Source organism: Mastigoproctus giganteus, chromosome 2 (genome assembly GCF_048544385.1).
Source record: "Mastigoproctus giganteus isolate SK-2022 chromosome 2, ASM4854438v1, whole genome shotgun sequence".
Classification (NCBI taxonomy): domain Eukaryota; kingdom Metazoa; phylum Arthropoda; class Arachnida; order Uropygi; family Thelyphonidae; genus Mastigoproctus; species Mastigoproctus giganteus.
Genome location: NC_143576.1, coordinates 214,803,648 through 214,947,826, shown reverse-complemented (window position 1 = coordinate 214,947,826; position 144,179 = coordinate 214,803,648). Strand labels below are relative to the sequence as shown.

General features: G+C 37.8%; 1 protein-coding gene across 1 annotated transcript; it reads left to right on the top strand.

The window, feature by feature from the left end:
• The first annotated feature begins 85,171 nt into the window (after positions 1-85,171).
• LOC150090077 (protein kinase C delta type-like) lies at positions 85,172-123,379 on the top strand. Its single transcript, XM_090390166.1, has 6 exons — positions 85,172-85,304; positions 96,217-96,297; positions 98,090-98,208; positions 101,723-101,783; positions 121,859-121,944; positions 123,338-123,379. The coding sequence occupies exons 1-6, from the start codon at positions 85,172-85,174 to the stop codon at positions 123,377-123,379; spliced, it is 522 nt and encodes a 173-aa protein (XP_090246292.1).
• Positions 123,380-144,179: the final 20,800 nt, after the last annotated feature.

Here is a 144,179-nt window from a genome sequence, read left to right as displayed (position 1 = left end):
TAAGAGACCCATTTTCACAAAATTCTCTGAATTTAACTATCAGCAATCCCATCGCGATCAAACTAATTTTCTACACTTTGTGCACGCGAGAAACACATCTAATTTCACTAAATGTAATTAGTTTACGAGAAATAAACATCCACGTCGATTTTACGTAATTTCAGTGGCGCTACTACGGTTGTTACATTGCTTCGAGCGAAAAGATATTTTTAGACAAGTAGTTCACGTGAAGAACAGCGTTGAAATAAATGGGTTCAATCCATCGATTCATAATTAATTACAACAGACACATGTCTTCTAATAGGGACGGGTCGTTTAAGGTAAGCATTTAGGCAACTGAGTAATCCATGAGGCATCAGGATAGAATGTTATACGTCCACCGGCTGTTGTTGTAGGATTTTAGAAGCGTCAGCGATATTGCTCCGTGTATACTGTCTATAAATTGCGTGTTCTGCAGATCGATTTTCTGTTTGCTGGACGAAAAACCCAAGTTTTCAGGATAAAAAACCAATGAACCCTCGCCTGAGACCGACTAACTCAGCTACGTTGTGAAAAAGGCCCATGAAAATTCCGCACGTCATCGACAGGACTCGAATTCAACTCTTTTCCACCCGGTGTGAGGAGGACAGCGATCCTACCAACTGTGCTACCCACGAGGACACTTCCACCGGCTTGGTACCCTAGGGGAAGGGATCACACAGCCCGTGAGGGATGAGAAGAGTTTAATTTCTGCTTTCTCTTTCCATTTTCTTTATTATTTAATCTTCAAAATTGAAGGAAACCAAAATGTCCTTCAATTTTGGAAACCAATATGTTTGTTTTTGCGTTATACAGTACTTCATTTAAATTTAATTCCAGCGACAGAACAACTTGTTAATTCATCTGTTTCTTCATTTCAGTTCGAAGTGTGAAAATTTGTCTTTCGATAGTTTCTAGTAGTGAAAGGAAACAAAGAAAGATTATGACTGTGTGTTCCATCATCTTACAAATTTTCTCCTATGGAAACAAGTTTTATAACGGTTATTTAAGAGATAATTACTTTTCACTGTTTAGTACGGTGTATATTAATGGACTTCTCGTAATCAATAAGAACCAAATTCATAATAAGTGGTGGTACATGATGTTCCTTTGTTTTTTGTTCTATTTTGGTCATAATTTAGGCTCCTGATGACAATTCCGTGGAGATTTGTTTGTCTCTTTGTTTCCATGTTTACTGGCTCGTCAGCGGCTGTGGCTATAGCGAGCCACTGCATGAAGAGAGCAGATGTTTGCCATCCTGGCATTTTGAAAGGTTTATGTCAGCAGAAAGGCCCTTCAAAATTGACTCTAACCTCCCCCATCGGCGAAAGATGACAACTGAAGCTAATGGGATATGTCTCATCCTTTTATTTCCCTTTGTTAAAGGATTAAATACTAGATTGAATCTATGAGAAATGAAATGAAAGAAGAATTCATAAAATGTAACATCATCAGGGTATTATGAATATTGCGGACAATATGCTGTATTAATTTTTATGAAACAATAACATTTAATTATTTGTCTTTCTAAAAATAAAAATACGTTTATCGCGCTACACAATTTAAATTTTTTTTCTAAATACATAGTTTGTCTGCATATTGGGAAGATTTGTTTATTTTTTGTCGAAGTATTCAGCAAATAAAAACAATCGCAGTTGACTGGAGGTCTTCTCATAAAGCTGCAATATTTATGACTTATTCATCATTTAGCCTGAGCACAGTAAAAATATTACAATTAAAATTATACGTTAAAAAATTCGAAATGCAAAAAAATATATTAACACGATTTTTCACATATTAGCCGGAAATTTTTCAACCCATGCATTATACGAGATTCTGTCATGCTGCAAAATTAGACGCTCCCCTACTAAACCAGACGCAGACTAGTGATCGGATGCCTCAAACCGACTCCAGTTAATGAAATCCAGTTACTGAAATGGTCCTTCTCTATCAGAAGAAATTTTATTACCATTCAAGAAAGAACCAAACAGCTACTTGATCTCAGATATTCACTATATGGTCAGCAACCAGCTGCACGTTCACAGACAACATGAGACAAATCCCTTTTCCTCTCCTTCTGGTATTGCTGGATTAAGATTTTGGAAAGAGGCCTTGCTAGAAAACAACCAAACGACTTATCAGCCTCCCATAATCCGAAGCATTTCTTGAGTACTGCATACAGATCTGGAGGCCTCATTTCAGGAAGGATGTAGAGCTGCTAGAACGAGTACAGAAAAGGGCAACAAGATTAGTGAAGGAACAAAGGGGTGATCTTACCAATAAAGGCTTCAGCTCTGCAAATTGCAGTATCTGGAGACTAGGCACCTGCGAGGTGATCCGACTGAGGTGTTTAAGGCTTTGAATGGAATGCGCAAGCTGAAGGCTGGTGGGATTCTTCTTCTTGCTCAGACTGCTCACATGAGGGGACACAAATTCAAATTGAGGAAGGATGGTTGCAGAATAGATGTGCGGAAGTTTTTTAGCCAGCGGGTGGTTGATTGCTGGAACAAAATTCCATCTGTTGTTGTGGAAGTTGGTAGTTTAAATTAATTCATGGAAGAAGGGGGAAAACGTTTGGAGAGAATGAATAGGTGAAATGAAAAGAAGTTTTTGTTTTTGGCTAATTGCTGTATAAGCTTACTTTCTTGCATCATATACCTCTACAAATGCTAATTTGTAGATATAATTTATTATTCTATTCCCATTTACTGAAAAGTATGTTTGGAACATTTTATGCAAGGAAAAGCTTACTTTTATAATCATCCACTTGGTTATTATTTTATGCACAATATTTGATAATTTAATTGTTTTAAATAAATCAGTCAAAAAAAGCAATTTTTTTCTGAACTATAATTCGTGTAATCCAAAATGACAGGTCATAACTTTATCCTGCAAATAAACTGATACATATTTCTATCTCTCTAATACAGTTTAGGTCAGAGATAGTAATTTTATAGTTAACTTAAAAGAACAATTAAAATTTTGCAGTAAATTTAATTTAATTTTTTTTCTTATTGCTACAGTAACACGAATAGTTTTTATGATCGTTATGATCGTTATTGTTTTTATGATCGTTATCCATCTAAAGATTTTCCCTGTGATTCTAACCTGTTCCAGCTTATAAAGTAACCGCTCATGTGGAACTGAGTTGCTGAAATCCAATTAAACAATGTCGAAATTATTCCCTAAATCTAGCTTTTGAGTGACCCTGTCAAAATAGCTAACCAGATTAGTTAAACATGATTTTCCAGTTACAAAACCATGCTGAGTATTCTTCAGAATTCGATTTCTATCTAAATGATCCTGAATTCCACCCTTGATCATTGTCTCCGTGATTTTTCCTACCACTGAAGTTGGACTGACCGGCCGGTAATTTCTCACTTCACTCTTAAAACCACCCTTATGTATTGGAGATACATCGACACTTTTCCAATCCAACGGAATCACTCCCAAGTCCAATGATGTTCTCATAATTGGCCTCAATAGTTAAATGCACTCATTTGCCGCCTCCCTTAAGATTATAGGGTATATGTCATCAATCCCAGGAGCTTACTGGCCTGTAGGCTCGAAAGTTTTTTCATTAAATAATCATGTGAAATTTCAACGTCATTAATCATATTTTTTTCAACTTAGCTCCCATAATTTCTTAATGACACACAGGATTTTTCTTCTGTAAATATCGAAGAAAAGTAACTGTTGAGTTCATCTGCAATTTCAACTAGGGTATCATTAGATACCCCCCTGAAGTTGTATCTAATGTAATGGACGTCGGATAGTATTAACTGTCCCACGTCCATTACATAAGGGTCCAATCTGGTTTGTCCTTCTCTTTAAATTTATATATGTGAAGAATTCCTATTTATGAGTAGACGGGGAATAACTTTGTTCATTATCCTTCTGCATGTCCGTAGATCCATATAGATACCGTGGCTAAAATCTCATGTCGAATGTTATTCTTTAACGATCATAAAGAAAATGTCCTCATTTTGGCGTTTCAAATACCCTCATGGCCAAAATCTGCAGGAATCAAATCCAGAAAACGTTGATACCAAGCATTGAGAAAATCCTTGCCGATTATTTTATCAGGTGCAAATATTTCACTCAAATAAACTGGTGGAACGACATGAGTCGGTTCTCTGTCATGCGTAATAATTGTCTTATCTCTTTTAATAGGATTTTTTAAGCGAGTCCCTAATAGTTGTAATTTCCATCAGAAGTTGGCCTTTTGGAAATGAATGCCACGAGGGTAAATGAAGCGTGAATAAGCACCATACATCACGTATGGAGAATGGAGAAGTCACATCACGTTGAATGACTTCTCATTCAACGAAAAATTACTTTTTAACTACTCTGTATTTAGGAGAGAACATACCCACTTTACGATAATGGGGTGAGAAGCCATAAAAATGGCTGTCTCCTGGCTTACTTTTGATCACACTAAGCGTACAATGCGGGAACTATTAAATAGAACCAGCTCATCAAACTGTTAAAGTATATTAGTCACTTAAGTGACGTGACAGCACAGAGAGCAATTTGATAGAATGTTGATGTAATGCACTTATTATTAGAGCTCTAGATAATAATAGAACATACACATGATGTTCAACGGATCTTGATGTACAGAATAATTTCTTTGTTTGCCCATTTTCTGAAGTTCCAGTTATTGGTTACGAATGACATTTTAAGGTAGCATATAAAGACCATTCAAGAAAGTGTCGCGAGGAAATAGTTAACGAATTCTGCGTGAATTTCAACTAATTTATGCCTCTAATTCTTTTAATTTCCATTCATTTCCTACCTTGTCCATGCCTTACACTTGGGCAACTTCGTACGCCTTGTTTGAAAGTCAGTAATGGCAGATACCACTGGAAGTAATTAGTTTCGCCACGCATTGGCCCAAGATGCCGATAGCGTTTTCCGAAAGGATTTTCACTAAGCCGTTTAGAATTCCAAGTTTGGTTGTTCGTACAAATTCCACGAATAAGTCACGACATTGGAAATAAATTAAATTACCTTCAGAACAAGTCTCTAATCAAGCGATGGATGCAATGCCAGTTCCATCTCACTCAAATGGCGATAAATGGTAGCTTAGAAATCGTGTGGGGAATAATTTTTCTATTTTTAATCTGTTACAAATGAAACAATCACCTTAAGTCACACCTACAAATAAAGCAGATTTATATTGCAAAATATAAACCCACTTTACGATACTTAATATAAATCGTGCGATTCTTAATATAAAATTATGAAATATATAACGTAAATCAACTTTAAATCAGCCACGCCCCTGCCATTAAATGTTTGTATATTTAATGGCAGGGGCGGAGATTTCACCACAAAACCACCAGAACCATCCAGTCCAGCCCAAATCAGAATGGGTGTGTTTAAAACAGAAAATAAGTTCTGTTTGTTTGGATACTAAGATCATTTAGATTAACTTTAAAAAAATCGTCGATTATTTACTAAAATAAAGGAATTTAATTTTCCAAATAATGAAAATTAATATTTCCCTTTGTCGATTGTGTTTGGTAAAATATTTTCCAATATTTCCAATGGCTTAATTTAGTTCACATTTAGTTTTTACATTTCTCGTGTTTCTTTTTTCTTTACTTTTTTTGTAATGTTCTTGCCAGGGGGCTGTCCTTTATTTCTTTCTTTTTTTTTTTAAGTTAATCTCCCATTCAAGTTTTCTCAGTCAGCTGAAAACATCATAAATAGGAAAGGCAAAAATTCCTAATGCTTCCAACGAATGTCTCGCGTCTTTTGCTGTTGGATTGTTTTATTTTGTAATCGGGGATTTAACATGCGTGAAATGTTTTGTATGTCAGCTTCTTGTTTTACATTTTTGTTAAAAAAAAACAAAAAACAAAACTCGAGATTTGTGAAGTTTGTAGCTTTTATTTTTATCGACAAGAGGCTTCTTTTATCGACTACTTTGAAGCAGTCACGAACTGCTTTAGAAGCAACGGTTCTTTAGCATATTTCAGCATCGGTTCTGTGGGTTTTATACATTTTCATACAAAAATATGGAGGAATAATAAGCATTCTTTTCATCCCACCTTTGTTTCATTACCACAAAGCATTCTGATCTAATGTTTATACTACAGACAGAAGATAGGAGAAAGTCTAAGAGAAGTGAAGTAAAAGGTCAGTCGTAGTTCATATTATACCTTTCAATGAAGAATATTTTACCAAACTTTCCAAAACATCCTGGATTCAGAAATTAGAGACTTTTTATTATTTATTTTTTGCAGTGTACACACTGCATTTGAAAAAAGTAATACAGTATAAAATTCTAAAATGAAGGTTCAGAAAAAGAATTCATTATGAAAATCATTCAAAACAGCCCCCATGGACCTCTATACATTTGTTGCACTTCTCTTTTCGTTGAAAGCATTTTTGAAATTCCTCCACAGTTGCCTCCTTCAGTTTTTTTTAAAAAATATTTCATATAGTTATCCGAGAACAAACTCATCCACCCACGTATGTAATTGTGTGAGTTCTCTGGTTGGCTTGCCTGTTTTGCTGGATAAAACCATTCGGGATTCCAAGAATAAAAACGTTATTATCCTTTCCCCAGACAGACTAACTCAGCCATGGTCTGATAAGGCCTTTAAAATTTCCCGGCATCAATTATAGGATTCGAACCTAGGTCTTTTTTCCCCTGCTACCTGCAACGATTCCTTGAGATGATTGGTTATTCCTCTTTCGTCTTCAGTTTGAACTATGGATAGAATAAGACGTCAACCGGAGCCAAATTTGTGAATGTGGGCAATGATTTCAGTAACCCCCCTTTTTCTTCAAAAGAAATCTTCGAACAAATCTCCCCAAAATGTGAATTCATTATCGTGCAACAAAAACCAGTTCTTGTTTTGAAGAATACTCTCAAGGATTGAAAGAGAGTTTCAACGAGTGTATGGGGCTGTTTTGAACGATTTTAACAATAAATTTATTTCTGAACATTGCTTTCTTTTTAGAACTTTTGTCTCATTACTTTTCAGACGCATTATGCGTGTAAATGTCTTGAATTAAATTAATAGTGAACGTAAATTAGTCGTGAGATTTATCAGCCTTTCTTCTTCAGTGTCTCGAGTCCGCGTCTAAGTTTAGTAGCTACATCATTTGTCTTCCATTTGCAAATGTGTGAATTGGATTACTTGTAGTAAGAGAGGAGCAATTTATTTGTACCAGTTACACCAGAAACGTCTAAAGGATATCTTAAATGTAATCAGAATACACTATAACTAATCCTAGCCTAAAATTGGGTTTGCTATCATTATATAATAAATCTCATCTTGGTTTTATAATATTCCTTGTATCATAGCGAAGATGGGAGCGTTACGTATACTGTACTTTCAGAAACTTGCGTGAAAGTAATTTTCTCAAGAGGAATACTAAGAAACGTTAAAATGCATGACAATACATTACATAGATTTGTATGCTCGTCTACAGTGGTAACTATTTCGTTTAAATCACTTTCAAAGCTCGCTTGCAGAAAACTGTGCTTAGAAAACTCTCAAGTGAAAAGCATTTTCAGTGTGTTCCACGTGCAATTGAAAACGGAAAACTGGTCATCAATCACGGGATTCCAGATGATGAAAAATGCAGAACATCTGCGAGCTAACAAGAAAAACAAGAAAACCAAATGGTACTTTCTAAACTGTTATAGGACAACGAACCACTTAGAAAATTCGTTGTGGTCTCTGGCGATTCATAAACAGGCAGTCTTGTTGAAAATGAAATCACGTGGCGCAGTTCAATTTCGAAAAGCACACAACGTTATGCATTATTTAGTAAACAAAAACAAAACTGCACAAAAATCCATTTGTGTTTTTTATCGATATTAGGAACAGATTTCTACGTCTCAGTAATTTCAAATAACGCAATGGGAAAGTTTTTGCGTGGCAGTAAGTTTTTATAATTACGTATTTAACTGTAATTGACAGAGAGGGATATCAAAAGTCATGGGATCCACCTATGCTTGTAGCAAATTGAATCCGATTTTTAAGAAATATGAAAATATTTTAGCACACAAAGGTGATTATTGCTTTGCCTGGAATGCATTAGACAAATGATGAACATATGTAATGAATTAACAATTTCAGAGGGGAACAATTGTTTGATGTCATTTGAAAAGAATGTCTGAGTGTGCATATTGATCACGAATTAAACATTCCAGGTGCACAGGTGGCACTGAGCTATTGAAACGATAGGAGGAAGAATAAACTACTTAAGGAATACGAGCTGTGACTCTTTGAGACAGTTGGTAACATCGTGTCTCCATCAGACACGGAAAAATCTGAGTTTGGAGCTGCGATGGCATAGCAAACCTATATTTCCATTATATGCAGAGAACTGGAGGTCACGCGTCTTGATAAGGAAAGCAAATGTATGCCGTAAATGAGCATGGTGGAATTTGGATTTGCACACTCAATTTTGACTGCGAATCAATGGAAATCGGTCCAGTGAAGCGACGAATCAAGCTGCACACTCTTTCAACATGTTGGACGCGCTTCAGTATGGAGTATGCCTGGAGAACGCTTAATGATTGAGCCTGTTGTCCGAGCTGAGTTGTTAGAAGTAAGTGATATTATAGTTTGAAGGTTTTTCTCGCTGTATGGGCAGGTTCACTGGTCGTAGTGCATGGAACTGAATGCTGAGTTCTACATGGACGTTATAAACAGTTCTGTGCGCCATACATTTTTAAATTTTACACCTGCCAACACAACAAAGTTCATTGCCACAAAGCATGGACTGTGAAAGCGGAGTTTGAAGAGAAAAACATCCAAATATTCCAGTAACCAGAATTGGACGCCAGCCACGACCCATTACGTTAATAATACACCATAGGTCAGGAGTGGCCAACTTAATTTGTGATGCGCGATCTACTTTTTTCCTTCAAAATGTGCCGCGATCTACCATCTCAAAAATTTCATTGCACAAGGTGCACAAATCGAAGGATGACTGTATATTTAAAATTCGTCGTGATCGACCGAAATTAAATCGGCGATCGACTCGTTGGCCACCCCTGCCGTAGGTCAATGTCTATGTTGAGCGAGTTGAGGGTGTCCAAAGTCACATTTGGAAGTGTCGCTTGAAACTTTGTAACCTCTGGAGCCTTCAACACAAAGAGGGAGTACTGCGCAGGTGTCTTCCTGGCAAATGTCAACCAACCGTGTTCCAGATGTTCACGGTTGGTTGGCATTTGTTAGGAAGACTCCTGCGCAAAAAAACTTGATTGTAACCTTCAAGCTACTTATTTACATTCTCCCTCGTGAGTAGCACAGTTGGTAGAATCGTCGCCTTCCCCACATCGGACGGAAAGACCTGAGTTCGAGTCCCGCCGATGATGTGAGGAAATGTTTATGGGCCTTTTTCACGACGTGTCTGAGTTAGTCGGTCTCAGACGAGGGTAGCATGTTTTTTTCCTCCGGGAAACTCGGGTTTTCCATCCAGCAAAAATAAAATCGACTTCAGAACACGCACAATTTACAGACAATATACACGGAGCAACATGACCTTAGTTGCTGATGCTCCTAAAACCCTACTACAATAACAACTTATTCGCAATACAATTCCACTGCCATGCAGTGCACTACTAGTTATGTGATACGATATTCGAGCCAAATCACCGATATAAAAGCTGCAGGAAGATTAAATCCTAACATACAAAATCTCTAATTAAATTTAATTATGGTATTAATATTATATTAGTAGTGGTGAATGATGCAAGGAAGCAAGCTTATACATCATGAGCCAAACAAAAAAAAAAACCATCTCATCTTGCAACATCCTTAATAATTTTTCAAATTCTTCCATAAATTTATTCAACCTACCCACTACAACACTAGATGGAAGTTTGTTCCAATAATCAATTACATTCTGACTAAAAGAAAAATTTTACACAGCCATCCTACAACTATCTATCAAATTTATTTTCAATTTAAATTTATATTCTCTTGTGTGTTTTCCAAGAAAGAGTAAAGTTACCGTTAACATTTAGTTAGGGTAAGTTCAGGCAATTAGAGACAGCTTCTTTAAATGAGAAATGGCGCACGACACCACCAGGGATCTACCAGAAATTAGTAGAAAGTGTCTCACGACAGACTGAGCAGTCATTACGTCCTAATAGTAGTCCGCCACGCTTTGTTGCGTGTCGGACCACTACTGCGACCTTTAGTTTATAATATGGAAATATAAAAAATAGTTGACAATGAATAAGCAGTCATTCAGAATAATCCAATCATAGACCATAAGATGAAATCTTGAAGGGAAGACCATCCATATCAGCAGTCAGATACACGAAATATCAAAGACAGGGATTCTGGAGTCATTGATTTCCACTTTCCAAATTAGTTTTTAATTAATAAGAGAACAGGACAATACATGAAAGAGCCAAAAAAAGTGGTTTGCAAATAGCAGAATTTAACGCATATTTGTAAATATGATACAGAATTGCAAAAATCTTTGACAATTTTTGTTGGTATTGATTGGTCAAGAGTTGCTAATCATAGCCTTGACACCCTGGGTTTTATTCAAGTATATGTAGATAACATTGCCTTCTCTGAAAGCTGAGGAAAACAATTGTGAAGAAGTCAGCAATTCGAGAAACTTAAAAGAACTGGTGCTAAAGAAGAACAACTGTTCTTTAAGAAAAGAGTATGGACGGTATCGGTGATTAAGAGCATCAGAGTCTTTAAGATGAGGGGTAACCAACCACGTGTCATCAGTAGCGAGGACTAATCTACCAAAAAGGTATAAACTGATAAGCAGGATAGAAGTGGCTATTTGGGAGACCAGAGTTTCTAAAAACGGGTAGTAAAACGATTAGTTATGCCAATAAGAAAGTTTATCGCCGCATTTGACCAGTTAGAATTCTCGGAGATTTCATTAACTGTTTATGATAGTATCAGAAAGACTTTGAACTGAAGTTATAAGTTCTGGTTCTAACGAGCGAGAATAATTAGAATGTTGTGATTGGATGACCCTCCTAAAGCAACGTCTTAGGGAAGAGAGAAAGAAATGTGGCTAAAGTAAGATTTAGAAACTTTTCTGAGATCTATAAGATACACTAACTTGTTTAATATCCAAAGATGTTAGTTTAATTTATTATTTAGTTAGATTAGTTTATATTGGTCCACGAAGCGGCTACTGACATCAGCCACATGTACAGAGTACCCCACGGGGTGTGAGCTGAGCAGGTTTTGGCCTGGCTAAAGTGGTGGTGCACGCTTTGAGCTGTTTGGGGCTACCATCCTTCACCGGCTTTCTTGGATTGCAGTTTTGAAAATTCAAACTCATTCCAGTCTAACCTCCTCTGTCTTAGCTGTTGGTTTGCTTGCATCTATTTTAACCTTCAGGCATTGGTCTTGTGAGGTTTGTCTTCGTTCTTTCATCACCAAATCTGGTCTTGGGATTCACTTCTGTAGTGCCCATGCTTCAGAGGTAAATCGTCAGATTGTCATAACCAGGTCTGCTGTTCGCTGGTATGAGGAAGAAGTTTTGTGTTTTGCTCATACTGAACTTTCTCTTCAAGCAAGCAACCCTCCGAACATCAATCACCTTTTCCAGCAGGCTTTCCACACTGCATTGTTGAAGCCATCAAGAAAATAAAGTCCTATTCGTCCCTCTTGAATCAGCCTTCCAGTCAACCATTGTGGTTGGGCACTGCTTGTCCCTCTTCTTCCGCCTCTCCTCCCTCTGTTTCTGGGCTCGTCAGTTCCCTCGTTCCTTTCTCCAACGCCTGGTCTTCCTTCCTCGATCAAGGGATCATTTTCACTTGGTCTTTTTCCTCACCCTCCAATCGATTGCAGTTGTGATATTTTCCATCTGCTTCTTTGGTTGATTCTGTTTCAACTCTATTTTTCCGGCTATACAGGTTGCTAGAAAAGCTTCTTTAATTCTTAAAATGCTCAGTTTCTTGATCTCAGTAATGATTTTTTTAGTTCTCAGTCATCTTTTGATGCAGAATCTATTGATTGTCTCCATCTATCGGCCGATCTTTCCAACTGAACTCCAAGCTGCTTTACCGACCATTCTCTACTAGCACTGGTCCCGATGGTATTCCAGCTCGTTTGCTTCGTAGTTTGCTTTTTCCATATTTTCTTGTGGAATGACTCTCTCCCAGATTCCCTTCTGTCCGCTTACACTGTTCCGATTCCGAAAAAGAAAAACTCTTCCTTGCCTGGCGACATTCCATCATACTCGTATGATAGAATGTAATTTAATTCATATGCGTTTTCAGAATGTCATTTCCTTTTTGCAATTAGATGTGCTACGTCCATTTTGTGACTACAATAAACAGGAATGTCATTGCCTGAAGCGTTTTATGTTTTCCCATGTTACGGTCCATGCGTTTGTTTATAATTATATTGTACATCCGGGTAAATATTTCGATTGCCACATCCACTAGAGAAATGACCTTAAAATGGATGCTTTTGTCACCCAAGTAATTTTAAACTTTATTCAATTGTGTTTAAAATGATTGAATACAGTTTGAATACGACAGCAAACTTTTTGAGCCTTCCAAAGTAGCCGATCTTGTGTAAAAACAGATGATTGAGGGTGGATACAACGTTCAAACGTACAAACCGAGTGACCACGATAATTGGTGCATAAGGATGAGCGAATACCAAAGAGGGTAATTCTGTTGATATCTCTTGGTGGGCACTGACGGATAGCACGGTGCATTTAAGCACAGCTGTGTAGGGGCAGGCCCAGGTTCCGATCCCTTCAATGACGTGAGAAATTTTTATGAATTATTATTTTTTTTTTCACAGTTTAGTTGAGTTGAGTAAATCGATTTCAGGCGAAAGTAGCATGGATTTTTCTCCCCAAACCTCGGGTTTTTCGTGCAGCAAACAGTAAATCAACCACAGACAACTCAGCTACGTTATGAAAAAGGCCCGTAAAAATTCTTCTCGTCATTGACGGATTCGAACTGGGGTCATTTCTATCCGATGTGGGGAGGACAGTGATTATATTGCCTGTGCTACTCATGATCTTTCTCAGATGAGAATAGCACGTGTATTTTTTCTGGAAACTCGGATTTTCGCTCCAGAAAAACAAGGGAACCGGTCACAGGACACACGCAATTTATGGACATAATACACATCGCTGATGAGGTTGTTCTCGGTTAACTTTAATATGACAGCATGATAATAGGAGGCTAATTCATTTTTCGAAGTCGGAAGGATCTCGACAGAGATCAGTCGCCCATTCTTCCTCGAAAACACTCAAAAGCGTGTGCAAAATACTATCTTATATCAGTCGTTTCAAACATTGGGCCTTCACCAGCGTTAAGACCAGTCCATTCCTACACAAGAGGATTTTGATAAAACAAATGAAACTCAGTGTACAGAATGTCGAAGAATTGGATATTCCAATATGGGACAGCCTCCTTCTCAATCTGAATGATCGAAGTAGTGCAATATCAGGGAAACTCGTTGTGAATTTACCAACCCTTTTTAGCCACAAGAATAGTAAATTCATAAAACTGTTTAAATTTTGTAATTTAGAAAGATTTTGAAGATAACGGAAATCAAAGACAAGAACTGCGCTATCTCTGACATGTATTGGACACTATACGCCCAGAAAATAATGGTTAATACCAAAGATTGCATGACAAGTGGATATCAAATGTGGTTAAAGACACAAGATTAAAATCATACATACTAAATGATACATACATGGAACAGAAAAGGACTTACGGTACATCCCTTCACTAGAGCATGCCGCATAGAGGGGATGCCCATTCGCCATATAACAGACAGATTATGTGTGTAATAAGCGCCAAAGCACCTAAAGCTATGAGGTGTCATTATAATGTGTCTGTACCTGCATGTATTCTTCAGTCATTTTATTGTTTGCTGGACGGAAAACGCGAGGTATCCTGAAATAAAAACCGGGCAATTTTGAAAGTTGACAGAAGTGGGTAAGCGTAGGACCAACAACCAACAGAAAAACAGAATTTTGCTGATCATTGGTCCTACACATCATGGAATGAGTCACCACAGTTGAGCAGCTACTATTGCTCGTAAGCTGAAGCTGTCTTCCAACATGTACACATCAGTGCATATTCTGGTGAAGGTACATCATTGAACATTACAGCAGTGGGAACACACGATGTTCAGAGATCAATCATACTTTACAGTTCTGAAGTCCTACTACCGAACACAATGAAGTTCGGTTGTAGTAGTGATGGTATGGGCTTCTTTTATGTGCTTTGGACTTGATTTGCTGCTTGTTATCAATGAAGTCACGGATTCTGTGTCTCTTGTGACATTCTGAACAATTTCTGCCATACTTACGTTGTGTAAATTCTTTGTAAATGGGTATTCGAGAGATTTGTAGCACCATGACAGTGCTTCATATCACAAAGTACAACCAGTACAACAGTAGTTGGAATGGAATATAGAAAATGAGACAATGCGAGCCCTTAAGCTCTGATTTAAATTCTCCTAAACATCTTCAGTACGGTTTTGAGAAAATTCCACCCTCCAGATACCAAAAAACTGTAAAAAAAATGTCACCCTAAGAGTTACTGATGCCATTTAAGCACGTGGGAGAGTCATACTATTAAAAAAAGTTATTTTTTTTAACTAGATGTCTTTTTTTTATTTATTCTCCAAATGTTCGCTATCTAAAGACAACAAAATATAGCCCTCATGGGCAGCACAGTTGATATAATTACCGTCCTCCCTACAGGGTGGAAAAGACCCCCGAGTTCGAAACCCGTCAATGATGTGAGGAAATTTTATGAGCGTTTTTCAAAATGAAACTGGAGGACTACAGTGAAAAAACATCTGTGGGGTTTGTACAGATGGAGCACCAGCTATGCTAAGGTCAAAGTCAGGCTTTCAGACAAAAGTGAAAGAACTTGCTCTCCAAGCAAAGAGCATTCACTGCATGATTCACCAATATGCTCTTGCCAGTAAGACTCTTCCAGCTCCTCTGCTTGATTCTCTGATCAAAATTGTGAATTACATCAAATCTGGAGCCCTCAACACCCGTCTGTTTAAAAAGAACTTTGTAAAGACATGAATTGCGATCACGAGGTTCTTCTTTTCTACACTGCTGTACGCTGGTTATCGAAAGGAAATGTTGTCAATCGTGTCTTTGAGTTGAAAGATGAAATCAAGTTGTTCCTGGAAGTGCAAGGAAAACATGACCTTGTGTCTTACTTTAATGATGAAGCTTGAAAGAAAAGAGTTGCTTACTCAGCAGACATTTTTGGCAAGCTAAATAAGCTGAACCTGAAACTTCAGGGAAAGGAAACACACATTACCCAATTTCAAGACAATCTTCAGGCATTTGTATCCAAGCTGCAAAACTGGCGTCGGAAAGTAAATCTTGGAAACATTGCCATGTTCGAAAAACTCTGCAGTGTGGTAGAGGAATCCGAAGGTGAACTAGATGAGAATCTGAAGGAGGAGATTACTGGGCACCTTGAATCCCTTGAAAAGGAATTTCAGCGGTACTTCCTTGAGCTTACAGAAGAAGAAGCTGCACTGGTGCGAAACCCATTCTCTGCTTCCCTGAATGTAGCCAGCATTCCCGATGAAGTACACAATGAATTCTTGGATCTGCGGAACGATTCCTCGGCACGTAATTTGTTTTATGAAAAATTGCTGACTCAGTTCTGATGTGCTATGTATCAGTCATATCCAAATGTCACCACGCTTGCCTTTCGAGTTTTACTTCCATTTGCCTCTACATATCTCTGCGAGAGTGGATTTTCAACGCTTCTTCATATCAAAACAAAGGCAAGAAACAGACTGAATGTTGAGGATGACATGAGCTTGTCTTTAACAAACACTCAGCCGCGAATTTTGAAGCTGGTTGCCCAGATGCAAGTACAACCATCGCATTAAATATTAGGTTAGAATTATATTCTGAAATATTTTCTTTACCCTATTAAATGCCTTTTTATGCAAATGTGGCAGGGGTCGCAGGTTACTTGGCTATTATAAAAGGGGGTCAGAACTTGAAAAAGGTTGGGAAACACTGATATAAAGTATCACAACAATGAACAAAGTTGTCCACGAAGCAACTTGTACTATGAATTCAACTCAATCGAATATATTCTAAAAGAAAGGCAAAACATAAATTTTCCTTCCCTTTCCATGATTCATAGAAATGGGCATAGTTCTTTATAAAACTCTTGCCTCGCTGTCCTTGGATACAGAGGTCACCTGCATTTCGCCTTTCAATCTTCTCTTTTTCTGACGGCGATGCTGCAAAGGTCTCCAGAGGTTTCATAGAAAACCTCACGTAGCTGTACGCCATTTCCGCAGTTCGTTAGGCAATTTAGCTCTGGAAGGTTATCGGGTTAGGGTTGCTTTATCCGTCTTTTATTCGTATTCTGAGATAAATGACTGCGATGATTCATACCCCTGTGACAAGTTATACCAGTTTCATTGTACTTCACCTACGACAAGATTGCTGAATCTTAATGTCAGTGTATTTGATTTTTTTGGGTCTACGACATAATTTCTTTCTTGACAAATGGAAGTCTCTCAATGGTAATACAATGTATCTTCTGTGGTACGACAGTCTTCCATTAAGAGTGGGAAGAGCGAAGAAATAAAGAACGAAACAGGAAAACTCGAAGAAGAATATCGATCACAGTTCGTGCGAGACGTGCAAAATAAAAACAAAGAGAGAGAGAGTTAAAAATCTTTCTGCTATACGAAAACAGATGGTTGTGCATGCAAAAACAGAATGCGGTCCAAAATAATTAAATTAACATTAAATTAAAGATTAAAACTAATCAGAAATCATGTGGGATATCAAGATAAAAGATATTTTTGAAAAAGACAAAAAACAAATTTATAAAAGGTTTATTATTTTAAATTGCATTTATAAAATAAGTTCTGATTCAATCATAACACTTTACAACTACTGGGCATTCTTTACTCGTAACAACGAAGAGTGAAATCGCAAAGGAAAATACACTAAGTGATCACTGAATTATGACCACCTACCTAATACTTCGTAGGTTCTCCTTTTGTCTCCAGTACAGCAGCTATCCGGCGTGGCATTGATTCAACAAGATGTCGGAAGCGTTCGGGAGGTATGACCAGCCAAGCTGTGTAATGTAATGCGGTCAGCAATGCAAGTATGGAGGTGTTGGTATAACAGATTCCTGATATGCCTTTCCATAGTGTCCCACAAGTGCTCTATGGGATTGATATTAGGGGAGTTTGGAGGCCAATCGATATGCTGGAAGAACTGTGTTCCTCAAACCATTCCTGCACAACAAGTGTCCGATGGCTCGCCGCATTGTCATCTTGGAAGACACTAAGGTGGGGTGTACACAGTCAGCAAGCACTGTACACAGTCAGCGAGACCACTAATAAGTTGTTTCACGTATACCAGGGGTACAAGTTCCTGCCAGTGAAACATGCTACACACCATACAACCCCCTCTACCGGCCTGCACTTTTGATAACATGCATGATGGATCAAGGGCCTTATGTTGTTGACGCCAAATCCGTACATGACCATCCACGGTGTGGAGTAAATAACGTGACTCATCCGAGCAGCACACCTTCTTCCAGTCTTCTAACGTCCAACTTGCATGCTCTTTGCACCAAGCGAGTCTTTTACGTCCATGAACCTTGGTTAGGAGAGGATGCCATAGGGGTCGTCTGCTGGTATAGCCCATACTTGCGACGCATGGACATGCCAGATATTGTTCCGGGTTGGCCCATGTTGTATTGGGTAGTCAACTCTTCAACAGTACTGCTCCTGTTCACCTGTACTAGTTGTCGAACCCGGTGCTCACCTCTAACATCAACCTTTCGCTGACCTTTGCAGTTTTGCGTCGAGTCGTTGTTTGACCATTTGGACGCCAGTCCTGGTACACTTTAACTACGGCGGCTCTCGAACACCCCACCAGTTCAGCCGTTTGGGAAATCGAGGCACCAGCTCGTCGAGCACCCACAATCTGTCCTTTATCAAAGTCCGATAAATCCTTCCCTTTACCCATCACGCTCGGAATTTTACTGCCTACTGAACCACTGACACCTTATCTATGCTACTTAGGTCGATTAATTCCGCACTCTCGTACCTCACGTGGTCAACAGGTCGCATTCAGTTTTCATAGGGGTGTTCATAATTCAGTGATCGCTCAGTGTATAATAGTAGACTTTATACAAAACTTTATGTATGGTGTCATAAATCGAAATAATTAAAAATGATTAAGCGTTGTAAATCATGATTCTTTTGTGCTCGCATTGGTAATCATGCAGCCAGAGAAGTATTAGTAGTGGCAAATGATGCAAGGAAGCAAGGTTATAAAACAGCAGCCAATAAAAAAAAAATAATAAAAAAATTACAACATCACCTGTCCATCCGCTCCCATAATTTGTTCTAGTTCTTCCTTGAATTTATTACAACTGTCCACTTTCACAACAGAAGGAAGTTTGTTCCAACAACCAACCACCCACTAGCTGAAGCCAAAGTTTCGCACAAAAATCCTACAACCTCCTTCATTTTGAATTTATGACCCCTCATTGTGTGTAATCTGAGCAGAAAGAAGGATTCCATCAGCATTGAGCTTGCTCAATCCAATAAAAGCCTTATACATCTCAATCAGATCACCTCGCATGTGTTTAGTCTCCTGACGTTGCAATTTACAGAATTGAAGCCTTTCTTGATAACAGCACTCTTTCGTTCCCTTCACCAATCTTGTTGCCCTCCTCTGCACGGTTACAGTACTCAAGGTGCAGCCTAACCATTGCCTTGTGCAAAAGGATAATCACCTCCTTATCCTGATTAGCAAAGTTCTTGTATATTACTGACAAAATCCATTGAGCTGTCCTGGCAGCCTGTCAGCACTGCTCACAGAACTTACTTCATATCTGACTGCACAGTTAATCCCCAGGTCTTTGTGATTTTCCACTACACTAAGTGTAGTACCATACACTTGGTATGAACGTGGCATTACTACTACCAATATGCAGTACCTTGAATTTGTCAATGTCTAGCAGTACCTTGGATTTTTTACATGCTTGTAAAGACTTCTTTTAATTGAGGTGTCGTGGTGAATTGAAATGACAAACGATTTCAATCGTTCGTCATTTCAATTCACCACTCTTTCCTTGCAGATAAGTTGTTTCCTTCCAGACTGCTTACACTACAGTCCTGTCACTGCAGAAGGGGACTCACTGGATGGGAAGCACCTGGGCCCAAACAAGAGATGTCCCTCTACCAAAAATTCTCATTATAACAACAGATAGCGCCCGCCCTCAAAACTAATCATACACCTAGGCCTCAAAGAGAGCACCTGCACTGGTTTGTTAAGAGATGTTTAGAAATTTCCTCCACGCGATCTAATATCTTTCCAAACGAATGATAAGTACCGAAACCACTATATTGTCGTGGAGAACTTTGTATAATTAGATTTGTTTAATTTCTATTTAGTGTTATAACAAAATTTGATACTTGTATCTAATATAATATTTTTGTTTATACACCGGTACCACCACCACCACCACCAGGTCAGAGGAGTTTACAAAAAATCATGAATATAATCATATTTAGCATTCATGAACTGGAACCACGGTCCATGTGCTGTTGAAATCTCGCCCCTGACCACTCTGCTACGTCAACCCTAAAAATTTAACCCGAAAGGCTTTAATTTGCCTCATCTATTTGGATAAATAACACAATTACAATAGCATGCACTCTCAGTAGGTGAAGAAGCAAGTGTAGGCCCAGGTCATACAATAAACCCGTCTACGAATTTAATAATCTTTGATAATAATAATGCAGAACAGTGGAATATGCTTGAAAGATCAAGTAGAAAAGCTATCATGCTTCTTTTGTTGTTGTTTTTCTCGCGTGTTAATCCTCTACTTGAGATTAGCTTGGTTTCTTAATCAGCTTGATATAATTTCTGGCTTGATTTAGTAGTGGGTGGAGCGTGACTGTGCCTGAACAGCGCTTTATGCTCTATATCACAAAGCCTTGGAGGGAATACTTCTAGATAAGTATGTGGTATAGAATTTCAAGGGAAATATCAATTTAGAAGTCTGTTTTAGAAAATCCATGAAATGTGTCATCCAAAGGGCGATGCCAAAAAGAAATGTAAAGTTTCAAACGATCTCGTGAATTAAAATTGGCATTTATTTTGTAAAATTTGATTACTTTAACAATCTACCATGAAGGCTGGAAGGACGGTTGAAATTATTTTCGCAATTCATGCTGGAAATATTTATCGTACTCGCAATTCCATAGCGTCTTTAAAATATCTTACCGTAATTTTGTACCAGAAAACACTGCCTTTCATTAATAACTGTAAACTTTCTAATTTGTTTAAATACTAGACACAAAATGTGCAGTTTAAAAATTACTTCAAGAACTTTTCTGATAGCTTTTGCAGTTTCGAAAATTCCTTCAAAAATGCTCCAGATCTGAAAATTCTTTTAAAATACTTAACACATCTGGTATGGATCTCAGAATTTCTTAAAAATGTTTTCGACAGTTTGTGCAGCTCTATAAATTTCAAAAATGGATGCTGGCCATGTGGCTCTGTAGTTCAATAATGTTTATCAAACTTAAGAGACTTTGCACGCAACTCATAAAAGCAGTGTTTTTACTAGAGATGGGCATAATTGAGAAGTTATGATCGATTATTTTGATTATAGCAAATCCATCGATTCGATTACACTCCTATGGTTCCAGTGATTCATTCGATTATGACAATTATTATTACAAGTTATTACTTGCTGATGGTCATATATTTATGCAATAACTGGGCTCTCAATAGATGGATTTTCATTAAATTTTATATTTGGCTCTTTTAGAATGATTTGTTGAGCCATCCCAAATTTGATTAAAATCGGACCAATAGAAATTTGAAATTTGGAATTTGGTTGCGCTGATTTGGAATGAATGGGCAATATGGCGGATGCACAGAAATGTATTCGGTTAGCGCATAAATGTCGTTGCTTTTTGTTCATTTTTTTGTTATAAATCATGAATTATTGTTATTTGCTAAAGTGCCTGAAGTGTAACGCACTGCGTACATTAACTAACTTGTTTATGTAACCATCTGGGTGTTCCTGTCATGTTGATTGTGAAGCTATCGATTGAAGTTGCTTTATCAAAGTTGCTTACAGATATGGTAGTGTCAGCCTGCTTCACGTAAGAATCGATGTGCTGAGAAAAACTCGCTAATTATGGCTTATTAATGGCAATCCAATGACCGTTTAACAAACTTTCTCAGGGTTCCTGGAACTTCGTACCTCGGAGTTGAAATGTGCAAAACTATACTAGTTTGGTTTCCAATATTTTTCGACGCAAATTAATAGCAGTTTAATTGCACTATGACTTGTTTTATAGTATTTTCGCTGCAGCATGAATCAAATAGGCTTTTGGCCAGCTGCCCTAGGATCCTAATAATAATTTATCACATATTTTCTACGCAAAAACGCATTCCGAACAACCGACTTGAGAACTCTGGAACACCAATAGTCTCTTGAGATTATTGGTATTAGGAAAACTTTCTGTATTAGCAGGAATGCGGAAGGAACCGAAGCACACCTCGTTGTGGAGGAGATTAATATTTCATTCACTCTCCTGTCCTTGGTTCCAGGAATATCAGAGTGATTTCACCCTACTGTGGGTGGCAGCTTTCCCGGTCATTAGATCGCAATCCAATTAGGCACCTGCGGGACGTGGTGAAACGAGCTGTTTGGAGTAGCGATCCACAACCCTCCATTTTTAACGACTGTGAGATGCAACTGAGTCACCATGGACTAGCATGCCCGTGGCAAGTTTTCGCCACCTCATTGAGTTTACGCACAATTGAATCCAGACTGTTCTGAAGGCTAAAGGGGGGCTTAATTCGTAAGACTTGTTATGCAAATTTTGAAAATGAAAAATTGGTTTCATTTCATATTTCAATAGCACGGAATTCTAATAGAGGCAAACGCCAGCGGTTCCAGCCAAATCCTGTGCAGAACCATAACATTATATGCTCGTTTCACATGAAAAAATTGCTTCCGTACGATTTTTTTTATTGAAATTGAAAATCTCTCAACATATTCACGGAACACTTACGAAATACAAGTTTAGTGAGAACCAAAGAACTGTTGCTAATATTTTATTATATACGACGCACTGTGCATCAGGAGCATCTTTATTTCCAACAAATGAAAAGCCGAAATTCAAATAACTGTCATCATACTTTCGTTTTGGTCTTTTATTAGTTGGTCTCTGTTTTTTCACTTCGGATTTTTGGGGAACAAAAGGCTGCGATTGTTCATCCTCACTTTGAAGTGTGACAATATTGTGTTCGTTTTCATCGACCACATTATTCATTTTATTTTATTTATTTATTATTTTTTTAATTATTAATTACACAGTTTGAGAAACTCTAATCTACACAATAGAAAATATACAGAAACATTGGACGCTGATTCATTTAGCTCCCTATCAGCAATATGCAAGGTCTCCAAACCTGTTTTAAGTTCTAGCCTTTATTCACAAGAGTTCAGTCATGTTAATTAATTACCCGTCTCTTACTAAGTCGCTCCCCTTTCTACCTCATAGACCTTCAGTTTTTGCCATATACGTTTTCTATAGATACTTCTATAGGCACTGTTCTTCTGAACTGGCATCTCTAATTTCCCAATCTCTTTCAAACTAGTCCAAACACGTGGTGCAGGTAGTTAGCATTCATTCACTGTCCAAAACTCACAGAACCAACTTTTTCTATTCTACTAAAATTCAAGTGTCTAATGTCAAGAGTCTTCTATCTCTCCAATCCAGCCCTCTTGAGTAGCACAGTTGATAAGATCACCATCTTCCCCACACCGCGTGGAAAAAGACCTAAGTTTGAGTCCCTTCGATGTCGGGAGGTATTTTTATAGACCTTTTTCACAAAGTGGCTGACTTAGTCGGTCTCAGGCAAGGGTGCCAGGGTTTTTACTCCAGAAAACTCGAGAGAACCACAGCAACTCCCAAATCTACAACCCACACCCTTGCCTCACACATAGAGGTTTTCGTAAACTAAATCTCAAGAAGAATACATCGATTTGAATAAATATTTACAGAAATAAAAATTGCCCGGCACGTTTCATTATTGAATTTAAGTTGAATTTTTTTGCAGTGGAATTTTCACGCAGTGGAATTCTAAATGTTGCAATACATATTTGATGGTGCATTATAGCATCCGTGACAGAAATTTTGATGAAAGGCATGACACGCACAGAAGGAAATACACGCGTGGATAATCGATATTTATTTTCCATTTCTGTGAATCGCAATGCAGTGAGGGCGCTTCTGTCGTCTTTTTAACTTGGGGGAAACTTTTACTGTCACGAAGGTTTCAACCATAGCTAATGGCAGACTCTTGCTCAAGGCATGCTTTGTACGCTTTCTACGACATCGGAGAAGTACAGCGAAACGCGACACACAGCGTCACGTGATAAGGTAATTTGTTATATTGCTGAGTGGACAGACGTAAAAAAAAATACATATAAATATAACGTTTTTTCTTTATGTTTTCCAATTGCTTTTAATTCTCTGTTGTGACCGTAATAGAGTACTGCATAGGCTATTTATATGCTAATTATCGTGTGATAAATTATATTTAAGAATTCTAAAACGTGTCGATTAGTTTAAAACAAAATGTAGATCGAAAATTGACTCCAAATAAAGGAAAAAACTTTGGTTATATTAACTGAGTTTTTGCAAGATGGCGCGAGTAAATTCCTTCCTAGTTAATGGCATATTAACCCATTTTTTTTTTACTCGATAGTGTTTCATTCAATTTTCTTTCTTTTTTTTTTTTTATTTATGCGTGGCTATAGAATAATAATAGCTAAATAGAATCTTTCACTTGACCAAAAAAAAAAGAAAAAAAAGAATTTAAGAAAGCGGTTTAAAAAACACTCCTGTCAAACACACCAGCTGGATAAAAACACGAAAAAATGTCAAATGCAAAACAATTATGCTTAATTGTATTCTGAGTTGCAGGAGTTACCGAAAGAAAGGAAAAAGGAACTACAACGGCAACAAAAAACAAAATTGCTTGATTAAAATTCACAGTTATAACGAAAAACATGAAATCAAATTAAAAGAAAAATCAAAATACAACTCAAGAAAACGTGATTAAAAATATGTTGAATAATGCATTATAAAATAAAAAGAAAGTCCACAGGAAGTGGATGATAAATGAAATCCGGAAAATCAAGGGATGCTTAATTGTGCATGATATGCTGAATTTAACAACTGAGTCAGTTATGAAGGCATGCAAATATGGACTTAAAGCAGCTGTACCATTTTAATATAGTGCAGACAATAAAAAAATGTCGTCTTTATCTGTGAAGAAAGATTCTTGACTAGACTTTGGTAGCACAGTTGGTAGAATCGTCGTCCTCCCCAGTGGGTGGAAAAGGCCCGGGTTCGAATCCCGTCGATGATGCTAGGAACTTTCATGGGACTTTTTCACTCCTTGGCTGAGTTAGTTGATCTCAAGCGTAGATAGCAAGGTTTTCCTCCTCCTCGAACAAAGTGGGGTTTTTCGTCCAGAAAAGCAGACAAATCGACCAAAGAACGCATTTTAGTTAGTCCTCCCCAGTGGAGACCTGAGTTCGAGTCTCTAGATGACGTGAGGAATTTTTATGTGCCTTTTTCATAACGTGGCCGAGTTAATTGGTCTCAAGCGAGGATAGCATGGTTTTCTCACCCGGAAACTCGGGTTTTTCGTCCAGCAACCAGAAAATCGACCTCAGAACACATATAGGTTTTGAGGTCGATTTTCTGTGGTTCCTACAACAAAAGAAGATGCACACTACCCTACTAAGAGCATCCGGACACCTCTCCTATCAGGATGTCTGAGTTACTATCAGGATCTAAATGCATCAAAATGTTTTGTGGTGTTGCTTTTCTATGTACATTGAATGTATCCCTGGAATAGGTCCAGTACGTTCCTTTATTTAATAATTATCTCTGAGTGAAGCACCACTATAGTAACTATTAACATGCACATGCATGCGGCTGTAGCTGTCTATAACACTTGTTACCAACTGTGCTACTGAGTGAACAAGCATATTTATTAAAAGTTGCTGTGTCAGGGAGGACGAGTTCATTAGCCAAGAGTTAAAACTGTATCGAAAAAACAACAAAATTGAAAGAAAAGGGTATTTAATTGCAACTAACTGACACTACCATATATTAAAACAACGAATGGTAGATGGCTTTATTAAAACGGAACTCTTCCTCTTTTAGAAGTGAATTAAAATACACCAAGATGTATAACACGTATTTTGGAATTAGTTTATAATCGCATATAGTATCTAGCGAGTAGATAACTGGTAACAATAACCGGAAGATACCATATAATTTAAATAACAAAATAGCATGCGTAATCTGTTTCTTACATTTAGCCATCTAGAGTTGTAGAAAGATGCAACAACTTTTAGCTTCCTTTCAGCTTTTACTGCCCAAAATCCAGCTGACATTCCAAAGGAAAATTCTAATTTAATATGAATCCTGTTGGAGGATATGATACTTGAAAAATCTTTGTTAAGATTGAAACCATCCTGCAGAAAGTCCAAATTGATATAAAACATGTACTGTATTAATAATTGGTTGCGTGATATTCCGAAAAAAGTCTGAAAATTCTTAAACATACAATTAAAATTTTTCCACTAAAGCAGTAAAATTATAATTGGGTTGAAAATGGTTCACGGTATAGAAAATGGCATGCATCGGTGCCAAACGCAATGGTATGAGCAGTACATCCTAAAAACTGCAACCTACTGGAGTTTTCACGTACTATTGGGATTCCGGTGTATAAAGATTGGTGCAATAATCAAATGACGTGCAACCAATGGTAGATAAAGGATAAAGGAGTCAGTCACATAACAGCCCGCTACAACAGTGGTAACCAAAGAAGCATTTTAGAATGCACAAGTCGCGTACCCTGTAGTGGATGGGGTATTGCAGCCAACGACCGAACCTGGATCCACTCTTGTCAGAAAAAAAAAAAAAAAAAAAGGACAAGATGGTAGGGTTACAATGGACTGAGGAACATTAGCGGTTTATAAATACGTTGCCTGCTCTAACGGATCCCAGTTCTTTTACAATTTCGTTCTGATGAAAGGACCAGAATATGGAGAAAACAGCATGAGTCCATGGACTCATCCTGCTAGGTGTCAGCAATCAGGCCGGTGGTGGTGGGTGGGGAAGGGAGTGCTTTCGTGGTGCACATACGGCCCCTTGATTCCAGTGTACAAAATTTGAAGATTTCAGAGGTATATGGCAATTTTTTCCGACTAGGCGCATCCCTTCATGTCTGCAGTAGATCCATTTGTGAATGAGTTCTTCCAACTGTAAAATGCGTCATATCATAAGGCCAAAATTGTACAAAACTGGTTTCAGGGACATAAGAGTGAATTCAGCATATTGCGCTGCCCTCCTGCATCAAGCTGAATTCACTGCCACCAAATCTCAGTTTAACTGCGGACCTGTAGATTGAGGTAGAACGAGCTAAACAATTAAGTCAACATGCACCAATATCCCTGTGGAAAGCTTTAAACATCTCTTTTAGTCCATGCCACGCGAAATGTAGGTGCATCTAATAAAGTGGTCACTAAGTGTAAATAAATGGTTGGAATGATCGCTGTTGATTATTTATTCAATTTCCGGGAAAGAGTTCAGCTGCCATATCACTCTATTTATCAGTTGACTTGAATTAGCATCTGCAGAAAATTGAATATGTAAACGATTGACTGCCGTAAAATTAAGGCCATTCGACGTCTGCCCTTAGTCGACTTTGAAAGTTGAGCAACAGTGGAAAGACTAATTAGGAACTCCATTATTGAGTAATAAAGGGGGAAAAAACAAAAGAGGAAAATGTAGGAGTCAAATGAAAGAATTATTTTCGTTTTATTTTTAAAACTTAATTGCATAAATCTTTATAAAAAATTTGACCCCCTGGAGTAATTTAACTGGATAAATTCCAAAACGACGTTAGAATACAATTTTAAGATAAGGAATTTCCAAATCAGGCGTTCCATAAAAGTGAGCACTAAACAGTATTCCTTTCTCCCAACACATGTTTTATCCAGTGCGGTTCAGAGCGCATCTGATGAGGTTTGATCTCTCTGCAGAATACAATGTACACGTTTGGATGCATTAGGGCGGCAGACTGTTTTGGTACCTTAGTTTTAATTTTTGTAACTTACTTTAGGACACAAGTGATAATTTATTTAGCCCTAATATTGTAAACTATATTAATGGACATAACGGGACACCTCAAGGTGTTGCAACACCCACTTTGAAAAGCTGTGATCTATGATTTGTGGAATTCATGATGAACGATCGAAATGTTCTCCATGTCTTTGAGGTAGGCGCTTTGACTGATAAGTGGTATAGGGACGAGATCATTAAGCCCAATGGGAGGTGTTTGGATGGAGCGGGTGGTTGTTGTAGGGTTTTAGGCGCATCAGCGACTTAGGCCATATTGCGCGTGACACTGCTCTACCATTAATATCCGGACACCCCTCCATGGATGGGGAAACAGGTCCATTTGCATGCAACACGTTACAGAACCTGCTATAAATATGCACATTGGGCTTCGAACAGACAATTTCAAAAGTGGGCATGCAAGATGACACGTTCAACAGAATTGATTCCTTCAACAAATGCTAGACGCCGATTAACATGGTGTAAGGAGCGCGAATCCTAGTCTGTAGAGCAGTGGAGAACAGTCCTATGGACAGACGAGTCGAGGCTCATTAGTCGTTATCGACAAAACCAGGAATGTTGTGCAATACCAGGACACCCTGGACAATTATGCACTTCCAACATTATGGAAACACTTCGGGGAAGGCCCATACCTGTATCAGAAAGACAATGCGCCATGCTATACTGTTCGGGTCGTAACAGAGTGGTTTGAGGACAGGGGTGTGGAAAAGTTGGATTGGGCAGCCTAGAGTGCTGATCTGAACCCTATCGAGCATCTTTGGGATGTACTGGATCGTCGGGTACGTGCACGTCGAGATCGCCCAAAGAACAAGGCCGAACTGGTGGCTGCGTTAAAGGCCGAGTGGAGGAACATATCACCTGACATTTATAAAAAGCTGGTTGAGAGTGTGCCGCGAAGATTGAAGGCCATCATAAAAGCAAACGATTTCAGCACAAAATATTAAATGACACAATAAAGCTCTTTTTTTGTCTAAAAGCAGGTGTCCGGATATTAATGGTAGGGCAGTATATATAATAATATGTCTCTGTGTGTTCTGCGGTCGATTTGTTATTTGCTAGACGAAAAACCTGAGTTTCAGATTAAAAAAAAAAGCATATTACCTTCGTCTGAGACTGACTAACTCAGCCACGTTGTAAAAAAAAAAAGGCCCATAACAATTCCGCGCGTCATTGACAGGATTCGAACTAGGGTTTTTTTCCGCCTGGTGTGGGAAGGACGGTGATTATACCAATTCTGCTACCCACAGTGAGCAGATGAAGCGGGACTGGTCCCATTTAGTATATATGGAATTCTTTCCTTTTCCTTTCAGTTAATCACAAGACAAAAAAAAAAAAAAAAAACAAGAAGAAAGAGAATGAGAAGTTTTTATTAACGTATGATATTAAACGTGTGCATCAGGGGTATGCAGCCCTGGTAGAACAAACTCGAGGAACCTATTTCGTTTAAATATGGAACGGCGCAACGTGTACAAGAGAGAGAGAGAGCTGTATTTGCAACCCTTCATAAATGCAGAGAATAAAACTTCTGTCAGCTGACCTTGTCTCGATTGGCTAAGTTTCAAAGTTAAATGACCTGAATGACGTGACCCCGAACAGATTTCCCCATCCATCAAGTAGTTTTCCAGTTGACGGAAGGGAAGTTTCTGTTCATTATGTCGGTCACTCTTAAACGGGAACAAGAATTTTTACAGGAATCCAGGCAGTCTGCATTGGGATTTAAAATCAGCTCACTGAACTAAGCTTCTTTTTTTTTTCAAGAAAGAATGACTTCCTATCGACATAGTTTTCACTAAACTAAAAATCAATGAAAAAAAGTGTCTAATCTTAAAATATTAGAATGTTTTATTAGTTAAACTGATTTTACTCAAAATACTCCATTCCATGATCTTTTTGTTTCATTCCATGAGGAATGAAGCGTCCTAAAAAGTTCCCAGACATTAAGAATTTTAATCCGTTTAGTTCTTAAAGTGCAGTTAAAAGGAACGCAAGTTTACTCATTCCAAATGCGAATTAAAAAGTTTATGAACCTTCACCGTTTGGGGTTGAAAAATGGGCTTGTCGAACTTTTACACCATTCTTGCGCTGAGGCAGGGACTCATTTTTAAAAGGTCGCAATCAATCAGAAGCAACAATGGAAGGAGCATCAGGTTTGTTTACAACCAGACCACCGATCTTGATCATAGTCATTGCTGAGAAATTCCAGTGAAGTATTTTATCAGACATGGCTAACTTGAGGATCGTTTCGTCCTTGAAATTTCGAAGAGGTGAGGATGTTTTTGCGGCGTTGATCAATACATTTGCTTTCTGACCCTCTTTATCAAGTACTGCTGGCAAATACCGAAGATGTCTCTAATGGCACATTAGTAAGTCGGGTGGTGGTGACTTAACGCAGGGAGATGTTCTTGCTGCACGAGCAACAACTGCAATTTCTCTAGTGAATCATTCTGACGTCGTTCACACCGTGCAGATAGAAATTAACTATCTGCTGTTGATTTTAAGTCAAGAGTCGCCAATCCCGCGACATATACAACGTAATATAGATTACATATCCACTTTCACTCCTATTATACTACATAAATATAAATTTTTGCTTATATTATACTTTAAAATAAATGTATAATTAACGTTTATAAAACATTTCCCCTTTAAAACATTCCCCCTTTAAAATTATAGCAGCTGAATGCGTTCCTCAGCAGTCTAAGAGTATTGACTTAACAGCTATTCACAATAATTCAGCGAGTGGTTGACGCCCTGGGCGCCCACTCAATAACGGTATTGTGAGACACGTGATGGGTCCTCCTCTCTTTGGGACTTTATGCCGGAAGGTGTTGGGAACGTGACATTCTTGAAATATTTTGCAGGTGACTGTAACAGTGGAGTGTTTTGAGGGAGGGGCTGGCTATTTCTCAGTGGGGTTAGAAAATTCCACACGTTGCTTCTGTGAATCTACTCAAAGTCATAAATATGTGGGTAGGAATTTGTATAAATTTTCTCCCCCTGGAATGATTGCATTCTGTTGTCAAAAAAATTAAAATTTATCTCACGCACAAAGCTACTTTTCAGAATGATAATATAAAAAAAGTTTACCACAAAGACAGAATATACCACGCAAAGTATACCACAAGTGAACCACAATGAGAACTAGTTCTGCTTTTGACATTTTTATTTATGATAGTTGAGGTAAACTATTTTAAGTTAGGGCAGCCATTTTGAATTATTGGTATATTAAAAAAATATAATAAAACTCAAGAGGGAAGCCTAGCAATTAGAACCATGCTTTCATTTCACGGTTAGTGATTAATAATCTGCATTTTATATTCTTTTATATTTTATGTTTGCTTCTTTTTTTTTCTCCCTTTCTCCTGTGTTGGTATTGATTGCTATAAACACTTTATGTACTGCCCAGACATGAATCAAATCTTCAATATTAGCTATATTTAGCAACCGGTTCTGTATTTCTTTAAGCAATTTGGTTCAAGGTTACTTGCTGTTTAAGCGAAAGGGTAATTTATTGTACATTCCGGGCTCCACACGAATGCAATATTTCTTAGAAATACCAGGCAGGAACGAGGTATTTCTTTTGTATTTTTGGTGAGAAAAAAACCACGTGTTTGCAAATTATAACTTGTGTGCCCAATCGCATTCTGCAGTCTTAAGAGAATATTTTTATGACATTGAACAGTTTCATAGATGGGCTACAAGATGCGGTTTTAACAATTGTAAATAGAACAAAATCTATGCTGAAAGTGTGCATCATATATTGAATAATTCCTCCAAATGTATTATTGAAATCAATATGGCTGCCATAGGCGCAAGGAAACATAGTATATGTGCTTTGAGTTCAAGCTCATGGCTGTTAAATACGGTGTTGTTTCTTGTATTCTCTCTATCTTGTAATCTCCCCTGACTGTGTGGTCGTCGCGGAGTATAAACAGAAAATTTATTTATTTATTATTCATTTTACGTTGACAACTCAACCATTGATTCATGATGGATGAATACAGACTTACTCACTCCTAGGGAAGACCCAGACCCACCACCCACGGTGTTATTTGCGACTATCGCATAGCAGTGCATAAACTGCTTCTCGTTCTTTGTTACTCAATGAAACTAAGTCGTTAAACTATTCATGCGAGTTTAACGATCTGCTTTTTTTGGGAGGGAAAACCCGTACCCACAGAAGAAGTAGGACTGTATCCTGAAGACGATTGACTAGGTGTGTAAAAACCCGGTGCTGCTAGCAGGAATTTGAACTGGGTCACCTGTTCAAGAAAGGTGCGGCACCTCATTGCTCAAGATACGGATCAGGTTCAGTTCTCAGGTTCAGAGGGGGCTTTTTTATTTCTACATTTCTATTTTAACCATTCTAACATCCTGTAATTATGAAGAACAGAAAGTAGGCTCTGGAGTGCGTGTATGTATGTGTGTGTGTGCGCGCGTGATGTACTCTACGGTAAATCTTTATTGTACAGTATAGTACAAACACACACACACCCAGTACATTTATGGAAATTGTCCCAGAAATTTTATTATCATTTCTCATTCATTTTTAAACGAACCGCTTGTGCAAAGACAAAGTCCTAAAACGTAATACACTTACCACGAATTTAAAGAGAGCACACACTGAATTTACACACTTTATTTACATTATTTACATAAGCTTTGTAACAGCCTAGATCTTCACCCATCACCTTGATATTCCTCTCTCTCTTAAAACTGTATTTTCGTAATATGCACTTATCTTCCAAAATTATTAGGATATTAAATGCTGAATGGAAAAAAAGAGAAAAATTTGATTAAATGTTAGTTCTTTGGGCATATGCCATACCAAGGGTGCGTCCACTTGATGCTTGGACTCTGTAGCGTGATTCATCGCGCCACATCCTGCTCAGCCATTGCTGCAATGTCAAATTCTTCCATTCTCTGCGCCAGGATAAGCAGTGACATCCACTGTTGGAAGACAGTTTTGTATAAGTTAAAAGAAAGCAAGCTTATACAGCATCAGCCAAAAAAAAAAAAAAAACACACTTCCCATTTCACCTGTCCAGCTTGAATTTATTTAAGCTATTAACTTCCACAACAACAGATGGAAGTTTGTTCCAGAAAATCTATTCTGCAACCATTCCTCCTCAATTTGAATTGAGCAAGAGGAAGAAACCCACCAGCAGCGAGCTTGTTCAATCCATTAAAAGCCTTAAACACCTCAATCAGATCACCTCGCAGGTGCCTAGTCTCCAGGTGTTGCAATTTGCAGAACTGGAGTCTTTCTTGGTAAGAGCGCCCCTTTGTTCCCCCTCACAATTCTCGTTGCCCTTCTCTGCTCGTTCCAGCAGCTCTCCATTCTTCCTAAAATGAGGCCTCCAGACCTGTATGCAGTATTCCAGATGTGGCCTGATATTAGCCTTATACAAAGGGATAATCACCTCCTTAATCCTGCTAGCAAAATTCCTGTATATCATTGATAAAACCCCATGAGTTGTGCTGGCATCTTGTGTGTACTGCTCAGAAACTAGAAGAGAGGCAAGCAGAATGGAAAATCACACTAAGCGAAGAACCCAGTATATAAACAAGTAAGTGTATATACTGGGTTCTTCCTTACTCGTAGTTTTTCACCAGGCCTACTCACACAGTGGAGTCAGTGGGTGAGTGGTTGAGTGAGTGAAAGAGAGAGAGAGAGAGATTATGAGCAACCTTGAGCCAACTATTGTTTTTCTCCTTACTTGTGGTACATGTCATGTGACCTCTGGAATTAACCATTATTGCCCAAGGACTGAGGAGTTCCAATATAGAGTGTATACAACTTCATTTAGAAGAAACCAAGCATTTGACAACAATTATAGAGAAATCTGTTGAACTCTTTCATTTTTTTTTCAGTGATTGTTCCATCATATTTTCAACGTAAGTGTAGATAGTTATGATCTGCAAAAACAAAATTTAATTCTAATTTATTTGTATATCTCAACTGGTCATTTCAGGTAACCAGTGAATTCTCAGCAAGCACCAGCTATTACGTGTACAATAGTTGGGCGTATATTCATTCTAGAGCTATCCAAAGTGTGCTCATAGAAAATATAATTCTCTCAAATTTTATCTTTGAAGAAGATCGTGTTTTTCATCCCGAAAAACGCAAAAAGCTGATAAACACCTCAATTTGCAGACACAAACCAAACTGCAACAGGAACACATTTTTTTAAAATAATTCCAATTAATTCCTTGAGAAAAAAAAAACTTCCTGAAAGTTTTCTCTCAAAGGTGAATGATCAACTAATCATTCACCCAAAGAACTTCTCAAAACCTCTTTCTGGCAAGTTGATATTGGACAGCACGCATCATTGGACGAGAAAATGGAAGGTTCCAACTAGTAAGACTAGTTGAGTTCATATATCCAACATTTTTTTTTTCAATTACAGGTAAATCTGTATACTAAAATTTTAATAATTAATAATTTTTGTTTTTCCAACTTTCCATGGAAATTTGATTTTTGAATTGATATCCGAAATTTCGCCGTTGTTTTCTAAACTCAGAACAACTGAGTCAGCAAGCCACCATCTATTCGCTGTTAAATTTCAAATGTATTAAATTAATCTTTCATCTATTTCCTCTCTCAAATACTTCTACTCTCTGGAACAACCTTCCTCGTTATGTATTTCCCCAAGGTTTCAATTTACAAATATTCAAGATCAATGCAAACAAGTTTCTTTCGAACTTCAACATTTTATGGTTGAGATAAGCACTAAAAAATAATAATAGTAATTGAAAAACCAGAAACGGATACTTTATAATGGCAATAATAATTTTAAATACCAGTATAATACAAATTTAATTTTATTTTGTCCATTTGCAGATATACAACAAAGCATATTTAAAGCACGAGTTGAAAAACAAACATTCCACCTGGTAATGGCAGTTGATGCACGCTGTTATGCTCAAACTGGGGAAGGCCATTGCCAAAATAATATCGCAATAAATAATGGTTAAAAGGAAGGGGGGAAGAACAGTTTTCACATCATAGACTGCGAAGAAACGGTCGATTGCGCAAGAATATCTTAAGTTGCAAAAAGACCATCTTTAAGAGGAGTCATTCCGGAACTAACCCTCCTTCCCTCCTCTCTCTCTCTCTCTCTCTCTCTCTCTTAAAAACTGTGTTGCCGAAACAAGTGTGTGCTTTCTCAACTAGCGATTACAGAAACGGAAGAAGGCGGGGCCTGTTCGGTATGACGTCACGCACGCTGTAAAACGTGACACAGACAGCCTAGCGACGAGCGAACGATGATGCTCCTCGGTAGTGACCCTGTCCCACATCGACCTCTGAAGTGTACAGTGTTTGCCAGACGCCTTGCTTGCACACTTAAGAAGGAGAAAAATCTTTTGCCCAACACGATGCCTTCTTAGTGTAAAAAGGTGTGTATAAAGTTCTTCTTCGTTATTGGATTATTTTGCAAGGAACTGATGGACGCTGCAAAGAAAGAAACGGTGCTATCCATGTGCATAGAGTATTGACTCACCGCATGACAGCTGAGGGTGACGTTGGTGACCAGACCAGGATTTTTTTTGTGTATACAAGGTTGGTATGTTTCTCTTACTTTTGTTCGTTGGTGTATGATAGAAAATATTAATATTGGGAATTGCATTTGACAATATTATGCAGCCCAAATATACATAAGTATTTGCTTTTTTCTTTAAACTAAAATAACAAATCTTTAAACCAAATGAAGCGCTCATTTTTCCATCGTCCGATGTTTTCAACTTTTGTAACCGTCTGGGCTTTCAAGGTTTGTACTCCTGTAGTTTGAACTTCTCGGAGTATGGCTGCAAGGTTATTTTCTTTCTTTAGGAAAGGAAGGGGGAGATCAATCTAAAAATAGCTTTGGAGTCTTCCTCTAATATTGATAAAAGAAACAAGCCAAGTAAGATGACCTATATAAACATAAGCGCTCAAGAATCCAGTTCCATTCTCAATTATTGAAAATATATTTTTATATTCACATTGCAAGATCACTTTTATATTAAAAGATTACAAGTCATTTAATAAGATTTATATTTTGGATATGTATTCAATAAATATATTTGCAACTGTTAATTATCTTAATGTTTGCGCACATTATGTCGTGATATTGACCAGGAACAGGAGCATATGCAAAATTTGTAGTGATGGACATAAAATGGTACATTTTATTGATCTGACATTGAAATATTAAAAAAAGCCACAGTATTTCTTTTACCCCTTTACCGAAATACTACAATGAAGCTCCGACAACTACTTTGATGAAGAATATATCAATTAACGATTGGTATTCAGTGTTAAGCAGTTACAAGCTCTTCGGAATAGAGATCTGCAACCATATAATTTGCAACAATTATCTAGCATCCCTATGGCACAATTTCAGCACTTAGTTGTGGTCCATGGTAGATTTAAAACATACGGGAGATTTAAAACACAGGCCGTCTGTTTTCCCATGAAGATATACTAAGTGGCCATTTTATTAGGTAAACTTACCTAATATCAAACAGGTTGGATTCGTCGTGGCATGGACCACAACTAAGTGCTGAAAGTGTGCCATAGGGATGCTGGATAATTGTTGCAAATTATATATGGCTGCAGATCTCTATTCTTAAAAGCTTGTTCCACCTCATCCCACAAGTGCTCAAGTAGATGGAGATGTAGTGATTGCGGAGGTCATCGCAGTAAGCTGAATTCACTCTCATGTTCTTGATAGCAGTTCTGCACAATTCTGCTCTTGTGACACGGGGCATTACACTGTCCTACCAGCCTTCATTATTGACACTTGGCATGACGGTTACATGAACCAATACTGTTTTCTCCATATTGTCCTTTCATCAGCATGTAACAAGAGGAACAGGGATTGAATAGACCATAGAAAGTTTTTCAAATCCTCCACTGTCAATGCTTCTTTGGTTAGCCTTGTTGTACTGGGTTGTTATTTGACTAACCGTATGTTACCCTGCACAAATCTTGTCAGACTCCTTTGGCTTCTCACATCAACAAGTTGTTTCCGACCTCTGGATCGCCGTTGGCTGGATGCTATTTAGTTATTGGACCAATCGAGGACCGGGGTTCAAGTCCGTGACTACTAAATACGATTAATGTTTGTAACTGATGATTTATTGTAAACTCCACTGACCTGGTGGTCGTGTTGGAGTATAAACAAGAGCAGCTAGTCTGGTGGAGATTACCATTCTGTCTTTAGAACAAACCACTTTTAATCTTTCGTCTTGTCCATCCTTGAATCCTTAAGTAACTCCCATACTTATTGCATGGTACAAAAACGTGATGCTATTACTGAATGTACGCGCTATTTCACGAAAAGGATAGGTGTATCCAATAAAGTGGCCACTCAGTGCACGACACGCTGATAAGTTACAAGATATTGTTATTCAAATTTGTTTTATAATGCTCGGAGGGAAGATGATAAATTTTCATAGTTCAAATAAGTTTTACTGCGTATTTTTATGAACTTGTTTGTAGATTTTTTCCCAAACTTGCATTCAAAGTAAGTTACTAATGCAGATCATAACACAATTTGAATAATGCGATTTTTATCGTGAAAGAACTCCAGCTATCAAGCGCGTACTGCCTAAATATTCTCGCAGTAGAAGAAATGAGCGCATTCTAAAACTAGAATATGATAGCGATATGCAGTTATGTGAAGCTGCTACAGCATGGACATAGCAATAAGAAAGAAGCTAGTGTAATTACTACCAGATGGCGCTTGTGGAAAATTCAAACTTTATGTGCGATCCGCGTTCAGGTTTGAATACCGTGGGATTAATGATTTTCTTCAGCTAGTGGTGGGGGGTATTGCAAACATTGAAGCGTCATATCTGAGGAAGTGCCAAAATGCTCTGGAACTGAGATTTAAGATGGTTGTACAAAATTTTGTTAATTGAAGCTGTTACTGCAGCTGTTTGCTGTTATTTTAAGCTTACAAGAAGTGTAAAGAAAAAGCCATACATTTTAACTATCACCGATCCTAAGCTAACACAAACATAGCATCATTTTTTCACTGTTTTGAATTTTTCCTTTAGAATTTGTAATTAGAATTCCAGTTGGGACTCTTGCATTCGCGACACACATCCTTTTGTAATCACTAATGAGTTTTTTTGCTGAAGAAATCTCATGCAAGAGTTGTGGTCTGCCTGATGATGACTGTGACAATTAACAAAAATCTCCACAAATGAGAAACTGACAACAAAAGTTGTTGAATCCCTATAACCCTCCTAATTCCTATACTGGAGTACCGTAATATAAGGATGGGTTGAGAAACCAAAGGAAATTACTGATTTTGAACTTCTGTGATGGTTGTATTTTCAGGAAATACATATTATGGAAGTTGTTAAAGAGAACTGGAGTACTGTCAACGATGGAAACAGAAGTTAGGAAAAGTTTAAGCAATGAATGGTCTTAGTTGCCGTGATTAGAGGAAAGGTGACGAAGCAGACATGCCGGTTAGGAAGAAGTGTCCATGGAGATATCTGCACAAAGGCATGAAGTAACAGCTAAAAGTCTGAATGCGATGGAGGCGAAATTAGTTTGAAAGGGAGAGAAAGAGATCATTGATTAAGCTTTGCCAGTTTGTTTGGGGGCTTCCCGTAGTATTTATTCTACAAAGAAGCGGAAATTGCCTTCCACGACAAGATCGGCCAGTGAACTTCCGTTAAATTAGGCGGAAGGAGTGGACCCAAGGAAGTAAGAAGTCTTCATCTGTAATGTTTAAGAAACGGTTGCTTATTCCTCAATTCATTTATAAGTATTGCAGATATTCATACGTCATTTGTGTAGCTAATTTCAGTGTGGTATTCTACTAAGAATATTTGATTCTTGTGGCCGCCAAAATTTCTAAATTACTTTGGGTAATCCTTTCAAAGGATTTCCCAAGGTAAGTTAACATTAATGGGAAAAATCGACAGGGTATTTTTATTCACTTATGTATTTAAACTAGCGCTATTAAAGGTGCATGTGGCTTTGTAGAATTCCTAGAAGTGTTAAATATATTATAATTTTTTATTTATTATTTTATTACTGTGAGCTATGGACAGTGCCAATTAATTTTTCCTGATTCTGGAGTGTATGACAGCAATTCCATGGAAATTTATCAAGTGTTCTGGGGAAACTACAGCGTGTAAGAAGCCCAGAGCTCGCAGACATGTACTGGCTTGTCTTAAAAGGGAAACACTAGCCTCATAAGGCACGAGATACAGCTCGTTGCTGACCGCTGGTTCAGACAGATTGTGTAGTGTCTGCAATCTGGGCTTTCCCCAAGTTTGTTGGCTGGTTTGGAGTAAGCAGTGAGACAGGTAAGGCCACGAGGCGTAAATTTACAGGAATTTAGACACGGAATTTACCATTTAGCTTGTTGAACGTGATGAAAAATCAAAGCTACCAGTAGAACCATCTCCGGAGACCGACTAACTCGGCCATAATACTAAAAAAAAGTCAGCAAAACTTCGTCTCGTCGGCACCGAATTCAAAATAGGGGTTCTTACCACTGTACTAGTCACGAGAATGGCTTTGTGCATAACATACTGTATACAAGTATACTAATAAACTCGTATACTGATATAAAACCTTCATATTTCCTTCTGCCTTTTTGGACATTGAGTTGTGGTTTTTCATACAGTATCCTTTAAACGGAATATAAGATGTCTGAGAGATATTGCTACAACTATATTCGTAATTTTGAAGTCTATTTATTACCATAAAGTACTTTTTATTTATATACTCTGCACAGCAGATCAATTAATCATTTATATCACCTTGAAGTATGTTATTTATATCTTTGACAGAGCTCTACTTGGTTTGTTTAATTGCATAAATTTTAAAATTCGTCTTAAAATTCCATATGTAGTGAGAAGAGCAATATTACCTCGATGAGTCTCATTGCTTAGCGTGCTAATTATCATATTGCATATCCAGTGCGATAATACTGGTAGTTTATTTTTCTCTTGGGAGTAATTTGTTCCCGTTGAAAAATGTTCATTAATTCTGCTTTTCCTGTCTTGACTTTGCCATCTTCTAAGAAGGTTTCCACTAATGAAACTTCCTGTTTTCGTGAGTGGCGCTTACCATCGGTACTCGGGCTCCGCTAACTTACTTAACCGTAAGAAATCCTCTAAAAGAAGTTTCCTTTTCTCTTTAGGCGATATACGGTAAGAATGGATTTGTGTCAATGTTAGCGCACACACACACGGGTGTCTTGGCACTGTAGGCTACATCACTTTTCTGGAGAGGTACATCGTATCTTGGATTCTATACGAACTTGATATAGTTCTGCGGAAATATTTGATCCTGTCTGCATTTAGCTTCCTTTCATTAATGATACAGAGAAGCGAGGCACCCTTAAGAAAGATCGATGGAGGCATGCTGTAGAATTGATGAGGTATTATCTGAAATACTAGATCAATTCTGCGTGGGATTAGTCCACTGACGCGTTTGTACCACTGTGCGTGCATGTGTGTGTGTGTGTGTGTATAAGTGCCAAAGAACATTCGTACGTATGCTATATTTCATTTCAAGCCATTAACTATTTTTAATTTTCAAGTCATCAATTGTTATATGCGCATTATAATCGTTAAAAGTTAACCTAACCAGGAGGAGAAGATTCGATTCAATAAATTCCCATGGTGAAAATTAATAGGTGAAGATGGTGAATATGGTTTATCTTTGTAGCTGTAAGACTCTAGTCCAATATCGTGATCTTGAATATTCACGATAATTGCTCTTGTATTGACGATATCGTGAATATTTAAGAAGTTTTGAAAGTGTCTAACACACTGCAGGAGCTTTTAAAGTCCTTTGCAAAAAAAAGCGCACATTAAAAAGTGGATATGGGTTTACCAAAAATTGTTGAAAATTGTTAAATTTAGTCCTGTTCTCAATGGAGACTACAAGCATTGTCACATGAGGGGGAATAGCTGGATGAATATGGATGCATTGCACAGGAATGATCGGCCAGTTTTAGAATTGGTGCTGATGACGTTTATCATTGATGAATTTATGAAGGTCTGTATTCTAGGACTAGGCTACAGGAAGAATTTGGGTTGGTAGAAAGCGATCTGACAAGTATAGAAATTACAGAAAAGCTTTGGGATACCTTTTACTCAAAGGAAGTATCGGAATTTTATAGATACACGTGTTCCTGATATTTGGAGCAGAGATATGACTGATAGTTATTTTTAAGTTGCACGAGTTTCCTCTCATGTAGGAATGCAGGTAGCTGTGAGATCCCTATAGGCCCAGCTAGGGCTGTTGATTTGAGCAAAGACCTGTAGAAAGTGAAGTAATTCTTGGTGATGGACAATTTTAAAGTCAAGATAGGTTATTGTCATTTCTGTTTTGGCGACAATGGCCTCAAATACTACTATGACCATTAGTAAGTTCGTGACAGTTCATGATATGGATGACTATACATGAATGAGATGACCGAAACGGGTTGAAGGAGTCTTTATTTTGAAGTAGTTTGATAACATTTCGATTCCACTGTTTTGGAAAACCTCTAAAGATTTGGATTATAGATTGGCAATAATCAGTCGATGATAAATTCACTGAGAGACTTAATAATGAAATGTGATACCTCATCATTTCCAGCTTAATTTATGCCGTCTCCTTGGGAAGTGGAATTTTCACGAAAGTTTAAACCGAAGGAAGCTATCAGGCAAGCTGGGCATCGAAGAACTTGTTCAGTTTCCTGAAACTGCAAGATGTAGTCCATTCGTGAATTAGGATTAATCTCTGCTGGAAATTCTGGACAGCGCAATTATGGAGATGTATCCAAATCCCAGGCAATCAAGCAAGGTATTGCTTGATTGCCTGGGATTTGGATATTCTATGGGAAATTTTCCATTCTCCCTATGAAGTATTTGCCTTCATGCAAACACTGCCATTCAAAGCAGAAGTTAATCCAGCTCTAGATCCAGTGGAGATTGTAATTCTCTTGGAGCAGCATATTTTGCAACTGTGATTATTCAGATTAAAAGTAAATTAACTGATAATTACACATCACATTTTCCTAAAGCATTCCAAGTAACTGACGTGTGCGTCTTAAGCTCCAAAGCAAACAAAGGCTGTGAGGCATCAATAGATTGTATACAAGACATTCGCACTTTTCACCATTTTAATTAAATTATGAAATAAAATAATAATTATTAAAATATCAAACAATAAGCTTTTATAGTAATTTATTTAGATAATGGTAATTGCAGTGATATTTGAAGTAGCTCTCGTGGGCAGCACAGTTGGTAGAATCGCGTCCCCCCCCCCACGGGATAGAAAAGACCTGAGTTCGAATCCCGTCGATGACGGGAGGAATTTTTATGGGCCTTTTTCACAACGTGGCTGAGTTAGTCGGTCTCAGGCGAGGGTAGCATGGTTTTTTTCTCGCTGAAACTCGGGTTTTTTGTCCCGCAAACAGAAACTCGGTCTCAAAACACACGCAATTTAAATACAGTATACACAGACCAACGTAACAGATGCTCCTAAAACCCAATAACAACAACAATTTAAAATGAACTATAAATTCATCTATTTTGAAGCTGTTCTTTCTCAGTTTGATGTTAAGGTGAATTGGCGTCTATGGCTAGGGCCACATTCACCATACCTTAGTTATACATCCCTGGTTATGTTTATATATATGCCTTGGGAAGCCCCAATGGATCTAAACGCGCTGCTTAATCGTTTCTTTCCGCACCAGGTGGAAAATGCCTAGTTCGAATTCCATTTGGACATGATGGGATTGGCCGAGTTAATCAGTCTCGGGAGGTTGTGCATCGTTTTCCTCCGGAAATTCGGTTATTTCATTCAGAAAAAATACAACAGAATACACGGAGTTTGTAGATACGATATACTGACACTTCATTACTTTAGTTTCTTCGGTGCAAATTTAAAATAACTTAAACTTTGTGCTTCTTTTGCCAGAGAAACCTTTCATTGTATGCATTTCCTGAAAATTACAATTTAAAAAAAAATTCAAGTTTATTATTAATGGTTTTCTTCTCTTTTCAACTCTCAACCCATCCAGAGAACTAAAGCATTCTATTAGGTGACCAGAAAGGGGTTGTACGGTTTTTTCTAGGTTAATATTTCGAGAATAATTATGCAGGAGCCATTGTAGATGGCGATTATCCGTCGATGCCCTTTGAAAGTAGAAGTAACACCAAGTCAGATGATGCTTAGCAAGCGAAAAGTTTGGTTTGGTAAAATAGCGAAAAATGACAAAATAACTGCTCCAATTACAGGCTGCTCATGTAATTGGAGCAGCTAATAAGCACGGCACTTGGAGAAGATACAGTGAGCGAATGCACAGCCTAAAATTGATTCAAAAATTTAATCAGGTGATGAGTCACTTGATTACGCACCCCATGAGGGAAAACTGACCGTTATCGATGACGGTGAATTGAAGATCACCATTGAGTCAGGCTCCAGCCAAACATATCATGTGCATGAAGCAAGATTCAATTATGTCGGTAAAAATAAACGATGAGATGGTTATCATTCTGTGAGCCACTTCTGCACACATGGAAACCCCAATTTTGTTAAAAGAAGATTTTGTTTTGAGTCTAGTGGTATGGTATGGTATGGTATGTCAAGCTATATCGTAACGTAAGGGATGATACCACCTGTACCGTCCATTATGAGCTTCCACCCGCTAGCCAAACGATTACAGGGAACCTAAAGTATTTTTATTCATAATTTTTGCATATTTTGATTTTATCTTAAAAATCCGCACGAACTTTTTTTTGGTCACCCTATAGTACCAATGAACATTTTGATAATGTTAAAGTATTCACTGGTATTGTCTTTCTACATGAATCATAGTCTCCTTTGTGAAGATCGTTACGGGATCACTGACCTAATGAGCTTAACCACTCCCACTTATGAGTCACGAACTCGAATGAATGAAATGATATAGTTGGAGTTTAATCTTATCTCCCATAAACAGCGCCACGCATTGAATCTCCTACACATGGTTATTATCGAACCACGGTTATTCTGAGTAATGTACTGGTTTGTATAAAGCTATTAACATCTTCCCTCATTTATGATGTTAGTGAAATCTGCCCCATTAATACTGTAGATCAGCGGTGCCCACACTTTTTTGTTGAGGACTATTTGACAATCGCAAATTCTTTTTGGCTTCTTAAACATAAATATAAACTAGATTTAATGAAACTCCTGTTAAAAACATTCACCTTTTACAGCAGATGTTTTTAACAGGAGACCGAATAAGAATCTCCAAGGAAAGACAATTTTCAGTTCATTAACCCGAATAATCTCTCTGGATGCTATCGCAATACAGCTTTATAAATCCCTAGGAAATTGCATGAGAGAGAAAAAAGAATACATCATTGCTAATTGGCTTGATATACGTACATCGTATTGTACTTTGAGTTCTATTCAACTATTAGAGGGGAGGGGAAGAGATAGCAATCTGCATCTTCCGTTTACTCATGGAGCTGATCCTAATTAATTAAACAAGAACTGGTGTAATTAGAGAAGGATGAAAATTCACTTTTAAGGATTTGTTTTTTACAAATCATCGTGAAAAGAACAAACAAAGCGATCGTAAATTAAAGGTAAAAATGGAATGAATACTAAATGACTGCATCTGCGACTCTCTTGATATTGTAATGAGACTCGTCTCTTGTGTAGACAAATGCAATTACAGTCAACATGTAATGGATTCAGAGAAATTAAGCTTTACCTTTCGCTTCGTCCTCAGCTAATTACTTTAACAGGAAATGCTATCTCTCGTATACTTTATAGACAGCGTCGATTTGCAAAGAAAACATTAGTCGGGGAAAAATCAATTATAACTGATAACAACTTGATTGATTGGATTCGTTCTTTTCCAACTGATTATGGTTTTAAAAAAAAAGTGAACGAAAATGAAGAGACATCCTGCTGGTGTTATTACTTATAATAAAGACTATTTTTCTTTTTGTTGTTTTCATATTTTGTACCAGATATGGTAACGACGTTTTAGCACTAACTAATGAAAACCGACGTATAAAAAAGAATTTTATGGATATCGGTGAATCTCTTGGGAAGCAAACAAATTATTGAGAAATGATCTTGTGATTAAATAAACCCAGACATAAAAGAGAAAGAACGAAAGATAAAAAAAAATAAAAAAATAAATTGCTCTTTCTATTGTTTAATAGTCTATTCCTAATTTGACTTGGTGCATTATGGCCTCAGCTGCCAATGCGCCATTAAACACCCAATCAATCAAACAATCAATCAAGCAACCTGGCGTAATAGACTGAGCGAACCTTTGAGATTCACGAAAACGATGAGGTAATAGTAGTAGGGTTTTTAGGAGCATCAGCGATTATATTGCTACGTATTGCGTGTTCTGTGGTCGATTTTCTGTTTGCTGGATGAAAGAAACTCGAGTTTCCGGGAGAAAAAACCACGCTACCCTCGCATGAGCCCAACTAACTCAGCCACGTTGTGCAAAAGGCCGATAAAAATTCCTGGCGTCATCGACGGGAATTGAACACAGGTCTTTTCCACCCGGTGTGGGGAAGACGGCAATTCTACCAACTGTGCTACCCACAAGAGCATACATCAAGCAAACGAGAGATCGAAGTAAGGAAGTTTTCCAAATGTCTGATTCTTCTCTCTGAGATGTATTCAATAGGGTTGATATCAGAAGACTGCTGGATACAGGGCACGTTTCGGAGTTCGCAATCATGCTTTTCGAACCATTCAAGAGTTTTTTTTTGAATCGACGGACAGTAGTATGGTCTTTATGGAAGATTTCGTCACATGTGAGTTAGATGGGTTGTTATCATAGGTTGCCCACGGTCAGAGAAGATATCCAAGTACGTTTGGGAAGACACACGACGATGAAAAGGAACTGCAGCACATTGCCACTCCCAACAAACAGCACTTCATATCATTACAGAATCATCACCTCTTTGAACCGTAGAGGTAATACATTCTGAAAGCAAACTTTCATCGGACCAGACAACCTTCTGCAGTCTAATAAAATCCGTGCTGCAGACACCACATTCATTCCTTTCATTTTCGAGATAAAAATAGACATTTCGGAATGTCTATGGTCGGACCATCTGCCATAACTGGCCTGTTTGCAGTGGAAATTCGCGTAATCCATCGACGGTCCTTGTCAAAAAGGTATTGCCTACTAAGGATATGAATTAATGTTACTTTGTTCAAGATTTGCCCCTGCAGCTAGCAATAATTATCGTTCTTCTTCTTGTTTCATACCATATGGAAAAGCACTGGGTTCCCTCGCTACAGTACACAGTCTTGTTAGCAAGCGGAGAAAATTACATGGCTTTTCCTCCCGAAAATAAAGATTTTCATCCAACAAAACTGCCAGTACAATACACACAGTTTACAAACGCTATATACTGACGCTGACCTTGAACGAGCGCTGAAATAGCATTGGCTACAGCGGCTCGTGTTCCAACCAAACAAGAGTGGTCTGAAAAGGCAGCTATGTAAATATGATCTTGAGACGAGTATTTTTCTAGAGGATGTTAAACAGAAACTCGGTCAGTATACCAGAGCAACTCCCATTTATCATTTAACAATCTTGTAAATACATTTTAACTCTTTCAGGAGAGTCTTTCTCTTTCGTATTATAATAATATAAGCCTGCTCAAAGATTTATACTCTAATTTGCGAAACATGATTCCAGTGCCATAAAATAAATATACTGACTAAAGCATTCGACCGTTCCAATGATGCGCTTAAATACACTTGAGAAGGTTTCAAATTAAATTTGCATAATCAATAAATAGCGTAGCCAAATAGTGAAATAATTACTATCCGCTCACACCCTTAGTTCTCGCGTACACTTTAACAAAAATCTTAGATTATCTGAGGGTAAAAAAAAACTGTTTTCAATACGTTTAATAAGAAGCAGTTGGATGCATATAAAATAATCAAAATTAATTTAATAAATGTATAAAAACAAAGCTGTGTTCTGTTATCTCTCTGCCTCTGTTTACGTTTAAGGTACTTCTTCAACGATGCCTCTAGCAGCTTCGGTCTATCTGTCCATGTCTGAGATTCTATTTCTGATAATAATGACATGATTATCATGGTGATGACACTGTCATCTTGACTTGTTTGAAATCATAATTCTTCCAATACTTAACAAACCGTGTAATTCGTAAAAAAAAACCCCTTCGCTCTATGCTATCATTGTGAATCTTTATAAATGAAAGCAAAATTTTGATTATAATGTACAGGAAGTTGTTAAAAACCTCGAAGAAATTTAAATCGACTCGAGGGTTCTTCAGAAAGTAGAAGATTGTTACACAGCGAAAGACATCCATTGTTTGTTTGTTGTTGAAGAGTATTCTCGGCCAGTCAAGAGGAACGCTTGACAAGCAGATAATACCTGTATTCATGGACTTTTTTCTTTACTCACCAGAATACGCTGAACGATGCTGCTTTTTCTCTTCGGTTCAGTCAACTTAAGAACAACGTCTACTGCTCAAGGGCCTTCCTTTCCTTTAACAAATGGGCACAATTGTGTTTATTTAGTTTTGTGCCATTCTACTATTTTAAGGTCTAATTACACTATGCAGAACATTTTCAAAAGAAGTTCTGTTTATCTATGTTTCTTGGTGTTTCTTTATGAATTTAGGTATGCTTGATCCGTACATAATCTTAATTTTTACATTGCATCCATGGGTTGTCCAGAAATGCAAGAAACGTAAAAATGCAGTAACACATTACAGATTTAGTTGTGAACAAGGTTTGCACAGAATAGACTTTATCTTTACAACAAGTAAACAAGTTAAAAATCACAAATTAAAAATTTGAAACTCTTGTCCGGCTATTAAAAAAATTTCTTTAGTAAAAATTATCATTTTGACGTCTTTGTTCTTTGTGATCGGTGTAATCATCCCGAATCAAGAACCAGATATAGTCAACCATCATAGCTTCATTCCAACTTCCTTGTTACCTCTTCTCCATTGACCTTGGTGGAATGTTTCTTCGTGCTCTCTGCTCACATCGCCCAGATTTGTCCAGAAAAATATTCAAGTGAGAGTGCCAGCAATGGAGGTTGATTGATATTCTGAGAATAAATTTTTCCTTAATTTTCAATCAGCTTTTAAAGTTCTTTGATTTTCATTCCTAACGTTATCATGAAAGCTAATCACTACAAGGCGAAACGACTGCCAAACATTTCGCTCATCATCATCAGTCATTTTGTCTTCCATTTGCAACATCTGCTTGACCTGTGGACCAATAAATATACCACTTTTTCACTTCTGCATCAGACAATTTTAGAAACAAATTATATACGTTAGATGGTGTTCCCTTGAGGAGCCAATGAGTTAACCAACTGCTTTACCAGTCCCAACTTGATATGGAGTGCAGAAGCAAGACAGTATTTTTTGGAATCAAGGGACTATTTGCTAAATTATGTGAGCAAGTGTGGTATTTTCCAATACTTGGTTGTATGATTCTCTTTAAGATTGCACGGTCACAATTCCCGGTACAATGTACTTAGACGCGACTGGGGTAGTTACGGCTTGGTTATAGCCATTTTATGGCAAGATAAGATAGATACATTGAAGAACTTGGATGGGGAAAGTTCATTTAAATCTACAAACACCACAAAGAGTAATTTCTTTTACCTGTAATGGATTTTCCACCTCTGGTAACCATGGACATTATAATAAAATTGGACTTGCGTGACCTTTGAACGTTCTCACATCCCAATGTACAAGTCCTTGTGATGGACGATTTTAATTTATCTTACATTTATGACTATATCTAAAAACAGAATCGAATTACTAGAGAGTTCAGTAATGTTAAGGCAAGGTATAATTTAAAAAATTACAAAACAGAGCCCACGCAGAAAAAGATTAATGTTCGGTCGTTATTACCTAGACTTAATCTTTTCTAATGAGCACGAGCAGTCCAAAATTGTTGAAAATATCTTTCCCTCAGATCATGTGGCTTAATTTTAATTATTTTTTTTTTGAAATCCGTCATCAGTACATCCACTTAAATCCAACAAACATAAAATTAACAAAATATATGAGAATTCCTTTTGTAACGATGGATTTGTGGATAATCTATGAACTTAAAGCGAAAAAAAAAGTAAGCAGGATTTTTTTTCCTGATATCTAAACAATTAGCTAATTTGATCTCGCTTAATTTTTTCCAACAAAAACTATCCTCTATTGTTTAATAATTTCTCTAATACAGAATTGAAAGAAAAAACCAATTACACAAGCTTATCTAAGTTTGCATTGAGCGGACAATTCCGAAAAATTTAAAGAAGCGCGTGAAAAAGCAAAAAAGAAAAGATGTTTAAAAATCTATTTAATAATCAGACGAACTTTGTTCAAAATAACGTTGAACAAAAACAGCGATTCGAAGCAGCCATTTTGGAATCTCGTTAACAAGGCTCATAATCTCTACGCCGAAGCATCAAGTACAAAACTAAACCACTGTACGACCAATGGCCTATGGGCTGCAACTGGAAATCCAGAACCGACTCCTCCATCCAATGCACATGGTCCAGGGAGGGACAGAAATATTTAAAGTGTATCTTGGCAACGCACCGAATTTCGCTCAAAAGAACTGGCATGAATTGCTGAATCGCTTCTACAGAGTACTAGAGAAACGAAGAAAGGTGTGCGCTATATCTTCACTGAGAGGGAAAGTGATAGTTGTCAACCAGATGGCGGGAAGTGTTTTCTGGCACATTCTTAAAGTTCTAACTCCACCTATTGACTTCCTCCAGCAAATCCAAGCATCTATCCGAAACTTCCTATAGAACAAAAACCAACTGGATATCCTTCTATAAACTCTGCCAGCCGCTCACTCACGGGAACAGGGATTGGTCTCTCTTGAAGACAAAATCACAGCTTTTCAGATCACCTTTCTTTTAAAGACACTGCAGATGGAACACTCGTATTTTGTCACTACGGATAAACTACTAGCAGCAGCCACTAGAGGGCTACTTCTGTCAACAACATTAAGAATAGATATGGAGCCAGCACCACTCAAAATACCCTCTTTCTATAAAGACACACTGAACCGCTGGAAGAAGCTAAATCTTCATCATACCTTTGAGGGACCATCACTTTCCGCTACTTTCAGAACCACTCTTCTGTAATAACTGTAATACCCTGAAACTGATGACCATCTCCTTTTTCCTAGGTGGAATAAGGTCGCATATGGTCCTTATTCGTGAGCACGAATAAGGTCCATATCGACCTCCTGACACCACGCCTTGAATGGAAAGGATCAGAAGACTTACCCATTAAAACCAGAAATGCAAAGCCACAATATGAACTTCTAAAATCAGCAATCGCACAAGCGTTTACAGACATCACAACAACAAAAGGGTTTGAAAATGTCACCGGATCCTCACCTGCACCAACCTTTGTTATCACATCATTAGAAGCCACTGTACCTCTGTCGCCTCTCCCCTCCAAAATAGGAAAATCAGCTAATCATGTCATGCCACGCGGTTACGATTTTTCCGTCATCCACTTGTCACGCTCTCCTTGTACTCTCCTCCACACACACCACAAACCACCATCTAACTGAATGTCAGCTTCCAAATCGGATGCAGACATCCAATGGAGACTGTAATACAAGGTCCTTCCCACCCCAGTCAAGCTACAGAGGTTCAGATTACGTGCATCAACCCACTACCTCTTTTGCGCCACTCCAGGTACTCTGGAACACGCATACCTGGACTGTCTTGTAAACAACAAACCGATCGAGTACGCACTGGATGCTGCAAGGCTTGTCTGCTACCACTCCCACACTCGGGAGAACTACTGGTACCTGCTTCACTACAAGCACAAACCACGTGCAACTTGTTATTCATTGCCGCGAAGGCTATCATTTACAACTTTTACCTGAAATACACAAGAACCAGGGACGACGTGCCTCCTGTTGACACACGTCAGCACAATGTGTCAAGTGGAGTCTATGGAGAAAGTTTCAGAGCAGAATTCTGCTCGAACTCCGCCATCACAGACTAGAATTTTTCAGTCATTTTATCAGCGAATGGAACAGTGGCAGTCACCTCTTCACTATCGCCGAAGAGTCCATCACCTTTAACATGTGACCTTAAGAAGAGATCGAACAAATTTTTTTTTTTTTTTTTTTTTATGAAAACCCCAAACACGAAAGGTATCAAAACCTATAGTACTTAGTACCATGCATGGGTTGAAGGAGAAGTATGGGGGGGAGGGGATGCCGGAAACTTTGCTCTAGAGACTAAACATGGGTTTCACCACTTCAAGCCTCCAATAAGCAAAGTGGTGGTATTTCACCGGTTGATGAAAGTCATCTACCACCTACAATACAAATGCCAAGAAACTGTCTTAAATCCCGAAGTGGAAATGTTTTCTCTCCAAAGTTTCTTTATATTTTATCTTTATGGTACATAGAATGTAAATAGATTATTCATCATCATCATCTGTCATCGTTCCGCTATTCCACGGGGCTACGTATGAAGCCTCGCCACCATGTCCTGTCCGTGTACTTTTCTCCGTCGTTGATTTCACCCAGTTTTCTCCTCTCTTAATGACATCGGTCTTTATCATGTCCTGCCACCTCATTCTTGGTCTCCCCCTTGGTCTTTTGTCCCTTAATTGTAAATCAAACATTCTTCTTGGCAAACACCGCTTGTTCATCCTCTTGAGATGTCCAAATCATTTCAAATCATTCCAGAATGGAGTTTTTCAGGTTGAAAAACTCCATTCTGGAGTTTTTCAACCTGAATTTTCTCCCGAATCGCATCATTCCTGATTTAAATAGATTATTATATTTAGAAAATGTATTTGCTGTTCATGTTTAAAATAAAATAAATAAAAATATTCATGTTTTGGCAGGAAGTATTAATAACGAGCCCTAGTCTCTTGTGCTTGCGTGGACAAACCTCTCACGAGTTTCGACTCAGTGGACCACCGGCTGTTGTTTTAAACGCTTTGTTAATATGGTAACGAATGGGCCTGGAGTACTGGGGTCCATAGTTCACAAATATATAGTTATAGTTATTACCCAGTTTATTAACAAACAAATTATAATAAAATATAATAAGATATATTTTATTATAATTTGTTAATATAGTTTTCGCGAATCGTTAGTTCGAGAGTTACAACAGATTGATCGTATTCTGTACAAAAACAGAGTATCCACTTCTTTCGTATTAAAAGTAGGAGTGCCCCAAGGGTCTTCTCTTGTGAATATGCTTTTCAATTTATATATAAATGATTCATTTTACCTTATGTACAACACAGAAGTTGGCGTGTTAGCGTATGCAGATGAGCTATACGCCCAAGTTTCATAAAACCATAACGAATATCTCACGGTGACGGACTTTATGAAAACTCCAAGGATTTAAGAATGAACTTTTGTTCTAACTGGTCTTTTATAACTCACAAAACGTCATAATAAAGTATGATAATCAATTACTATAACCTCGAAACGCTTCGTTTACTCCCACTCGAACTACTTTAGAGTAGTTCTACTTCTTCCAAACTTAGAATACGCTGCGATTCTATGGTTTCTACCCCCTCTTCTCCTTTAGAATTGCAGATTTCACCATCGAATAATGGTAGTAGATGACTAAATTTGTATTCATAAAGAAAAATATCCTGTTTATCTTAAAGAGATAATTTTACGCTACAAGAACATTGAAATGATAATGAAAATTTAATATTCTTCAAGACAATGAAATCTTTAAGACCATTTTTCAAAGAACATTGAAATGACAATAAACATTTAAAATTCTTCAGAACAATGAAAACTTGAAAAATTCTTCTATAGAACTAAACACAGTCCCTTAATCTCGGTGGTACTTTACGTGCCTTGGAGCTACTTTAAACAAGCCGAACGAAACCTATAATCCACGTAACTAATTAGCTCAAGTATTTCTTATTCACCAGACTTCTAGAACCGCAATGGCGAACCAGTTAAATTAAATAAATCTTTATTGTAAGTACATCAATCATTCACATCAAGACACTAGGGGTTTTACATGACGAGATTTATATATTTATTAAAATTATAAAGATGAACGGATAAAGGAACTGAACGTTATTTTCGGGAGTTGTTGCTCGCTTTAGCATCAAGCTTCGTCCCAGAATCATTTCTTCATAGAAACGATCCTGGAATAGGAAAGTCAGACCATGGAGGTGTTTATTTAAGTGGTAATAGCACGTCCATCGAAACTGAGATGAAATGCACGATTGGTCGAAGGCTCTCTAAGGACCGATTCAGACATTCAGGCGAGCTGCCTTTGCTATGATCGCCCATCACAACAGATAACAGATTAATGTGACAGGGGCTCGGTTATAGACTTAAGAGGTTGTCACCAGGAGACAACGAGGGCGTTGTTTATTCTCCTGTCTTGATAGAGGATAAGGACACTTACATCCTCTATTTAGTAATGGTGGCAAACAAATAGACGTCGCAGTCCAGCTGCTGAATTCTAGTCAGAAGTTACGCGGGAGTCTGTTAGAAGGCATCAATCTGTTTTTTACCTCAAGCGTTGGTGAGTAATGCAATGGCACGTATGTCACGAACAGCACGCTTAAGATCATACCATCTGCTGATCGACATTCCACCCTGGACTTTAATCTTGACCAGTACCTTGTTATACATCATTTGTTCATGTGCGCTCGTTGTCATTTTACCATTTTCGTTAATGAAATTGAGACATTCCGTTATTCAATTATGACTGTCGCTTCAAAAATATCCCATTTTGTTTGCACAAAGGAAAAATGCTTCTTTACTTGTGGGAGATGTGTAACTGTGGAAACGAAATAAAATTAAAATATATTCCTACATTTTAATGGGACACATTTCAATCACGCTAAATAGATAAACCTTTTACCATAAATATCTTCCCAAAGGGTAAAATTCGTAATTAATGGAAATATGAAAAATCATGCAAATGCAATCATGACAACCAAACATACATTTTATTGCATTCACGTGTACAAACTGAAATCACAAGTTAACGTAATAGCATTATGTACTGTAAATCGGCAAAATAAGTCCTCAATATTTTCTTGTTCCTTCTCGAGCTGCAATTACAGCCTTACAACGATCTGGCATAAAGTTAATCAACTTCTGGATATACGGTTGCCCAATTTCGTGGTATCACACCCTTACAATGCTCTCCTGCAGTTGAATCTTGCTTGGCTTCTTCTGAGCAATTTTAGACGACATTATGTACCAGCAATTTTCAACAGGGTTCAAATCTGCACTGTTGCCGGGCCAGTCCAACGCTGTAATGTCAGCATTTCTGGGGTATGACTTCACCTAAGAGAGAAAAACGAGGGAAAACATTGGTGTATGTTTTAAGCCTTGTGAGAAAAAGAAGACAAACTCATCATTAAATCACACAAAACCTACCAATTTTACTGTGTGGCAAGGTGCTGAGTCCTGTAGAAAAATGCAATTTCGAACGTCTGTGTGGTGACCCTAATAACGGGTTTCAGGCAATCATCCAAGATAGCAGTGTAGGTTTTGCATTCACCGTTCCGTTAATAAACTTAATTCGCCCCACCCCTTTGCTTGTTATGCGTCCCCAGACCATCTGACCGGCGGGGAGCTTTACAGTCGGTGATGGTATGCAGTCAGGATGGTATGCCTCCGATTGTCGTCTTCTGACATATCGCTTTCCATCTCAGCCATGCAGGTTGAATTTCGATTCGTCAGAAAAGATGACGGTGTCCCATTGCTGTTTTGTCCATGAAACATGCGTTTTAGTCCAAGCAAGTCGCTTCTTCATTTGTTGAGTCAACAAAGGCTTCTTCTTGGGATAATAGGCGTGCAGACCACATTCCGAAAGCCATCTTTGGATAGTTCCTGCACTTGTTTCAACACCAGTGGCCATCTCAAAGTTCCAGTTTTTGACGAGGAGCACTAGCATGGCGATTACGAAGGCATAGCCGTTTCAAATATCGATCTTGGGAAGGCGTAGTCACTCCTTTACGGCCTGATCCAGGTCTTCTCTTCACATCACGCTTTAATTTCAGCACCCGGGATACTGTTGATTGATGGCAGCCTATTTTATCAGCGATAGCACGCGTAGAAAGCCCTTCCTGGGACAGAGCAACAGCTACACTTGTTTTCTTAGTGTCAACTGAACATATGGAGCCATGCTTACACCACCTCCGCTAAACAGGATACTAATAAGCGTGTGTACCCTTCCAACGCCGTATTTATAGAAACGGCTGATGCAATATTTTGCAATTACTGTCTGATGCAATAGAAGCATTATCTGACGCAATACCTTTGCTTTGCGACAAAAAAATGACTATAATCAAACAATATCTTATACGTTTCACTACAAATGTTACTTTTTTTAAGATGATGCAGTTTTTTTGTCCGCCACTGTAGTTACAATTTACAAACAAAACAAATTATCCTCATGGGCTTAGCTGCCTCGGCATTTAATATAAAGTTCTCGAGTTGGAAGCAAATTAATATCATTTGGCAGCCTGTCATCGTACAGCGTCATTTGGAAGACACACCTCGCGTCACACTGCCTTCATTTACATGTAACATGTGGTGTGAAATTAAGTCCTGTCAATATGACTTCGATCAATAATCTGCCAGCTTTTGCCATTCATTCATTTCAAAGAGGCAATCAGTGCCGTTCTAGCGGGCTGCCATAGTAGCTACCGTAGTTAGTTGCTTGTCAAGACTTGTAACTGATACGTCAATTCTATTTTAGTAGTCTGTTGACATCCTGTTAGCCGTCATATCAATTACCACACCGTGTATGTTAACTTCATGCTTCACCGCCAAACCAGTGTTCGCTGACAAAATCCTGCTTTGTCACTGAGTTCCTTTTTTTTTTATTATTAATAATGCTTGCAGGATCATTAATCATTTCTTTTTTTTTTATTCAGCTTTTGAATAACACACGCACTTTTAATCCACTGTCACATATCCAGTTTCTGTATTTGTGTATGAATGAACATGAATGCACATTCTGTTCTATCTAACTATCTATCTATATTGATATCATTCATATTTCTCGACTTTTTCGTATTAAATCTTTTAGAAATAATCGTGGATTCTTTTGGCATAAATGCGCCCAAAATTTGGGTGCATTTATGCACCAAAATTTTATCAAGGGGTGAGAACGTTATAGAATACAATAAGCTTTTTTTGAAATACTCTCTTTATGAGGTTTAATGTTGTGCTAAAGTTATAAAATTCCTTTTTGAAGTTATGTACTGTTGAACGAAAGTGGTGAGCTGATATAACTACGATCAACTATGACTCCATTCAACTATTTACAAACAACGCTCGAAGGGCCTTGTGTAGTTTGTAAAAAAAAAGACTGTAGTGTCCTTTAAGTGATTTCAGTTAGTTCTCCTGACAAGGGCGCTTCATTTGGAGCTTGTTATTAACATTTTGATACTGTGCATTTGCTGTGACAACGAAGGCTTATTGAAATCGAGGGATGGCAGACGTGTATCTCATCTATGGACTTGCTAGATGGAATGCAGCCGCATGCAGAAAACTTCCCTAATTGTCATGTACCAAATAAAAAGACCTTTTGAGAGGATACATGAACGCCTTGCGGAAACTGGTTCATTTAGAAAACGCGTTTCAGATGGTGGTAGATACGTTAACACTAGAACTATTGATTTGTAAGAATGGATCCTCAATCACGTTGAAGAAAATAATGGTGACAGCACCTGAAGTATCGAAATAGCAGGGAAAGTGGGATATATGACTGTGCGAAGAATTTTACGAGGCCAACAGTTTTATCCATACCATCTTCAGAGAGAACAATGACTTACTGGAGTTGACTTCCCGCTACAAGAAGCTTTTTGTACTTGGTTTCTGCAGATGTGTGTCCATTGAACACACATCTGCATTGAACACACCACTGCGTCCATTGCTGTCTTTGGGAACTTGGTCAAACTTTGTAAAGGCATGTTCCACAAGCATCTCTCATGGTACTTTAAGATATGATACGATGTGTGTGTTTGTTAAGTACCAAAGAAACTAAGGCTGTAAGACGTATATTGTGTATTCTTCGGTGGGTTTGTCAGTTCTATTTAACTAATCGTACAATGAATATTGCGCATCATAATAACTGATCAAATTAATGGGATCCAATGAATCTTGGAAAATGAATCTTGGTTTTCACCTTACTTCTAATAGAAACAATTTTTATTTCTTAATGGAGAGGAAAAATAAGTTTCTGTAGTATTTTTGAACAAATGCCAACATATTGTGCTTTAAACGTTATTCTGGTTCTTGGAAAAATATCAAAAACAAACCAAAAGGCTTTTGGCAGTCATCTGAACACATTTATCTTCATTTTAAATATGGTTTATTTTGGATAAATCTGAAACAAATTACTTCTGGGGATTTTCAGTTTCCGAAGATCGTAACAAACATATGTTACGCTTTCAAAAACGCATTCAACTAATTGGAAAAGTTTTTACATCTTTATTATTGATAACGAAATTTATTTGGAATATAAGAGACCTCTGGTTTTGCTGGCTCTCCTCGGATCAACTGTTCTCAAACAAAAACAAAGATGCAAAAACACTCTAAAGTTTGAATAATTATTTTTCCATTGGAGATCGTTTCACACATAACACGAAATTAATAAGCGGCAAGACACTTAAATAAAATTGGATTCCCTCCATCGGACACGATGTATCCACTCCTAGTAATGCTTAAACTTTTTCTTTATCCGTTACAAGAAGGGTGGAAGAAATATCTTCCCCTTCTACTGTTAATAGTTAGAAAAATTTTCTTGGAGTAATTCTCTCTCTATCACGATGTCCCTTTACTGATTACTCATATGACACAGAATAAGGTCATTCTCTCTTTTTTAATGAAGTCAGAATCGAAAGTAGCTTTCAACTCAACAGCTGGTAAGATATTGATCGATCCCTCAGAAAATTATTCTTAAATACCTTTCGTATTGGTTGGTAGCGCAGGACAAAGCCGAACATAACAAACAGCGCGTGTTCTTTCATACCGCATGCTTGTAATCTGATCTTCGTCTCTTCACCAATTACTTTTTATATACATCTATATTTTTTAATTAGGCAAATTATTTCTTCCTATGCCGAGACCTCTTGTTTATCTACCGAGGAGTAATTGGTTAAGGGTTCATTTTCCATCCGCCGGATGAGTTTAAAGAAACGATTTAAAATTTTATTGTCAAAGGCCGTTTTAAGTGTAAGAGTGGTTTGAAATGGCTGTTAAAATTATAAGTAACAAAAGGATTAATAGGATCATTTTGGATCACTGAGAACGTGTGAAAGAGTATGAAGGATTTTTTACAGTGCTAGTGTACAAAACCCAACTTGCTTAAAGGCAAAGAACCATGGCCAGACGCAAGAATATTCCCGAATATACCGTGTGGGTGTGTGTGAGGACGCGGGGCTGGGCGGAGGGGGGTGATGGAAGAAACCACGACACGAAATTATAATTTCAAAGTGAATGAAATTTATGTTAATAAGATTAAGTGGCAGTCGAGTCATGTCAACGATTTCAACTCGTTTCATTCGGAAAAGTCTTTGAGAGAATACTTTTCAACCGTCTCCAGCCTGTCTATGAAACCAAAGGACTCGCAGCCACCCCTCTAGTTTGGCTTCTGTCTCGGGGGGTTCCAATATTTATGGGCTACTGAAAACCATCCATAGCAGATAATATTGATGCTCGTTACATGATGGCACTTTTTATAGATTTTAAGGGAGCTTTTGACACCGTGTGTAGCCGGGATTCCTGCGGTGAATCAATGTGTATAGTTGCTCTCCCAAAGTCTTCAAATATCTACCTCATTAGAAAAGTTACCATCAAAAAATTTCATAACTTCACCCGCAAACTTATCAGCAGCTGTCCCCAGGGCTCTTTTCTAGGACCAGCTTTTTTAAATATGATTCTGGATGACTCGCTCTTGTGGGACTTCCCCATACCACACAGCTCTCATATGCAGACGATATAGTTATCGTCGTGGAGGCCCTACTCGTCCGCTTATTGAGACCAGAGCCGAAACCGTCCTGAGTGCCGCCTATTTGAGCTAAAGTGAATAAGCTGAAAATCTCTACAGATTAAAGGGCCACTTGACCTCAACAGACCACCAACTATTCATTAGGCACTCAAGAATCAACGTTCCATTAAATATGTAGATGTTATCCTAAATTATCGCAGAACTTTTATGCCACATCTAAAGTCCAGGAAAGAGAAGACCAACAATTGCATCACTATGCTTGCTAGTTTCACCCACAAACACTGGGATCCCGAAGGACGCGCCTCCCCATTCTTATTCAGCTGTCTTTGTACCAAGTAATATACGGAGCTGCCGTAAGGTTACATCGTTTTTCCATCATCAGCACTAGGAATCTAATCCTGCAGACACAACGGTTGATGTTATTAAAAATTGACTCGGGCACATAGAATGACTTCAACAGCAGCAGTATTACAAGTATCGACAGGACTGTATCTTCCCTTATCCCCAAGCAGTTTTCACCGGGCCTTCCCTTATCATCAGAAAGAACAAAGAAGCGGAATTCCTCGGCTGATGCAGATCCAAAACAAGAACTCCAGAGTACTTGACAGGAACTTGTCTCCATCTGGCAAACCTGTTGGGATGATTTCACCAAAGATAGTATTACCAAGCTATTCATACCTAACGTCTCCCACCTCAACAACCAGCTATTTTACTGGTTCTTCCCTAATGTGCGTACTACTTTCTTCTGACAAGACATGGGCCATTCAAAAAGCGACTTAAGGATTTTGGACTTGTAAGTGATACCCATTGTGAAGGTTGAGAACTGGAGGAGTGGCATCACGTAACATCTACCTGTATCTAAATTTAACTACACTCACTCCAGAGAGCAAACTGTTAGAGCCAAAAGAAGCATTTCTAACTTTTAGCAGGTATGTTTCTGCAGTCTTTCAGAAGCGTGGGTATCACTTCTCCCCTGTTTAACCCTGCAAATGAGACATCGAGACCAGACATTCCTGAAACCACTCAGCCTCGCCTCGCACCCTGCTCTTCCCTCATGAACAGTCACAAGCAAAACTGAGTCAACACCCAGCTGGGCATCTTCCTCGTGTGTTGATGACTACAATGATCAGAAAGCACCATTATGCTCACTTCTTCTAGCTGATCGGGGAACACCCTGGTGGGATTTAACAGCCTTTCTGGCGGTCGACCTCCATATGCTGCACCACCCTGATTATTCTATCAACATCATCGATGCCTCCCAGTTCCAATAAGATGAATGTCCACCTCATTGTCATCGAGAAGTGACAACCTGCCTGGATTAGCACAGCCAAAGAAGATGGATTGGTCGTTCGGGTCCTTTAATTGGCCTTCACGATCCTCAGACTTGGTGCCAGTTGATTTCCATCTTTACGGTTTCATGAAAGATGACGTCTACCCACCACCATTACCAAGGAATGTGATTGAACTGAAGGCCGGAATCGCTGCTGCCGTACTCAAAGTAACTCCTGAAATACTGCGTAAAGTGTGCGTTGGTTGTTGAATAACCACTGGGTCCCATATAGGAAATCTATAGCTGTAACTGTAGTTCATCAAAACTTTAGGTGTTCCTCTTTAATTTAATGTATTGATCTTCCCTCAGTTTCTAAAATTATGGTGTTTAGAAATGTTTAAACTTGTTGAGCTACTTTGTAATTACTCTGTATATTGTGTTATTGGCAAATCTGGATAATGACACTCCCTTACAGAAATACGAGTCAAAGGCAACCGTGGCGTCCTAACCGACAACAACACGTGCATAGCAGACTTAGTGTGTGCAGGTAGATAAGATCGTTGCTTCTGAAATACCTTTATCTCAAGTGAGCAGGTTTGTTAACTGCCAATTGCGGAATAATTGAAATTTTATAGAGACTTTTAGGTGCACAAACTGTAATTAACGCAAGAGGGAACAATGGTAAGTTTGCAACCACTGTCTGCTCTTTTGCACAATTTAATAACAGCAGAAAGTTTTGGGCAATTATTTGGATTTAGTTACTTTAGATGGGGAGTGCGGAAATTTAGGTCAAAAAGCGGTGGCATCAGCATCACGTCATATAACAACAACTGTGAGTGGTATTTGACTGATATCTGCAAAAGAAAGAATTACTGGGAATTACCATTGGCTGTTCCTTACCTTCAATATACAAAATGTATGGGATACTGATTGCCACTCTTCTTCCCGCTAAGATCGATAAGTGCAACAATAAGCAGCACGATCAGTTCCAATTACTGGGATTAGTAATCATTTTATTGACCTTATCGGTGACCTTCGAGACTCAGTAATCCCTTCTGTAAATCAGTGATTCCGTGCAGAGAGAGAAAAACGTCTCTTAACTAGCTCATATTTCTGTGATTCGTGCAGTACGCTAGTTTTAATTCTTTGTAGATTTGTGCCCCCAACGAAATGGGTACAAGTCAAAAGAGATTTCTGTACACTGTTGGCTTCAAAATTAAAGGTGTTTAATTATGCCAAAGAATAAAATGTAAGTCTGGTTCTCCTTTGAATTTTTGTCGTATCTTTAAGTGATTGTAATAAAAAGGCAGTCGTAGCCGAGTGGTCAGGCATGATGGTAAACAAGGAACTGTTTCGCGTGTTATGTTATCTTATCTTGTGAACTTCTCTGACCATGTGGTCATCCCGGAGTATAATCAGAAGATTTATTTGAAAAAATAAAAAACGATAGATGTTTATAATAATCTAAAATGAAAATAGTAAAATATATAAATTTTGGGTGAAGGGAGGCAAATGCATCCTCTGCCCCTTCTCCTGGTCGGCTTTCAGCTGGGTTGAGGTAGTGGCTCTGTGCTGTTCATTGCAATGTTATTCTCTTTTAACTAAGTGTTCAAGATCCTTGCTCTATGACTTAGAGCGTTTTTCTGTTGAAAGGTGTAAGGTCTGTGTCCTAAAACTTTTTAAGACACAAAGAAAAGAAAACCCATGTAGAACGCAGCATTCATGGTTCATTACCTGCACTGTTACCCGTGTACCTAATAATAATGGTAACGCTCTATTTAACTTATATCCGGCCAATTTGCATGTTCTGCAGCTGAAAAACCCGGAATAACTCATGCGGAGAAACCCCAGTCCCCCTCTGGCCTGATATCGTCTAACTATAGCCTCGATTGAAGAGGACTTTAGAAATTTCTACAATCATCGACGGGAATCGAATGGGTGGACGGGTACTAGGGAGCAGCCATCCTGGTGATTGCTACTCCCTAGTATCTAAGTAACCAGAAATAACAAAACTACAGAACAAGACACACTTCGCAAACTTCTTATAATCATATCTGTCCATTTTACAGAGTTTTGTATTCATCACAGTGTACCATGGTTGAATTGAAGTAACACACACGTCCTTCCAGTTTGGCTGCTGGGTTGTACTTCTAGTATTTGCTGTTCCTTCTCTAGTTCTGATTCGGTTGTGTCCGTATTTCTTATTCTTTGTAGATGGTCGCTCACTTCCTGCTTGTTTTTTCCAAGATTGTAGGAAATACCAGGTTCTTCATGACGATGGTCCTTCTCCAGTCTGCAATTCGTTGTTTGATGACCTGAACAGTTGGGAACCGTTCCAAGCACATGGTGTGTAGTTTCGTCCTTTACATTGTTATGTCTGTTTCTAACTTCGTAGTATGCTCGCATGATGAATGCATTCATTTCGATACTTCTTCTTCTTCCTTCCTGGGTGGTTACTAGCGCAGTTGGGCAGGAAGCACTTCCAGCTGGTTAGGCTGGGTGGTCTTGCTCTTCAGTTGTCATAGTCATACTGGGCACAGCGCCACTTGCACCACTGTCGTCTTCGGGAGACTGTCTCCGACTTTTCGAACCGATCCCTGTGCCCAAAGCCTGAACGCGAGTTACTTATCCTGCACCACACACGATGCAGCATGTTTAATATTTCTACTTCTCATCTTCATCCAGTTATGGAGGTGGGCCTGTTTAGCTTTGGCTTTTGCGTCTAGTGGTGGGTGGTAGTTATTGGGAGCGGGACTAGATGGTGCCACTGCCCACCTCAGCCATTACTTCGACTTTGGAGAGGTAGGTCCGATGAAGTGACTTTCGTGTCACTTTTATTATTATTATTGATCAAATATCCCTACACAAGAATTTATCTAGGAGGGCGGCAATTTCCATTCATCAATACTTAATAAAAATAACCAAAAACCATGTATAATTTTTCATATTTCTTCTTCACACCATATTCACTAAGCCATCTTTTCTTTTACGAGAGAAATGCATATGTCGATCTGGATCATATTGATGAATTGCATGCAACAGACAAGATATGTAGGAATTCCACTTTGTACGTTCAAATTGAACGCCCAGTCGATGGAGCAATGCGCTTTTCTCGATATTGCCTTGTTGCTTTTTTAAGTTACCGTTCATATGCACCTCCGACAGCTTGGACATTTTCAGCACGCCTCGATATCCCTTTCTCACCATATCTGTCTTTATTGATGTTGTTAACAGTACCGTGCTTTTCAAACTCATCACTTAAAAGAATTATTGTCAGATGTGTCAGGATAAAATCGACACTTCTGTCCAGTATTAGATTTTCACGTTCGCTGGACTTCTCTAACATCATACTTCTTAAACTATTTCAAAATGTTTCCCTCTGCTCATATATCAGTCGTTTATCTTCAATATCAATCAATCAATGGCCGATTTATCAGAAACATTCAGTGAGTGATTTCGACATAAAATGAAAATAGTCTGAGTTTCACTCTAGGGGATCAGTGACTTTGAAAATTCGAAAAAAAAAAAAAAAAACGATAAAAACTTTTATTATTATTGGTTTCTCTAATTTATTTTCGTTGGATATTTTTAATTAGGTTTAGCAAATCAACGTTTCCAATTCAGTGAAAGAAAAGCTAAAAATTTATTTTTTAATTAAAACGAAACAGGGAGGGGTGAATAAACACCACGAAAGTGCCCTTGTTACAACCGAGGATGCCATTGAGTGAAGGTAAAATCTGCTGATCTGTATAAAGAAGAGGAATGGCCCATTGAGGATGAAGGAAAGAGATCAGTTATGACGTAATAAGATTGCATACCAGGATGAAGAAATTAAGCAGTAGAATTTCATGGAGATGAATAATCGAAAGCAGTATTAATTACAGTCTCGTGTGTTTTTGTTTTCTAAATAATCCTTACCAAGAATTGGTAATATCTACTGTTATATCTCCTGGCATCTGTTATGGATGTCGCCAAGCAAACAGTTGGTATAACGTAATTGATGTCGACGAGACATCAATTACGTTCGTATAATCGCCTTATAGTATTTATTCAGGAAATTGTGGACTTTCAGCGAAGAATCACCCGTTATGATGCAAGCTAGAAAGACAATACTTCGATTTGCATCAACGCACACGATTAAATCTAAAATGCGTGGAGTTCCAAAAAGAAGGTGACAACTTTAATCAGTGGTAACGTGAAGAACGATGCATGCAGTGAATATAGGTCGTCCGTAGAAGAGTGATCAGCAATGGTGTTGAGGTTGTTGAAGGAGGGCGAATAGAAAATGGAAAGCCAAAATTTCAACAGAGATACACAAAATAAGGTAGTTGGTGGGATAGGGAATTATTCAGAAATAATATATATATGAGGGGCGATTAAGAGGAGAAATGCAGGGCAAAGAGGAAGAGTTAGTTACTAAACCAGTTAGCACAGTTTGTAGAATCGCTGACCTCCGAACAGATAAGGTAAGGGGGATGGCAATAGAGAAGGCAGTAGTAGTAGTAATCGAATAATCAACCAAAAAAAAAAACCATTTCACACATCCATTACCTCTAAACGTTTGTCCAGTTTCTCCTTGAATTTATTTAATCTGTTTTAAATTTGTTCCAGCAATTAACCACCCGCTGGATAAAAGCAAATTTCCGCACATCTGTTCTACAACTGCCGTTCCTCAATTTGAATTTATGCCCCCTCAGGTTCGTAATCTGAGCAAGAGGAAGAATCCCATCAGATTTGAGCCTGCTCAACCTATTCAAGGCCTTATACATCTCAATCAGATCACCTCGCAGGTGCCTAGTCTCCAGAACTTAAGCCCTTCTTCGTAAGACAACCCTTTCGTTCCCCTCATCAATCTTGTTATCTTGTTGCCCTTCTCCATACTCGCTCAAGAAACTCGTCCGCACTGCTCAAAAAATTTCATATCTGACTGTACAATTACTCCCAAGTCTTCTTCATTTTCCAACACCCTAAGTGTAGTACCATACAGATGGTACGTTTTCCTGGAGTTTCTTCTACCCATACTCAGTATTTTTAATTTGTCAATGTTAAACTTTAGTTGCCACTTCTCAGCCCACTTGACCAAATGTTCTAGATCCTTTTGTAGTAGCGCACTGCAATTACTGTCATTAACAACCCTGCCAATTTTGTATCGTCTGGAAACTTCGAAATTAAGCCTGACATACCTTATCAATATCATTGATAAATATACAAAACAACAGAGGACCCAACATCGAACCCTGTGGGACTCCACTAATAACATTAGTCCACGAAGGGCAGCGTCCATTGATTACTACTCTGTTTTCTACCACCCAACCATCATTTTATCCATTGTAGCAACTTACCCTTAATACCATTCTGCTCCAATTTGTACAGTAGTCTTCCATGGGCAACAGTGTCAAAAGCTTTCCTGAAATCCAAGTATATCATATCAAAATTGTTTTTCGCATCCAGTTCCTTTGTAACCACATCATATTATCCAATCGAATTTGTTAGACAAGACTTTCCCTTAACAAACCCATACTGTGTCTGAATTATTACTGCGATCTTGTCTAGATGATCCTGCAATGCAGCTTTAACCAGTGACTCCATTATTTTACTCGGAACAGAAGTTAAACCAACAGGTCGTAGTTACTCGTATCACCCTTTGATCCCCCTTTGTGAATTTGGGATACATTTGCTCATCTCCAGTCCGTGGGGATTTCCCCTGAGTCCAAAGATGTTCTCATAATTATGGCTAAGGGTTACAGATAAAGTAGGTATCTCCTACTTTATCTGTTCTTCTCTATTCTATGTTTTATTCCTCTCTTAAGGCCGTCTCTGTTCTTGTCCTGGCCAGAGCAGAGCCAGCCTTGAAAAATTCTTCTACTATCCTTTGCCTGGCTCCTCGCGTCGTAGACGGATGCTGGGAGGTGCCTTCCTTGGTGATCGCACCTCCTTGTAACTAAGTGGCCAGATGAACAACACAAACAAGAGAACAACACATTGCTCGTGGTACCGAACACAATTCACACTCACCCGGCTTTGCAAATGTTGATCTTCACGGTGCACTAAGTTTCGGCTTTGTGGGTGGAAAACACCTGAGTTCGAATCCTGTCAATGGCGCGGGGAATTTTTATGGACCTTTTACACAACGTGGCAACAGCTTAAAAAAGAAAGATTACCGCTCTATAAATACTCACTCCACAATAAATTTATTTAAAATAGACATCGAACATGAGACATTAGAACGAGAAGGTCAAATCCAATGGATAAATGACATTTAATACAATGAATTCGAATGGATGGCATAATTTAACTAAATTTGAAAATTTAATTTAATGAAACAGATATCATCTTTAAATAATGGCTGATAATGGCTTCAGTACAGTCCTCATTTAGCAAAACCATCTACTTAAATCTTTAAGACCGGATTACTGTGGAAGAGGTACGCATGCCACTCGCAGTAAGTCCTAATTTAACTTCATTAATAGGCACAGCAGCTGGGTTCCTTCATCCTTTTTCTTCTTTCTTGGTAGTTGATTCTCAGATTTCACATGGTCTGCTAATAGTGATTGGGGCAGCTGTGTCTTATTTAAATTACTGAATAACTTAAGAGTACACATTTTCTTCCGGGGTTCGTATACAGCATGACCTTATCCTCAGCATAGTTTGGCTCGAAACTAAAATATCGTGGTAGTTCAAAAGCTAATTTTGAGAGGTCTCATATTTTAAGTGAACTACAGTGTACATTAACCAAATTTATAGAAAACTTTCAAGTTTCTATAAAAACACAAAAAAACAAAGATTTAACGCAAGGGAATTTTAATATGTTCGATATAATGTAATGAACCCTCAGAATGGAGAGCATCTAGGGCCTTAGAACCCCATCAGTACTAGACCGAACTGACAGTATGGTCTTTTATTTTTTTATTATTATTAGTATTAGCAATGGCCACATGGTGCAAGGAAGACTATAGCTTATGCTGCACCAGCCACTGCTGTACACCAACCTCAATGGCTAAGATGTTCTGATTACCACATAAGCATCGAAATAAGTTGGTTTTTATATCCTGAACTGTGAAGACACTATCCAGATTTCAGGAAAAGAAAGTTAAGAGCAATACGTTTGATTATGGCTGAGAGACTCATAATTATGGCTGAGATATCCAAGATCTATGATTCCGAAGTCATAAAATCGATAAAGCTTATCATTATAACTATTTTCCTCAGTAATGCACTCCAATGATGAAGACAGCGAGCTAATATTCTCTATAATAAACCGCTGAAGAGAATAAAAATAAAATGGATGTGTAATACAACCACTGATGAAAAGCCGACCATCCCATCCCAACTTCATAATTAATAATTGATTACTACAGCATAGAACAGCAAACTGTTCTTTCTTATAAACGCTTTTTTTTATTCATAATTTTTATCTTGGGAATGTAATATACGAAACACGAAGACAGTCAAGTTCTTGGCTTGAAGAACGCCAACGAGAGCAGGAACTGACCTTAATTAATCTTTTAAGGTGTATCCAAACAAGCACTGTACCTAACTAATGAAGCAATTTTATCCTATTTCGCTAGCAATATCAGACTATGTTTTGTGACGAGTCTCTCCTGTAATGTAAACTAGGGGAGGTTTATGGGTATTGTCTTAGCTGGCTAATATAATTTGCGTTCATAGGATACCCATGGGAAATGACCTGGAGTGCACTGTTGGATTAGAAAAGCTCTGCTGATGGGTTTGTGCGCTACTATTTTCGCTATTCCACGTGAGTTACCGAACAAAGGAATGGACAATTTTGTTAATTTTCCAGTTCACAGAACTGGAAAAAGTTTCTTTAAACTTTTCAAGGTACTAAGAGCACAAAGTGCTTTTATTAGTTTTATTTATTTATTTTTTTCTTGCATTAAATAATCCAGCGTAACTCAATCTTTATCGGGAAGATTACTCCAAAAAGAGAAATTTAGAAAATGATTTTGAGGTGTAAGTATGTGTACTATTGGTTTTTTGGCTGAGTGGGTATTTCTAATAATAGCAATCTGTTAATCTGTTGTTTCTTTATTCTAATTCGGGTTGTTGAATAGAGGTTTTCGGCCCATCAGTAATTAAGTTCATGTTGCCCTGTGTATACTGTCTGTGAACTGCGCGTGTTCTGAGATCGATTTTCTGTTTGCTGGACGAAAAACCCGAATTTCCGGGAGAAAAATCCATGCCGCCCTCGCATAAGATCGATTAACAACCACGTTCTGAAAAAGGTCCATAAAATTCCTAATGTGGGGAGGACGGCGATTCTATCAACTGTGCTACCCGTGAGGGCTTATTGCACAACTGTCCATAATTTAGTGAGTTCTTCAAAGGTGGAACTAAATGTATAAGATTTAATCAATATTTATAAGAATAATTTTCATGCCTCAATTTTGTTGCTAATTGCTTGTGTAACCATAAGTCATTCGTTTAGCGCTTTGATGATGGTGTCCTATTATTGGATACCTCGGAATTGCTTATATAGGACAATATTCTTGTCCTTTGTAATATTCTTGGAAGATTATTGCAATATTCTTGTCTACCTGTAGTCCTGTAATGTTAATTACACGATGGCTTAATTTGTCATTAAAGCATCCTATGTACTTCTTAATGTATAAAGATAAAATAAAGAAAAATAAATCTGGAAAAAATGGAAAAAGTTCATAATGGAATGGTAAATAAAGTGAAGAATGTAAATACAAAAAGAACAAATCTTTCCAGCGAAGTATTAAACTGATGCGAAAGGATCTCTAACGCTACCACTGTTGCTATAAGCCAGAAGAATTCAAACGACTAGACAGGAAACAGAAGCTCTTCAATTATGGATGGACAAGACTATCTCAGAGAGGATTTCATTTCCTACAATTCCTCCTAGCAGAAAAGAAAGAACAGGTCTTTTGCAAAAAGGAGCATATGTGGCAGTGATTAGTATGCATTGCCTGAAACTTGAAATCGCACTTATCCTCTGTTATGTTTGTAAGTGGAGTATAACATCAATGTACGTGTCCTTCCTTCATTTAAATGATTCAAAGGCATTTTAAAGCGAATTAGCCTTTGCTTATCAAATTATAGCGAGAAATAGGCTACGTGTAATATTTTATGGGTAGCTTTCAGATGGAATAATATCCAATAAAATGGATAAATCAAAAGTACATGTCAGCTTCTCGAAACACTGATATATACTTATCATTTGGGGGGTGGGGAATCACTTGGACTGCTCAGTTAAGGATCTAATATCGAAGAAATAAGAAGTGAAACAGCAACATCCCAAGATCAAGCATTGATTGATACAGATTGCTGTAGGAAAAATTACTTTAGGCAGATTATTAATGCGGCACCTCGTTTATATTAAAATTTAATAATTTAATACTCTGCATATCATTCCATTTCTGGATGTCTTGTTGGCTATTCAGAGGAATGACAAGTTTGTGAGTATTGTTCTTGTTGTAGGATTTTAGGATCATCAGCGACTAAGGCCATATATCCTTCCGTGTATACTGTCTGTAAATTGCGTGTGTTTTGGTGTTTTGTGGTTATTCTGTTTGCTGGACGAAAAATCCGCGTTTCCGGGAGAAAAAACCATACTACCTCACCTGAGACCGACAAACTCAGCCACGTTGTGAAAAAGGCCCATAAAAATTCCTCACTTAATTTACGATACTCGAATCCAGGTCTTTTCCACCCGCTGTTGGGAGGACGGTGATTCTGCCAACTGCGATCCCACGAGGGCCTTCGTGAGTACCTTTCTGAAGTGATTGGTAAGTTGATGAAGCTGATTGTAGAAAACGGTAACTCCATATTACAAAGCGTGTGAAGATAATGGCTTAACATTGTATAAGATTAATCCATACAAAGGAATAAAGTGCAGAAAGCAAAATGAGTCTAGAATAACTGCAAATACTAACGAAGATGAAATACCTTCTTTCAGAATATCGTATGATGCTAATTTAAATAAAATAAAACAAATTCTTTATAATCTTTATGTCAATAAAAATTTTGAAAATAATCTCAGAGAAAACGGATCTCCAAGAAAGAATACCACATTTTAGAGAATGCATTTATATCTATAAGGAGCAACATGGCCTTAGTCGCTGATGCTCTTAAACTCTACAACAACAACAACAACAACAACAGCTTGCTCCATTATGCAAAACAGCATTACAAATTAAGAGTAGAAACATTGATTACGCTGCACGCACTTCCAGTATTTGTCACACAGTCTATAAAACTACAGTACACAGAATTCTATCTATTCTCAAAGAGGAATTACTCTTCACTAATAGATCTACGCTTTCTTGCTTTCAGGACAAGTATATTTGTGAAAGACGTCTGTGAAATGCAAAGGATTGTAACATGATTAAGCATGAGGAATATTTCTTCTTCTGAAGCCTTTAAGCAGAAATATCCCTCTTCATTTAATCATGATAATATTTTGTCTCGTCATTCAGTTCTACAGCATTAATATTCGTTAAATTTAGCACGTTATCACTAAGAACATCTTGAAAAATCTTCTGTGTTGTTTTGAAGGAACTTTAGCTAGCACATCTAAAGTTCTATCATCGAGTTTACTGTGTATAGAAATACCTGAATACAATAGATGGAATTTGTTCCAAGTTGATTAAGCTGATTTCAGCCAGCAACTATCTGCTGGCTGAAGACTGTTGGCTGTGTGTAGCATGAGGAAGGATGGCATCAGCATTGAGCCTACTCAATCCATTAAGGCTCAATCCAGAGCTTTAACCACCTTAATAAGTGGTTAATAAATTTGCATAAATTTGCAAATTTATTAACTTAATAAATTTGGATTTCCCGGTCTCCAATTATATTTCTACTAGTTTATACAATTCTTTATTCACGCAATTCTGGAATGAGTCATTAGGTAACACAATTAGCCACCATTCAGGATCAGTCTCTAAGGCAGCTGAATGAGCAAAGCAATCCCATAATTCACAACATAAACTCTCTGATATGCAAACTCTCCTCTCCTCACTGCACCTCACATAGATAACAGTCTCCGCTTTTTTTAAAGCAGTCCTCGTCAAATGCTGAAAAGCAATGTTTTACTTTGTCACTTCAAGAGTTTATGCCTGTTAAAATCACACACCATATTTCCTTCCATGCTGTGTTTCGTGTAAATTCCAATCCTTTTCCTGCTCTTGCATACATTCTTAATGATAGGGGTCCATACTTTTCCCTTTCATAGAATTTAAACTTACAGGGTTTCCAAGGATGAAATGAAACCTTTGTGGGGGTGGTGTTTCTACTATATATTTTTATTTTTTACTTCCTATTTTTTTATTATTTGTTATTTATATTTATTCTTAAAAATCCCCACTTTGCATCTGACTTGTTATCTTACAGAAGAATTCCGGTTCTGTGGGAGTTCCTATATTAGTGCACTCCTCCTTTGGATATTGCTGTGTGTTCAGAAATGACCAAACACCATTTGCATTAAGTTAAATACAATTAGTTTATTATACATATTTACAAATAAAAAGATCAAGCAAATCATTACACATTATTCACTTCATATATAAGTACATGGCATGGATTACGTTCCTGGTCATTAGGCTCTCCGATCATCATCTTCTTAATATTCGGCAACTAACACATTCCTACGATCAGTCTCACCTAATTCTTTTTTTAATACAATTGACATTTTTTATTTATTAATCATACTTATCTAGCACAATCCTACATTCTTCTTCATGGTTAACACAATTCTTCTTCTGGAATTGATGTCCACTTTACACATTATTCTATTCTATTCTCACCCTAACACATTAAAATCACATGTTAATGAGATATACATTGGTTTATTTATTTCTTCATCCTCTCAGGTAAACTTCAGCATTTAGCGACTAATTTTCCCATTTCTCTACTTCAGAAACATTTTGTATAAGTAACATACAACTGTACCTGCTTTATAGGTTAACCCGTCCAAAACTATTAACTTCCTTCCATTAATTAATTAGCAAAATAGCCATAACTATAATCAATCCTTCGTTAAACTAATTCTACAATATTTCTTTACTCAACTATAGGATATGCACTGAGTTAACTGTATGTTTCCCTAAATCTCACTTAATATTTATCTAATCTTCCCTGCAGTCCTTTGCAATTACATAGAGGTATATACGTTGTTTAATCACTTACTTCTGGGGATTTGAATCCTACCGCTAATACAATGTTTGGCCTGTGCCTTTCTGCTCTGCATCGGGTTCCACCATTGGTTTGGAAACGCTCCTCTCCGATTCCGGACTGCTAACTTCTGCCAGGGACACTATTCACTTTGCCGATCATTCCTGGTATCATATGCTTCCTTGCTGTGCCGGATCATTCAGCAGGAGTTGCTTCCCATTACTTTATTTCTTTCTGTAGGCTACAGGACGGTCCAGTGTTCTTCCATAAGCATTATCTCGCTGTCCTCCTAAAAATATCTCTCGGTGGACGCTTTCGGACTTCTATGTTCCATCTCGAGAAAGTTCCCTTTACAGTAACTTAGCTATACTTTACTAAAACTATGAGAACTTAGTCAACTCACCATAACTGGTTCTACTGGTGGATTACTTCCGGGGACTGTTTCCCGAGCCTACCTCCGAAAAAAACTTTAATCATACGTCCGAAAAAAACTTTCATCACTCCTTCTAAAATATACCTCTCCGAAAAACTTCATCACCCGAAAACATTTTTTTTTCACCCCAAAAAACATTTTTATTCCACCTCAAAAAAAAACATTTCTTTTTCGCACTCTCTTCCCTTTTTATTTCCTAAAACTTCGTAACGCCCCTTCCCTTTCTCAACCAATCATTTCTATCTGACCATCGTCATCTCCCTTCTCATTTGTCTATTCCACATGACAGGAAGGCCGAGTTCCCTCCGGTGTAGAAAGAACTTCCGTTTTTCCAGAGAATTCTCGATCCTTCTAGAAATGACCAGAAATTTCGGAGCTCAGAATCCATCCGGAAAACATCTGCGTCCATTTTCTTGATTCGTCTCGCCTTATTATAAAATGACCACACCTGCTCTGTTTGCAGTAAACAAAAACGGTTACACCTGTTACCCCTATTGTAATCTCTGGAGCACTCCGTCCCTTTTGCCATGCCATCAATTAACCCCCCACTGTTCCGTCTCGCTATCTTCACTTGCTGCTTCAGGTAGTGGGCGCTCATCGTATATCTGTTTCTAATGTTTATCTTCAAGGTATATTTGCTTGTACATTAAATTTAACCTTCTCTTAAATTAATTCCATTAGCGCGAGACCCATTATCTTAAACAATATTTGTGACTAAGTGTTTTCTTGTAAGGTCTATAATATCACTCAATCTAGCGTTCTATCATTAATTATATAGACATTTAATTTAATTTGTAAGACTTTGTGTCTTACACCTTCAATAAAATGAAATCTTTGTAAAATGGAGAGACATTTGCGCATCTCCAGTCTCAAAACTTTACCTGAGGCCAGGATTATTACACCATTATAATAGATAATTGTTTGGTAATGTGTTCTGTTATTTTGCTTAATATCACTGGACAAATCCCATCAATTTCTCATGCCTTTTGCACTGGTCCATACTTTTCCCTTTCATTGAATTCAAGCTTACAGGGTTTCCAAGGATAAAATGAACCCTTCAGTCCATCTTTGTAAAATGGAAAGACATTTGCACATCTCCAATCTCAGAACTTCACTTGAGGCCACGATTATTACACCATTATAATAGATAATTGTTTGGTAATGTGTTCTGGACATCCAGATGGGATTTGTCCAGTTCTTAATATCACTGGACAAATCCCATCAACTTCTCATGCCTTTGCATGAAACAATTTTTTGCATTGAAGAGTGATAATTTCTCTTATTTTGGTGACCACGCAATCGTTTGATTCTTAATACCTGTTATGGGGGCCAAAAATGTTAGCAAGTTCAAAGCGGGCTTATATGGGAATCTTTATTTAAAAGAAATCAGTTCATCAATTGTCTGTTTATGGTCATCAGTAATTTTGATATTTTGCGAAAAATTAGGAATTTATTGTAAAGAATTGGTGGGAGGGGGGAGGTCTACGAACGTGGATGATGTCATGAAAAATTCTTTGTAATGCAAGTACTTTCGTTAAACTACGAAATTATCTACATGCTTTTAAATGAAAAATAATGAAAAACCATATTCAGAGACTATTTCTTTTGCTGAACTTTAAGAAGTAGAACCTCCAATAAAATATTCACGAAAAATATTTTTCATGAATATTTGATATAATCCTGGCATGCAAATTCCGAATATCCGATAGAAGTCGATCTACCACTTTACAAAGCCGCACATTATGCAAATTATTCATTCCTATAAAAACATGGGTTGCGACACATCATTTCATTCCCGTTTTTTGGCTTGCTCAGTGGGACAGCCACATCTCCAGTACTCAGCATGGCAAGTCATCGAAGTTTAGATGATTCTTTGAGATGCTAAGCCGTTGGATGACTTGAAGCCAGGCAGTCGAAGATTGATGTGGCATGTTGACTTAGTCGTCTTGGTCCTATGGAAGTAGTTTCTGTGTGTCAGCACTATGATCTTGCACCCACCAGTGGATGTGCAAGACTAGTAGGTGTCAGCAATCCCGCTCGCACCTACTAGTCTTGCACATTTACTGGTAGGTGCAGGATCATAGTGCTTGACAGCACGCACATAATTAGTAGACCCAGGCCCGGTTCCGTGTGTCAGAGACGGGCACCAGGTAACGTTTGCCCATGTGGTGGCTTTCCCTGGTGGCGAAATGAATTGACAGAACGACATACTACATTACATTAACATACACATCCACTTTAGGCCAGTACTACAAGTTCATTTTGCCCACAGTATATACAGGTGGAGACAGACGAAAGTCTGGAAGCCACTCAACGACATGAATACACGTACATACATATGGAAGAAGTTTCAAGAAACAGGAACCATTATAAGAAGAGCAGGCCAAGGTCGTCCGAAGGCTACCTCAACCAGAACAGACTGCTATCTGGCTCTAACAGCAAGACAATGTCCTCTCATCAACTGTCTCTTGAGGTTGGTGCGGCCACATGTGAAAACATTTCTGACCGAACTGTGTTAAGAAGGCTCAATTCTACGCAAGGAAGCCAGTGGTTTGTATCCCATTAACCCCAAACTGCCGCAGAGTCGTCAAAACTGGGAACATGTGACTTGGAGACTATAGTTACGGGACTCATCAGAGAATAATTCTGTTCTTTGATGAGTCCCGTTTTAGCCTACAAACAGATTCTAGATGTTATTTCATCTGCAGACAACGAGGAATGCGGTATCATCCCTCCAACATCAGAGAAAGGGACGCTTACGGCAGAGGCAGTGTTCTCATGGGGGGATGGAATAAGGATCAACGGCCGCACCCCTCTTCATGTTTTTGATATGGGTATTTTGACTGCGCAGATGTACCGAGAACAGATCCTCGATCCCTATGTGCGACTTTTTAGGGGTGCGATTGGCTTAGATTTTCTTTTCATGCACGACAACGCCACTGTACGAAGAGCTCAAATGGTGGAGTAATATTTTGAAACTGAAAATATCCAATGACTGCCGTGGCCAGTACGATCACCAGACTTAAATCTGATCGAACATGTATGGGACGTCCTTGGTGCCACACAATGTTCGATCCTCGGTCACTTGGTGAGCTAAGATCTGCGCTGGTGGAAGAATGGCATTTGTTTTCCGAGAATCTTATAGACACTCCTCTATCGAGAATGGTTCACTGCTGTCAGGCCTGTTTAGCCGTTGGAGGATATCATGTGACCACATTTTCAAGCATCTTATATCGACTTCTGTAATGTGACCTTTTTGGAAATTCTTATAGAACCCCATAAACGTCCCTTATACCTGTCGGAAGTTTCTCGCTGTCTCTTCATTTCATCGTTATTCTATGGTACCCCACCGTGCCAAATTCTGTCCCTCTTCATCGCAAGCTGCACGATTTACACCACATGTTTTACGTGTTCTGTTAATTTTGTCGAGCAGTGTACTAGCAAGCTCTGATTCATATTGTGGTTCTACAGCAGCTTTGATTCCTACCATCTCCACAGAAAGATAGTCACAGCACTAAACAGAAATGGTTAATTCGTATGGCCGGATTGGTCCCGTAAGTATTGTATATATTTGCCTAAGAAAATAAAGGTCACGGGTTCAAGTACTCCTTCCAATAAAAGTGCTGGGAGTGTTCAATATTTATAATATGAGGTAGAAATAGTGCGAAATAGAATGGCACGTGCTATTTTTTAAACCACGTAGTTTAGAGATCAAAAGTTCATGGAAAATCATCTAACGTCATTTCCTAATTATAGAAAGAAATTGGTGTTTGGAAATTAATAATAAAACATAAAAATATTCCACCCAAAAACCATTCCATGCTTTTTCTTCAGAATTAAAAGTCAGGGAATTGCAATTCATTTAAAATTTACCTCTTTTCCATCTAAAACATATATTTTTAAATCCCCAAGAACCAAAGTTAGAATTATGAACGATAAAACCATTTAGAATGAATTACTGTTAATACAGAGACCTGCACATCAACCTATGGGGATCTTTAACAACACGCTGCCCTTAATTATATAAAAGGCCGCTAGCTAGTCATCGTAAATAAATTAAAAGCTAGTGGAAGTATTGCAACTTAAGACTCATTAATTTAAGTGATGTTGTTGTACCGCACGTCGTACTTTCTGAATATGAGCGTTGCACACGCGTTCTACATTTCCAAGCACGTGGATAATAGACACCCTTTCCTTACAAATAAAGAAATTTATTGATTTTTCCTTTCCAACTGTTAGTTGTTACTTTATTAAATAAGCATGGTGTACAGTATCACATGATTCGTATTCGAAAATGGGAAAATTTCAGATTTTGTGTAACCGTTGGACTTCTATTTAAACAACAAAAGAAAGGACCAGTGTTTATTGATTCCTCAATAACAAAGAGTAGAATAAAATACACGGATGGCCTGCTTTTGGAGATTCTTAGCATCGATCACTGTGATCGTAATACACTGAATTCATATGGTCCCACGTGTGATCATTATCATGTGTTTTATGTCTGTGTTCACAGGCCAATTTGCTTGTTGTACAGGCTGGCAAAACCAGAATTATCGCTGGTGTCCCATAAGAGGAAGGGGGGGGGGGGGTTCTCTCCGGCCTCCTGCTATTCTCATCCTCTTCATATGCTCTCGAACTGATTATTATTTAGTATACGCAGATGATGTTAAGCTACTTACTAAAATACCAAGGTCTGCAGACTGATCTTTTATTACTTCAAGCATAAATGAGAGCCTCCTAGCACTTGTCAGCTTTCTGCAAAACTCTGCCTACACCTCAATCAACCCAGGTAAATCAACCGTTATGGTATTCTCTCTGAAAAACCAACCAACTGTCATTAAACCCACAGTTTGAGGATCACCAATACCTCCTGCCACCAGTCACCTCGAGGTATATTTTGATCCTAAGCTCAGATAAGCCGTTCACATCGAGCACCTACTGAAACGGTTCAACTACCTTCGATGGAGAGCGAAGCAGCAACTACTTTATATCCATGATAGGGAAACAACCAGCAGATACATGAGTATATCCCGCAATCTGTATGCCGCATAAATCTGGGCCTCAGCATCTCCCTCCCCGCAGAAGCCAATATTCAGTTCCGAATACTGGACCTCGAAATGGATAACAATCAAAGAACCACCTCCCCCACCCCTCAGGCTAGTATCACAGAAAAGGCACAACAGCTGAACATGATTTCCGACCTCATCACCATGAGGCGTTCTATGATGGTGATAAAAAAATGCTAATAGGTAACATAAATGCCCAAACATTTGGGATAGATGTGAATAGCACGTCCCTCCAGAGTCTCTGAGATTGAGTCTGAAATCATTCTAAAACGGAACCGGATGCACACGTGTGATCGATTCTTACCACCTCAAACACTTCCATGCGTACAAGCACTCCGAAAAATGGAAATTGATTTACAGAAACTAGTTACAGACAAGAAACGCAGACAACTCCTCACAGAGAGGATCTCTTGTTTCTAGACCAAGTAAATGGCTTCAAAAAAATTAATCATTCCACCATCTAAGTGTAAAGCTGGTCCTGCTGCCCTGATGAGCATGTACTACCAATGCATTGTAACCAGTATTATGGACATTTACTATTCATAAAGATTATTTTTTTAAATTTATAACCCCTAGGGAAATCTTACCCTCTGAGATCAGCTAACTACAACCCCGGTGAGTAGCCTTTAAAAATTTCTTGACTAAATGACAGGATTCGAACCCAGATCTCACTCTCTCTCTCTCTCCAAGTGATGGAGTAACGAGTGGTAATTAGTGAAGTAACGCCATTTTCTCATGGAGGATAAAAACTCAACGCAAATTATTATATATTTTCTTGTATTCTCTTCTGTTATCTATACATCGTTTCCAATGAGGGTTGCATGGAATACAGCCCGCAGGGCATTGTCTACACTGCAGGCCATCGTGGACAGCGCAAGACATTATCTACATTTTTGAAACCTTCTGATCTAGTGTATTGTAAACGAGTGCATAGTTCATTAACAAAAGAAGAACCTATCGCTATATTTGTATCTTACAAGATAACAAAGCAATGAGAGTTTCTAAAATTAAATTAAACATAGGACACACTTGAACCAGAGAATAAATACGGAAAATTAATAATTATTGTTAATTGGGTTACAAGTAATGCAAAGTGCTATTCTGCTCCTATGAATCGGAACATGTCTTGGCATTGACCCCACAAGGTGTTGCAGAGTGTCCTATGGTAGTGCTACTCATGCGTTGCACAATGTGTACAGTAATGTCGAAGCATCGAATATCCTTTTCCAGTAGTTCCCAAACATGCTCAACTGCGTTGAGATCGAGGATGGAAAATTCATTGTCATGTTAGCCAGTTAGCAAAAACAAAAACAGTTCACCAACCGCAACGCAACTGCTTCCAGCCTTGAACACCAACAGTGCATCCAGGCCTCATGTTGCGTTCTCTGAATGCAAATATATTCATAAGCATGATAGAGTTGGAAATGAGATTCATCAGCCAAGGTGACAGATTTCCACATATCGGTGGTCCAGTGTTAATGCTAACGTGTCCAAGCAAAGCCCAGTTTCTTGTGTCTTGCAGTGAGCATGAGTACTCGTGACGGATCTCGATTGCCATAGCCTTCAAGCTAATGTTCGGTGCATAGCCAAGGTGACTATTGGTCTTGCTATTCCTACGCCATACTGGATGATTGGCTGGGCTACTGTGCTGTGTTACTGCCGTGTTACTAGACGAGACCCTCGACGCCCACTACGGTAGCCGACCACACGTGGCTATCCCACGTGTGAACTTTGGCTGGTTGTTCGACTGCTGTTGGGCCAGTCCCGGTAGACTCCTAACACCACAGAACAGACGCACTTAACCATTTTGGCTGTTGTCAAGATACTGGCACCTGCACGTCTTGTTCCCATAATCATTCCAAGTTTCCAAATCAGAAAAATGCCGCGGCTGACCCATTCTTCCTCGCAGACACTCAAAAACTGATCGCCAAGCGTGCGAACTACAACTTTATATCAGCCATTCCAGACTTTGAGCCTTCACCAGCTTCGTAGACCAGTACAGTCCATAGCCTTCAAAGTATTAGATAATTTTCATTATGAAAGTGTTTATAAAGGTTTTAGGAAGATTATGAAGGAATTGTGAAGGTGATTATAACTGTTTATACGAAGTCTGTCGATAATTATACCACATAACCACGTGAATCAGAGTTAATCCTTTTTTCACCCCTTTCTTTTAAAGTGACAGGTAAAAATACTGCAATGCAATATCATTTTGACAGTGCTCTGTTTTATTTCCTCCTCGTTGTTTATGCCCAGCGATAAGGTAAAATGACTGAAAGGAAACAGAACAAATGCTTTTTTCGTGTTTCTTATTCTATTCTTTTTTTAGCGGCTAACTTGCTTTATTTCACCTTACGTTCAAAGTCTAAACAACATTACATTTCAACTTCACCCCGAGAATACCTGTTTCTTCTCTACGATAATATTCAGTTTTGTGCAAAAAAAATGGTAGACAAACAATGGAGCCTCCAACAGTCCTCTTAACTCTATCTGCTCAACATCAGTCACGCAACGCATTGGTGCACTCATTTGTCAGCGTCGCTTATGTTTGCATCAAACACTTCCACAATCCATCTCTGTTTCTCTTTCCTCTCTGTCCTTTAAATAAGACATGACGTAGTAGCAGGCGTCCTCGCTAAATATCGTTCTCTCCCAAAGAGTTGAAGGTAGAGCGGAAATGGCTAATGGAAAATGTTCAAGGGGTAAAAGATATATATCGTCTCTTTGACGACACAGCGAGGATAATATGTCACCTAAAGTTACGAAAACAACCTGCAGAAACAATATATATGAAATCATTAAGACTACAGAAACTATGGTTGGACGAATCCTGGATACTGAAAATCATTTGTGAGTTTAACAACGCAGAACCTAAACTCATCTGGACTGTAGGAAAACTTAATGGGTATGAAGGGACACATATAGGGACTTTCTCTGATCGCAAATACGGTAGAGCTTCGTAAATCCAGCATAGTTGGAGTCCAGATCCAGCAAATGTGGGATTTTTGAAACTACTGTTGTGTATATGTATAATAACCAACTCTTGTAATTTAATATTAATTCTGTTGAACTGGAACTGTGACAGATCTTGATATAATGGCGTTCCAGTTGATTAGTATTGTCCTAAAATTGATTTCAAAGTGTTCCAATGTGCTGTTACACTCCACGAACATTTTCCAACATGTTAAGATGGCTGACTAACTCAGCCAGGTTGTGAAAAAGGTCCATAAAATTCCTCGTATCATCGATGGGAATCAAACTCAGGTCTTTTCCACCCAGGTAGTTGCCTCCACAAAGTCGCCCCTAAAAGGCCAATAACTCGGTGTTATTGGGTTTCTCACAACGTAGATGGAACTTCCAGCAGAAATTCAAAGGCATACGAAAAATATGTAGGTCGATAACCGCATGAGCCCATGAGTGTGGGGATGAGCAAACTGTTATTGGGAAGAAAATAATATTCCAAATGTCCCTCGCCCAGTAAAAAAATTTACACAACTTAGAAGATAATGTTCTGGCAAACAACGTTATCAGGGCGGATCGGCGTACGATATTTGACGATGTGGCCAGGGAGCTGGACATCGATCTTGCGTCTGCTTATACCATTGCACAAAGCAGTTGTGAAGTCCAAAGTTTGCAAGCGCAATCACAAGCGTACGGCTCAACATACAACGGCAACCATCCAGAAAGCAATAGGATGTAATCGATTTTTCAGTTTTTCCAAAGACACGAAAATCGCCTTGCACTTTTCATGTTTTTGGAAAACTGAATAATGTTCTAGCAAGACTGTGGGAAAGATTTTTTAAAAATAAAATACAATGTACGCCGATTATTGTGATCAGTGTCAATCCCGATTTGTTTTTGAACTCCAACACTTTGCGTGTCTAGATACTGATGTTGCATTGTACAGTTCGTATGGCTTCGGTGTCCTTGATTTTAATATTTTCTTCATTTGTTTTTAATGGTTTGTATGGATTTTCAGAACCATTATGACAGTTTCATTTTTATAAAGGGGTGTGGTTACTGTATTAAGAAGCAGATCTTATCTCTAATCCTCCACAATTATTGTATTCTAGTTTATAAAAATAATTCTCAGTCTATTGCACCGTAATATTATCATCAACCATTTCTTGCTCTAGTATTTAAATAAATACAAACTCTGTAGCAGCAATTAAACAGATCATTCCACAGCAGCAAATTAAATAATTGAGTGAAGAGAGAGAGAGAGATGTCTTTCCCTTCTACCAGCTCAGATATCAACAGTTACAGTTAAGCAAATCACATATAAGATAAGATAACCTATTAGCGAATTCTGTCCTCTGATTGTATCGCAAGGTTAGTTTTCTCCTAGGCGTCAATTTCATTACCATTTTCTTAATTAGGCTACTCTCATCTTAAACGCTTCGCTCACTCTACATTCTGTCCCCAAAAAGATTTCCACGATCGCTTTCTATCTTGGAATTCTGGAAAGTCATATTTTATAGATACCATCCACTAACACTGCTTCATGGCCTGAAACAAACAACAGCTTATGGGACTGAGCTAATGATTCTACTCCAAACCTCCCAAACTTTTTTACTGTAGGTTATATTCCACGGTCAATAAAAATCTCATAAAGATCGAGCTCCTCTGCTTGGTTGATTTTCTTTCGGAAATGTGCATGCATTACTAAATTTCAGTGCCTTATCTACGCTACCTTTCAGAATACTTACTGTAATGCCATCTACAGAAAAGGTAAAACCGGAAGTAGAACACGAGTCCATTCAAATAATAAACACAATAAAGCCAACATCGATAATGCAATGAACAGTGACTCTTTGTATGTGAAAACGTTGGAAAGTACTTCTTCTGGTGGCAATTTCGCTTTCCAGGACATAACGCACTTGAAAGCCATAAAGTAACAACATCCGTCTAGCCTTGTTTATTTATCTTATCTTCTCTGTCTGCCTCTCTTCATCTGCGAATGGTAATGTTTCTAAAGCAGAATGCGCTCATTGTAATTTGTGCTCTGCCAAAGATGAAGTAGTAAAATAAATAATTGCTGCTAACCGGATCTAATTTAGAATGCGTTGTAGGTATGGTAAATAAAGGCACAAAGGAATTAATAGTCGATAGGATTCAACCAATTTGTTGTAAATATATTTTATAAATCTTTTCAGGTTCCTAGAGTTCTCGGTTTCAAAATCCAGAGGACTGACTACTCGAGAACAAGCACAGAATTCGCAAAGATATTTTGTTTATCCCTCACTCATGTTCAACAGCTTCTCTCACTCTATGGCTGGTGCCCGGGGCTACAAGTGTAACAGCGTGAATCATTATCAGCATCCCTCGCGAAGAAACTCATTTTGTTTGCTGGAAGGATTCCATAACAAGGAGAAAAGCACAGCCTACTAATGCCAGAACAAAATTTAATTTTCTGTAAACCAATACCTCAGGGCTAAAGGATCTCAACGAACACGTAATTCATCATGATATGCATTCTCTAGCACATATATCCGGTTGTTTTCAAAAATAGAAGTTTTAATAAACAAATCAACTAGATGTAGACTTCGCTGATAGAATCGATCTGTCATGGAACACAGCTTCTTGGCAGATAGCATAAAATTCGTGTTCCATTCGCGAGTTCAGATGTAGAAGAGGAGGGTAGGGTAGGTGGTTAGTCGCATCCTGATCTCACGTTCCATTTCGTTCTACGTGTTCGATTACTTTTAGGCCTGGATTCTGGAACAGCCAGGGGACTTTTCTGGATTTAGTTTTCTGCAAAAAAAGTGTAAAAGTGCCATAGCATAAATTACTCGTTGAATATCGCTGTTATTGCTTAAACATTTTTAAATCTGCTCCTGTTTTGCATGCAGTTGTTGCGCACCTTTCGCTACACTAGAGGAGTTTTTCCAATATTTTTCTTAGAGTCACGTATGTGTTCCGAAGAGAAAACAGAACATGCCCTTATTTTCCACCAAGATGACTTTTCTTTAGTGCAACTCAGAAATGCTCTAGTTCACGAGTTCCCAACTTTTTGTCGAATATGAGCCGTTTAAAATTCGAACTATCTGGCAAGCCACTTTAAAATATAGTTATATTACGAAAATGTTGTCGTAGTAAGGTTTTAGAAGCATCAGCGACTAAGGCCCTATTGCTCCGTGTATACTGTCTATAAATTTCTTGTGTTCTGTTGTCGATTTTCTGTTTTCTGGCCGAAAAATACGAGCTCCCGGAAGAAAAACCACGCTGCCCTCGCCTGGGACCGACTAAATCGGCCACATTGTGGAAAAGGCCCATAAAAATACCTCAAGTCATCGACAGGACTCGAACTCAGATCATTTTCATCCTGTGTGGGGATGAGATTCACTCCACTTTCGGGATTCCTCTGGATTTGGAAACCGAGAACCGAAAATTATTATGAGTTACAATGGGAATCCTCATCCTTAAAATTGCCTCGATGATGGAGAGAAGGTGACCCGAAATGCTGAGGTGATTTTTAAGAGGCGAACTAATAACTGTGCTAGCAATGTTGTCATCAAAGACTGATTTTATATACAGTTGAGACTCCCAGTTAATTGTTTGCTTAATTCTTCACATGGTAGGAGGGTTGGTAAAGTACACCTCTTCGGCAATAGCGGATCTATTGCTCTTCCATCTTTGTCTACACCACTGCAGAATGGTGGAAAGTGCATGACAAACTGCTTTTGATATTCGAAAAGCTTTCAATTCAAATTCGTATAAACTGTGTTATTGTCAGTAAACTGCATGCCATTGCAATCCATTTAACAAAAATCTTTCTTTGGTTAATCACGTTTTTGTAATCACTTGAATGAATAATATAGGCACTATGAAGGTGCTACCATAAACCCGTGGTTATAAAACATAAAGTAAAATTTAGTAATATTTGTCACGCAATTATGATGATTGTCACTGTACTCATGATCTAATAAGTTATGCGATTGTTTGTGTGCCCTCAAACACTTTCCATCAACTTTTCCTTGCAGATTTCGTTCACCCGTTCACATAATCCGACATGGAATAAATTGTGTGACAAAACTTTGCCACACAATTTATTCTTGAGAAGACACGGGGGAACCTATCGGCTGATACATCTGAAGATAAATGGTAGTTCCATAAGCATTATCTCTGCCGAGCATTCTTTGGGGCTACTTCAGAAGCCTTCAAAGAATGCTACTTCGGAAGTCAATTTTCTACATCAATCTCAAGGAAACAATGAACAGTCCAGGTAGAGATATTTGAAACTTAATTCTACTTCCGTTGTCTTTCTTTGGCTATCAGGAAATGAAATAATGGCGTCGCTCCTGATTTTGATTAACTCCAACGGTGTCCAATTAAAAGTAGTATAAAGGATGCTTTACTTATTGTTGAAAGTTTTCCCGAGTGTCTGTCTTTATTTAACCATCGGAATATCCAGTATTCAATGTTAAGGATTAAGCTAAGTGTGCCAATTAAAGCTTATTTAAAAACCAAATAAAGAGAGGTAATCATATAGGTTCCTTACTTGATCGAGCTATTAAAGTCATGGAAAGCCCAGCAGAAGTAGCTGAAGAATTGAATAGATACTTTGCAACCATCTTTACAGGTGAAAAAACATTCGAACCACGAGGGAACAGCGAAAAGGAGCCAGACTGTTGTAAATATACCAATCTGGGAGAATAGTCTATGGAAAAAACTACTGAAGCTGAGCGAAAGCAGGGCTCCAGGAGTGGACAATATACATATTGTTATACTAAAAATGGCTGCATGTGAGTGCGTCATTCCTTTCGGGATGATTTCAGTGGTGGGTCATAGCGTCCTGATAAGGATGCAATACACCACCTTGATGGATCACAGCATGGGTTCTTGAGTCCTGTCTGACCAATTCCGTTAATTATTATGACGAAGTCAAATATTATTATTAATATTAATATGAGTTAATTTTTTAAATCCTGGTGTAATACTTCCATTGCTTACAGACTTTTGTTGCTCTTTGTCGCAGGTACAAGTTGGGAAAACCTATCGCTGCCTTCATGTAGATAATGTCTTCCAGAGGATTTGTCCGAGTTAAGCTACTTCAAGTAGAACTTGGACATGAGGTGGCTACTGGTAACACTTGCGATGTTGTAGATCCGTTCTGTGCCGTCAATCTCAAGGAGGCAGTGGACAGTCCAGGTATTTAAAACTGTTTTAATTAGGCCTGTACGAATTAAAATTTCAAACTTTGTACGCAGCTATTATTAAACAGTCAAACGACTTTCATTTGACTGTTTGATAATAGTTGTTTCTTTGTTTAATTAGTTTTTTAACTGGTAGACCGTTAGTTTTAACAGAGGACAAAGTTCTGGACATGCCTGATTGCGTCATGAGAAGTCCTAAAAGGTCAGCTCTCAATTGTCACAGCAAGCAGGCGTCCCATATAGTGTAAAGTGTGTTTGGGGTCAAACGGCACCAGGGGTTTCCCCCATCTCCGAGTAGTTTACATTGTCGTGTGATACAGTACTTTGTAAAGGCCAGAGATTTAAAAGTTATGCATATTGTACATGAGTAGTGTCGTGTATCGTTCTTCTTCTGGCCATTTATTTATTTATTAAATCTGTTTATTGCTCTGCAGAAGAGCCACCCCCTGGACAGCAGAAAGCTAGGGGGGTAATATTCACATACAGAGGTTAAGACAGGGACATGTGTCCGGCGGTTACAGGGAGCACATGTATGCTTAACCCGAAAGGTACAGAACTTACAGTGTTTATTATTTTACATAATTGAAAGAATTATAGGAGATTATTTTCTCAAAAGTGCTATAAATTACAAACCATGGGAGAAATGAGGCAATCCTTCACCGGTTGTTGCACGTGGTATCTCTTCAATCTTGACTGGCCTAGTGCTCACAGCCAGGCGTCTTTGGAGTAGTAGATTCTAAGAGAGAGAGAGGACCAGTGATGGCTTCACTTTATTTTCCTTTTCACCTGTCTTTAACGGGATGCATTGTGGTGGCATTTTCCTTCGTGGTGTCTCATAAGTGTACGTTTGCATACGTATCCTTTAGCTTCTGACACTGCTCGCAGAATCTATCCAGGTCGATGGCTAGATTGTTCATCAAATCTACCGTGTTTCCTGGGAATATGCGTCTCAATCCTTTCAGGTTGTTCAAACTGATTGTGAGTGGGAGCCTGGGGTCCATTTGATTCCTTCCGGCAATGCGGGGAGTTTTTATTAGATCAGTAATCAGTAATGTCAGGGGCGTTGAGTCGTCTTGTGATTAGTCTGGCAAGTGTAAGAAGGTTTACTGCCACAATTTGTTGTTTCCATGGGGTGACTTCCAGATTTATGTAGAACTGAGCCCTAAAAATGGTGTATTGGTTGCCAGTCCGCCAGTTGAGCCATTTCAGGAGCCAGTATTCCAGGCTGAGGAACTTGTTGAAGTGTGTTGTGGGAGCAGAGGACCAAATGGTTGCGGCATAGAGAGGTATGGGATAGACATATCGGACAACATATTTCTTTACCAGGTCGGCGTCATGAATTCCCGTTAGTTCCTGGCGGATCGCCCACATAGCGGAGTACATTTTAGTTTTTGTGTTCAGGAGGTGAGCCTGGAATGTCAGCCCCTCATCCCATACTAATCCGAGATCCTTGTGTGTTTTAACTTTCTGAATGGGTGATCCATTGATGGTAAGATTAATGTCATTGCGTAACTTCTTCCGGGTGAAGGACATTTGAGCTGTGTTTGCTTGATTAATCTGTAGTCGGATGGAAGCCAGATATTGTTGGAGGTTATGTATGGTTTTACTTGCCTGCAAGTAGTGCTAAGAACCTGAGTTTGGTCAGAAGATGAGATATAAAGTTTCAGGTCATCAGCGTATGATTGGAAGTCAGTTTGGGATGCCAGGAAGAGTTCCAGCGCTGCGGAAAATAGGGTTGATGAGAGGACTCCCCCTTGTGGGACACCTCTATTAGTAATGCAAGTTGTCCGAAATCTGCGATGTGAGATGATGAGATGTCTATGCTCCAGGATTGATTTAATGATACTGAGAGTCCTTCCAGTGATGTTAAAGTACTGCTGGAGAATGGTGATTAGAGTTGTTATGTCTATTTTGTCATTTTTGCCGCTTTTATGTCAAAGAAAATAACATCAAGATGTGTCCTATTGTTGAGGGCTTTTTGGATTCTGGTAAGGGAGGAACAAAATTTTTAATTCAACTAAATGACTGTTATTTGTATCAACATGTCAGGGAAAGTACTAGAGAAAAGAATATTCTAGACCTCATCATCACCCATGAATCAGATGACATAACAAGGCTAACAATAGAGGAACCAGTAGCAGGAAGTGATCACGGAGTTGTACGGTGGATGATGAAGAGAGGTAGCAGTAGTAAAAGGCAAAGGAATGGGGTATAATTTCAGAAAAGGAAATTACGATGCCCTAAGGTATCCCCACGATGCCCCATGGCCTCTATTAACTGGGTAGATATCGCACAGAGAATGAATACAATTCACCCCAGGGGCTCATATCTGGTGAGTATGGGCTTGGCACACCCAGGGTCCTGAGCTGGATATCATCATTCTTCTCTTCCTTGGTGATTTCCCTTCTACTTCTGACTCTCTCTCTCTCTCTCAGGGTAATTCAGAAATTTTTATTTTTTTTTGGCTGGTGCAGCATAAGCCTCAGGCTTCCTTGCACCATATAGCTATTAATAATAATAATAATAATAATAATAATAATAATAATAATAATAATAATAATAACTGTGGTATGCTTTTAAAACATTAATCACAGATGCCTTGAATGCGTATTTACCATTAAAAAATACTCCACGAGAAGGGTTCCAAGTTGGATGAATAGTGAAGTTGCCACATTACTTGAGCAGAAAAAGGTGGCATGGAAAGGTTACAGAGCAATAAAAAGTACTGAAGCCTATAACAGCTACAAGGTGGTGTGTAATAGAGCCACAGAAAAGGTTCGACAGGCAAAGGCAGTTTATGAGAAATCACTAGCAAACAGAGCAAAGAGGGGGGATAAAGAATTCTTCACATACATAAATGCCAAGAAGAGCAGGACAAACCAGATCGGACCTTTAAGTAAGGGAAAGGGGATAGTATTAATACACCAGCTACCGTTGCAGACGAACTTAACAGTTATTTTGCATCGATATTTACAAATGAAAAGCCTTTTGTGGCAATGGGAAATTGTGGGAGCGAAGTTGAAAAATATGAAATTAATGATATTGAAATTTCGCAAGATTATTTAATGAAAAAACTTTCGAGCCTACAGACCAGTAAGGCTCCTGGAGTTGATGGAATATACCCTATAATCTTAAGAGAGGCGGCAAGCGAGTGCATTGAACCATTGAGGCTAATTATGCGAGCATCACTAGACTCTGGGGAGATTCCCTTGGATTGGAAAAGTGCAAATGTATCTCCCATACATAAGGGTGGCTGTAAACGCGAAGTGGGAAATTATCGACCTATCAGTCTGACTTCAGTGAAAGGGAAAATCATGGAGGCAATGATCAAGGGTGGAATTCAGGATCATTTGGATCGAATTGAAATTCTCAAGGATACTCAGCATGGTTTTGTAAAGGGAAAATCATGTTTAACAAATCTGGTTCGCTATTTTGAAAGGGTTACTCATGAGCTGGATTTAAGGAATAATTTCGACATTGTTTATTTAGATTTCAGCAAAGCTTTTGACTCAGTCCCACATGAGCGGTTGCTTTATAAGCTGGAACAGGTTGGAATCACTTGGAAAATCCTTAGATGGATAGCAGGATGGCTTCAGGGCAGGAGGCAGAGGGTTGTGATAAATGGCTATTTCTCAGATTGGGTTGATGTAAGAAGTGGGGTTCCCCAAGGATCAGTATTAGGACCACTGTTGTTTTTAATTTTCATAAACGACATTGATGAAGGGATAGAGGGCATGATGTCTAAATTTGCAGATGATGTTAAAATCGGTAGAGTAGTTAACGATCACTGTCAAGCTGAGCCTCTTCAGAGAGACCTAGATAGACTTCAGGAATGGTCAGAAAAATGGCAGCTATGCTTTAATCCAACAAAGTGTAAGGTATTACACCTGGGAAACTAATCCCAAAATAACTTATTCACTTGGTGGAGTTCAACTAAACCCAGTACTGGAGGAAACGGACTTCGGTGTTACGATACGGTCAGACATGAAATTCTCTGAGCATTGTAAACAGGTTGCAAGGAAGGCCCATGGTGTCCTATCGATGATCTATCGAACTTTTGCAAGTAGAGATAGGGACGTGATAATCCCATTATATAAGGCTTATGTTACACCACACTTGGAATACTGTGTTCAAGTATGGAGACCGCACCTAAAGAAAGACATCGAGCTTCTTGAAAGGGTGCAAAGAAGGGTAACTCGCCTGGTGAGATCGGCAAAAGGGCGTCCTTATGAAGAAAGACTTCGAATATGTGGGTTGCAGAGTTTGGAAACTAGACACCTTAGAGGAGATTTGATTGAGGTGTTTAAGGCTCTGAGAGGCATCAGTAAAATGAATGAGGACAAAATTTTCAAGATTATAAATGATGCTAGAACTAGGGGACATCAATTCAAGTTACAGGGGGAAATGTTTAGATTGGACTGCAGGAAGTTTTATTTTAGCCAGCGAGTTATAAATTATTGGAATAAGTTGCCTACATGGGTGGTAGAGGCTGACAGTTTGGGGAAATTCAAAGGTCATCTGGATAGTACCTTCGGGTGAGGGAAGCACATAGGATAATAGGTGCAATTTCCTTTTCTTTTATTAATTATTATTATTTAAAATCCATTTTTCTTTTTTTATCATTGTTTTATTCGGGTTTTTTTTTTTTTTGGCTGGTGCAACATAAGCCATAGGCTTTCTTGCACCATGCGGCCATTACTAATACTAATACTAAGGGTGCCTAGGAGGTTGCTTTCAGTAGATCTCCCCTTAATCACGGTGTGGAAGTACGGAGGCCTGTGATTGAAACAGTGGTCTGCATTTGTGGGCTGGATTGCTTTTTCAAATATCTTGAGGAACCCACAGCCGATGGCAATAGGCCTGAAATCTTGAGGCCGCTTGGGGTACCTGCATTTAGGGACTGGCCAAACAAAGTATGTGTTCCAGATATTTGGAATCTCTCCACTTTCTAAGATTTTATTGAAAATATGGACTAGTTACGAGGGGAAATATGGACTAGTTATGGGGGAAACTAGGGGGGGTTTATAATATATGAACTGCAGATTTTGATTTGAAACAGAGGAAACCGGTCGGGACCCACAACAGCTTTCAATGGAAGTTTTTTGACGATCTCCATCAGATGGTTTCGGGTTATGGTTATGAGTGATATTGGAGGTTTGCAGGGAGGGCCAAAAAGTGTAACAGGGAGTGGAGCATGTGACTGGTCAGTCTGTTGAAAAGTGAGCTCAGTCCATTCTTTAAATATTCCTTCCTTCATAGTGATTTGCGTATGGCTCTGTTTCTGGAGTCCTTTAGATCTTTTCAGCTTATCCAGGGCAAATTGGTTGCAGACAAGTTGTTGTTGTTGATATGGGGGTTTGATAGCACCTAAGCTTTGCAGACAAGTCGTTTTTGTCTTAAGAAGAGAGCCCTTGCATTTTTATAGGCGCTGAAGTTTTCGGCGTCAGCTGATTTTCCCCATCGTCGGTAAGCCTTCTGCTTCTGGAGGAAAGTTTGTTTGATTGTTTGGTTAAACCATACAGAGGTTCTGGAGGTGATGCGTATTTATTTTGCAGCTCCCTCTTTGGCTATTCCATAAAGCTCTTCGGCTAGGTGGCTTAGGGCTATGTCAGGAGGGACAGTAAACAGGTGTGTTCAGTTGAATTCTCTGAGACGTTTGAGGATGATATCTGGTTTCAGGAATTTTGTAGAAAAGGTTAGTTCTCTCTCAGGTTGGTTTTCTTTCCTGGGCAAGTGATGATTGTGATTTTTTTCTAAGGCGATTTCACATGTGATAGGATTGTGGTCAGAGTAGAATTTAAAAGAAGAGGTGATCATAGAGATGCTGTGAAGATTATGGAATACGAGGTGTGTGCTATTACCTCTGGTTGAGCTCATAATAATTTGCACGAGGCCCAGGGAAACAAATATGGCGTTCAGTTCTTTCCTGGCTTCTTCATGGCGTGGTGTAGGCATGTTGAAGTCACCGGTCACTATGGTTTTGAGGTTTGTTTCTAAGTTTGTGGCTATCCAGTTGTGTAGCTCCACTCTTGAATCTTCAGTATGATCTGGGGGAAAATATATTACACAGACTTGAATCTGGGTATCATTGAACGATAACACTGTGGAAAGAGATTCAAAGTTAGATGTTTGGCTGGTTGTAGTTTTAATGGGTTGAATATGTTCTCTGAACACCAGTGCGACTCCACCTCCTCTTCTGACGTCTCTGGAATTTAGCCGCCAGGCCTCTGCTGAGGCCAGACGCTGTCCACACTTCGCCCCGTGGAGACCAGGCACACCAATATTTTAAATAAGTACTCTGGCAGGTCCTGCCACCTACTTTCCTGAGATTTCAGTGGCTAGGACCTAAAAAAAAAAAAAAATAAAAAATTTGAGAGGTGATCGCGTGGTGGTTGCGTTAGAATTGTGAGGCCGAAAATTGTGGGCGAATCTAATTTGGCTGCAATTAAGTTTGGATGCCTGAGGCTTTCGCTTGCGTGCAGGTAGAGTGGGAGGGAGACTGAAGGCTGGGGGGGGGAGACAGACAGAAGAATGGAGTCGATAGGGAGGTGACTCCAAGATTTGGTGGGGCATGCCCCACCAGAAGGGAAAGTGTGGGTAGCAAGGATGGAAGGAGACAGAAGGACCGTCACCTCCCCCCGGCCAGGGAAAGGGAAGAAAAAGTGGGCCAGGCAAGGGCGCCGGCCTAGATCGCCAATAAGGCTAGTGTACAGAGAGGCTCTGCAGTTTCTTCAGTCGGTGGAATGTCTTTTCTGGGACATTGTCCCGTCTGAGGTTTCCAAAAGTCCAGTTTATTTTGTAGCCATTCATTGGTCAGGATCCCATCTGAGGTTATTTAGTCCAGTCAGTTTGGAGGTGCATTTGTGATTTTATTTTGGTCCTTCTGCTATGAAGTCGGATCCCTACGGGTTTGATTTGTTCTGGTGGTCCTTAGTAGTGTCAAATTGTTTTTCAGGTTATGGGCAGATTTTATGGGTACTTGAATTCTCTTCATTGCGGTGGTTGCGGCTGGGGGAAGGTCCGTCTTCTGCTGAGCAGGCCCTGAGCGAATTTTGATAGCGCTTTGTAGCTGTCTTCTTCTTCCAGGATGTGGTGTTCCTGGTTTTGCAGTGTGAATCGAATTTTAGTGATGAGCCGGCAGCGTAGATCTTCATACAGGTGACAGTGACACAAGAGGTGCCCCCATGTTTGTTTGGCCACAGTGGCAGAGATGAGTGTCACTGAGTCGGAAGCCTGAAGTGTCTGAATGCACCGTGTCCGGTGAGTAGGTATGTGACCAGGAGTCTTGGAGAGAGTCAGTGGGGATATTTTGGATATACAGTACTGTCTGAATTGTTGGCACGAATTTCCGGGTGATTTCACCTTTGATTGAATTTTCCCAGCGGGTTTGCCAGGTCTGTTGGAGATGCAGCGTGAGTCGCTTCTTTTCCATTTTAGGGTCATTGGCTAAGTCAATCGTGTAGTTCAGGCAGGTGGACGTTTTTCCTTTGCTGAGATGGTGGAGGATTCCGGCGTTTAATTGTGCAAATAGTACCCTGTTGTTATTATATTGTCTAAGATGTGTACCCATAATCGAGTCTCAATCGGTATGTACTCCTTGCTTTTTGGTATATAGGGCACTTATTGTCCCTGATGGAGTGATCCACCTGCAGCTTTTGTGACGCAGTTTGCACACGTAGGTGGTTTGTCCTTTTTTGGCATGATTTAAATTTGTGGCCTCCAGCACAATGGCCACATGTAGGCTGGGTGTGAGCACAGGTATGTGTAATGTGCCCAAAGCGGCCACATCTAAAGCATTTGGGTACAGACACGTACTTTCTGTAGCGGTGGCTGCCCCAGTTTATAAATACTGTACTCTGTTATGCTGGCTGATGGTTTACCACGCAGCTGGCGATAGTTCCACATCCCAATTTGCGACAGTGCCTGATCTGGATCTCGTTTGATGTGTTGGTGTTATTAGGCTTGTGGGTTCTATGTCTGGGTGATCTCGCTGGAGGTTTCTTGTATAGAGTTCATCCTGCAACATTTCTGGGGTCAGATCTTTTTCCGTGTCGTAGATTACGATGCTCGGTCCTCTTCTTTTTGGTGACGCTGCTTCCAGGCCAAGGGTTTGGATCTTTGGATTTGTAATTATCTTTTTGGCATTCTCTGCTGTCTTTGTCTCAATTATCACACCTATATTACGCGTTTTGCGGACCGACTTGATTTTAGTCGTGTTTAGATCGCCTGCAAGGTTTGTAATGACAGTGTTTTTTACCTCTTCGCTTGTGGGATGTTCCTCTGTGGAAGTTGGTCGGAGGATGACCAAATGTGGTGTTGGTAGGAGAGTCTTTCATTTGGGTATGTTTTCTGCGGTTAACACTTGCGGTTCTTGTGTTTTGGTCTTCAGCGCGTCGGAGTAGGACAGGGCGCGCTGTGGCATTTCTTTCGCCCTTCCTTCCTGATAGGCTTCCAGTTTGGCGTTTGTGATTTCATACTTTGATTGAGTGTCAAGAAGTATGGTCTCTAGTTTGCTCCATATGGTGACTATGTCGGCTCGAAGCACTGTTGTTATTCTATTTGTTTGTCTTTAAAGAGTGTTTCGAGTGCCATACGGAGCACAAGTATTTGTTGGAGAACAAGGCCCTCAGGGATGTTAGGGTCCAGGACATGTTTGTCCTGTTTTTTTACTATCACCTGCCAGGTCTATCTGTGGGATTGCAGGATCTTGCTGATCTTTTTGCTCTGCCTGGCTATGCGTCTCCCTCTTGTTCTTGCGTTTTGGTGCTGGTGTGGCCCTCACCTTGTCAGGGCTTTCCTGCAAGTCCACGCTGGCTGGGTCGATTCCCGGTCCCATTTGGGCATCTGCAGGTGTTTTTTCCATTTTTCCTTCTATAGTTCTCGGGTTTTCCGGATAATCGAAGAAACTTCGGATTAGCGGGTACTGGGTCACCAGTTAGGAAGGACTGCCAAGATGATGAATGGAAGTTGCCACAAGTCCGTAGCTATAATAGTAGCTGAGTTACAGCTGGCAGCAGATTTGGGCTATCCCCCACTGACAGATGTGGGGGGGGGGGGAACAGCCAAGTTAAGAAATGTTCCCAGAAGAACGAAGCAGATTTCTCTGGAGGTATTTCAGGATGCTGGAGGCGTTAGCGACACTTATATTTGCATATAAATACTTTACAAGTTAAAACCAAAATACATGTAGAGTCTATAGTGGGGGGTCACTAAATACATGTTTTTAAGTTAATTTTACACAATTGAAGGCACAGTTTGTTGGAACAGTCTTCCAGTTCGGGTTTACACTGGTGTGGGGGCATCCTACCCAGTCAATTGCAGCGTACTAGCGTGGCCACCGCGTTATATCGGCGCCTTTCTATAGCCTTGCTGCCAGCCACATGGTGACCAGTGCAGTCTGGCAAACAAAGGATATGGATACTAACGCTAGTAATCTGCTAGAACTTAAGCACGCCAAAGAGTGCAATATTGCTGATGGTTTGGAGACTTCCGAGGCTTTTAGAGTTAATGGAAAGGACATTCTGGACGTCAACTTCTGATCTAGATGGGTGTGGTAAGCAGTTAATCTTTGTGGCATTCAAGTGACATCATTGCACGATCAAAAGATTTGTGTATGATGCACAATATCACGAAGAAGAGTAATTGCTCCTTTATTTTTTGAGAACGCTGTCTGCTCAGATAATACTCTGAGTCGATACAGCATCGGTAGTTGGCTAATTGGTAAGTGTTGTGATTCTGTATCCCTTTATTGAATATTTAGTCCTGATGGTTAGCTCTATGCTACTCATCAGACATGGATTCCCTCCCTAATCCACGTTTCCTTCGTCTTTCAGTAAGGTTTTTCTGAATTCCCTTCTGCGCGTGGAAAAATATAAAAAACTCACTTGCCTGGTGTTCTTCCCCCGTTCTCGTTAATTTTGTTCAGATAAGTTTTTTGGCTTGAAGCTGCATTTCATCATCTGCATGGTGTCAAGAGGATAGATGCAAGTGACGCTGTTTGCATTACGATAGCTCTAAAGATGATATTAAATTCAAATGTAAAATTTTGTAAGTCAAAATCTGGCTACCATTCGTATTTATTTTTCCCTCTTTAGCCAATGGTATAAGAATATTTGAAACGGGTGCCACTTCTTTATACGATTCTTTAGTTGCAGTGAACACTATTCTTAATAACCTGTTGTGAATTAGCAACAAGAGAATACGAAAATAAACTGCAAGAAAGATGGAGATCATTTCTAGTAATCTCTCTTTCTAAAAAAAACGTGGTGTTAGTCAGCAAGTATCCGAAAAGAAGGCATACCATCACTGGAGCATTTTGTTCCTTCTGGTGTGTGTCTCTTTTCTCTGTTATTGCTGTCATGCTATTAATACTCTCCAATCACATCTCTGGATGTCAAAAGATTTTTCTCCACTTACGAAATAACTTAAAATAATTGTAGTCACATCTTTTCAAGAGCATAAATCTTGATTTTTTAAACGAATTTAAAGTCTCTCTCTTTCTCCACGTGACCATCAAAATGACCTCCACAGCCAGATGACTTCTAATCAAACTGATTAATTCAATTGGCTACATTTCTACTGAGCGCGATTTCTACTGAACATAACATGATGAGAAACTATAGTGACATCATCGGGTAGATTAGCTGTAATTGGTGCTGCAAGATTAGTTTAATCAATCAGTGGCACAGCTGAAAATACTGAAGTTGCACAACGAAACGTTGGAATAATATTGAACTTGAATGTAAAACGGGCAACATTTTTATCATTGGTTATTTCAATTGCAATCGATATATTAAATTAAATGACTCCATTGAAACATTGTTTTAAATCGTTTATTCTTTTCTTTTTGTCTATATGTGCATATTCGAATTTAACGTTGTTTAATAAATTAATCGTGTCATTTTCAGGTAAAGGAGTGCAGTTAGTTCAGAAAAAGAAATCTTTGTATCCAGAGTGGAATTCCTGTTTTGACGTTCAGTTAGTTAGAGGTGAGTGTTTTAAAGAAGTGTTATTTAATATATATATAAGACTCCATAACTGATATCGCTATCTTATGCATAGGTAGAACTCGTTTAGAACAAATTTTGAACACAAAGTCATTCACGGATATCTCATTCTGGAACGTTCTCATTCCTGGGCGATCTTCCATGCTGATGAACTCAACGCCGAAGTCCATTTAATTCGTCAACTTATAGGAATGCCTAATCGATGATGCGTTGTAATCTAAAAAGTTCAATTTGTATATTGTGATATCGTATTTCGAATTGTGATATTTCATTTAGGTAAATTACATGTGTTATAAAGGTTCTTGAGTCGGTTATTTTAAGGATAAAAACTCAAGTTTCCTGATTGAAAAGGATAAAAACTAGCCCTATTCTTGTGGTATGGAATTCCACACATCAGTGGTTCGGATCTGATGAGTGATCTCTGTTTTCACTCCTAATTTGCCCAGCAACGAAATTTATGAATGACAAGTAAACTCTTTGAAATCCGGTACCCTCAGGAATTTACAGATGTCGGATTTCAGATAGGTGTACCTAGTGGTTCAGCAGGGTTGGAAGAAGACATTTCAATAAATATTGAGCACAAAGAAACAACCGAACTTATTCACATATGATTATATCATCTTCCCTTGTTTTTGCGGGCAACAGGATTTATACATTATCATGGATATTGCAATGCTCTTAATCCTCAGAGCAGAACTTTTTAACGACTCGCCTTGTAACATTGCCTTAGCTATATTACAACTTTTAAAACTTATTTTCGTATACATCATAGCAGCTAACATCGAACAAATTCTTTGAAGGTGTTGCGTCTACAGGTAACTGGAGACCACCAGCTATCTGATGAGAACCAGTTAGTACTGAAAGTGGTTGTAATATTTAGCTAAACCAAGCACGAAAAGCTAACACTAATGAACAGTTCACTAGGAAACGATACCCCGATATATTAATTACCATCATGTTAGATGACTATTAACACTGGAATCTTTACGCACAGTTGGATGTACAGTCGATCAATAAGAACTCCTCTCAAGCATTTGACCCAATTCTTTCTTTAAGGTGTTTCCTGTAGCGAAGCTTTGAGTTGAGAGGTTTTTATGACGATACACTTATAACACTGCAGAAAAGATGACAGCCATTGTTAGCATTTTATAATGGATGAGCTCAAGCAATATTCAATGACTCGATATGATGATTGCTCTCACTTTCTTCTGCACCATGACATCAGAATAATGAAAACATCCATTCATTAATCCATTACAACAAAGCATCAGATTAAAATTTCCTCGACTCAATCGGTCCTATTAATAGCGAATTAATATTCAAGGTCTCTTTATTAATATTGTCCAAGCCGTCATGCGGTTGGATTATTGCGATAAAGAAGTCGATGTAGAGATTGGGGGATTAACGGCTTTTGTTGTTATGTTTTTTTTCCAGCATCGAGATCTTCGTTGACGTAACACGGTGGAAGAATAATGAGCCTAAATTTATCTTTTCCTTGTCATCCCGCTTCAGCGACCCTGACAATTACGAAGTTATTGAAACTTTCTTTTATACTGAGAAAGTTTTATCGTGTTAGGAGAGAAAGACAGAGAGAAGAGAATAATTTTTTGGTGAAGAATGGCCGATGTATGCATATAACAAAAATCTATGGATAATAAAATGAACCAGTATTTAATCTCCTGGATTATGATGATATTTTACTTATGAAAAAGATTGAATAAAACACGAGCAAAATGCATTACCATATTTTTTTGTTCTTTCTCTTTCTTAATAGGATCCCTGGTTCACATACTTGTGATGGATAAACCTAACAGACTACTTGCTGATCTACTAATCAGTGCCCAAGTGTTAGCAGACAAATGCAGAGATGGAGAGGAGGTAGCCAATATTTGGGTAAGGAACTTGTCCACTATATTTGACACTTATTTTGTAAATAGATAAAGCTAATAAAAATAACGCATCCACGTATTTTTAATATTTAATGCTTAATAAGGTGGTTTTATATGGTAGACAATTAACAAGGGCAGTTAAAATATAAATGAGATTTTTTCCATTGGTCCAAGTTTCGGGAATACAGACGCTGTTGATAACCAGATAGCTTTTGCCAACTTCTCAATGCTTTTATTGAATAAGCAAGGTCTGAACAAATAGTTAATTAGAAGGTACTAAGTGCGGAATGTGGGGAGAAGTAGGGTGAGGTAGTACCCCCATTTCAGATCCCTCAGCGTATTCATTATCATTGCGCTGTGTGAAAACTGGTACAGTCTTGATGGAAAAAAGATGCTTTGGGACTAATATTTCATATTAGGATTAGTGAAGGGGCAAACTTATCCACCCACTTACATTATGTCCGTGAATTGTGTGTACGTTTTAAAAATGGTGTCGTCTTTACAGTACCTTTTAATAACTTGCATTTTTAATCTAGATTTCCGTTCCTGAAAAGCAATGAAGATATTCCTTTTGTGTTCCAGATTTCAAAATTTGAAACTTCTGTGTAATTCTTTTAGGTAATGTATTATTATACTATGTATAATAATGCATTTTACCCTACATATGGATCCACTATCCTGTGAAGAAATATAAAATACTCGAATAGTGGGGGAATTTAGTCAATTAAGAATTGACTAAATAGATACACCCGCCTGTAGCGAGTGCATTCCCAACTTTTGTTGCTTTCTGAACAGCATGGATTCGTCATGGCATGAATTCAAGCAGATGTCGAATTTGTGTCATAGGGATGCTTATCAACTGCTTCCGACATATATTTTCAAATTAGATGGTTGCAGACCTGTAATTCGAAGAATTCGTCACTTCATCCCATAGGTACTCAATTGGATTGAGGTTTGGTGATGGGGGAGGGGCACTGTAGTAGAATGAATTCACTTCACGTTTCTGGAACTAGATCTGTACAATTTTTTTTTTTACATGGCACATTATCCCATTGGAAGAACTCACTCGCAGATGGATACTTTAGCCAAACTAGAGAAAAGTCAAACTAGTCAGAAACAAATACCTGAAATTCAAATGTTGCTCCATTGATATAAAAATGACCAATGTGGGCATCATAAAAACACTCCAAACACCAATACACTACTAGCCTGCGTTGTTAACATTCTGATCTATTCTGATCCTCCCATCAGCGTGAAGCAGCAGAAAACGAGATTCGTCAGCCCTGCCGAAGTTTATCCACTTCTCCACTGCTTAGTATTGGTATTCTTGAGGCCACCGAAACTGTACCTTCTTGTCTTTTGCTGACTGGAGTGGAACCGGGTTTGGTTGTTGGCTGCGATACCCCATTCGTGACAAGGTAAGGCGAGTTGTGCGTTCGGAAATGTCACATTTGTTTCCACTGGTATGGGGTAGCCTTAATATAGCCAAAGCTTTAGAAACATTTTTAATATTTGTAATAATAAAAACAATATTAATTTCATTTACTGTTACCCTTCCCAAGTCTTTTCAGCCTCCATTGGCCTCTCGAATCAGCGAGGTGTTTCCAACCATAGAACTGCTGGATATTATTTTCTTATTGGCTAAATTCGATATACCCTAGGCACAGCTATATGCGAAAACGCCAACAGGGTTGCGGTTTCCGAGATACTCATATCGACGCCTCTGGCGTCGACTACCATGCCGCGTTCAAAGTCACTTCCTTCTTTTCTCCCGTTCCGCACTGAATTCTGCACATACAGCATCTTTACGTACCTGCCTACCTACTTTGTATCAAATGGTATGAAGAAGAGATGCTGTTTCTGAAGGAGCGCTCCAATTCGTGAAAAGGGGTATATAATGTATATCCCTTTTCATGAATTAGAATGTAAAAATGTTGACAATAAAATTCTTACAAGATTATAATGGAGATGACACTATGCTATGTCCTGTAGATTCCTGTTAGAACACTTGGAACTGAGGAGCCATTGATTGTAGGCTCCAGCGGTATTGAGCTGCCCTTTAGTGAGAAGGAAGATGATTTGTGCCGACTTCAGAGGATTAATTTGGAGGTTGAAAGAGTTGAGATAGTCAGCTATGTCCTGTAGATTCGTGTTGATTTGTTGAGTTGAAATTTGTTTGAAGATATTGTTTGAGTTGTTGATTTGAAATATTATCAAATTCAAAGAGTTTGTCAACTTTTAGGAGAGGAAAAGATGATGAAACCAGTAAATATAGAATCAGGCGGACATTTTTTGCCAGACCTAATTTTTAGTGATAAGGCTACACTTCACCTATCACACAAAGTTAAGAGTTACAACTGCAGGATATGGAAAGAATAATATCCACAAAAACTGTATAAATACGAATGGCATTCATCTAACGTTAGCTTCGTTTGTGTCAAGTTCTCACTTCTAATGAGCGCACTCTCACCAGCAATTCGAACCTTAATACGTTATAAGAATTCTCTATTCCCCAATTTCAAGAAAATCCTAACCTTTTTAACGAGCTGGCTTTCAACAGGTTGGAACATGCCCTCACTTTGTTCTCAATGAAAATTTCCCAGAACATTGAATTGGTCGAGGAGGACCAATAAAGTGTCCGGCTGATTCACCCGACTAAACCTCTTGGTCATGTACAGACGTTTCTGAGGAGTAAAGTCTACATTAGCAATCCAAAGGACAGTGAAAACTCAGCAACAAGTAATGCTGAATATTTGCTAAGGTTATTCTGCTTTTCTGAAAGAATAGCCAAAATTTACCGAAGGGAAACAGTGTACCATTAAACCGACTAACTCGGTCACGATATGAAAAAGCACGTTCATAAAAATTCTTGCCTTTGGTTGGTCGTTTTAGAGTTTTAGATGCATCAGGCCATACTGCGCCGTATATAATATTTCTGAATATTTTGTGTGTTCTGTGGTCGATTTGCTATTTTTTGGGATAAAAATCCGAGTATCCGGGAGAAGAAACCATGCTATCCTCGTCTGATACCGACTGACTCAGCCACGTTGTGAAAAAGACCAATTGGAATTCCTCGCATTATCAACGAGACTCGAACCCAGGTCTTTTCCACCCAGTGTGGGGTGGATAACCCCACACTAGGTGGAAAAGTGGGTATCAGAGTCGGTGGATTATACCAACTGTGATACCCACGAGGGCATTCCTGCCATCTTGGCAAGAATCGAACCCAGGCTTTTTCCACATGGTGTGGAAGAACAGTGATCGTAACCATTGTGCTACTCGAGATAACCTGTACTAACGAAAATTCCTGGTTGTGCATTTTGTAGTTCTGCTTTCATTTTCTGAATACATGTTATACCAGGTTATGCTAAAACTTAGACTAGTACTGGTTATCATTTCTTGTCACATACAAAAACACACACTAAAACATTGCACTGCATCTTTCCAGATTGTTGGATTCATAAGATACTCTTGGAATTATTATATTAATCTAAAATGAGCATATTTATCCTTTTCAGTTAAAAATAAGGCCCAGTGGACGTCTGCATGTTCAAGTTAGGCATTACAAAGATGGTGAAGGTAAGATTTGTTTTAATGTATTGGAATTTTAATATTAGGAATTGAAGTGCGAACAGAAACTGAATATTTCAATGGCCCCATAAATTCAATTATAATAATTATTTACACTATAATCAAATCAGCCTTGTTTTTTGGGCGTATCATTTTTAGCAAGCTTTGTTAAAAACTTCAAAGATAACATGAAAATACATCAAGCCCTACTTGCCTGTCGTGGCTTCATATACCCTACGAGTCACGAATGAACATAAGAATAGGATTGTGCGCTCTCAGTCCGATTTTTATATTTTTTAGGCTGGAAAAAATTTCCAAATACCTTTCAGGGAGTACGCTATTCCCACGGTGTAAGATTGGATGCGCGTCACCCTGATTAAAGAAGTCTATAGAAATTCCTCCAGCCGTAGACAGGAATACCGACTCAATTACCAAGGAGGACAATGAAATACTTGATTACCACATTAATACTCTCAGGAAAGACAATGTAGGCGAAGATATTTGTTGGTTACGGATTAGGATATTCCCTAAAGTCATTCCGATGCCAAGCACTCGATTGAATCTTTGGAGGTTAGATAGGAATCTTATCTTCTTTACGTTTATAGACTTTGTTCCAAATAGGCTAATATTTACAGTATAAAATCTCTAACAAAACAAAGAAGTTTGAGTTTGTTTTTTTTCTATACAATCTTGTTATCAAGTCAGAGGAGGATGGAGGAATTTGGCCATATCCCATCCCGGCACGAACTGAAGGCTCCATTTATTTAATTCTAAAGTAGCGAGTTCCATAAATAATTTAGAAATGCTTTTGTTGAACCAAATTGTTTGAATAAAGTGAATAATAAAACCTACTACCAAGCTGCTAGCAGGGCGTACTTTCTTCATCTCTTAATGAACAGTAAAAATTATTCAAGTTATTGAATACATTTAAAATTTACACATTTATTTAATTTGTAAAATTAGTTTAAATTTATGATTTTATAAGTACTGGCTCGTTTAAAGCCAGTCTACAAATGTGATGCTTTCATCTAACTCTTAATGCCCTATATCATCAACTAAATAAACGTATTTTATTGTAGACTCTTGTAAATTAGGGCTGAAGAATGCGCAAGTGTATTCTGTAGTTCACTGAAATTTGATTAAGTGTTTTCGATAACATTCGGTTCTGATCATTAATATATCACCGTTAAAAATAAGAGAAACAGAGACATTACAAACCAACTCACGATAATTGATATAACTTAACATAATAAATGGAGCTAATGGAACTTTAAACACACCGAAGACCAACAGGAGATATATCGCACTTTATCTTTACTAGCAGCTGCAATTGCCCGATTAGAACAGGAGTTCCATATGCATTTCTCCTAATGTCAGTCAACTGTCTAACCAAAGTAGCAAATTGGCCAACAGTTACAGTAACTACTTTACAAACAATCGAATACCCAAAGCGATAATTCATGTTTCCACTGAACTCTAATTGATAAATTGGAGTATGGATCCCATGAATCAGAACACAGAAAAGCACATTAAGGTGTGCGTGCCCGTTCTCTCTCTCTCATCACTAACAGTTGCTATTATTCAATTAACATCTATGGGATGAGTTCCTGGTAAAGCCGAAGTAGTAAATTACATCACTCACACTTCAGTTTTAAACTTATTTCTAGTTATTTCAGATTTTTAACAATTTAAAAAGAGAGAGAGACAGAGAGAAAGATATATATATATATATATATATATAGAGGGAGTAATCTAGTATATTCCGAAATACTTCTTGGAAGTCACCAGCGTATTAGAGTGTATAAAAACATAAGCGCCATTACTCACCACGAAACAAGAAAAATGGCAGAGTTCTTACTTCGTGCTTACATCTCTCTCTCGCCATCTGTTTCTAGGCAGACAAAGCTATTACATAAGATCTGTAAGTGATGTCATCTATTATTATCGGGCTGTGTTTCAAAAGCGTTCTATTCATCTGACATTTGGGTCCTCGAAGATTAACTGTTAATCATGGTACGCCTTCTACGAATCAGCTTGTATCCTTCCTTACCTATCCATTTGTAAATTCTTAATCTTTCGCCATTCTTTTTGATCGATAAGAGTGAAACAGAAATATTGATTTTTTAAATAAACTGTAGAAGGGAAAGTAAGTAACTGTAGAGGAATTGTGAAAGTAAAAAAATTTGAAAATAATTATGAAACGATTGGAAAAATTGAAGAAAAGTAACAAAAGAAAATTTTCCTCAGCCAAAAGTTTAGGTCGAGAAAAATTTTCCAGTCCTTGGCTGAATTTCTAATGTTACCTCAGCTAAGCCTTTCTTCATGGTTACCTTGGTATTATAGTATGAAATTCAAACACTCAATTCTTAAAGAGGAAACCCTTACCTCTCGCAAGAGAGTGTACAATACTCTAACAGTGTTTTCGTCCTCGCGGATAGCACAGTGGATATAATCATCGTTCTCCCCATACGAGGTGAAAATGACAAAAGTTTGAATTCCGTCAATGAAACGAGGAATTTTTAGAACTGTTTTTACACGTGGCCGAATTAGTCGTCTCAGGCAAGAGTAGCATAGTTTATATCCCCGGAATATCGGATTTTTCATCCATCAAACAGGTAAATCGGTTTTACAGCCCCTGGCATTAAAAGACTGTATGCGCATATTGCCTGTTGTCTACTGCAACCCGCAAATTCTTGATTCATACAAGAAATTAGAAAGATTTTGTTCCATAATCATGTCGTAATTATGGAAAAAAGTCTTGAAATATTCAGATTACCAGATAAAAGCACTTCTAATCCTTGACAATTTTCCCACACATCCAGATGTTGAAAATATGTCCAGTAAGGATGGTAAAATAAAGTGCTTGGCTTAGCAGCCAAACACAACTGCCTTAATACAGCCTATGGACCAAGGCATCATTATGGCCTGCAAGAGGCTCTACAAGCGCAAGTTCCTTCATGAGGTGATGGTAGTGTTGGAAGACAAAATGGATGAAGATAACGACACAAGAGGAAGAAAGCCTTCGGAAAATATTAAATCGTACAATATCAAGTCTGCTATCTTCAACTGGGCCAATGCATGGAGGGACACTATAAACGAAACTTTAGTGAATGGCTGGTTAAAAAAACTCTTGCAAAATACAGATATTGACTTTAAGTGATTAGAGCCGGAGGACTTTCAGACTGTGTTGAGGGTAGCAAGAGAGACTGAAGTAACACAAGAAAATATTCAAGATTAGCCTGCACTGGAAGAAGGAGATCCTGGATTTCAGCTTCTGACAGAGGAAGAAATTGCTGTAGATGTTATTAAGGATTCTGCTATGTAAGAAGAATCAGATAATAAATTAGATGAACTACAAGAATCTACAATTAAGAAGAAACTTCCTAGCTCTGCAAAAGATGGCATTGATGCAGTAATCAATGATGTGGACTCTTCAACAAATCAAAAATTGCAGGGGGTATTATAAACCCCTAAAAACTGTGGGGGAGATCCTAATTAAAGAAGAACAGCAGAGGTCTGTTCAGACAAAACGTGACAGTTTCTTTAAACCTGCATTATTACCTTCAAAAACAAGTACAACTTCTGAGTCTTCTGTTGATGATAAATACAGTATATTGTCTTTTAGTTTTTAAATAAAGGCTCTACAGTGATATTTTTATATTTATTTTCATCAGCACTACCTATATCGTTAAATTTTTTCTAAGTTTTTTCGTCTTTTACTTCACTAATCCGGATGACCCGTCTCCCAATTAATACGGATTAGCGAGGTTTATTGTACTTTTATGTACGTACAAAAAGTTATGGCAAAAAGCTTTATGTGTAATGAACGGGGCTAAAGAGATGCAAACAAAGAAGAAACAAGTTTAGAAGTGTGGGACAGTAGCAGAGATATCACAAACGATAAAAATGAGCTGCTGGGAGGTAGGGATGCAGTTTCAAAGAGGCTCAATCATCAGATACCATTTAAGCAATTTGTCACCACATGCAACGGCCACACGTTTGAACCTCTCAAAGTCGACTGTAGCCGATGTAGCGAAAAGAAACTGGTCTAAAGTGCAACGTCCTTGGAAAACGTTAAATTGGATCTCCGGATGTCCACAGGGGTGTCCGTAAATGCCACAGCCCGCAAGTAGAAGTACGGAACGGGTTTTTATGGCTTTGTTGGTGAACACCAGACCCATATAACACAAACGGAGAAAGCCATACGTGTTGCAGAGGTGACTAACCGATCGTCCTTGGCAGTGGAGCAGTTAAAACTTCCTGTTTCCACTGCTTCATGGTCATGAGGACAAAAGGAATCGAAAGAAATTTTAACATCAATATTTCAATAACAATAATAATAACCGCATTTATTTGACCTTTAATAAATAATATTATTTTATATTTATCATTATTATTTTAACGCAGTTGGATTAATTAAGACTTTAGTAATTTATAATTAAATAATTATCAATTAATATATTGTTAAATTTTAATAATTAAAATATTTTTAATTATTAAAAATAATTAAAAACTCACGTGGTAAACCCTACTCTGAGATCGGCTAATTGCAGCCTTGGTTGAAGAGGACTTCAGAAATTCTTCCCGAATTTCGCCCTCTTCAGAAATTCAGTTCTTTCGAACCCAGACCTCTCCAAAAGAGTGACGAAATCACTACACTGTCATGGAGGATACAATGTTTAATGGGCTGCAATGGCTTTTTGCTCACAGCGTTTATTCAGTCTACAATTCGCGTCACTTCCACAATTATCTGGATGAAAGCCAAGTGTGTGTGTGTGTGCTGTTGTTGTAGTAGGGGTTTAGGAGCACCAGCAACTAAGGCCATATCGCTCTGTGTATATTGTCTATAAATGGCGTGCGTTATGAGGTCGATTTTCTGTTTGCTGGACGAAAAACCAGCGTTTCCGGGAGAAAAAACCATACTACCCTCGCCTGAGATCGACTAACTCACCCACGTTGTGAAAATCCTCAAAAATTCTTCCCGTCATCGACGGCAGACTTGAACTCAGGTCTTTTCCACACGGTGTGGGAAGGATGGCCATCATACCAACTGTGTTTTCCACGAGGGCCGCGTGTGCATTCCAAATCTTTTTCTATTATTATTTTTTTAGCTTACAAATGTTTCTACTTGAAAGAACAGAACAGTTTGTGCAGTTTTCAAACTTTTAGCGGGAAGTCCTAGTGCCGGGTAGATTACAGATACTACAAACAGTAAAAGAAACTGGAATATCGATTCAAAAATATGACAACTCACCTATTTTAGTTCATGGTGCTGAATCCCTGAGCATTTCGTGAAAATAACTTCTGTCTTGTGAGGACAGCTGGTTATACCATTACAGATGAAAAAAAAAAAAAAAGAAAGCAAATGTGAAATTCTAAAAGAATTCGAAATTTAAACCATTACGGCATAAAATGAATTACAGATAAAATGCGCAGAACAAATTGAAAGAATAACAACTGGAATAAAAAATAAACATAGTTATCTCCTTATCAATTAATTACAAGATTGTAACTGTACAAAACACTAAAAAAAACTGTACAGATTTACATTCTTTAAACTTAGCCATTTAATTTAATTGCAACTGTATAATATTTATTACTTCATTACCTCTTTCTTTTTTTTTTTTAAGTTCCTCTTCTCTCTCTCTCTCTCTCTCTCTCTCTCTCTCTCTCTCTCTCTCTCTCTGCATGTATATTCCATGGATGGGGAAACAGATTCCATGCATGCAGCACGTCACAGAACCTGCTATAAATATGCACACTGGGCTTCGAACAGACAGTTGCAAAAATGGGCATGCAAGATGACACGTTCAACAGAATTGATCACCTCAACAAATGCTAGACTTCCTGATTGTTCATTCCCAACAATGAAGTTTGATGGCGACAGTGTCATGGTATGGGGCTCCTTTCATGGTTTGGCTTCGGCCCATTAGTCGTTATCGACAAAACCATGAATACCAGGACAACCTGGACAATTATGCACTTCCAACATTATGGCAGTACTTCGGGGAAGGCCCATAACTGTATCAGCAAGACAACGCGCCTTGCCATACTGCTCGGGTCATAACAGAGTGGTTTGAGGACATGGGTGTGGAAAAGTTGGATTGGCCAGTCCAGAGTGCTGATCTGAACCATATCGAGCATCTTTGGGATGCATTGGGTACGTGCACGTCGAGATCGCCCAAAGAACAAGGCCGAACTGGTGGCTGCGTTAAAGGCCGCGTGGAGGAACATATCACCTGACATTTATAAAAATCTGGTTGAGAGTATGCAGCGAAGATTGAAGGCCGTCATAAAAGCAAAAGGTTTCAGCACAAAATATTAAATGGCACAATATAAGCTCTTTTTTGTCTAAAGGCTTGGTTGTTGTTGTTGCTTGGGTTTTATTGGCGCATTAGCGACTAAGGCTATAATGCGCCTTTGTCTAAAGGCAGGTGTCAGGATATTAATGGTATGTATATATATGCGAACGTGCCCAAAAATGTGTTGGGTTGTTTGATAGATGGATTGAGGCAACCAAAGCTGTGAAACATTGATACTAAAACCAAAAGTGAGTACTACAGCCAGTGGCGTAACTGTCGTACCAATAATCCCATTATTCTAAAAGCCATACTCCCCAAAAGGGAGTATGACTTTTAGAATATGATCTTAAATGGCCAAAAGGTGGTCTCACCTTTTGGTCATTTAAGTTTTAAATTTAAAACTCTTAAATGGCTCCGTTTATACTTTCTCAAAACAGTGGTGAAATCTATAATCGAATAGTACCATGTTAGAAATGCCATGATTCAGAATTCTAGCTCATTTTCCCCCGCATATGTTTGCATGAGATTCAAACTGTCTCAGAATGGCAAATATGGGCTAAACATTGAACCTACACATTAGACAGACTAAATTGTAAAACATTTCTAGACGGAATTCGAAGTAAACCTTTCCAAACTGGTATCAAGTAATAGAGACACTTTTTTCTTACGGGGGGGGGGGGACCTCACTTTCTGCTGGAACTTTATATAAACCATGCCAAACCTTATTACCGAACGAGTAACAAGACTGATGATCAGTTCAAAGGTTTTTATCAATCAGGGTATATATCTTTAGCCATCCATGCACTTTTATGCAATTTTAACCACAAAAGCTCTGAGATTTTCCATCATATATAACATATAAGTAATTTATGCTGTATTTATATATTATTGAAATAAGTAAAGTCCCATAACAATACTCTTTATGACCAGTCCTCAGTAGTACAGAAATTCTTTTTGAGATATCATTGATATTCTCATTACCCAAGTTCATCTCTGTGTTAATTAACATTCTTTAGTTCCAATATTACACGAAGACAAGAGCACTGGAGGGATTACTAGGAGAAGAGGCGCCATCAAACATCAAAAAGTCCACGAAGCCAGGGGTCATAAGTTCATCGCAAAATTTTTCCGACAACCAACATTCTGTGCCTTTTGCAAAGATTTTCTTTGGTAAGTGATTTTTAAGGCGAATTATTTCAATAAATATTCGTAAATAAAGCATTAAAGAGATACGTATAAAAAGTCAGGTTTCTGTTAATTGTTTTTAATAAAATTTGGAATACTCAACATATGTTTTGTACAAGAGCCAGATATAAAAGATTCATGAAAAATCAACTCAAAGGGAACCGAGTTGTTAGTCTCCTCATTCGAGTTCCCGAACCAGGAAAAAGCTTATAAAACGTGTTCAGTTTAATCCTTATATTAAGAAGATGTAATCATTCATCACTAATATGCTTTCTTTGTTATTGAGAATTACCTTATCCCCTCCTGTGATAAAATATTTCTCTAATACATTTTCAACAGGGACTGTGAATCGATATTTTTCTCGTTCATTCTCAGATGCAATTAGTGCTCCTGGATGAATAAATTTAAGTTACATTCGGTGGCATCCTACTGGAGTTAATTAAGAAGTGTTCTAAGTTGTAGGTATTGCCTCGTTACTGTTTCTTTCAAATAAATAAAATATATTTGCGGTCTTTCCATTTTCGTAAAAATGAAGACATCTACCTCTGATACAGGAATATTCTGAATCCTGCAGAAAGGGAATAAAACCAACAAGATTATGAGACGTGTTCAATTGGTAAGCAAATTCAAAATTGTCGAACATTCCAAGTGAAGTGACAAGATGTTCCATCTTGCTGAATTTGATGCACTTAAATCTTGTAAGGTCGCTTGTGCAATCTCACTCTAAGAATTTTGTGAACTATTGCTTTAGGAACACCGGGTTCCATAGATGCCCATCTTAGTGATTTTTCTGAGCTTTGCTGAAAAGCTTCCTTGGACAGATGCCACAGTCTCCTCGTTTAATTAATCCGGACCTTCCAGAAGAAAGACTTACGCTCTGCTAGCAAGAGGACACAGTTGATTTTCTCTTCTACCATTCCATGCCATCTCTTGTAGGATAAGATTATCTGAAAATATTAAAAGGGAAAATTATAGAGATTAAATTAAGTAAATATTTATGCGCATAAAATAGAATGAATTACCTTTCCAATGCATTTTTCAGATTTCTTTTCTCGCATAGAATCTAAGTTATTGCAGTTTTAAAGAACACAAGTACTTTATGGATACAATTCAATTGTATCCATAAAGATCTTAATATTTCAAAGATCATTTCAAGATCTTAATATTTCAAATATAATCATTTTAAATATTGACAAAATCAGAACAATTTTAAATTCAATGGAGCTGGCCTTTTTAAGAATATCTTGTCTACGCAAATTTTTATCATTTATTGTAATTAAAGTAGAATTCTTCAGTACACAACATTTAGGAATAAACAGACAGCTGGCATTACAACGTGCCGCGAGGGCACTGGAGCAGAGAAATGGAGAAGAGGCGTCCGATTTCTTTTTAAAGAAAACTGTAAATAAGACAGAACTTACTCGGTTAAAGCGAAATGAAATTTTCTGCAAATAATATAAGGAAAGGAACAAACTGGAAACAGCAGGCTTAAAGTTAGAAACTAAGGCAAAAGACTAAACATTTAAATGACATTGGGCTGGCTGTAAGTGACAGAAAAAGATAAACTGTGAGAAAAGGAAGTATGGTAGAAGAAAGATAGATGGTAGAGGTAAACAACTCGCGAAATTACAGTAGAAAGTACAAAAATGAAAGTGGAAGTCATTTGCATACGCTCTTGTCTTGTAGTGGGCTGATAGGCGTTATGCAGACGTTCTGCCATCTGGCGTCCCAAGAACAAATTACCATATATATATATATATATGTAAACAAGCGACAAAGAGAAAATTTTCTAAATAAATATAGTCAGGAGTGTGAGGGGAGAACTGGACTGTACACACTCTACAGTTAGGGATTAAAGAAAAGAAATATGAGGGAAACTCAACTTTCACAGATGCTGAATGAGTTAAAAGTAATGAGACAATTGTTCTAGACGGCCTTCCGGTCTTCTATACCACTGAATTTTCTAAGTGTTTCACTGGCCCTCGTGAGTAGCACAGTTGTTAGGATCACCATCTTCCCCAAACCAGGTGAAAAAGACCTAAGTTCGAGTCTTGCCAATGACGGGAGGAACTCTTATGGGTCTTTTGACAACGTGGCTGAATTAGTCGGTCTCAGGAGAGGATAGAATGGTTTTTTCTCCCGGAAACTCGGGTTTTTCATCCAGCAAACATAAAGTCCACCACAGAAATGCAATTCTTTGATGCTCCTAAAACCCTATTAGGTGTATGGGATTTAAACCCCACAGCGTTTAAAGCCCTTACGAAGTAAATAAACTCACTAAACATTCGTATGCAAATGATGTATAATATTCATATAATAATGGCGTATTAAGCAAGTGTTCTCGTATGTAATTTAGATTGATCTCTTTCGATTTATTAATGAAGATAATAATTTCGATTGCTTATTATTGCCTTATTAATGTAATTTCAGAATTTACGAGGTTTTTAAGTGGACCCTAAAATAAAATTCCATAGTTAATCCAAAAAGATCGTTATTTTCACATGAATGTTTAATGTTTGATGTACTAATTGTAAGGGCATTGTAACCCTTATAGTAAACTGGTTATAATAAACGAGATAAAGAATCGTTTAAAAAAAAAAAAAAAAAAAAAAGGCAACCACGCCTTAATTCGTGGATGAAAAGTTACGAAATGAATTTCACAAAAATATCAATATTTCTCTCCTCTTTTCTACATTACTCCTGCACATAACTACAAATAACGTTTCTTTAAACGCATTCGATCTGTATCTTAATATCTAAAACTTTAATACCATCAGATGTTAAAATAATGGAAAATGGATGTCTTTCTAAAATTGACAATCACAAAGTACTGATTTTCGAAGGACATCCATCTCTCGAACTATGATAAGAATTGGCGTACAATCTATCCATAGTGAGAGTAGTTTTTATGCACCTTAGACGACTGAAATTTCTGCTGACTCTGCTTCGCAAACATCATCAATCATCAACTCTCGCTATTTCTCCTGCTTCATGGAATACTGTATGATAAGTGTTTTGAAGAGATCTTGAACGTATGTAGCTTATATATTTCAATATTCTTATAATACGTTCTTTTTTTCCAGGGGATTCGGAAAACAAGGTTATCAATGCCAGTGTAAGTATTATATTTAATCTATTTCGACTTTTTTTCAAGTATTTATTGAAAAAAATATTGTAAAGAATTTATTATCGAGTGCCGCCATCTGTTACTTAAAAAGAGCATTACATTACGAACTGTATTGGAAAGAAGTTATTTTTTGTAGTTTTTATTTCATTTTTTTGTGTTTGTTTTTATTTGTACTGTGTTTTGTGACATTTTAAGAAGTGACGTTACATGATTTTTAGTAAATAAAATCCATTTAAGTGATCTAATATTATTGGTAATTAAATTACTATTTTTCTCAACCGAAGTATAGTCCTTAAAATATTTTATTATTTATTTTTTTCGATTACTTTAAACTTTAAGTGAACTTTTCAACCTCGATTTTTTTAAAAATTAATTCCTTTTCATTTTATAATGTTCAGAGATGTTTTCTTCTCATCTTAAATAATTCAACTTACATTAAAATATTACATATTAATACTCATGTTGGCAAAAGTGTAATTTCTCCATTTTGCTAAGATCAAACCACGTTTGCTACAAAATACATCAATCTCATATTACAAGCAAGTAACCACGAGTTGCCTCGACTCTGCATTTGCATTTAAAATTAACCGGTACTGATTTTTTGCAACAAACTTGGTGTGCTCTTGGTTACGTATAGAAATGAGGCTGTTGTCTAAAATTTTACTTAAGTGTTTATAAAATAATTCAATTTATTTAGCGTTGCTCATTTTATTTTTTAAATGTAGTCAAACTTTTAAACGTCAGTCGTTCTAATTATAAATTTTACATAAAGTTTTCTCAGGTTTCGCATTTTCAAAGCATGATGAATAAACTTTCCTTTCTTCTACCCTATTCAAGAGCTGCTCAGATCATATTGACATTAAACAAAACGTCACCGGGGATATACGTTCATCTACCCATTGTGTTTCTGGAAGAGAAACCAGAATTTTTGGGGGTAAAACGTTGCTATTTACACCGGAGACCGACTAACTCACCCAAAGTTCCTCGCGCCATTAACGGGATTCGAACCCAGACCTTTTCCAAACAGTGGGAAAAGACAATGACGCTGCCACTGTGCTACCAGCACAAATAGTAATCTTGTTATGAATTAACATTATGAATTTAATTAAAAAATTAAATTTAAATTCAATTTCTATTAAATACTCACAACTGAATCCATTTAAAGTTTGATATTACTGTAGATAAATGATACTAGCAAAGTTAATTTACTAGCAAAGAATTAAATGATATAAAATAACTGATCAGCAAAGTACGCTCTCAATCTAAGATAACTGATCAGCAAACATATTCTCAATTTAAGATATATGCAGTTTCTGTATATTAAAAACGGATACCTGTAGCTAAATTGTATTAATATGTTTCTGTCACTTCATAAATCTCTTCTGTACCTAATTGCAACTGAGGAAGAAGAGCACCAAGTTTGAAATTCACTAGTGAGATTTACTGACTGCGAGATAATTCAATTCGCTTCATTTAACCTCCAAAGGTAATTACGACTCCTCAGTCTCGTGCTGATCATGGATGACATCTCTTTTAAAGTTTGGGAAAGTCTTCAACTTTTAAACGCTTAATTGTTGCTCAATAATTGTCAATCAATAGTTTTACTAATTAGCTCGTTAAAACAAATGGACTTCGTTTAACTTAAAAATTCGTTAAAGTATTTTGAATATTCTCTTTTTAATGTTAAAGAAAGGAAGATGATTAATGAGCACATATATATTTTTTTATTTCAGTAATCAAAGAGATTTTATTCAAATCTCTTACCGTATAAATGATAAAATCTGATAGACAATCAGATTTTGAAGATCAACATTTTCTAAGATCCTTATACCTTCAGTACATTTTAAAGTTAAAATGTTTAACTTTTCAAGCTATTATTATGATTATTATTAAAAAAAAAATTCTCCTTTATGTTTTTTTTTTTTTTTTGCTAAGTTCTTATGGAGGCTCTTTGACACCATGTCGGTGGTTACCATGGTGCAATGGTGCCAAACCATGTCGGTTTCGCACCATGCCAGTGATCGGGATGGTCATTAGTTGTTTCATATGCCACATCTCTTTGACTTTCTGTTTTAGCTCTGAGTACCTCCTGATCTTTTCCTTTTGGAGGTTGCTGGTGTTGGACACCGCTTTGTCGATCTGGTAGGTAGCCATTTCCTTCTTGTTGATGACGGTTATGTCTGGCCTGTTGTGTGGGATCGTCTTGTCCATTATTATAGCACGGTCCCAGTATAGTCGGTCAGTAAAGGTCTCTAGTATGGTCTGAGGCTGTTACTTGTAATATGATATGCTTTCTTTGATCAACTGCAGACACGTCGAGATATGCATTCACTCGCAGACACGTCCAGGTAGGTGTCTGCGAGTGTACTCCGTCTGGGTAATCACAGATTTCTGGGGTCAGGTGGCATCGTCGACATATGTCATCTGTTACTGCGGGGTCTTTGGCGATATATTTCCTGTAGTTCCTGGTGTTGATTACCTGGTCTTCGATGACGAACATGAAGCCATCTTATCTATATATGATGAGAGAAGTCATTATAATGTCTGCCATGGAGCGTCTTCTTCGCCCATCTTTCCATCTTTGTTTCTTCTGTCTGTGTGAGTGTGGTCTCCTTGTTGATCTATTATTATTATTATTGCTCTTATATTATTTCTCCCTGAATGAGGATTCCACCTCGTGATGGGTATTGCTACGAAGTACACAGGGTGGTTGTTGTTAATTAAGTCTTGTGTTACTGTTGGTCGAGGAATTTTCTGCCTATTTTACAGAAAGTTGCAATCCTGAGCCTGTTCAGGATTGCGACTTTCTGGAGTTCCTTGTAGGTGTTTGCTGGGAGACCTACTGCTGCTAGGCTGTTATGTAGAGTCTTTGGAACCGTACCTGTGGTTCACACGATGATCGAGATGGTCGTTACTTGTTGCATATGCCACATCTCTTTGATCTTCTGTCTTAGGTTCGTGTACTTCCTGATTTTTTCCCCACGGGTTTTCTGCAGGTTGCCAGTGTTGGGTACCGCTATGTCAATCAAATAGGTAGCCTTTTCCTTCTTGTCTACAGTGAGGTCTATGTCCGGTCTATTGTGCGGGATTGTCTTATCCGTGATTATGGCGCGGTCCCAGTAAAGCTACCAAGGGTTGTGGTCTCTAGTACTGTCAGGGGTTCGTACTTGTAGTACGGTAAACTTTCTTCGATCAACTGGTATTTCCTTGCTAGCTTCTGATGTATTATCCTGGCTACCTGGTCGTGTTTATGAGTGTACTCAGTCTGAGTGATCACCTTACATCCCGCGATGATGTGTTGGATCGTTTCTGAGGCCAGGTAGCATCGAAAACTCCGGGCTGCTTGGCGATGTATTTTCTATAATTTCTGATGTTGATTACCTGGTCTTGGATGGTGAGCATGAATCCTTCAGTCTCAGGGAAGAGCATCCCGCTCGTGAGCCATGCATTGGAAGTAATTTTATATATGTGATCTTAATGGAGATCATTGTAGTGTCTACCATGGAGTGTCTTCTCTGCCCATCTTTCTAGCTTCGTTTGTGCCTCCTGGTTGGGGGGGGGTACTCCTCGCTTAGGTTGAGTGGGGATTACCGCTTGTCTATCTTCTTTATGGCCTGCTGCAGTGCTGCTGTGTGTTTCTGGAAGTAATCCTTCAGATTAACTATCGCTGTCTTCTGTTGCTCAATGAGATCTATCAGGCCCCTTTCTCCTTCTTTCCGGGCAATTGTCAGTCTTTCCACGGAAGATTTCGGGTGGTGTTGACGGCTCTTGGTCATCATTGTCCTTGTCTAACTCATGATATCCTCCAGCTCGGTGTTAGTCCAATCTATGACCCCGAAGGAGTATATTAGCATCGGGACTGCATAGGTGTTTATGGCTTTAACTGTGTTCCCTCCGTTCAGCTTTGCTTTCAGCAAGCTTCTGAGTCTCTGATGTTATTTTTCGGCCAGACAGGCCTTAATTTCCTTATGTTGTAACTGCTGAGCCTGCATCATCCCCAAGTATTTGTAGAGCTCTCCCTCTGCCATGGCTTTGATCTCTTTACCAATCTGTAGCTGGTAGTTTCGGTTGACTAATTTTCCCAGGTGTAATCCGTGGGTCTTGCATTTGTCTAGACCAAATTCCATCCTAATATCATTGCTGAATTCTTCGGTGATCTGGAGTAGTTGCTGGAGCTGCTTCTCGGTTCCCACGTGGAGCTTGATGTCATCCATGCACATCAGGTGGGTGAGGGTGTGCAGGTTCTTCCTTCCTTCTTTGAGGTTATATCCGTACTGTTACGCATGGTGGATAGCGGGTTAAATGCTAGACAGAACCACAATGGGCTCAGGGCATCGCCCTGGAAGTTTCCTCTCCTGATGGGGATTGGTCTAGTTGTGATGTTTTCGACCTTAATTGTGGTACTCCATTTCGCAATCGTTTCTCCTAGGAAGTTTGTCACTATCGGATTGACTTTGTAGATGCTATCTAGTTCTATCCAGTGGGCTTGGCTGTTATGTCTTACTTCCCTGCTCCATATGTTTCTCCAGAACTCCTCAATCGTATTCTGCTCGGGTGGTCCGTTCCTTTCTTTCCCGCCTTCTCTGAGACTCCTGTAGAAGCCTCTTTGGTCCTCATTATTATTATTATTATTATTATTATTATTATTATTATTATTATTGCTCTTATATTATTTCTCCCAGATTGGGGGTTCCATCTCGTGACGGGTATTGCTACTAAGTACACAGGGTGGTTGTTGTTATGTCTGGTGTTACTGTTGGTCGAGGAACTCTCTGACTATCCTACAGGTGTTCAGGATTGCGAATTTCTGGAGTTCCTTATAGATGTTCGCTGGGAGACCTATTGCTGCTAGGCTGTATGTAGGGTCTTTGGCACCATACCTGTGGTTGACACGATTATTATTATTATTATTATTATTATTACAGGAAAGTATTTATACGAAAAAGAAGAATCACATGACTGTAGTGAGATTAAATATCTGCTTTAATGGAAATTTGTCGATGAAATTCATTCATCAAATATTCAGAACAGAAGGAATATTTCTGTACCTTTATTTATATGCTAGCTTGCGAATGACCAGCTTTTCTGTGCTTCCCACCCAAAAGAGAAGTCTGTTGTTTATTTAAAAGATGTCTTCCCGTCCTAACAGAAAATTTCGAGCCCCATATGACACCCATAAATCCGCTCTATAACCTCCATAATAATTCTTGCAAGCAACGACCGAAAGAAATAAAAATAAAACTAGACTATTCTACTTTTTTTCTCTTCTTTTTTTTACTTTTCTTCATTTTCAAAGGGCCAGTAGCATTAGCTATCTTATAATTTGTAAGTTCCACACTCATGTGATATTACGCGATTAAAATTATATACGAGGTCAGTAAGCTGAGGCAGCATGAACGACTTTGAATGCTGTATTTAATGTACAGAAATAAACGCTCACATTAATAATAAATACGCGTCCTTCGTGCTCTTTATTCGCACTTCGTATAAATTATTAACGTAACTAAATTTTGTAGTTTAGTAACTAGAAATAACTCCAGAGGCCACTTAGGTTGATGTATAGATGCTTAGGAGCTGTATTATTCTTTGAACATGTTTCTAAGCATTTCTCTTACACGTGTGTTATCAACTTATCAAAGTTAGCCGTTATTCGGCTTGGCCGTTCAATGACATCATAAAGTACTAACAATCTAATTTAATTTTTAATTGCTAGTTTTTTTCTGCTTTTTCTTTGTTCAGCCATTTGCCTGACATTTTCTACTCATATTGAGATGGATAAACAATGTTTATACAATAATATATGGCATGAATTTTGCTGCAACAAAATGGAGCACTATGTGTGGGCCAGAATAGTCGTATACTTTATAATCATATAATGAATATATGTTTATTGATTATTATACAAATATAAAGATAAAGGACATTAACCGAAAGGGGCTTTTTTTTTTTTTGTAAAATTATAACTAAAAGATTTAAACGAGTAAATATAAAGAAACATCTGTCACATTCATTCATCAACACACTCAAATCCTTAAAGGTACAACAAGAAATGGAGGTAAGCAGAAAATGAAATATAAATATATACAGCGCCTTTTACGATGTTTCAGGCAACATAAATCCATAACGCACTAATTGTATATTTTAATTCAAAGGGTGCATCACATAAATTAATGCAAAACTTTTTTTTTTCACAATCTATGGATGTTCTTCGCAGACACCTAGTGTAATGTGATACAACACGTCTGACGGATAGTTAAATCCTCCTTCCCATGTGTTACGAAATTGGTTGCAGTCCAAAAGTTGAACAGCTGGTGTGATCCGATCCTTCAGTTTCTGCAGTATAAGAGGCAACGGGAGCACGTATATGTTATCTTTAATGAAACTTCATAGAAAAACTAAATGAGTTAAATCTAGAGATCTTGGTGGCCAAGCAATTAAATCTCCCGCATCCAATCCAACTGCCGGAAACATCCATCCAGATGGAGACGCATGCGAGATAACCAATGGGCTAGAGTTCTATTTTGTTGAAATAAAAACTTTCGTCCAAAGTCCTCCTATAAGAGTTATCGGTGCAACATATCTAAGTAGATGACTTCTGTCAGGGTTATCTCGAAGAAAACTAAAAAGGCCCGTAGTACTAAACATTCAAACCTATTCAGACGGACACATACCCCACTGCGAAGCAAGCAATTCACTTGGTAATAGCGTAATTTTCTCGGGATATTGGGGGGTTGGAGAGTAGAAGAACTTCAAGTCGTACTAGTTGCCTCTGAAAGTAATACATAAAATATGGATTATACTATTTATACCAATCAAAAAGTCAACCGTCATTTTATTACAGTTTATAGTCTAAATATTCAAATCAAAGAGAGAATATATCAAATAATCTAAAAAGAATATTAACTTTGTAGCCAAGCAGTCGGTGCAGAAATGGTATGAATTAAATCAAATAAGATAGAGATAATTAAGATTAACTTATATTAACATGCTCTTCGAGTGAATGGTGGAACTTAAACTTAGCTCGCTATTTTTGGATATTGAGAAGAATCTTCAGAGAGGACATTAAAGGACAGAGAAGATATTCGTGGTTGAACTTTCTAGAATGAAAGAATGATACGAAATAAAAATGCAACAAATTAACTTTAAGATAAGTTATGGTCTTCTTGAGACTTGAATACTTTGTTCCTAGTATGCAGAGGCTCATTTTGGGATTGTGGTATCTTCTTTACCTTCTCCATGACTTATAACTCCATAGAACATGTAAAATGTTTGGTTGAAGCAGGCTTCTTTCCTTTTTTGTTGATTGTTGTTCATTCAATATTTCAATATGTACCATACTAAATGAAAAACACGTCTTTAAATACTCTCCTGGAGTAGGAAGGACCTATTGAGAAAGCCAATTGGTAGTGAAATTCCCATGCACGTCTGCGAGCAAGGCTGTTACGATTTGTCGATCCTGCTATACATGACTGCTTTATGTTCGTCAGTTCTTTCTATAATCTGTAGACTTCCCTATGTTGGTGGAATTGCATTCGCACTGAAGAGTATATAGGGTCTCTTTGACTGCGCGGAGGTTGGTTCTTTTAAGACAGATGTTTTGAAGGTACTGGATATTGTAAGCTTTGGCTGCTTTTATTAGCAATAGAGCAATAAGCTCCTTAAAACAAAATTCTCATGTGGTGAAACAGTGCCTTTTATTTTCATTTGCTGCATAATAAAAAACAAACTACTTTGACGTATGGGAAAGGTGATTCAAATAGAGAAGAAACAGAAGAGTGCTCAGCAAGAAAATTTAGTATTAAAAAAAGGGTACTTCATTTATCTTCATACAATGAATGATTTTTTCCCTGCTGATTACACGCCATTTGGGAATTTATGTTCATGAAGAGTAATTTTGCTCTTGTTGAAAGTTTCCTGATGCATACAGTAGTAATGGAAGCGAATAGAGATGAGACTTCTCCTTAAATGGCGAACTTCGAATGCCACTGGGCGTCCCCTTTAACTAATATTTATTGAGATGTTTTTCAGTTTTCCAAGCTGTCATCGGCTCAAGGGATAATTGTGATAAACCAATTAGTATACACGACAGATAGATCAGAACCGTCAGGGACATTCTGACGCCTCTAAAGCCGCGTGGCGATGCTCCCAAAACTAGTGACAATTAATTATTTTGCAAACAACGAGCCAGTGTCATGACTCTGGTAGAAAGCCAAACTTTCTTCATTTAAAGCGATTTCTTTGAATCTCGGTCTAGGGTATTTACCAAATCTTTCACTTTTGGTGCTAACAGCAGTATTTTCCAAGGATAATTCCAAGGATGACTGTCACACTCTAGAAAACTTACTCCACTATAGTCCTGAAACACCAGTGCCATCTGGAACAGCTACCTCTCAGCACTGACGATTCATTTATATAAAACTCAACAGAAGATAACAGATAACTACGTTTTGCTAGGGCAACGTTTCTTTATTTATTTAGAGGCCTTAATTTTCTTTTGTGATGGAAAAGAGATGCATAGCAAAAGTAATCGCATAGTTTTATGGAGTCATATCAGAAGTTGAACCATATCAAGCGCTCCTGAATTTTAACATTTATAAGTTGAGATTTTATGTTTATCTTATTAAATTGTATTCTGAAACAGGCCAAATCCTCAATAATCATGAATTTTCAATAATTTTCTCTACATGCAGAGAATCAATTGATTCACATTAAGCAAACATTCAAAATTTGACATCAGCTTCTGCTCATATAACCTTTATAATAAAACAATCTAGGTTTCTTTTTATTTGCACGTTTGCTATAGAGAAATTCGCGTCCCAACTTTTATTGCAACATTTATAGTTTATAAGAAATGAATTAAAGTTCTTTTTAATGCATTTCTTAAAGTAAAAATTGTTTGAATTATTCAATCATGTTTTTAATCGTCACATTAATTTATTACTCATTATTTCAGCGTACAAGTCGCAAGCTGAAAAGCCCAGAATAACTCATGTTATAACACCACACCCTACCTCTGAGATCGGCTAACTACAGCTTCGCTCGATGAGGTTTAAAAATTCCTCCCGTCATCGACGGGATTCAAACCCAGACCTCTCCAAAAAGGGCTAAAATGGTATATTACTTTAAACTGGATAGTTTTTAATTGTGCTGGTCCTAAAAAATATAAGGATAACCCCATTAATGAAGTTGCTCAAAGTGTATGGCATAAGATGTACAAGGGAACGTGCTCAAGTTGTTCTGGAGTTCAAAGGACAACTATGAAATTAGCTGGTTTAATTCAGACGTATGCAAATGCTCTACGTCTTCCTCACTGGACATCGATTACAGTTACTGAATAAACCCAAGGCTTTTTGACGTGTTTTATCATAAAGATTTGATCTGGCTTGGCTTCAAATCTTCATAGAACCTTTCAAGATTTCAATATGATAAAATCCACTGAATAAATTCTCTTGTTCTTTTTTTTTTTACAGTGTGCCAAGTAGCCGTTCATAAAAGATGCCATGACAAAATTTTAGGCAAATGTCCGGGTTCAGGAAAAGAATCTCAGGCTACACTGGTAAGGTTCTAAGTCATTGTAAAGTGAAATTTAATATGTTATTTACAATGGACAAAATTGCTTTGATATTACACTTGACTGAATATTGTATAAGCCAGTTAGAAAACTTCCAGATGTAATAATCGCAACACAATATATTCTTCCAACCACAGAATTTATTTTTATAGTGTATGGAAACGATGAGCTTTGAAACTATCAACTGGCTGTGATGGATATGGATGTACGAGCATTTCTTATAGACTGAAATTTATTTTCTACCTCGCTGACTTTTCCTTAACGTTGAATTATAAAGATACTTTAATATTCATCACCCAACTGCGTAAACCTAGTTTTGTAATATTTCAAACCCACGAAGGCTAGTAAGTCCATAAAATATTCATGAAGTTTAAAGAAGGACACGCAGTTCGTTTTTCATTTATAAACTTAATCTTGTAATTCTGGTACTAACTAAATACATTTTAAATAAGGCTTACTCAAAATTGTTAATCATGCAAAGCCCTGCGAAATGCGATAACTTCGCAAAATGCAAAAATCAAGAGGTCTTTCTACATGATGTCTCATTTCGCATGCTGAGAAATTGCCATTACCAGCACTGCGCTACGAAGACAGCAAATATCAATTATTAAAGCTCGACTACCCAAGCTACCATTTTGATCACCTTTCCACAATTAAAAGCTTTATTACGCCTTATGTACCATGTACCGTATTTAACTGCCCAAAGTAAGAATTAGGCTTTCTGTTCACAATATATACAGACTTAAATTGCAGTGCCTCATATCTTGGGGTTTAAATTGCAGTGCCTTTCTGTTACCTCATATCTTGGGGTTTAAGTTATCACTGGGCTGCGAATTGCAGCACTATTAGATAGCTACTTGTCCACTAATATCACCTGAAACGACTCCGAGTAGAAAAGCTATAATGTGTCCCAACACGCCACCTTCTGTTACCCGAGTGTCTTACAATGACGATTTGCCAATTCCCAATCCACTTCCAGAGAAGAGACTTCGGAATTGGATGATGGCTATGGTAAACAGCATAAATGGGATTATACCTCAAAATTTTGTTCAAGTAAAGCGCCACTTCCGTAATCAGCAAGAACTAGAGGGCTTAGTGAGACTTTGGTTTTACCAAATGCAGTGCAGAGCTCCTGACATCTTGATTAAATCAGTGGAACCTAGTGAATTCCAAATGCGCAATAGAAATCCACCGATTTCTATTGCGCACGCTGTTTATTGATTCTTGTTGCTGACTCTGTTCATATTCTAATGGTTGCTTTATCAACCCTAATTAAGTTATAACTATAAATCCCTCACTTCTTGCTGTCAATCGATTTTCCATTCTTTTTTCATTTATTATTATTTTTCAATTATTTTATTTTATTTATTTTTTACAGGGCTCACCCTCTGGAATCCCAGGTTTCCAGAGGGCACCCTAGCACAGAATATCAATAAAATAGTGCAGATGATCAGCATCCTCGGCAAAGGACGTGAATTATCCTGCGAGTTTTCAGGTGCTTTTCTCTGACTGGCTGCTAAGCGGCTAGTTGAACAACACAACGCTAAACATACAAGACTACACAACACTCATAACTGGCTATGCACAGATGCTACACTGTCCTACAAAATTAACAGAACACGTAGAAAACGTGGTATAACTCCTGCAGCTTGCGATGTTCCGTCTTGCTGTTAGAGTCAGATAGAGATCTGTTCTGGTTGATGTAGCCTTCGGACGACCTTGGCCAGCTCTTCTTATAATGACTCCTGTCTCCTGAAACTTCTTCCATAGTGCCGAAACGATACTGAGTAACACATTAAGCCAATGTGCCACCTACCGCCTACAACTGCCCAGCTTCAAGTCGTCCAACGATCCACCATCTCAAAGAATCATCTAAACGACGATGACTTGCCATCCTGAATACTGGAGATGAGGCTATCCCACTGTGCAAGCCAAAAATGGGGAATGAAGTGGTGTGGTCGCAACAAGGGTTTTTATAGACATGAATAATTTACATAATGTGTGGGTCTTAGGGTGGTAGATCGATTTATATCGGATACTTGGAATTTGAATGCCTATTATATCAAATATTCGCCTTCGGGAGACTATTCACAATAAAATATTCATGAAAACCATTTTATTCTGTTAATTTTTCGAGTGGTGGCGTAAACTAACCTAACATAACCTTTTTTAACTAGTTCAAAATGAAAATCTGTGCCATCTATGCATCGTATTCCTGCTATCTGTACTCACTTGCAAAACCACTTCACTCTAAAGGAAAGTCGTTGTGATTATCAGTCAATCACTGCGGAGCTAGACTTGTCCATCACCACGTCGCAAAAATGCATGGGTAAGAGTCTTGTTCGCAAGTTTAACTCCCATTTCACAGAGTTTTTGTTTCGCTAACTGAAATTTCGAAGGAATTAGTTTTTACTCAAAGGTAGGCGGTAAGAATTAGTTTTTACTAAGAATATCAGTAAATACTAGGAGTTACGCTTTGTAATCGAGTTTTTACCAGCAGGCGCAGTCCTTAACTAGTTTTTACTAGTCCTTACTAGTAAAAACTAGTTTTGTCGAATGCTGTTAGGCGCTTCTAGTTTTTACTAGTCCTTACTAGTAAAAACTAGTTTTGTCGAATGCTGTTAGGCGCTTCTAGTTTTTACTAGTTAGAACTGGTAGTAACGGATTTATGAGCACCTAACTTTTTTGCTAAGGTGCTCCTAGTTATTCTTGGCACTGTATACACTAATCTTAATAATAATAATTAAAAAAAACCTCATGGGCATTTTGGTAACATGCTAATGAGTATTTGACGCTTAAGTCCAGAGCAAAATCCTTTTGGTTTCATTTCTTATTTCACTTCAGAAGTCAATGTATCGCCGAACAGTTGGTATTAAATCCAAGTCAAAGAAACGAATGAGCCTTGGGAAAGTTACTTTAATTTAAAGAATTTGTAAAATATACTGGACTTGAAGGAGGCATAGTCGTTTCACTAATTTCGAATATATTAATGGGATTAGTATGAATATTTTTATGAATTCAAAGTTTCTGTACATGGTGACCCTCTTTGGGAATCTTAAAAAAGAAATACTTGATTGGTTATCCGTAAAAAAGAAACCAAATGACATTCATTTAATTTTTTTTATTTTTCATGGATAACTGTTGAATTGATCTTCTCTGTTCAGGATCCACCCTGAACAGTGATGCTGTTCAGGGTGGATTCGCCAATTATACAGTATTTAAAACTTACAGAAAGCTACGAGCTTTACCAAGGCGGTCACCGCGTTGTTTCACACAGTGGAGTGTGTGCAATCTTTCATCAAGTAAAAAAAGAAAAATTAAAGTTTTCCTGAAATAATTTTGTAGTACATCCACTAGTTTTAATTTTTCTAATTTTTGATCTAATTTTCTTAATCGGTCAATGGAGAGGCAATAAATTTAGCTGAAAATCATTAAATGCAATTACAATAGTTATTCTTTTATGATTGTATACAAAGAACAACAGCAAATCTTTTTTTTTCTCTCTCTCTCTCTCTTCTAGTATTTACGCGAGAGATTCAAAATCGATGTTCCGCATCGCTTTAGAGTCCACAACTACCTCAGTCCTACCTTCTGCGACCACTGTGGTTCGTTGCTATACGGATTATTTAGGCAAGGATTAAAGTGTGAACGTAAGTTGACCTTATGATATGAAACGCTAAGATTTAATTTAGTGATGACGTAATTTATTACATCTCATTCTGATAATGAGAATGTCTAATCGGTATGAGGAGAAAATAAAACGCTCATCAGTACATATTTATATTTTCATTTAAGAATATTCTGCATGTAACTGATTTGTAAAAGTTTATAGTGACTTTATATACGAGTTTATACTCGTACTTAAACATCACTTTGACAATTTGGCTGTAATATTTTATTTCTCTCCTTTTTTTGTGGATGAAAATCCTTCACCCTTTTTCCAAATTAAAAGTGAACAAAATATACTTCTGAAACAAAAGTTTCAATCTCAAACAAAAGGTTAAAAAAATAATAAAGGATTCTCAATAAGCCAACTCTCTTTTCCCTATATGAACGCTTCAAATAAACTCAATCAAAAAGGATCAAGAGAGGACATAATTCACCTTTTCGAATCTGAATAAGTATTGTTCTAGAATATCATTTTGTTTCATGTGGCTTGTGTGGTCAGGAAAAGTTTTATAGAATTAATTTCAACCGTAATTAGCAAGAATGGTGTATAATGAATATATAATCATAAAACAACTGTCCAATTTAGAACAGTTCTGCATAAAAATGACCCAACTTCAATAAATTATTTAATTACACTTCAAATCTGATGTTATTGTTGGCGAGAATTTAGTTTTAAATATCAATTCTCCTTAAGAAATTCTTACTTTATGATGAGACTGACAGTGCATTCGTGGATGAAATTACCTACCTGCCTCAGTTTAATTTAAGGAAAAGTTTTCTTTCTTTCGTTTCTAATATCGTAGCGAGAAAAGCAATATATCACATATCTTAACAATCACAGAACGACTTTACTACATCACTTTTGACGATAATGCGTTTCCAATAGGAAGTCGTGATAAGAAACATCAGCAAACAGAATTTATCTACAATTCCTTCTGCTGTCTTGAGATTTCTAGTGCGTGCTTGCGCCTGTCAAGGGGATCTCGAAATTTCATTTTTCATGCCTGGATAACAGCTATGACAAATGGCTCTGGTAGGAAAGGAGATTATGAATAGAACTGACATCCTCTTCGTCCTGTTTCTCTTGGCTGCTTCGATGCTTTTACCCGATAACGCGTTTGGGTTATTCTTGCAACTTCTGTTTCTTCTCTTGTTTATAAGAACCGATGAGACCTGGCAGAGGAACCTGAAACTAATGTTGTCAATCTTTAAGACAGGTCAACGACCCAAACACCAAGATTGTTGTATGTATGTAAACACATAGTTCACTTTGATGCTTTCGTCTTGAATTTTATTACTTTCCACAAAAAGATTTTCGTGGAGAATTTGTCAATAAACATTCTAAGAAAGTGGTATGCTAATAATAAAGGGGACAGGTGAATTGTCTGATGACTGAGAAAGTCTGGAAGAGCGAAAGCAAAGCACATTAGTGTATTTTAACAGCCCTATGTAGCTTTCGTGGACATTAGCTGCTTTCGAAACTTCTGTTAAGAAATACGTATTTTTAGCAATCCCAAACACGAAAGGTCGTTGAAATCTGCAGTACTCTCATAGTATAGATAAGTTGAGGGTTGAGAGGTTATAAGAAATTTGCTGGCATCTTACAACTACTTGCAGATTTTATTTCAGAAAATAATGAATGTTAAGAATTCCATCTTCCAAATTCTACAAAGTGGGATTAATAATGTAAATTTTTATTGGCAACACTACTTGGACAATCAGTTTTTTTGGACATTTTGGGCAATCAGTGTCTTGAGCATTTTTAAGAAAAGCAAGCACAGAATAAAAGGCAAATGAACCCGCATTATCAGTCCGGAACAAGACTAATAGGCTAAAATGAAGTGAAAAAATGCCTCCCTTTAAATATTTGTAGAACACATTGAGTCCAAGATTCTTCTTTTGTATCGTCCACTCATGCCTCACCAATTCATTGATGAATAATGTGCCAATTTCTTGACAAGTTTCTTTTCAATGATAGAGCTAAAAAGCTACTTTAGCAAGTACTGTTAATGTTTTCTCAAAGTACATGGAAAAGCCTGAGTCGATTTTCAATGCCAATCGTGGGCCTTTTTCCTCTTCTCGTGGCTGAGTTAGCCGATATTCAGTACTTAAAAACGTGGTCTTTCATTCTCTTTCTATTTTTATTAAACCACTACTTATTTGATATATACTTTCAGAAATGAATGTCAATTAAGAAATATAGATATTGAAATTTAGAAGCCATTTCACTTTCCGAAAACGAAAAACAAATGTACTTGCTTGTTTGTAAGTGGCTAGCTTCTTCTTTCTTTGGAATGGGGGTCTCATTTTTTTTAAGAAGTGAGATCTCTCATGAATCTTGCTGAGACCGCTCCTATTTCTGACATTCTTAAGTGACGAAAGGATACAGGGAGTGATAGTGATCTCAAAATTTGCAACTGGTGTGAAGATCGGGAGCGGTCTTCACACCAGTTGGTTAATAGCTAACTCCAAGCAGCGCTTCTTCAGGGATTGTCAAATAAGTGGCAGACAGACAGACATTGAGTGGTGTTACGTTTAATTTAAATTAAATAATCCTACTACATTACTTTAGATAAACTACTCAAAATGACAATAAACACCAAGCAATGAGAGCAGATTAACAGCTTGTACAAATTTAACCATAAAGTTTCCTACCATCTGGGCAGCAGGATGATGTCACCATCTACAATAGATGTAAAGAGTGAGTTATAGGGAGCAATAGTTTCTCTTATAAGTTATAATGTATTCATATAATGCATTAAAGTGGCTGGTATATTCCCTGAAACATTACACAGTTGATTTTTTGATGTAGTCGGTTTCTTCGCCAAACCTGGAAAGCTGCTTCCGAATACTCGACCATATCACGAGGTGAGCCAGTAGATCTCATACAGTCTTAATAAGAATCTCTGACCCATCAAAAAGTGGGCCAGATTTCTCTGGGGTGGCATTCCAGAGGGGGAAAAATCCTGTGGTATTAAAAAAAAATAAAAACAATATATATATATAAAATAAAAATTTTAAATGCGAGTAAGACCCTACGTAGAAACTCTTGAATTGTACTCTACTATATTTCATGCATGAATATCCTCTTTATCTTCTCGAGTTCAAACAGAACTTGTACCGAAATTAAATAACTCCTATATTACCGTGCTGTTCAATGCTGCGATTGATCGAAATTCAATCTATTTACAATTCAAAAATTGTAAATTAATGGGAGACTCTATAAGTTTGGTTTCGTGACCAGGAAGAACGGTTCCCAAGCACACAGAAAACACAATTAATTACCCGTAAGTTGTCTCAACTTTACAGAAAAATTCTGGACTAACAAAAATGTAGTCAAGATTTTGTAGTCAAAGCTTTAAAACCAGAGGTTTTAGCTAAATAGTCCATTCATTTTAAACTTATTATAAAATTATTCTTCCGTTGCTTTTAGTTTCATGTTTTAATTCCAGAGCATATTTGTCCCAGAGATATTTAAAGCATTTTTTTTATAAAGATTAATTAACTGCTGAAGTAAAAAAGTGAGCTACAGACTAATCTCTGTCCTTTTTTGTGCTAAAAACGTGAATCTAAATTAAGCTGAATATGCAGTACAGTACAGTACATATACACGTATTATCTCGAACGGCTGCTACTTTCATCCTAGGTAGTAGTAGCGTAGTAGTGCAGGTGTTTAGTGGCAGATAGTTCGTGAAATTACGACCCTCTAGCTTTTTCTGGCTATGAGCCTAAACTACGCAAAGGTGTTTCTTATTGTAACCAAGTTCACTGACCTCTGCTAAGCATATCCGGGTTCTTTATTGATAACTGTAAGAAGGAACGGAAGTCTAAATATATAAATTTCATGAGAAAAAAGCAAGCTAAAATAAAATCTTTGATTGCAACTGTATGCTTCGGATACTATCTTCAGAAAAACACAGACAGACATGCAAAAAAAAATCTGCTACAGTTCTGCTGCACTCTGAAATTACTTGTAGCAGATAATACGAATAATTCGTACAAAAGCTGATTCATATTACGTATTGTATTAATTAATACATCCATTCAAATACAAGATAATTCACAGAGGACTCAGTTCGAGTCCCGTCTTGGGCGAAGTAGAGTACTGGAAAAGAACTCAACCAGCTTAACCAAACTTTTGTTTTCTGGAACCTACTTAAACGTAATCCGAACCCAAGCTTTTTGTGAACAGAAGAACAGCTATCATAACCACTACGCTAACCAAAAGGGATCTTCGAAATAAAATAGCAGAGATTGGAGAAAGTTTTCATTTTTAATTCACTCTCAACAAATATCAGACTGTAGTTATTACTGACATGATAAAATTGCCATTGAAATTTAATTAATCATCATTGTAACGTAAATAAGAAAAACAAAATAGTACACAGGAATATCAAAATGCCCATAAAACACCAGAAATCATTTAAATGGTTAAAAACAGCTCCTACTCTGTTTAACTGGAGCTAGACCATAAGTAATCTAGCTCCAATTAAGTGAATTACAATTTCATTGATCAACCACCTTTACAAGGGAAAAAAGTCGCCGATTTTATTGAAACGGTTTTGGAGAAAAACATAAATAATATTTCTCCAGTTTTCTTCGTTTTTATAATTGAGTTAGAGATATAATAATGAACTCTGTACCACAAACATTCTCGCCATCATCATAAAAGAATTTTCTTTACATCAGAAAACGTAAACCCTCTTTTTTGCAATAACTCTCCTCTGACTTCGTTATACGTCAGTAATTTGCATATATTCTCGACTCCCTTCACAACACACATACATTCAAATGCTCCTCCTTGTGTTAAAACTCCCCAGACGTCTTGGCCCAAGTGCCAGCACGACCTACTAAAGACCAATGTTGATAACGTAATCAAAGGCGTATTTGTTGTTTATATACAAACCGGCAACCAGCCAAAGTTTTAATGGATATTCCTTTTCCTGGCAGTTAAGATACGTGAGGAATTTCGTTACACGCAAGTATAAGAAATGTAACGCTTGGCGATTAAACAGAAAAGGTAGATCCAGTCTGGAACATTGTAGCATCGCTTACTAGTGTTTACCATCAAAAAATTAACTATAAGCCCTGTGATTGGAAAATTAACACAACCCTTCCCATCGGCACAACATAAATGTCATTTAATTGACTCTACGTTTCAGCAACATCATTTACTATCCAGATTCCATGATGATTTGTCAGACATTAATTATAGAGAGTATACGCGCCAAATGACCGTGCTATACATAACTTGCAAGGAATTTTCTCATCTTGGAAACGCAATATTACGTTTGAAAAAATTAAAAACAGGCAAGATGGTTTCTTATGTTTAAGCATTCAGATTGCCTAGTAAATAGTGAAGTATTTACAATCATCGTCCTTCCAAACCTTGCGAAAAAGGCCGCGGTTCGAATCCCGTTCAATTATGTGAGGAATGTTTATGGGTTATTTTCACACAGTGGCCGAATCAATCGGTCTCGAGAGAAGGCAGCATGATTTTCTCGTCCAGCAAACGGGCAACCCTACAAGAGCATACACGCAATTTTTTCAAAGATAAACACAATGCAGGTGTATTGAGTTTTAACTCTTAAACCATGTGAAAGAAATGGGATTTCTTTGGAATTCCATGGTCGGGTTTCTTTTTTCTTTTTCTAGAGAAAAACATGAGTTTCTGGAAGTAAAAACCGTGCGTCTCTCGCCTGGGGCCAACCTCCATGCGTCCTTAACTTGAATTCACTATAAAACTACTCCATAAAAGTTTATTTGGTCATAATGGAATTAGAAGCCTTCCACAAACTGTGTGGAGGAAGAACGCACACAACCACCGTGCTAGCGGAGAGGGAAACTTCAATTTCCATTTTTAACGCTGGCTTTTTTAGATTACTTTACACAAAAATAAGTAGCGTAATTTAAAACTTGCGTTATATCGAATTCCACCATAACCACATACAAGGTGGTTACAATTAAACTGCGTAACTTTGGCCTCCTCTAGGTGGTAAATCACGAATATCCTAAATTTGGAAGAGATGACATCCGAACCACCTGAAAACTAAAGACATAAAAGAGCCCAGTTTCCAAAATGTGGCGCGCCAGGATGCGCTCGAAACTGCATGCAGATTAGTCCACGTCTTAGGTATAATAAAAGCAGATAAGATGTAGCAAGCAAAAGCTAATACGGTACTGCAAGTGAAAGATCGTGCTGTGTTAATAAAGCTCTTTTACCAGAACAGCAGTAACGCCTTGGATACGCATCGGGTGTACCGTTTTAAAAGCCTTAAGAACAGGAACTACTTCCTAAAATGAAGGGAAAAAAAACCCAAATTCTAAGAAACTTAAGAAATTGTCAGTGGATCCACAGAAGATGCCATCCTGCTCTTTCTACGATGATGGCGTCACATGCGAAAGGCATATTCCATTATGAGGACACGAGTCCTCAAAATGTTTCGATTCCCTTACAAGATCCATACGTTACACCAGGCGAGGGGCGGCCTTCGATCATCTTCTGTACAGAGAGAGACTGATTTCCGGAGAGGAGGGGGCGTGAATGCTCATACAGCAATGGCTAGCGAATGGGAAACATTACTTTCACGTGCTTAAGTTCCTCCTCAATGTCCACATATTACTCTTTGGTGTGGTTCACAATGAACTTCATAAATGAGCTATTCTCCATGAAGGTGGAACTCTGCTCGGCAGGTAAAAAAAATCTCTTCAGCCCACATTTGGTGATGACTACGTTTCCTGGAATTTTGCTAATCCTTGACTGCTTCTCTCTTCGAGCCTTCTGACATAATCCATATATGTGTTTAGAAAAAAAAAAAAAAAAACCGGTGACATTGCAAATCACCATAATGGGCTTATTCATGTTCAGTCTAGAACTACCGTACAAGAAAGGTTTAAAGATGAAATCGATGCAAGACAGAGATAAAGGGCATTTATCTTTCGCATTACTTAGAGGGAGAAAAATAGAAAATGAATTACAGAATCGATAAGGATGCGCGATAAAGAGTATCTCTGCCAAATTTTCCAAAAGTAGACGTTGGGTACACGTATGTAGTGTACGGTAGATTTTAGCTCCCTCTATTTCAAGTTTCGTTGATAAACATCTTAGACCTGTTCTTACTTCTTCCTTCAGTTGATTAATCTGTTCAAGAGTGGAAGAATGGTAAAAGTCAGTAGTGCTAAAGAGGCGGGAGGTACGGAATAACAATGCATCTCCTGTTTGGTTACAAAAATAACTCTGCTGAATGCACAGGATGCCAGATGCTCTTTCGCTTTTCGACGGTTTCCAAAATGATGGGAGTAAACAACAAATATCGCGACAACTCACGGAGGTGGCGCTCATTCTAACTGATGCTCCAACCGGATAATGCAGAGAGACACGAGACTAGCCGAAATAGGACAATAATATGATGAACTACTTTTGTGACACCAATGCGACTCCCTGTTATTTCTAAAAGTAGAAAGAGTCCACACAAAACCGTTTTCACGTATTACGTAAATCTTTTTCCAGAGTTTACGCAATTTATTTCTACTCGAGATTTTGGAAGTTGGAAATTTTAAAATGAAATTAATGAAATGGTCTCGTAATTCAAGATTTAATATTCAAAATAATACCACAGAAACAAAGGTTTTCTTCAAATCATTTTAAATTAATACAGTAGCGTATAATAGTGGTTATATAGTGGACAAGTGGTTAATAGTGGACAAGTCATTAGCTGTAATAATGATAAATGGTTGCAAGTCACGAGAAGAATAAATTTCGGATGGATAGCATTCAGGAAATATGGTTAAATACTGAGGAGCAATATCCCAGTTTGTCTGAAACGTGAAATAATGAACCAATGTATACTTCCAGCCATGACTTATGGAAGTGAAACTTGGGCACTCACCAAAAGAATGGAAGAGAAGCTGAGAACTACACAGCGAAGAATGGAACGAATTATATTGGGAATCAGACTGTTAGATAAGAAGAGAAACACATGGATTAGGCAGCAAACTCAAGTAAAGGACATTCTTATCAAAACTAAAGAACTAAAATGATCTTGGGCAGGACATCTAGCTCGAAGACATGATGACAGATAGATTAAGAAAATAACAGAAGGGTACCCATGAGGAGCTAAAAGAAAACCTGGAAGACAACAACGGAGATGGACAGATGAAATTCACGAGTTCGTGGGTAGTAAATGGATGGCCATTGCACAAAACAGAAGGAACTGGAAAGTTGCTGGAGAGGCAACTTTCCAGTTCCTGCAGTTGAGTGAAAATGGCTGATGATGATAATAATGATTTGCAGCAGAGAATTTCATAAATTTCAGAGAAATTTATAAAGAAGACACCAAATCACATAATAATTATTTAATATTTGTAGTGATTAAAGCATAATACAGTGATACTCCCCAGATAGCACCTCGTGAACTCTAAACACAGAGCATGAAGAAAGATAACACAAATAAAAAAATTCAATGTTAGAAATACGGTCTTCAGGGTTGTAAGAAAAACGCAATTTAAATCTTTAAAATGCATTTCTAAGGTAGCATTAGAGTCTAGTGAGATAAATAATGACTGGGACGAAGCAAAGACAAATGACTCATAAATATAGGTAAGAAATGTATTATAAGTATCTGCATGTAAGATTGCAGAAAAGAATGTTAACTGACATGAGACTTTGGATGATAACACATTTTCTTGGAAATATGTAGCATGAAAGAGATAAAGTTGAACACCATGATGCACTACTTGAGCTCAATATAAAAACCCTTCTCCCAACTCAAAAATTTGTGAACCCACTTTGCATTTTACATGAAGGGTGTACTTGTTACTTCATCTCCCTTGTTTCATCCTCTACTACCACCCGTGACACTTCATGGAGAGGGTTGGATTAGGTTTTAAAAATCATACTCAAATCATGATGTCAAAACAAAACCATACAAGTTTCTTCTGACTTAATGGGGATATTTCAAACTTCTGCCGACGATTAGAATCAAATCCAGACTGTTTTAGTCCACTGTAATACTCGCAATGATTTATAGAAAGGAGGAATACTTTCTATTGATGGCTTAATGATGCCCAGAAGAGCGTCAGATGGCCCCAAAATAGAAAATGCGCACTTGTACAAGTTAAGACTTAAAACTCGATGTGGGTCGCACCTTGACTCTGCACCCATAGCAGATGTTACGCTGGCACAACACTGGTGCGTGAATGTTTGCTTGTCAGGCACTCCTCAAGGTTGCACTCAATATCTAGGTGCAGGCTAGCACCTTTGACTCATCTCCATTTACCCTTCCCCACAACTTACAAAGTGTTCATTTTGCTTTCGTTAAATCTTCGGCTTCATTTCCTTTTCTATTGGTGGTAGAGAGTATTATTGCAATCCTGTGTACTTCGAGATTAGATGCAATAACGATTTATTTAAGTACTTCCAAGTTTGTACACCTTTCTGTACATTTTCCACCTCTTTTCATGGCACGTGTCGTTCCCCTCCTCGTGTATTTCTCTCCAAACATATAGCCGTGTACATCTCTCTCTCAACCAGTGTGGGAGAAACAATTCTTGGCGACTTTTGTTGGCAACGCCAAAGGCTGTCCAAATGAAGAAGAAGAAGCTAAACTTGGATGTGTGAAGAGCGCTGCTTAATTTACAGTGTTTTAACATACAAAGGCATAAGAGTCTCAATGGTAGCGATTTACCAAACACGTTTTGGCATATAATGCTACAGTTGGTAACAGTTTTGGATACGTAAAATGATTAAGCACAAGTAAAAATAAATGTTGGTGACTACAGTCCTTACTAATATTTTCCATGCAGTTTAAGCAGTCATGTGCCTATACACATTCACCTGCTTTTTAAAACTCTTTATTCATTATCAAAGCACAAATTAATCCCAATGTTGACGAACTATAATCGTTTAATTTTTTTTCACAACTCAACTTCAGACAGAATTTTAAATAGTAGTAGTAGTAGTGGCATGATGCAAGAAAGCAAGTGTATGAACTTATGCAGCATCAGCCAAAAAAAAAAAAAAAAAAATCACACCATTCCCTCCAAATGCCTGTCCACTTCCTCCTTAAATTTATTTAACCTATCAACTTCCACAACCACAGATGGAAGTTTGTTCCAGCAATTAACCACCCGCTGGCTAAAGGCAAATTTCCGCACATCTATTCTACATCTGTCCTTTCTTAATTTGAATTCATGCCCCCTTAGGTTCGTAATCTGAACAAGTGGAAGGATCCCATCAGAATTCAGCGTGCTCAACCCATTCAAGGCCTAATATACCTCAATCAGATCACAGCGCAGGTGCCTAGTCTCCAGCCACTGCAATTTGCAGAACTTAAGCCTCTCTTGGTAAGAGGATCCCTTCATTCCCCTCACCAATCTTGTTGCCCTTCTCTGTACACGCTCAAGTAAATCTACATCCTTCCTAAAATGAGGCCTCCAGACCTGTACGCAGTACTCGAGGCCTGGTCTGACCATTGCCTTATACAGAGGGACAATCACCTCCTTCTCCCTGCTAGCAAAATTCCTATATATCATTGACAAAACCCCATGACCTGCCCTGGCAGCCTGTCTGCATTGCTCAGAAAACTTCATATCTGACTGCACAATTACTCCCAGGTCTTTTTCATTTCTACCACCTTAAGTGTAGTACCACACAGTTGGTACGTTTCTCTGGGGTTACTTCTACCCATATGCAGTACTTTGCATTTGTTAAGGTTAAACTTCAGTTGCCACTTCTTAGCCAATCTGCCCAAATTATCTAGATTCTGTTGCAGTAGCACACTGCCATTACTGTCATTAACAACCCTGCCAACCTTTGTATCATCTGCAAACTTCGACATTAAGCCTGATATACCTTCATCAATATCATTGATAAATATACAAAACAACAGTGGACCTAACACCGAACCCTGTGGGACTCCACTAATAACATTAGTCCAAGAAGAGCAGCACCCATTGATTACCACCCTCTGTCTTCTCCCACTTAACCATCCTTTTATCCATTGTAGCAACTTACCCTTAATACCATTCTGCTCCAATTTGTACAATAGTCTTCCATGCGCAACAGTGTCAAAAGCTTTCCTGAAATCCAAATATATGATATCAAAATTATTTTTTGCATCCAGTTCCTTTGTAACCACATCATAATATCCTATCAAATTTGTCAGACAAGACTTTCCCTTAACAAACCCACGCTGTGTCTGAATTATTGCAGATGATCCTGCAATGCATCTTTAACCAGTGACTCCATTATTTTACCCGGAACAGAAGTTAAACTAACTGGTCTGTAATTACTCGTGTCACCCTTCGATCCCCCTTTGTGAATTGGGGATACATTTGCACATCTCCAGTCTGTGCGAACCTCCCCTGAGTCCAAGGATGCTCTCATAATTATGGCTAAGGGTTTGCTTAGTTGCTTTGCCGCCTCCTTTAATATAACTGGATAGACCCATCCACCCCAGGTGCTTTTCTTATGTTTAACTTCAACAATTTCTCCTCCACTTTGCTCTCAGTTATTACAAAATCATTAAGTATCTTGCTACAATTTGATAACTTTCTGCCATTTTCAAACCTTAATAATTCCTCACGTGTGAATGTAGATGCAAAATACTCATTCAGTTTGTTTGCCATCTGAGCAGGATCATCAACAGTCGAACCATCGATGTCAAGTGGACCAATCAGATTCATCCCCTTTCTTTTAGAGTTTATATAAGTAAAGAAATCCTTGCTGTTTTTCTTAGCATCTTTTGCCAAGGATTTCTCGTAATCTGCCTTCGCCTGCCTAACCTCCTTTGTGACCTGATTACAGATTAACTTATATCTGCCATAGGCTTCTGAGTCGCTTGATAATTTATATGCATCCCATGCATTTTTCTTCTCTGTTACGAGTCTCATTAGTTCATTAGATAACCATTTAGACCTAAACCTTGAACAATATTTCTTAATAGGTATGAAACTTTTAGTAGCTTCCACAATTAATTCCTTGAATGCTTCCCACTTAGAATGTACTGTTGGTAACATCGTCAGTTGATCCCACTGTACAGAATTTAAAAACTGTCTGAGACCACTGTACTCCCCTTTACGGAAGCAAAAACCCTTTCCTTTACCCCTGATGGTAGTTACCTCTTTGAGTAAATCCCACTTCAGCACACTGTGATCACTGCCACCTAGTGGTTCCTTTATCTGCAAATTCTTAATACATGAATGATCACTGCTGATAACCAGATCAAGAGTATTACTCTCTCTGGTTGCCTCTCGAACATGCTGCTGCAGAAAACAATCATCCAATAAATCCACAAAAGTCTGACTAGTGTGTGAGTGACTAACCCACAAGTTCCAGTCAAATATCTGGGAAGTTAAAATCTCCCATTATAAGACATTCCAACACATAAAAACATACGCTCCATGACCACTTTATGAGGTATATCGGCTTAGTAGTGATTAGCACGCCCTTTAGCTACCAGAACAGCCTCAAGTCGTTGGAAAATGGATTCCACGAGGTGCTGAATTTACCCCAAGATCCTACCATGAACTGGTCCAGAACAACACTGGAACAGAGATTCCTGGAACCAGTGATGCCATTGAAGAATGAAAATCTTTTTTCCATTTTTCAATGGGGAACGCCAAATCCATATAAATTTTATTTCGTTCATTCACAATTTCAGTATAAAATATTCCTTATCTTCCTGACTAGAATTGGGATCCATTGAAAACGAAAAGCAAAATACCACCTGTTTTTTTGTCTTCCAAGTCAGGAAGAAAAATAAGCAGGCATTATTCATAAAATTCCACAGCAGCAGGGTGGATGTATAAAACATAAAAAGTTGTTCTAGTTACAGAAAAAAATGAAAAACGTAAATTACACATATTGCTATTACATTAAACAAGATAATATATTCAAAAGAAGATAACCACACAAGTTCAAATCAGTATCAGCAGCAAAGACAGACGCAACAGCAGCATTAATTAAGAATGTTTTAGATTTTTTTAAGTGTTTCGATTTTTTTTTTTCCAGATTTTTTGAATAAGCCATTGGACAAAACGCAAACAAATAAAATGATCCTTGACAGATAGGGGCGGAAAGACCTGAGTTCGAGTCACGTCGATGATGTGAGGAATTTTTATGGGCCTTTTTCACAATAAGCTGAGTTAATCGGTCTCAGGGAAGGATTGCATGGTTTTTTCTCCCAGAAAAGGGTGAAAGAAATGTCGCTTAAGCACTGAAAATTGCAACGTCTCGAGACTAGGCATCTGCGAGGTGATCTGATTGAGGTTTACAAGGCCCTGAATGGGTTGAGCAGGCTCAATGTTGATGGGATTCTTCCTCTTGCTCAGATTACAGACCTGAGGGGGCATAAACTCAAATTGAGGAAAGATAGTTGTAGAATAAATAGATGGGCGGAAATTTGCCTTTAGCCAGCGGGTAGTTGATTGCTGGAACAGACTTCCATCTGTTGTTGTGGACTCGATTACTACTACTATCTCTATAAACGGAGATTTTAATTCAAATCGAGAAATATATTTGAAGAAAACAAAAAATATAAGGAAGGCGGACTTTAAATTTGTACCAGTTTAAATTCCAATATTGTACTTAATGTAGTAAAAGAGAAAGATTGGAAGAGCAGGAAAAAGACCAGAAAAAATAATAAGTAAATAATGGAACAATGAGAAATAAAATGTTGAATTAGGAAAGATTCTCAAAAATCGTATTATTTAAATAATAATAAAGCTCTAAGTATTTTCTTCCTCATAAAACAAACACGAGAAGTTTACAATTCAAGATAATTAACAAAAAATTTTACTTGTTGTTCAGAAAGGATGTAAAACAGAATTCCTTCAACATACTTGAATTACATATTTAGATTTTCGACACTTACATAAATTAAATTTGAAGAGTAATTAAGAAACTAATGCGATTCTTTTATAAATAGACTTGGACAAATTATTAAAATTACTGATAACAGTATTAAGTATCGCAAAGATACAGAACTTATCGTCCTCGTGTGAACTACCCATAATGAACTATCCATTTGAACTTTTGTTCATATAGGTAGAAAAATAACCAACAAAAATTGAAGGTAGGATATGCGCAGTGCTTTTGATAACATTGAAAAACTGAGGGCAAGAGAACAAGCCTTTTTTTTTTTGTTTATTTGTTTGTTCCATTCAATTTTGACAATCGAGCTGCCACCCTCTATTTTCAGTACTGGTGGAGAGCCAAAGCCAGCTAGCGCTATATGATATGAGAACATTAGTTTTCAAGGTCACATTGGAAACAGTCATCTAGTAAGCTTTAACCTATGATCGCCTTACATACTTACTTCTGCCTGTTCTATTTGAGGATATAAGTAATTAATTTTTGCTAGGACTGCAATAATCGTGCCAATTAGAACATATTTTGTAAGATCTAATTCTGCAGAAGGATTTCTAGTTCATTTGAAGTTTATTTCATTTGGAACTATACTGGAACAATTCAAATAAACTTTGATTTGTTCTATTGGAACTATTTTTCTAGTAGATAATTCTGAACTTGGTGATCCAGCTAGATCAATTACTGGTTTCCATAACCACCAACAACTGTCCAGGTTTTTTTAGCCGTTTTCAACTGCTGAACATGATCATATTTTAAAATGTACGATATACATGGATTTGTACATGGACAAATTACATAGAAATAATAATTATAATTTTACTACTAATAATAATAATAATAATGAGTGTATGTACCAATTTAAGTTTTTTTTAAGCGAAGACTGTCTAAATTAACATTTTCAAAGGTGTGATAAGTGTAGCATTGTTTCATAATTCAGATCGGACTGAGAAAAAATATTAGCAGCTCTGATTTATCGGAAGAATTTTTTACTTACAGTACGAACAACACTGAAAAACCTAACATTGTAATCTCATGTTGCAAAAAGACCCATAGGAATTCCTCACGTCACTGATGGGATTCGAACTCAGGTCTATTCAACCAGTGTGAGGAGGACAGTGATGATTATACTTACTATACTAACCACGAGAGCTTATAAGCATGGAGAAGTGTACAAAACAGAAAGAAAGAAAAATTGGAAAGATTTATATGCGTTCTAATAAATATTGCAATAAGAGATTTATGAATGTAGAATACCTTTTTTCTATCAAAAGAAAAAGAAGACTTCATTGTCTTTATCTAATTGGTCGCTTCATAGTGAAGAAGAAAATTAATTGGTACAGAGAGCGAGAGATGGCATAATATTGATATATAGTAGAACCCGGATAAGAAATTCCCGCATGAGACGTTTTCCCCTGTACTAATTCCTAATTTAAATTCTATATATTGTAATGTACAGTATTATTTCCCTCAAAGAAATTTCCGGGGAAAAAGTTTTCCAGCATAAAAAGTTCGTGATAAAGAATACACAGTGATGTTTTCCCACTTAATACGTTTTTTTTAAATAGAGAAATTCTTTATTTTTATATTTAAAAAAATATTAAACAGGAATACGGTTAAGGCCCTGTAATATCGCGGATCACGTGCTCTTGAGAAGATTGTCCAGAATCGCTATTTAAGATGAGTAATCAATAAAGAACTTTACCTTTTAACAGTGATTTTAAAAGTATTCTGAAAGAAGTTTGAAACTGCTGTTGTAGAGTTTCAGGCACATCACCGACTGACCATATTGGGGCGTGTATATTACGTTGGTCAACTGCTTATGTTCTGTGGGCGATTTGCTGAATAAAAAACCCAAGTTTACGGGAATAGAACCATGCAACTCTCGCCTGAGACCGACTAACTCAGCCACATTGTGAAAAAAGCCCATAAAAATTTCTCCCCGTATGAAAAAGATCCGGGATTCGAACCCGGACCTTTATCATACGGTGTGGGATGGTGCACTGTGCTATCCACTAGAGCTTTCTCAAGTCAATCATTAATTATTGGCTTAGGACAGATCGTCGTTCTGAATAATAAATAATATTTTAACATATTAACAATAAATTAACAATAATTAATAATTTGCAATTTTAAATGATAATTATAGTATTAGTTATTATTGTTAAATCAGTTTATTTATTCAAATTGTAAAAATTTTGAATTGCAGATTTATGTAATTCATAATATATTCATATCACATGACTTTTAGTTAGCTAAAAATTCTGCAAACAAGTATGATTGAAATGAATCGAAGATGACCAATGGATGGTATCTTGGAGGTCTTAAAAGAGAAAAGAATTTTTATAATGTGGTATTCTTCATTATTCTAATAAGACCGTAGGGGTAACATTAGATGGAGACAATGTCTTAAGATTACAGTCATTAACTTATTAACATGTGTGCAGAATGCATGGTTTTTTTCTTTTTGAAAAACAAGAAACTTGATTAAAGAAACGAATTGCGAGATTGCAATTACAATCTCGCAATTCAATACCAACTGAAATTATACGAACCGTAATCAAATTACAGAAAACAAACGGCAGAAAACTCAGAGGAACTGATGGTGTTTGATGTACCAATTTAAGTGCCACAATTAATTTGGTGGATAAAAATCTTTTTAAGTGCATTGCACGTAATTAATTTTATTTTACTCTTTTATTAACAATAAGAATAGTTCACCAAGATATTCACGGTTTGGATTAATAAAATTAATCTTTTTGTATCTTTTATGTTTATTAAATAAATAAATTTTTTTATGATCATCAAAATAAGGAAGGCGTTTTCTTTCGACAATTAATGTTTTCTTTGATTAGCAATTTGCGCTTTAACTATTTAAATTATTAACAATTTACACGTTAGCACAATCGTGTCCTTTTTTCCCGAAAAAAGTAATAATAATAAAATTCTGCTACCAATTGCGAAATTGCCTACCTTAAAAGAGAGAGCTAATCGTTAGGATTCCATTGCACTGCACGCTTATTATATGTCTCCAAGTTGCTCACGCGATCTAATACACTCATTGCCATTCGTTACGTTTAAAACGTTCAGAAGTCATCATGTTATCGTTATCAACTTCGAGTTTATTTGTTTTTTAAGGTGAGTAATAATTTAAGGATTTCGAATTGTCACAGTCAGGAAGACGTGTCCCCCGCCATGTTACTATGGTTGGTCGTGTTGAACGTACCTTGCGGCGAAGAAGATACACGCGTTTTCATGTTTTGGCAAATGTATTCAGGATCGGTCTGAAATGGTGAAATCAAAGGAAATTTATAAGTTTCCTCAGATACAAGAAATGGCAAAGGATTCGACGCGTACTGGTTTACTTGCTTATGACAAAACACGCACTACATTTCTTTAGAACAGCTAGAGAAAACTTTAAATTCGCATACCAATGAGGGTGTTATTCATATCACATGACTTTTAGTTACCAAAAATTCTGCAAACAAGTAAGATTGAAATGAATAGAAGATGACCAATGGATGGTATTGTGGAGATTTTAAAAGAGAAAAGAAACAAGTTCATTTTAATTGTTCTTTCTGCATTTGAGATTATTGTTTTCTACCTTTGTCAAGTTTTTTATGTGGTGTTCTTCATTCGAATACGTCAGAAGGGATAACATTAGATGCAGAGGAATATGTCTTAAGACTTAACATACTAATTTTGATGCAGAAGTTGTGTTTTTTCTTTGTTAAACAAGTAACTTCAGTAAAGAAACGAATAAATGCAATTATAATAAGATACGAATGTCTTAATTGCATCTCGCAATTCGATATTCACCAACTGAAATGATCAGAACCCTAATCAAATTACAGAAAATAAACGGCAGAAAGCTTTCGAAGTAATGACAGTAAGCTTCTGCTAATGGAACAGTACCTTAGACTCATGCTGTTCGATGTTAAACAAGGCAATGGTATAAATCTCTCTCTCTCTCTCTCTCTCTCTCTCTCTCTCTCTCTCTCTCTCTCTCTCTCTCTCTCTCTTTAGGATAACAGCCACACGATATTTAATACTTGTGCAGAGGAAATCCTAAGCTAAGAAAATCTAAAAGGGGGGGATTAATGACAGAACAAACTCGTCCAGTATTGCGCTGTACTTGTATACTATGTGAACGTTTCATTTACATGGGATTTAATCAGGGGAGAATTAAAATACAACAGGAATTAACTCAATAATAACATTATATACATAGCAGAGCAAAGTTTGATTGGATTTTAAAAGGGAAAAGCAACAGCACGTTTATTGAAATGATCATCTCTTGAATAAAGTTGTGTTTAGTCGGTTTCGGTTTCGTATAGCCATTCTGAATCCAATTCCAAATAAATGCATAATAAATTCTAAACACTTGCTGCACGCCTTTCAGACTAAATTGCGAAACCGCTAGACTTTTGCAGGCTCTAACGATTTTTGGCTTTATCCATTATTCTAACAAAAGTATCCGTAGTGAAAGACTTGAGAATTATTCATGATAGCAGTCAGTTGGAATCTGGCATCTCTCTTCCTGCGACGAAGTAGCTTGACTATAACCCACAAATAAATGGGCCGTACTATGGTTGACTTGATTACACACTCCAGTCCGTCCCAGGGAGATTTAGAGCAGATTAGTGGGACATCAGGGAACAATTGTGAAACCGCATTTTTTTCT

Excerpts from the sequence above, each read along its gene's own strand:
- LOC150090077 (XM_090390166.1), top strand. The coding sequence starts at position 85,172 with ATGTCTTCCAGAGGATTTGTCCGAGTTAAGCTACTTCAAGTAGAACTT. Across the intron at positions 96,298-98,089 it reads TGACGTTCAGTTAGTTAGAG|GATCCCTGGTTCACATACTT; the intron begins GTGAGTGTTTTA and ends CTTTCTTAATAG. Across the intron at positions 121,945-123,337 it reads AAGAATCTCAGGCTACACTG|GGCTCACCCTCTGGAATCCC; the intron begins GTAAGGTTCTAA and ends TATTTTTTACAG.